We start from the raw sequence: 122,167 nt of genomic DNA, 5'->3' as shown, positions 1-122,167 counted from the left end.
GATTCACTGTCCTCACCTTCAACGCCTCCATCACCCAGGTCAGGCTAGGTTTGGATTTTACTTGGATGAAATTCATCCACACCTGGAAGGACAGACAATGTCGCTCCTCTCCTCAACCCTCCCAAAATATTGTATCCACCCCAAGTATCTTTAATCGGTTGGCTTTCACCTACTGATGTGTAATATTTGGGCACTTTGAGCTTTCTCTGGCATCCAATGACAGTAAAATCCATCATCTAAGTGTGCCATTCTAGGAAGGGGGAATAAAAAAAACATTGGTGGCATGGGATGGAGACAAAATTCCTTTCTCCCACCAGACTAAGGACTCTGAAGTCTGGTGACATTTTTCAAAAAATAGCAGTTAATAAAGGACTGAGGTGAGGGAGTACAGTAAGTCCCCTACGTACGAACCTTCAAGTTGAGAACTTTCAAGGACGCGAACGTGCCCCTGTGTGCCAAGCTGTTGTACTGTACAACTGTAATTTTCAAGGTACTGTACTGTAAGATTTAAAATACTTTATTTGTTGTGTTTGTATTTTATGTAGTATTTGTGTGAAAAGTATTATAAACCTATTACAGAACAGTACTATATATGGTGTGTGTTAGCTGGGTACTTAGGCTACCTTTGTTGGACTTACGAACAAATTGCACTTATGAACGCACTCTCAGGACAGAACTCATTCGTATGGAGGGGACTTACTGTAGTCATTTACTGAGTCCATAGGTCTTAAGTGTTCCTTAAAATAGTAATATCTCAACAATGGGAACACCTGTACGATAGCCAGGCTGAGTGTTCCAGAAAAGCCTAGATTTTTCCTTCCAAAGATTCAGAATGGATCCACTGGTTTTAAATCTGGTATCCAGTAGAGGGAACACAGCCAAAGCCAATTCATATACTGCCTTCCTTTGGTAAATCTCAATGTGAAATATTCTCTCCCCGCTAGGATTTGAACACATCAGAGCTACTGTCCCCAATTTTTTCCATCATGATCTTTAAATCTACTAAGGAATTTCTTTCTTAAGATATCGTTTCTCCCAACATGGCTTCATAAGTCCTCTGGGTAACATGGATCATGGACCCATTTATCTCACTGGCAAACCCTTGTACTTGTGTTAAAAACTCCTGAGCAAATCGCCATTAAGGACACAGATGAGTCCCATAGGTATTTGGTAACTTGTGGGAAGAAATGATTTACTGTAATAAAGGCATGCTGATACATACAGGTATTTTCTTTTTTTTTTTTCATATGGGTATTTTCTAATTATGTAAGTCAAAAGATTGTTATGTTTGCTTGCACTTCAAAAAAAGAGAAAAGATACAGGAAAAGATAACTGTGTTCAAGCTATATGATCAACAAGATTAAACCCAAGGGAAACAAAAATCCACAATGTATAGTATCACAAGGAACGAATCATTTTCATGCATATACAATGGGGAAAGGTTATACTAAACATATGCATTGCTTACTTACGTTAAAGCTGCATCCCTTCTTACGAGCGAAGTAAATAAATCAATAAAGTATTTTTATATTAGAGGCCACCTCAAGTAATTAATTTAGTGAGGTAATCGGATTGACATAAAGTTGGCCACTGAACTAAGATCAGAGTGCCAGCTGCATCAGACCTTGAGAGAACAGAAATAAAGGAGACGGTATTGACTTAAATTGAAAACAAATCTCTAGCTATGTAATATCTCTCAGAGATAAGGGCTCAGGAGCTAACCAACATGAGCAAGAGGAAAATGGCAGAAGGAAACTCACCTGGTGAGTGACTGATTCCCATTTGTTCCTTGAGAGAGTGGAACAGATTTCCAGATTTCTCAGATTTCAGTGTCGCAAAATCCCTCTGAAAAGTTTCTTTAAAATGTAGTTTCTGGTGGCTCACAAGCCATCATTTTCAGCAATGGTTCTCAGAAACATGGGCAAGTCACGTGGCTCGTGGACAGTATTTTTGAAGACTCTTTGTAAGAGACAGAGAAAGAGAAAGAATGAAGGAGAAAACGATGGATTGATTCACAGTTGTATTTTAACATTTCATCAATTATAACTAATGAGAACCTGCTGTATAGACCAGGGAACTCTATTCAGTGTTCTGTGGTGACCTAAATGGGAAGGAAATCCAAACAAAGAGGGGATATATGGATATGTATAGCTGATTCACTTCACTGTACAGCAGAAACTAACACAACATTGTAAAGCAACTCTACCCCAATCAAGAAAAAAGATTATAACACAACTAAATTTTTGGACCAACTGCTTTTCTAAAAAATATTTAACTAAAAAGCTAGTGGATAAAAATTCTGAGTGGTTACTGATCTAATACATGGTGAATTACATCTATTAGAGCCCCAAAGGGGATTACACCATATGCCCAGAAAATCTCCAACTGGCCAGTTAGAATATTAAAGAGAAATAAGGTGAAAAAAAATTTTTTTAAGTGGTTTGCTAAAAATGTGATGCCATAAATATTTCCATAAACTATATACTTTTATACAAATGTTTGAAAAATATTTCTTGAAAACAGACTTCATTTTGAGTAATATTATAATAATTGGTAGTATTGGGTGGAATAAGAGGTTCTTTATATAATCAACTCAATGATTTAACCAAAAGGCAATTCTTAGGGGAACGTCGCTATCTTCTCTCGGAAGAATTTTTAATCATTGTTTTCTTCCTAATTTTTGTCTCCTCCCTTATTCCCAAGGAGACAGATCTTGCATAACGGAAAGGCAGTTAAAATTTGTTTGAAAGACTCTACCGGATGAGTAAGTGAAGAGCAGGTTTCTAGGAAAAATAAAAGAGTAGGGGGTGAGGAAAGAAAGGTCATTTCCATTTTATTTCACTCTCAAGTGATGCTGACAACAATTCATGAACCACTCGGTCTATCGTCTTTGATCCTGAAGCAGTCTGTTGATTTTTAGAAGTCTAACACTTATTTGCAATGCATGAAAAATGGCCACTTATCTCTGAAACATGTCTCCAATTTTTGTGTGTGAAATGTGATACCGTCCCTTGAAAATCAAGTCCGTGGAACACACAAATTAAGTTATTTCTGAAATATGAAGTTAGACCCTAGAAACCAATAACCAGGCTATTGACTGCCCCAGCACCATGCCTTATAGAGACTTAATAAATGCCTTCCAGGGTCCACATAATAACACTTTATTGAGTTTTAGGGGGAAAAAAAGATAGCCACCATTTTTCACTCTGCATTCAGCTGATGAATATGGAAATAATAAAACATATGATATGATAATACCACCACATTTAACTTATCTTGCATGAAAAGGTCATCTTTGGAGCCTTTTTTTTTTCTAGATTCAAATAAAGTCTCTAGACATGCAAGATGGATATTTTAAAACTGACTATGAAAAGAAAACCAAAGGGTACCCTCTCTAAGATAAAGGAAATCTTGCTGTTAGTTCAGTTGTGCTCCCATATATATTTTATAAATTGTCGTAATTCTTCAAATATCACCAGAGAGTGGAATTTGAAAAACGCATGATAAAGTAAGCATTTTCACTTTAGAAAAGATGTCGCAATATTTAGAATTAGGAATGATTTGCCTTTTAGAAACAGAATTCATTCTATTTTTTAGAGCTGTAGTTTCCAGTGGAACTCTCTGCAGTGATGAAAATGTTCTAGATCTGAGCTGTACAATATGGTAACCACCAGCCCTTCTTGGTTATAAGTGGTCAGTGTCTACATTTATGCAGGAGAGTTAGTTTCCAAGAACGAGTTCCATACATGAAATCCCACACATTTCATACAATCACATGCAAATCCAGGTCTCAAAACATCCTTTAAAAGCATCTCTAGGCATGGACATATATACACTACCAAACGTAAGGTAGATAGATAGTGGGAAGCAGCCGCAGAGCACAGGGAGATCAGCTCGGTGCTCTGTGACCGCCTGGAGGGGTGGGATGGGGAGGGTGGGAGGGAGGGAGATGCATGAGGGAAGGGATGTGGGAACAGATGTATATGTATGACTGATTCACTTTGTTATAAAGCAGAAACTAATAAAAAAAATAAAATTTAAAAAAAAATAAATAAAAAATAAAAAATAAAAAAAATAAAAAATAAAAAAATAAAAGCATCTCTACACATTTCAATGTGTACTGCAAGAATTATACATACATGCTGGATTATTTCCAGAATTATATGAACATATGGGAGTTTTTCTTTTGCTCTGTTTGGTCATAATTCTGAGGGTTTTGTATGTCATTTCAACCATAGCACTTTTGGACAGAATATGCTCTTTCAAGATAAAATATCTGCAGAAAGAGTTTAAGGCTCCAATGATACAATATCACTTCTCTTTGATGCCAGACCCAAAACTACAATGTTGCCTGAGATTAAAGAATACATTATTGCTATTACTCTGATTATGATCATTGTGCTTTTTTTCTTGTCTTCTAAAGAAAAAAATAAATGTATATAAAAATCATAGTGTTCAGTCTCCATATGTAGAACAGCTACTGTTGTGTTCCCTCGGCACGTTTCTCGTTTCCCCAGTTTTACTGAGAAATAATTGATATATATATATCACCGTAAGTTTAGGGCATATACCACGACGGTTCAAGTTATGTATCTTGTCAAGAAGGCTTGCTAACACAGCTACTATAATAAGCACATCGTTTTTAACACACACGCTCTCTGCCTGGATCTAGAACAGGGTAGGAAAATTTTTTCTTTGTAAAACATCCAAATAATAATTATTTTAGGCTTTGCAGACCATAAGGGCTCTGTTGGAACTACTCAATTCTACTCCTTTAGTTCCCATACAGCCATATAAATGAATCGTGGTTATTTTCTGATAAAGATTATTTTATAAATTAGTTGTTAGGTTGGACCAGACCCATGGCCATGGTACACCAACACCTGATTCAACGTATCAAATTCAAGCAAACTCAATGCTTCTGTGTCATTTTCTCATGGCCAGTAGGGAATGTTGACCTCTTTTTTTTTTTTTTTTTTTTTTTTTTTTTTGCGGCACGCGGGCCTCTCACTGTTGTGGTCTCTCCCGTTGCGGAGCACAGGCTCCGGACGCGCAGGCTCAGCGGCCATGGCTCACGGGCCCAGCCGCTCCATGGCATGTGGGATCTTCCCAGACCGGGGCACGAACCCGTGTCCCCTGCATCGGCAGGAGGACTCCCAACCACTGCGCCACCAGGGAAGCACTGACCTCTGATTTTAAGGCACGTATTGAAACACAGGCACGTCCTCTTTCTTATTAATAACTATTTCCCCCAAACTCAAGCATGGAAGCAGTCAGCAGGCTTGCCGGTCTTGGTGGACAAGGTCACCTCGCTTAGAACCAAGTTTTTAGGCATCAGTCAAACTCCTGGAAGACCTCAAAGTTCTCTTCGAACTCTCCTAGGACAATTTTGCAATATTCAACAATACTGCAGTTAATGCTGCTCTAATTATCTGAGAATCTATCTGACTGGATTTTGAATGGGAGTAACTGCATTAAGACAGCACCTCCGTGTTTAGAAAAGAGAAAAATGTATTTATCTGTCGAAGCCTGAAGGAAATAATGATTCATTTCCGTTGAGCATTTAGAAGATGATAGTAGAAAACCTGCCACAGACTGTATCTGCTGGCACTATGTAGACTTCAAGCTTAGTGCAGTGCTGAGAGAGAGAGAGACAGAGAGAGAGAGGGAGAAATATTCAAATAACCATGTCTTTATTTTCTGTAGTCTGATGCTTTGACATTGGGGGTTTTGCTGTCCATAAGGGACCTCATCTCCCAGGGCTAGTGACTTCCTAGAGACAGTAACTAGCCCCCAAGTGCATTTTTCAAATACAAACCAATCAGTCTAGGACCCACACCCCAATCTCCTCCTCTAAGGGGCTCCCATACCCTGGACCACCATCCACCTGCCCTCATCCCCCACAGAGCAGGTACCAGACACCCAGGGACAGCCCCTGGAGTGCCAAGTCCTAACCACTGGACCACTAGGGAATTCCCGCAAATTTTCTGTTAATACACTGCATTTCAAAACTATACACAAATTATATATTATGTTATACATTATATTATGTATATTAGGTATGTTTATATAATAGATACTATATAGTGCAAATACATATGTGTATTATAAATACATATAAAATACTATTAACATGTGTATATGCATTAATATATATAGTATTTTATATGTATCTATAATACACATATGTATTTATACTATATAGCATACATATACAATTATATATATTATATATTTATATATGATAGTATATATTTTTATATATTGGGATAGTGTATTATTTAAAACCAAAATTTATATATATATAACATATACACACACACGTATTTGTACACATATATATAGAGGTAGTCTCTTATTTAAACCAAAATTTAAATGTATATAACATATATATGCACATATCTAGGGATAGTATATTATTTAAACCAAAATTTATATATAAAATATATATATGTATATGTATACATATATATAGGGATAGTGTATTATTTAAACCAAAATTTATATATATAACATACACATATACACATAAATTTGTGTATATATATATAGATATGTTTATATATAAAAACAAGTTAATGAATGCCAGGCCTTCATCCAATCAATATTCATGGACAACCAATTTGAACTAGCCTCTGAATTTACTAACGGTCCTCTGTTCTTTGACATTTGTTACAATTAGTGAGACTGCCTTTTTCACCATAAAGATTTCTGTTCCGTGATAACCATATTGGTGGCCATCAGATCCATCATTTTGAAATGAAATAAAAACAAAGATAATTATGGAGAATATTCAGAACAACTAACAAAGGACACCGTTTACCTTGGTGACCGTGCTGGAGCAGGTATAAGTGTTCTGAGCTGTTGTGAAAACCCAAGTTATGTGGAAAATGGCTTTAATCTCCACAGGGAGTTGGGATAGCAGCCTCTGGCTACAGAAGGATATCTCACACCCAGGAAAGAACCCGTGACGGTCCACCTGTGCAGGCATCAGTGAGTTACGTTTTCAGAAGTAATTCCCACAGATGTGTCTTCCTTATTTTGACCCTTTCATTGTCCCTTTGTGCATAAATGTTACACTACATACATATTTTCTTATCTTAGGTAAAACTGAATTTCCCAAAGTAAGCATGATCCTTTGTAGGTTGTCATTTCCCTGGAACAGGACCTCCGAGCTTTTAAATCAAAGAGTCATCTCAGCTGAGACCAGAAACAATAGATGTAAATGAGAATGCTTATTAAAAAGCCTTTGTCTCTGTTTATTATGCTGCAATCATCATCTGCCTTTGCTACGTTTTTAGTCCATGTTGTGTATTTTACTTATACTTTTTATTGCCCTATCTTCCATATTTTCAACAAGATCTCCCAATGAGATAAGCTTCTGGGTTTGACGTAATATCTGGAAACTTACACAGCCTTGTATGAACTGGGAAGAAAATGGACCAGCTTATTTGAAATATGGACCAAATAGAGTCTTTATAATAAGGTCTATCTTTCACTCTTAGCTCTGTCTATTGACCGAGAATATTATTCAGGTCTCATCAGGCTAAAGAAAATAACATGACACTTTTCTTCATATATTCAGCTTATTGGGATAATGTTATAATCTAAAACCAAGTTCAACATCTTCATCTTCGAGGGTTGGGTCACCACCTTGTTTCCAAGTGTCCCCAGGAGATGAAAATAATCCATGCAAGGCTCAGAGGCTCTATGAGTGGGAGGAAAATCACGGTCATAATTTGCACCATGCTATAATATGTTCATAGAAATGTATTCTGAAATTTAGAGGAGATAGGACAGGGAAACAGCTCGGTGAGACATCACACGACTAGCAAGGACAGGAAAATAATTTTCTAACCTATTCGTGAATGGGCATTGAGACACAGAAGATTTTAAGTACATGTGCACATGCAAAATTAAACTTTTATATTGGTTTATAGACAGATATATGAAAATCAGGAACATATATACATTCATTCATTCCACATGGCAAATGTAAATCTCTGCATCAGTTTCAATACTTTAGAATGACCTTGTCTTTTATCAATTAGGATGTGTTTTCTCAGAAATTATCCATGGTGTTTCCACAACAACCAAGCACGGTAGTAAGGCTAGGGATGAATGGGATTTTTGACATTTGAGGCAAACGAGGAATAAAACCCACAGGGCTCTGTAGCCCTGATGCACGCTCTTTCCTCCGTCCCATGTTGACTCTCTGTCTTGCCAGTTAAGGGGTAAATGGGGAAAAGGACTCAGAGATGGAAAAAGAAAAACAGCTAGACAGGCAGTAGATCAGAGAAAGGAAATGCAAGACAAAGGTGTAACCGCAAGACATAGAGATACGGGAACAGACAGACACTGAACGAGGGAGACGTGAGAGAGAAACATAAAAATAGACTGTGTTCCTTTCCTGTGGTTGCTATAGAACAAACTATCACAAACTGGGTAGCTCACAACCACGGAAATTCGTTCTCTCTCGGGTCTGGAGTTGAAGTCTGAAATCCAGGTGTCCTTGGGGCTGTGTTCTCACAATATGGATGGAAGCCTTCTCCCCCCTGCCTACCAGCAGCCTCTGACATTGCTTGGCTTGTAGCTGCCTTACTGCAATCTCTGGCTCTGTCATCACATGAATTTCACTCTGTGTCCCTCTTTCTACCTGGAAGTCTCCGCTCTGTGCATGTTAGTTTCTGTATTTCTTCTCTTCTTATAAAGACACCAGGCATATTGGATTACGAGCTCACCCTATGCCCATATGACCTCATCTTAACTTACATCTGCAAAGACTATTTCGAAATAAGATTACAGTCACAGGAAAAAAAAAAACCTAAAAACAGAGCTACTGTATGATCTGCAATCCCACTCCTGGGCATATATCCAGAGAAAACCGTAATTCAAAACAATACATGCATCCCAAAGTTCACAGCAGCACTCTACCATAGCCAAGACATGGAAGCAACCTAAATGCCCATCGACAGAGGAATGGATAAAGAAGATGTGGTACATGTATGCAATGGAATATTACTCAGCCATAAAAAAGAATGAACTAATGCCATTTGTAGCAACATGGGTGGACCTAGAGATTGTCATACTGAGTGAAATAAGTCAGACAGAGAAAGACAAATATCATATGACATCGCTTATATGTGGGATCTAAAAAATATGGTACAAATGAACTTATTTACAAAACAGAAACAGAGTCACAGATGTAGAAAACAAACTTATGGTTACCAGGGGATGGTGGGGAGGGATAAATTAGGAGACTGGGATTGACATATACACACTACTATACATAAAATATATAACTAATAAGGACCTACTGTAGAGCATAGGGAATTCTACTCAATACTCTGTAATGACCTATATGGGAAAAGAATCTAAAAAAGACTGGATATATGTATACATATAACTGATTCACTTTGCTGTACACCTGAAACTAACACAACATTGTACATCAACTGTACTCCAATATAAAGTAAAAAGTTAAAAAAAAAAATCACAGTCACAGGTGCCAGTGTTGAGGACACCAACTTTATGGTGGCTGGAGGGGGGGAACGACAATTCCACAGACAACATAGACAATGGTTTTTAAAAGTTGTAGAAACAGCAAGAGAAACAGACATGAAAACCTGAGATGTCTGCATATAGTAAGCATGCAGAAAGTTCCACCCTCACCGGAAAGTTTGCAGGACAGCTCCGAAATCAAATATAATCACCGTCAAACAAAAAAAGCAAGATCAGGGCTTCCCAGGTGGCGCAGTGGTTGAGAGTCCGCCTGCCGATGAAGGGAACGCGGGTTCGTGCCCCGGTCTGGGAAGATCCCACATGCCGTGGAGCGGCTGGGCCCGTGAGCCATGGCCGCTGAGCCTGCGTGTCCGGAGCCTGTGCTCCGCAGCGGGAGAGGCCACAACAGTGAGAGGCCCGCGTACCGCAAAAAAAAAAAAAAAAAAAAAAAAAAGCAAGACCATTCTCTGTACCTTGATGATAAAAGTTCCTCGTGAAATGATCTTGCAATTTATTTTACTAAAACATTTAAAATGACATTGGTTTCTCTTCACCACACTTCTTCCCCTCTCTCTCTACCGTGGCTTGTGTCAATTTACATTGAGGGCCACTTTCCCACTCAAGACAAGGTATCCACTCTGCTATTTGCTGCTTCTCGTCAACTGTGACCAGTGATTTTGCACACTTGATGCTGGATGGACAGAGACAGTCCTTCTAGCATTTCAACAGCTCAGCAATATAGTTCAGGAATAATATTTACACTCATTAGTAAGTTATACTGCCTAGGATCAAGAAGGCAGGCATTTTAATTTTACCCCCCAGCACTTAGGAGAAAGGTAAATTTAGCACCGTATAAAATACACAATAAATGTGGGCACAAACAGGATCTGTGTGCACATTTCTTAATTTCAAGGACGTAGGAAATGAGTAAATTAAGGGAGAGGTTGTCGACCTGCATTTTTCTTTGAAGAGCTGAGAAAACATGCAAAAGGCGTAAACCAATGAATCCCAAATAGAAAGAATCTTGACAAAACCTCACAACTTTGGGGAAGTGTCTCTCGGCTCCCTAGCGCTTTAAGTCAGAGAAGCTAGACGTTTCTACACATCAGAGGGATTTTTTTTTTTTTTTTTTAAGGAGCGAGACCGCAGCCATGACAGCTTGACAATTGCAACAGCGGTTGGTGGTCAAGCATCGCCCCACCATCCCACCCCCTCTCATAATCCCTTCTGTGAGGATGGTCCGCTAACCCTCTGTATTGAATGGTTTTAAAATTTCCACGTCACCACCAGCAGAACAGATAAGCCATTGGAGGATGAATCAATTCTGATGACATAAAAATACTCACTGTAGTCCTCAAATCCTTACCTACTTCTCAGTGATAACTGCTGACCCCTAAAACGCATGGCAGGTCCAGGTCTCGGGTAAAACACCAAATGCAGCAGAGAGAGAAGGGGAAAAATGCCAGAAGGCTGATGAAACCACCTGTTCATGTAGTAATTGAAGTCAAATTTCATATGGAATAAAGGCAGTGGTGTTTGGGAGACTGACCTCAAATGAGTCCAGCAAAGAAAGAAGGAATATTCTAATTCTAATGCATACTTCTGTGTGTAATAATTATTTTATATTGTATTACAGCTATGTCTGTTTCTTGTATGGATTTCTTCTTGCAGGAAGTGAGACGAAGGAGGTAAGTCATGAAGTGGAGGAAAAAAGAGTGACCTGTATTAGAGAAGGAAGCTAGGGTGGTATTGTGGAAATGACTATCTTGATAGAGAAAACAGATCTAGAATCTGCAATTCGATTTTCTGTGTGTTTACACGACCCAACCCCAAATTTGGAAATCGGCAAAAACATCAGGCTACACTAGCCACTGGAGGATCTTCCAAAGAACTCAAATGAAATCTAGATAAGATAATGGTTTCTTTTCAAACAATCCCTATGGGGAAAAATATGCCACACTGAAATTTCCTTCCAATATCTGACTTGTCTCAGAGTCTAAATGTTACAGTTACATATTCCATTGCAGTTTGCCTATTTTAACAAGAGTATCAATCAAGTGGCAAATTTCTGACACAGTTTAGATATCACTAAACAAACACCATCAAAAATGAAAGCAGTCACTCAAAATTTCAAATTCAAAACATGGAAAAACAATTTTTACAGGTTTACATCTCTTGGAAATCAATATGTTTTTCAGAATTTGATTTTGTGGGCTATCAGCTAGGGGAGGTAGCCGCAGAGAGCAACAACCAACAACGTGCAAATTCCAAAGATGATGGATGCTTTGTCCCTACAACAGAACTTTTTAAAAATGTGGTTCCTGGAAAAGAAAATTGTAAAACATATTGAATAAAACGAAAAGGTCAGTTCTCCCTAAATGAGTGGTGAGCAGTTTTATGGCTTCGGACATTTAATTTGGCACCGTAATAATGTTCTATGAACGGCAGTTCTATACATTATGAGTCTTAAAGATAGTAAGATACTAGCAGACATCTATATTTGGGGCGCATCAAATGATTTCAGGTAACGAATCCTCAACAGATCAAGTTCCTATTTATTCTCACATAGTTTAAACCTTCCATTACAGGTGTGCCCACCTGTGCCCACTGTAAGGCTGAATTCTACAAGAATGCAATGCCAGAACTCTGGTCATGATGGTTGGATAACTGTCAAGGTTCTACTGAATTGGTCATTTTACGGAATGCCTTTCACACAAAAGTCCACCTTGCACATTGAGAGTCATGATGGAGGTCAAAAGTACTATAGCAAACTCATTGTCCATTTCTCATTAAGGAAAAAGAAATCTGATGATTTTTAGTATCAGAATTTATTTCAGGAAGAAGCAAACTGCCCTTTATAGGAAGGACTGCTTTATTTGAGCTTCTAAGTGAAGCATAAAAATATCGGTAAGTAATACCACCTTTCATCTTTATAACGCTGTGGAACTTACATAGTGTCTCCCATGCATTTTCTCTTTTTATTCTTGCAGTGAAAAAAAATTCAGAGGAGGATAAGCATTACTAACTAACGCTATTTTACAGAAAAGGAAGTGTAGCCCCCAATCATTAAGTGACTTGTACAATATCTACCATCTAGAAAGCAGTAAATAGAACTAGAACTCAACTTTTCTTTTCTTTTTTCTTATAAATTTAGTTTTTATTTTATTTATTTTTGGCTGCATTGGATTTTTGTTGCTGTGCGCAGGATTCCTCTAGTTGCAGTGATCGGGGGCTACTCTTCGTTGCAGTGAGTGGGCTTCTCATAGCGGTGGCTTCTCTTGTTGCAGAGCACGGGCTCTAGGCGTGCGGGTTTCAGTAGTTGTGGCATGCGGGCTCAGTAGTTGTGGCTCACCGTCTTAGTTGCTCCACGGCATGTGGGATCCTCTCGGACCTGGGCTCCAACCCGTGTCCCCTGTATTGGCAGGCGGATTCTTAACCACTGCACCACCAGGGAAGCCCCTCAAGTTTTCTTAAACAGTTATTTTTTTCTACTAATCTTGTGGCCCCACGAATAAAACAAATTCTCAGGTGTATCTCCCATGTTGCACTAACTTTTTAGGCAGAAGTTCTGGATTTAAACCCCTGACCTGTCACCTACTATATGATGTTGTGTGGACATTTCCACTGGCAAGAATTTATAACTTTGTGATGGTGCCATGGAGCTGCTGGAATCCTACATATGGGCAAAACTGTACTGGTGTATAAGAATAGGATGTGCCTCACAGAATTTTACTGGGACAGAGAAGTATATTCTGGCTCATGGCTTTTCCTTCTCCCCCAAACCACTGCTATGCCTTGGATCTCCCAGAACCTATAAGTATGTGGATTGAAAATAGTCATAGTATGAGAAAATCACAACCACTGAAAAGGATTGAGGAATGACTTGTGCTCTGAAGACTTGGATTTACTACTTCAGGACTTTTCCAAGTCTTGAAATAATGAAAGTTCTAACCATAAAGGTTGCATGTGAGACTCAGTAACTTGTCAGTATTATCACCGAAGTCTTTGTACCATTAACTGTTAGTCCCAAGAGCTTTTTCTAGGAGAGGAATCTCTCCTTTAGAATCAGGGATGAGTTCCTTAATCAACTGAGGAAGTTTGTCAAGTCACAGGACACACTTGCATGGCTCCTTTTTCCCATCTGAGGGTATCTCAGGAGGGCAGCATAGGAGAAATTTCAGTAGGGCGGAGAAATTGGGGTACTTAAAAGAAATACCCAAGCCACCCAATTCTCCTTTTTTTCTGAGTGTGTAAGAGTAACTCCTGGTACTGATTGATCCCCACCAATGGGTATTCTTTTAGAAGAGGGGTGACACAAGTTTTAGATGAATAGGTGTAACCCACCCAGGTTTGCTTGCCCAACGCACAGCAAGACAAACGCTGAGATGCTGAGGTTTGCAGCAGAGAAAGGGTTTATTCACAAGACAGCCAAGCAAGGAGATGGGAGAACAAATCTCAGATCCACCTCCCTGAAGGGGAGGGGCTTGAGATATTTACAAGATGAAGAAAGAAGCAGAGTGGTCTTAGGTATGGGGAAAGGTGATTGGAGGTTAGGAAAAAGGTGAGGTAATTGGCGCTCTGTGCAGGACTATCAGAGTTACGTGTTTCTCTTGGGATGCACGTTCAAAAATGGAGGCATTATGGGGCTTCCCTGGTGGTGCAGTGGTTAAGAATCTGTCTGCCAATGCAGGGGACGTGGGTTTGAGCGCTGGTCCGGGAAGATCTCACATGCCATGGAGCAACCAAGCCCATGTGCCACAACTACTGAGCCTGCGTGCCACAACTACTGAAGCCCGCATGCCTAGAGCCCGTGCTCTGCAACAAGAGAAGCCACCGCAATGAGAAGCCCACTCGCCACAACTAGAGAAAGCCCACGCGCAGCAACAAAGACACAATGCAGCCCCCCCCACAAAAAAAAGGAGGCATTTAGCCATACTACCCAAAAGCAATCTACAGACTTAATGTGATTCTGATCAAATTACCCATGACGTTTTTCAAAGGACTAGAATAATCCTAAAATTTTTGCGGAACCATAAAAGATCCAGAATGGGCAAAGCAGTTCTGAAGAAAAAGAACAAAGCAGAAGGCAGAAACCCCCCTGACTTCAGACAATACTACAAAGCCACAGGAATCAAAACAGCATGGTACTGGCACAAAAACAGACATACGGATACAAAGAGCAGAATACAGAGCCCAGAAACAAATCCACACACCTACAGTCAATTAATCTTCAACAACGGAGGCAAGAATACACAATGGGAAAAAGACAGTCTCTTCAGCAAGTGGTGCTGGGAAAGTTGGACACCTGCATGTAAATCATACTAAGTGAAGTAAGTCTGAAAGAGGAAGACAAATACAATATGATATCACTTATATGTGGAATCTAAAATATGACACAAATGAACTTATTTACAAAACAGACTCACAGACATAGAGAACAGACTTGTGGTTGTCAAGGGGGACCAGTGTGGGAGGGATGGAGTGGGAGTTTGGGATTAGCAGATGCAAAGTATCATACAAAGGATGGAAAAACAACAAGGTCCTACTGTAGAGCACAGGGAATTATATTCAATACCCTATGATAAACCATCATGGAAAAGAATATTTTAAAAAAAGAATGTTACATGAACCTATGTATTTTCTTCTTGTTTTCTCCCCCTCTCTGATTAACCAGCACGATCTATGCAGATTGACTTCAGGTTTGTCTTAAGGCATAATATAGGAATAGTTTCTTAGAAACAAAGATGATAGAGCAATAGTAATAACAGGGTTTCATTCCCTAACTGTTTAAAACTGGAGTCACATCCCAAAGAGCTCTTCTTTTCCTATTATTCCTTTTTTGCACTGACAGTCTCTTGGCCATTTTTCTACTTATTAGCACTTCCATCAGAAGGGAGGAAAGGGATGTGAAACCGAGACATGTCAGTTTGAGGCACAGAGTCTTACGTTAGGCCCATCACCACCTCGAAATGCCGAGACAATTCCTGCTCCCCTGGGAGTGTTCAAACCCACCAGCCCTACAAAATCCATGTCGCTACAAAACAGCAAAGCATTTCAGCATACATGTCGTATCCTTCTTATTTTTCTGTATGATTGTTGCATTGCGCACTTCACCCAAATAGAGGCGATGAGAGAATTATAACAGGTGGGTTAGACGCCAGAGTATTAGAAACCATTATTTGCTAATATGAATATTGCCTTAAGAACATTAAGAAAACATACTGGTTTACTTCAAAGATGAAATTTGAATATTAAGTAAACTTGTGGTTATTTTTCTTTCTTTTAGCTAATACTGACTGAGAATTCCAAAAGAAACAATTCATATAAGCCAGGGTGAATTGATTTTTGCTTTGGATAACTTGTGCTGCTTTGATAGCCATTTCATTCCCTACTGAGTTAAATTATTAAAGAATCCCACACATGCCAGAACTTAGAGTCTACCTAGAATTATCACACCTTAAAACTGACATCTAATATATGGTCAACTAATATTGGACAAGAGACCCAAGAATACTCAATGGGGAAAAGATAGTCTCTTCTATAAATTTTGCTGAAGAAACTGGATACCCACATGAAAATAATGAAACTGAACCCCTATCTTATACCATCACTCACAAAAAATTAACTTCACATAGGTTAAAACTTAAATGAAAGACCTGAAACCATATAACTCCTAGAACAAAACACAGGGGAAAAACTCCTTGACACTGGTCTTGGCAATGATTTTTGTGGATATGAAACCAAAAGCAACAAAATGAAAAATAAACAAGTGGGACTAAACCAAACTATCAACAGACCCATGGAAAGGTGATGGACATCACTACATGCAAACATCAGGGAATGGACATCAGGGAAATGCAAACCAAAACCACATGAGATACCACCTCACACCTGTTAGAATGGCCATGATCAAAAAGACAAGCAATAACAAATGCTGGCAGGAATGCGGAGAAAAGGGAACCCTTGTATATTGTTGGTCAGAATGTAAATTGCTACAACCATTATGGAAAACAGTATGGACTTTGCTCAGAAAACTAAAAATAGAATTACCATATAATGCAGCAATATCAGTTCTGGGTATATAGCCAAAGGAAAAGGGTATACATATACTTACATTAGCCAAGATATATATTATGTATGTATATGTATAAACATATATGTATATATGTAATATATATAATATATATGTTTATATATAATATATATCTTGGCTACTATAAATTATATATATATATATATATATATATATATATATATATATATATATATAAGTTAAAAAGAAGGAGTTCTTACCTTTTGTGACAACATGGGCTGACCTTGAGGGCATTATGCTATGTGAAATAAGTCAGACAGAGAGAGACAAATTCCGTATGATCTCACTTGTATGTGGAATCTGAAAAAACAACAACAACAAACTCATAGAACCAGAGAGGAGAATGGTGGTTACCAGGGGCTGGGGGGGGTGGAGAAAATGGGGGGATGTCGGTCAAAGGGTACAAACATTCAGTTACAAGACGAATAAGTTCTGGGGTCTAATGTACAGCATGGTTACGTATAAATCCAGTAAACATACAGTTAACAATACTGTATCATATACTTGAAAGTTGCTAAGAGAGCAGATTTTAAAAGTTCTCACCACAATTATTGTTATTATCATTTCACAATATAAACAAATCAGCAGATTCCACACCTTAAATGTACTCAACGTTATAAGTCAATTATATCTCAATAAAGCTGGAAAAAAATAAAAATAAAATTATAATTTAAAACAGGCATCTAATGTTTTTGTCCTAAATTCTTTTCTGACCCAAATTTGAATGGGATGTCTTAGAGTAGCTAATAAATGCATAAAGCCCAACTTTAAGAATCCTTGCTGTGAAAAGAGTTGATGTAGGGATTTTTCTTTCAATCAGTTTATTTTACAAGTTTTTGTTAAAGAACAAAGTAAGATGGTGATAAAATTCCAAGGAGCACGTAATTTCCTAAGGGCACCGCCTCAAACCCCAGTGCTAGTCCTGTTCCAGGACACCCGGTGCATGTTTATTGAAAACGATCTGGCATGGAGACATTTTCCATTAGTGCTAATAAGGGTAATCACATTTCTTCAGTAGAAAGTATTTTATACAGATATTGTGAAAGAGTTGAAGGTCTCTATTATACTAGAAACCCAACCTATAAGTGGCCAAATTTACAATTGAGCTTGTCAGCAAAAAAAAAAAAAAAAAAAAGGAAGAAGAAAAAAAGCTGGGTAGCAGCACCAGAACATTTGACTCAAATAGATGGTTTGGATTAATGGAATGAACCATTTCTACTTCACGTTCAACAAAAAAAGCTATATTTGAAACACTCTGGTCTTCTTATAATTGTGCATATGGTTGGAAATTCCTGTCTAGGTCAAATACTGAGTAATTCAAACCTAGTAGGAGAAAGAGGAAAGAAACCAGAAGAAGTAACATATTAGCACTTTTCATTCAATAGGGTTCTGCTGGTGGAAAAACTTTAAAACTTAATGTGTTCCACTAAGTATCCCTGCTTCCTTCACACTTTTGGAAAACAATACTGGGCTTAAATTCCCAAAGTATATTTCAATTCCTCTGGTGTGGCTGCTGACAGAAATCCATGCTATTTCCTCATACTCATGTTGGGTATACTTTGTGATATGGTCTAGGCCTAGTGGGCATGAAATTTTAAATAGTAATGTTTTTGAATGCTGCAGCCAGGAGTACTGGAACCATAAAGTGTTACTTTGAGTAACAGTTATATTATTCCAGAAACCAGTTCATCCAGCTGAACAGTGCTGATGCTTGAAGGAAGCTTTCTAACCACACCTTGCATTTGCCAAGCAAAATCCAAAAGACAACAACAGCCCAAAGTACATAGATGCTGCAGGAATTAGAGAGGAATTAATAAAGGGTACAATTTTTAAAAGATACATGAGGATAGGGACTTCCCTGGCGGCACAGTGGTTAAGAATCTGCCTGCCAATGCAGGGGACGTAGGTTCGAGCCCTGGTCCGGGAAGATCCCACATGCTGCGGAGCAACTAAGCCCATGCGCCACAACTACTGAGCCTGTGCCAACAAGAGAAGCCACTGCAATGAGAAGCCCGTGCACCACAACAAAGAGTAGCCACCGCTCGCCACAACTAAAGAAAGCCCGCACACAGCAACGAAAACCCAATGCAACCAAAAATAAATAAATAAACATATTAAAAGAAAAAAAAAGATACACGAGGATAAAAGTTAACAAAACTTCCTAGTATGGGTTCTTTGGTAAAGAAAAAAATATGACAGATAAACTGTTTCACATGATCATCATAAAAAAGGGCAGGGAGTCCAAATGTATAATGTAGGAAATGAGTAGATGAAATCTTAGCTATGAAGGAGATTAAGGAATCAAAGTCAACTTGTTTGGTCCAGTCTGTGCAAATGCATTTGAAAACTTGAGTAAAATGGATGCTTTGCTGTACATCCATTTTTCTCCCCCAGAAGAAACTGGAAACTGACTAATTATATAATCCCAGAGAGACCCAACTTCACTCCCTGCCTCACCCATTCTCCCCCTCAAAGATGGCATTTCCAGATGGCTTCAGAATTTTCTTCTTTGAAAATAAGATTTACTTGCTAATATTTACCTTGGTTTAGGACACAGAAAAGGCGAAATAGTTCCACATTTGATTATGAAACTAGCAAAGCACTGACAAAATCCAAGAAATATCAGACAAACAACAACAAATTCAGAGATATGTTTTAAACAACTAGCAAATAGAATCCAGCTGATGTTTAAAGAAAAATTCACTGTGATGACTTGAGGTTTATTTCAAGAGCAAATGTAAATTCTTGTGTTAATTTATTAAACGTACGACTATCATCACCATATATATGTTAACTGCTATAAGTGATGAAAAGCGTTGACTAAATGTCACTAATTTTTCATTTAAAGAAAACCCCCAGCAAAATAGAAATAGTCATATTATATATAATGTTTATACTGATATATATACAATGTTAAGATATTTATCTTATTCATATACTTATTATGTACGGGATGGACATTAGTTAATTGTATCTGCCACTTACTAACCTCAGTTTTCCTGTAATGTCCACATTTTGGTTTAGCAAACAGAGTGAAATGTTCATCAAAGTGAACCCAACTTTGTCAAATTTACATTTTTATGTCTCCAGCTCTACATAAGGGGCATGGAGTAATGGTAAAGGCAATAATAAATGTACTGAACTAAAAAATCAAAGTAATGGTAACAGCAATAATAAACACGGATATTTCTACAATTGTATGGATGTAAAGTACATCATCTGTACTTATGCTGGAAATACAGACACTGTATTTATGATGGAAGTCTTTGACACCACATTATTTTAAAAAAGGAAGATGTGTCCTGCTTTCCTTCAAGGCCTCCAGAAATGTGGGTGATGGAGAGTTGGTTTTCTTCTCTCCCTCTGGGATTTTTCACCATGCATCCTCAGAAGGCAGCAAGGAAGAAATGGATTAATTAATACCATAGGGAAGAGCCCTCCCCTGCTCAGTAAACTGTGCAGTACTCTAGAAAAATGCATCTTAAGATAGTTCCCAATTAAGATGGAACTTTTGTGACCCAAAGAAATGAAACAAATTATACAGCCAATGCAAGTTTGATTTATGGTACTCGGGGTTTAAGACCATTGACTCTGAGCCTCTATGAATTTACTGCTATGGGGTAAAACGACCAGAACTGGATTTGCAACAGAAAAAAATATACTTTACTTTTTGTAGGAGTGAAATACATGACAGAAACATGAACAGAGACATTAATGTGCAAGTGATAGATACACTTCATTACTGCCCACACTTACCTATTTTATAAAATATGATGTGTTCTCAGTTCAAAAAGTGCAGTCGTACATAAAACAATTCTAAAGACTAAATAATGCTCCTGGTTCAAATTGATCTATGTTTCCATCCAAGAATTCCATTACAGAAAAATTAAGGGATTTTTCCACATAAAGTAGAAAATAAGAAATTAAAGTCTACATAATTTCAGGGGAAAAAAATCAAACCTTCATATTAAGACATGATTCTGAATGAAATATGAATGAAACACATCTGTTTAGATCTCTGCAAATGGCATAAATAGCTCAGGAAGGCAAGATAAAAATCAACCTTTTACTGAGAAAGGATGAGGCGTAGAACCAGAAAAACTCCTGTATAGTTTCCAAAAACTCAATTCAGAGTGACTCCTTTTTCATAGTTTTCGCTGAAATAATTAAAGACAAAATAGGAAGAGAGATGTCTCTCGGCAACTGCCTTTCTTCAGAGCTATGCATTTAACACGAAGATTTTCGATTTAAAAGTAAAAACAGGCAAAGCCTTGTCAGTTCACATAATTGCTGATTTTTGCCTACATTTTAGAAGAAATACAGAGGAAAAACCACAGATACATTATTAATGGGGTGAATTGCTTTGGACATACATATTTCACATACTGAAGGTGTCTCAAGTTGACCTCATTTGGAGAGGAATAAAAAACAAAAATAAAATATGTTCTTTCTCCTTCGCATTTTATTTTTTTTGGTCTAACACATTTTGTTTTCACAGAAATGGATATGATAGGATTAACAAAAAGCAGTAGAAACAGCTGGTGATGCTGAGATGGATTTTTTTTTAAGAAAAAATTGTAAAACGCATGATGGAAAATAGAACAGAATTCATTTTGAACCGTTGTGCCCTTACCAGATACCTTATTATTCAGGAGACTTCCCCTCTTATATCCCGGCTACCCCTTGATATATTTGGACATGCTGAATATACTTATACTATCTGACTTATTTAACAGGATCATGGGGTCATAGGATATTTTGAATGTTATTTTCTGAGATCTACTGGACCCCCGCAAAATCACGTTACTGAAATAATAGTTCCATAAAATTCTACTGATTTTGACTAAAACTAGAACTACCATATGACCAGCAATCCCACTACGGGGCATATACCCTGAGAAAACCATAATTCAAAAAGACACAGGTACCCCAATGTTCATTGCAGCACTATTTACAATAGCCAGGACATGGAAGCAAGCTAAATGTCCATCAGCAGAGGAATGGATAAAGATGTGGTACATATATACAATGGAATATTACTCAGCCATAAAAAAGAATAAAATAATGCCATTTGCAGTGACATGGATGGACCTAGATGATCATACTAAGTGAAGTAAGCCAAAGACAAATACCATATGATATCACTTACATGTGGAATCTAAAATATGACACAAATGAAGTTATTTACAAAACAGAAACAGACTCCCAGACATAGAAAACAAACTTATGGTTACCAAAGGGGAAAGTGATGGGGGATAAATTAGGAATTTGGGATTAACAGATACACACTACTATATATAAAATAGATAAACAACAAGGACCTACTGTATAGCACAGGGAACTATATTCAATATATTGTCACAATCTATAAAAGGATCTGAATTTATATATGTGTGTGTGTGCATGTGAGTGTATCTGAATCACTTTGCTGTACATCTGAAACTAAAACATTGTAAATCAACTATACCTCAATAGGAAAGAAAGAGCAGAAAAGGAAAGAAAGGAAGGAAGGAAGGAAAGAAGAAAGGAAGAAAGTTGTTCCTTAAAGTGTCTAAGTAGGCACAGAATATACTGTATTGATAGCCAATTGAAGACTGTACTCAACATGCTTTTCTCTGAGTCATTCTGATCATTTTTTTCCCAAATTTGTTGCCTTTTGCTGCCTATAAATTTGTCCTGCCTGAAGCTCTAGAACATTATTACTATAAATATGTTCATTTATATTAATCATTTATATATAATTCATTTATTCATATAAATAAAATTCCAATATAGAGAATTTTATTTATCTGCCTTGTTTTCACAAATGTTGTATTTTTGTTGGTGGTGGTGTTTGATCATTTTGGTGTTTCATTATGTTAGCTTCTTACACATCCACTTTTTACACAAATAAAAGGAAATAATTTGAGTTTCAACCTGTGTAATCCACAAGATGAAGGACATTTATTACTACCAAGAGAAAGGGCATTTCCATCACCTCAGATTCTACAAGACAAAACATAGGATACTTATGGTTTCCATATCATTCAATCCAAAATATTTACAACTTCCCCTGTGATTCCTTATTTGACCCATGGATAATTCTGGATGGTCAATGACAACAACAACAAAAGATGTTACATCTCATTCATATTTTCATTCACTACATCCTGAAACAATATATTGGCCATATCACATTATATAAAATATATTCTTAAAATTTATTTTACCCATTTCAGTTTACTTTTCGAATGATGGCTACAGGTAGGATATTTAAAATTATACACGTAGCTCAGAGTTTTGGCTCACTTTACATTTCTCTTGAAATAGTCCTGGAAGAGGCCATTTACTTTAACACAATTATAAATATTATAAAAATATGTCTACCATCTTGTTATTTGTTTTCAATTTGTCATACATTTTATTCTTCAGATTGGACCTATTTTAGCATTTCATTTTAGCTCTATTATTGGCTTTTTGTGCCTCTTTGTTTATTGATTTAGCTGTTATTTAGTGGTTTACAATATTTTAACTTATTACCGCAAATTTCAAATAATTTGTACCACTTTATATATAATGTAAGAACCTCAAATTTTAAACATCCATATTCCCCTTTTTATTTGTACTATTTTTGTCTCACATTTTCCTTGTACATGTATTATATAACAGAATATTTTATACTGTTTTGCTTTATATGATAAATTATGATTTAATGAATTAAGAGGTAAAATGATTCTATATTTACCTGTATAATTACCATTTCTAACTGTCTTCATTCCTTGTGTAGATATGTTTCTATCTGGTTTTACCTCCCTTCAAGACAAACTACAAGAAATCCTAATGAAGGTGCATTGTCTGCTGAGCTCTGAATTCTCAGTTTTTATTCATCTAAAAATATTTTCATTTTTCCTTTAGTTTTGAAGTATAATTTACAGATCTATTCCTATTTCTTCTTTCATCAGTTTTGGTAGTTTGTGTTTTCTAGGAATTTGCCCGTTTCATCTATGTTACGTAACATTTGGAATATAATTGTTCATAGCATTATCTTATAATCCATTTCATTTAGATAAGTTTTCATGTCTGATTTTAGTAATTTGACTCCTGTTTTTTCTTGGTCTGTCTAGGTAAAGATTTGTCCATTTTGTTGATCTTCTCAAAGAAACAACTCTTGGGTTTATTAATTCTCTGTATTGATTTTTGATCCTCTCTGTCGTGTTTCTTTATGATTTCCTTCTGAAGGCTATTTTTACTAAATATTTAATTCTAGATAGATAAGCGTTTTTTTTCCTTTGAAGACATGGTTTCATTCCTAGCATCGTAAGTAAGAAAAGTTTGAGATTTCACATACCATGTTGGAGAATTGCAAAGCTCTGAAAGAATATTGCTAATGAAGATGTAGTGCTTAAACTCAACAATTACATATGCCGAAAGAAATAATTTTCTGAAGTTTATCCTAAGGTGCAATTCCGTGGCAACAACATCCCAGGGTATCCCACCACGAGACACGGATAGCAGGGGACACCCAGAAGAGGCTCAGTAGATCTTAGACAATTAGGAGAAAGTCATGATTGATAGGGCAAAGCACCATCTGCTTCCTTAGCTGCAAGTGAATTACAGAATTTTAGCGATTCCTGAATAGTTAGTTGGAAATAGGATTCTTTTAATCAGAAACTTAATTTCGAGTCTATCCCTTAGATATTATCTTATAATGCTCTATTTCAAATTGGCTGGTTAATAAAATCTATGGTGCTCTTTAAACATCTTTATTATCATTTACAAAGGTTGAAATTCATCCGTTTTAAGGGTATGTTTCAATGACTTTTAGCACACACAGGAACTGTGATAATTTAACTATTTAAAACGAATCCTTTTTTATTTATTTATTTATTTATTTATTTATTTATTTATTTATTTTTTGCTGTACGCGGGCCTCTCACCGTTGCGGCCTCTCCCGTTGCGGAGCACAGGCTCCGGACCCGCAGGCTCAGCGGCCATGGCTCACGGGCCCAGCCGCTCCGCGGCATGTGGGATCTTCCCGGACTGGGGCACGAACCCGTGTCCCCTGCATCGGCAGGCAGGCTCTCAACCACTGCGCCACTAGGGAAGCCCTGAATCCTTTTTATAGCTTATTATAAAGTTTATAACTTATAAACTTTATAAGTTATTATAAAGTATAATAAGTTATAACTTATTATAAGTATAATAAGTTATAAACTTATTATAAAGTTTATAACTTTATAACTTATTATAAAGTTCTTTCCAAAAAAACTTCCCCAGATTTTTTAATCAGTAGGTCTCTATATAGGGCAGGCTTCCTAAAACGTTGCACAAATGTTGATATGCAACATGGAAAAGACAATTGCGTAGTCTTAGTATAAGGATAAGGAATAGTATAATAATTGGATATATTTTCCTCCAGGAGCAAACGTAAACGTAAAATGAATACAGTATAAAAAAAACCCCGTGCAAGCAGACATTTATGGAATGCTTCTTTTAGGGGAGCGTGGTCTCACGAGCTCAGAGGAGTGATTCTGTAATCACCCCTCTCCAAAGGACAGGACAGAGAAAGAGAAGTAGAGATATCAGGAGAGGAAAAAGGACAAAGGGGAGAATGAAAGCGTTGCCTGAATGAGGGTCCTGAGGCCCTCAGGGTGACGAAGGCAGACTTACCAAATGCTGATGCTGAAACAAGCGGTTCTGGTGGTCGCTTGTCACCCGCGGACCAGGAAGCTGCATTTGGTGGTCCTGAAGGTGCCTGGATCCTCTCCGGGGGAAAAAGACCCCACGGGCATCCCATCTGGGGTGCCACAAAGTATGATACCGATCTGGGTCCTCAGTCTTTTAAATCAATAAAAACCGATAAGGTCACATAAGCATTTCAGGCAAGGTTTTACTGGGACTCGTGCTACAGCAGGAAGGAGTGAAAACAAGTAACAGGTGCCCTTGCACGCTCCCCGAGGTCGGCGGGCTGGTTCCTTAAATGGGGTGAGGGTGAGGACGGATTGGTGGGTCGGGCCAGAGCGGTGGCTCAGGTGGACCGCCCACCCCCTGGGTGGTGCCGTGTGCAGGGATCACGCACAGGACCCTGCTTTTGCTCCTGGCCCCTGAGAAGAGGCAGTTGGTTTGTAGCCCTTCTGTATCTTATTATTCCTAATTTACCCCAGCTTGTCATGCAAGCAGTTATTTTTAGCCCCTCTTAGTTTCTTTGTATCTATTGCTTGCAGAGATGTTTGTCCAGGTGCAAGCACGGCACGGCAGCAAAGGCTCCCAGGTCCCAGTCCATCTCACTTTGTGCTCATGTCCCCCCATTTAATCCTCAAAGCAATACTATGATGTAGGGATCCTACCTGCCCTCTCTACACCCCAGAAATAAAAGCTCTGGAAAGTCAGCTCCAGTGATTAATAAGCTCCTACCTAAAAAGCTTAACACAATGAGTTCCTTGCTAATTCCAGGTTCATATAATTACACATTTGTGTAATGAGGACCAAAAAAGAGCTGGTTTCAAGTTGCTATGCTTTCATACTCAGAATGCTGAATTATTAGCATTTTAAGGTCCATAATGAACACAATATGTGCATCAGTATTTCAGAACATAATGTTACATTGTCTGAAAACTTAGTTTTCAGAGAAGGTAACATATAGGGATCAGAATGCAACAGACTTTTATGAATTAAACACTGTGTCTCACGGGTGTGATTTCTGCTTTCAAAAAAAGCTACCCATTCTGAATGTGGTGCTGGCATCATTTACTAGGAAAACTTGGGTATCCCGGGCAAGAAGCCATGCCCTATGATGCAATGGCCAAATACAAAGGATAAGGTACAGTGCTCAGTTATCCCTGAATGCCCACCTCTCAACCACCCCTTGCTCTACAAGTATGGAGCACATTGCTTTGGAGCTGCAACTCTAGAAAAATCTGCTGTGGTCTGGGGACAAATTGGGAAACAAAGTTGCATAGTTGGTTAAATGTACTGAACCTCAGATGTCTCACTGGTTTAAGCAGGAGGGATTGGTTTCGATTTCTAAACTATGATATGTGTCATATGTGCAACTTTCAATTTTTTGTTGATTTGTGCTCAGAAATTAAGTAAACTCTGGAGGTCATTTCCTAGAGTTCAGATTCACTGCTTTGCTTGGGTCAAAACGGTGATCCTATATTCTGTAAATACACAAGAGTCCCTTAGTTATAATATTCACGAGTATCTTTGTTTCCTCTTGTCCCAAAGAAGACATATATCTAGAACAGTTCAAACATTCATTGTTTGCGCATGCCCCTTAAAATAGTTTATTACTAACACACTATATCAGAGTTCATTTTCATGGTTAATCTTAATACTTATCAACACATTATATGGATTTGTTAGTACTGAAGACCTGATTGTACGATAAAATTAAAACTCAGTGACAGGACTTTAAGATGATCTTTTCTAAAACTGCACGATTAAAACATCTCATTTTAATAAATGCAGGATTTTCATAACCACATTTGTAATAAGTACACATGTGGATATCAAACATTCAAACATAACTGAAAGATATTTTGAGCACAGGAAGGAACATTTTGGCTGATATTTTTTAAGATCTTTTTTTTTTTCTGCAAAGGATTTAAAAACACCTAGTTCTCACCACACTTCTACGTTTAACACGCTAAAAAGCACACGGCGACCTTCAAAGAAGCTATTTGTAGTCGCATCCGAAGTATAGCAGAGAGTACAAAATTAAAATGTGAGATGTGAAAATATTGAGTAATTTGTCTCCTATGGTCCATCACTCTGAGGCATCAGGCTTCCTCATCACAGTTCTAAATTAGTATCTTTATGTAACCAAGTCTGCATAGGAGGAAGCAGTGATTTAGTAACATACAAGAAATTCATCCCTCTCTCAGAGAGCTTAGATCCAGTTATTAATTACCTCTCCTTCCGGGCATCCACTAGCATCAGGGAAGTGTGGAAAAGGTAAAGCAGAGAAAAACAGTGAAAACTCTCTACCTGATAGATTCCAAATCAAGGTGTTTATCTAGGAAGGTCAGATACAGGTTGTTGGACAAAGCAGACAGAAATAAACCTTGGCTCTAATTGCTTCAGCCTCATGAGCTACATCCATCCAGGACAAAAGACGCGAGACAGATTGCCCTAATGTCAAATCTAATGTAAATCCAGCTGAGTTCAGTAAGCCCTCATGGGGCATCCAGTCACAGTAAGGCAGTATATCTCACACCCTATCGTACGTAAGAATCCAGGGGTATCTCCAAACCGAACAGATGATGATACACAGATCTCGGATGGTGGGGCATAAGAACTCCATAAATTCATATCCAGTGCCACATTCTACCCAGGACACAAAATACCCCATTTATCTTTGAAAAAGAGAGGCGGAAAAAAAAAACATGCATGTGGGACTTCCCTGGTGGTCCAGCAGTTAAGACTTCGTGTTCCCAATATAGGGGGCCTGGGTTCAACCCCTGGTCGGGAAACTAGATCCCACATGCCGCAACTAACTAAAAGATCCTACACACAGCAACGAAGATCCTGCGTGCCACAACTAAGAGCTGGTACAGCCAAATAAATAAATAAATAAATATATTTTTAAAGCGTGCACGTGTATTTACTGGGTCATCCTAGATGAGCTGTTTCCACTTCCCAAATTAAGTGCCTCTGTTTGATACTTTCTCTTAGATTTTTTTTGTGTGTGTCTTTTGCACTTGTGTCTGCATGGTGACATACGAAGTTGTGTGTGACTTTGGGGTTGTTTACCTTTACATTTAATACAAATCCGGGCAGCTATTTTCCATTCACGTTACCCTATGTAATGACAGAGATTGGGTTTGTTATAGGCATGGCTGGATGTGACCACTCCTCAACATGGGATGTTTTCCAGATTGGCGTTTCTCGTTAAGATGGTCCTACAAACCTAAACTGGATCTTAATCCAAACAAACCAAGCATAGAAAAGTCATTTTGGGAGAAGATCAGGGAAATTTGGATATGAACAAGTGTTAGATGACTTTCAGAAACTATTAAGTGCTGGATTAGTTTCCTAGAGAAGGCTGTATTAATTCGCACGCTCTGGGCGGCTTAAAAGGACAAAACTATATCCTCTCACAGTCTGGAGGCCAGAAGTCTGAAGTTAAGGTGTCAGCAGGATTGGTTCCCTCTAAGGATGCTGAAGGTGGATGGGTCCCATGCCTCTCTCCTAGCTTCTGGTGGTTGCTGGCAATTCTTGGTCTCCTTGTCTTGTGGCTTCATCACTCCAATCTCTGCCTCTGTCTTCACACTTTCTGCTCTGTGTGTCTTTTTTTCTGTCTCTTAAAAGGACACGTGTCATTGGGTTTAGGACCCACTTGTCCATCCAGGAACATCTCATCTCGAGATCCTTAACTTTATCACTTCTGCAAAGACCCTTTTCCCAAACAGGTCACATTCATGGCATGAGTTCCAAGTGGACACTATGGCAACAAGTCCAGATGTGATGGTGCCATCGTGTTTATTTATCACCTTCGTATCTGTCAAAGCTGAGTGTTAAAGGGATGACAGGTAAGAGTGTGCTCTCTGGAACTGGGTCTAACAGACTTTCTTTTTTTTTTGGCCGTGCCACGACACATGTGGAATTCCAGTTCCCTGACCAGGTATCGAACCCATGCCCCTTGCAGTGGAAGTGCGGAGTCTCAACCACTGGACTGCCAGAGAAGTCCCCAAAACAGACGTTTAACAAAGACACACCTAGAAAGCAGAAGCAGGGGAATGAATGACAAAGGTTGGCAAATATTTATATTGGGACATCCGTGGTAAATATTAATATGGGACATCCATGATAAGTCTGCAGGAATTCACTCTTTTCTTGGGCATGTGTTTGAGAGTTTCCATAATAAAAAAAAAAAGTTAGTATAAAAGTACTAAAGAGTAAGTCAGGGGCTTCCCTGGTGGCGCAGTGCTTGAGAGTCTGCCGGCCGATGCAGGGGACACGGGTTCGTGCCCCGGTCCGGGAAGATCCCACATGCCGCAGAGCGGCTGGGCCCGTGAGCCATGGCCGCTGGGCCTGTGTGTCCGGAGCCTGTGCTCTGCAACGGGAGAGGCCGCAACAGTGAGAGGCCCGTGTACCGCAAAAAAAAAAAAAAAAAAAAAAGAGTAAGTCAGTTTTCCTGGGTCTCTCCTATGTACATGCTATTAAACTTTGTTAGATTTTCTCCTTTTCAAAAAGAGCTTTAAAGCAAAGAATGGAATTCACTGTTCTCAGGACCAGCATGTCAAGATAAACCAAGGTAGGTGGAATGGTTTGCTTTTATTCCTATGTGACAATATAATAAAACACACACACACACACACACACACACACTCTCCAGTGGCATAATGAGAAGAGACCACTTAAGGGGAGTGGGATGTCCCTTGGGGATGATGAAAATGCTTTGGAAGTAGCTAGTGGTAATAGTTGCAAGACATTATGAATGTACCAATGCCACTGAATTGTATACTCTAAAATAGTTAACAGTTTGCTTTTATGTTATCTGAATTTTACTGCACTAAAAAAGGAAACATCCACCTCTATGTCAACAGTTAAAACACAGTAGCCTATACCATTTCCCCTACTAGCCCACCCCAAACCTGCTTACATTTATTCCATTTCTATTGCTTTTAGGGGTAGAATGCAGGAGCATCTTAAAATTTTGAGATTTACACACACTCAGTGAGCTGCATTAAAAAAAGAGTGTAGGGCTTCCCTGGTGGCGCAGTGGTTGAGAGTCCGCCTGCCGATGCAGGGGACACGGGTTCGTGCCCCGGTCTGGGAAGATCCCACATGCCGCAGAGCGGCTAGGCCCGTGAGCCATGGCTGCTGAGCCTGCGCATCCGGAGCCTGTGCTCTGCAAGGGGAGAGGCCACAACAGTGAGAGGCCCGCCTACCGCAAAAAAAAAAAAAAAAAAAGAGTGTAATCAATATTTCATTGAAACTGCAACCAATGCAGTTCTTTTCCATCTCAGCTTAGTGACCTGCCACTGGCATTGCCAAGTTCTGAGCGCACCTGCACATTTTTATGAGGCAAACGGTGTATTGGAAGTGATTAGAGACAACGTTCTTAAAAATCAGGTGTTCTCTCTACTTCAGGGCGTAAGGATGTCATAAAAATAAGCACATGTCTGCCTACCTCAGGGACTAGTGGGTACAAACGGAAGTGTAAGAAAACAATAATAAGCTAAATCCCATATGGTTTTGCCTCCACCAGTTAAAGCTGGGCTGTTGGCAGATGGACAGAAAAATGAAGAATGGTGATGGAGAAAAGCAGGTATCATCGCCAATCGGGTCTTCTTACCATGATCAGAGAAGCAGACTGTAGCCCGTGTTACTTGTTTGTCCCTTTATACTCTGTTTTATCTTTTTTATTCCTAACAAAAAACTGTTTTGTGTGTGTGTGTGTGTGGTACGCAGGCCTCTCACCGTTGTGGCCTCTCCCGTTGCAGAGCACAGGCTCTGGACGCGCAGGCTCAGCGGCCATGGCTCACGGACCCAGCCACTCCGCGGCATGTGGGATCTTCCCGGACTGGGGCATGAACCCGTGTCCCCTGCATCGGCAGGTGGACTCTCAACCACTGAGCCACCAGGGAAGCCCCCAAACAAAAAACTTTTTATTGGAGTATAGTTGATTTACAATGTTGTGTTAGTTTCAGGTGGACAGCAAAGTGATTTAGTTATGTGTATATATTTGCAGCAACATGGATGGACCTAGAGATTATCATACTATGTGAAGTAAGACAAAGACAAACATCATAGGATATCACTTATAAGTGGAATCTAAAAAAATGATACAAATGAACTTATTTATATGTCCTTTTATCTTTTAGGTCAAGGACAGGGTGATGGCTGACATTTAAGGCTATGGGTAGACTGTGAACAGATTGGTATCCATCCCCAATGATTTGGAGGTTGATGGAATACTGAGGTCAGGATATTGTCCCAGATAAAGGATGTGCATACATATTGAGGGGCATGGAGGGTGAATGATGTTGGGAATCTTCTATTCACACAGGCAGATATGCTTGTCACCCTCACCCTGCTGCCTGTCCACAGAGGTTGTGTTGTATGGATTCCATCAGTAGGGTCCCTGACTGTATGGTCTTGCTTGGGTTTGGCCAATGGGGAGCTCTGCCAAGGACATCAGAGAGTGGGGTGAAGGGAACATGACTTGAGGGTATTTATTCTCCTGGCTTTCTCCCTATGGTGCTTCTTAGGATGGCAGGGTCTCTCAAGCAAAGGCAATTCTTATCATGATCCTTTCTCCATGGGACCATCTCCTTTAGGATCTGGTAACCTCCTTCCCCTCCCAGTGGGCTTCTGAGCAGTAAATATCTCCAATATTATGATTACTTGCTGCTTCTTTGCAGTTCCCCTGTAACACAGCCACTCTTTTGTATGGAGTCCTGGTGCATTGTAACTGGCATAAAGGACCCCCAAAGATGTCACTTTCTAACCCCAGAACCTGTGAATATGTTAGGTTCCTTTGCACATATAAACTTTGATGATGTGACTAAAATTCTGGATCTTAAAGTAGGGGGATTTTTATCACAAAGGCCCTTATAAGAGAGAGGCAGGAAGATAAGAGTCAAAGAGAAGACGGAAAGATGGAAAAAGAGGTGACGGAGTTCCTGGCTTTGAAGATGGATGAAAGGCCACATACCAGGTATGCAGGCCCCTCCAGAAGCTGGAAGAGGAAAGGAAATGGATTCTCTGCCAGAGCCTCCAGATGGAATGCAGCCCTGCCTAAAACTTGATTTTAGCTCAGAAAATTCCATTTCTGATTTCTGACCTCCAGAATGACCACTTCTGACTGTAAGATAATAAATTTGTGTTATTTCAAGCCATCAAGATTGTGGTCATTTGTTATAGGGAATGAATATACTGTGTAAATATCTCTTTTTTCAATTAATTAATCAATTAATTTATCTATATATTTTTGGCTGCATTGGGTCTTTGTTGCTGTGCATGGGCTTTCTCTAGTTGCGGCGAGTGGGGGTTACTCTTTGTTGTGGTGCGCGGGCTTCTCATTGTGGTGACTTCTCTTGGTGCGGAGCAGGGGCTCTAGGCGTGCGGGCTTCAGCAGTTGTGGCCCACGGGCTCAGCAGTTGTGGCTCACAGGCTCTAGAGCACAGTCTCAGTAGTTGTGGCACATGGGCTTAGTTGCTCCATGTCACGTAGGTCTTCCCAGACCAGGGATCAAACTCGTGTCCCTACATTGTCAGGCGGATTCTTAACCATTGTGCCACCAGAGAAGTCCCTGTAAATATCTCTTTTAAATTATCCTAATTTGAGTGTCATCTGTTCTGAGTTGGGACCCTGAACTGACTAGTAACTCATTGATAAAACCAGATAACATGGAAAGACAGGAATTTATTTTTTCCACTACTAGAAGCCTACCATATGCAGTGTCCGTAAATCATAAGAATCACCTCCTTTAATGTTTGCTCTTTGCCCCCAAATTCATCATCCTGTGAGACGATGGGTGCCTTTGTGACAGGGTCATGGCATGGTCATTGTCACATGCTGAGCTGTTACCAAGGAGATGCTGAGATGGAGGCTGAGTAAAGTATTTGGGGGTCAAGGCAGAGGAAGCAGGACTCAGAAAGACAAGGGAGCTTGGGAAATGGTTTAACAAGGTGTCAGCCAATCCAGGTGAGCTCTGGAGTCTCTGAGACCTTGTGGAGAGGACTTGGGGAGGGGGGCTGGGATGATCAGACTCTTATGCCCCTGACAGGGAAGGAGAATAACGTTCTGAGGTTACTCTCTGCAGAGAAGTCAACCATGAAGTTGCTGAAGCTGCAGAGTGTTGATAGCTCAGAAACAATAGTACTTCCCTAAAAAGGGCATCTAAACGTTACCCATACCTGCTTAAAAAAGAAAGGACTCCCCCATACTAAAACTACCATCCTAGCATAAGAATGGTGATAATCAAAATGACTAATGCTCCTATATAGCTCTTACTACGTGTTAAAGAAGAGGTGGGTAGGATCATTATCCTTAATTTTTACAGATGAGGAAACTGAGGCCCATAGACATTGAATCATGTGTCCAAGATCACAGAGCGAGTGACACACTCAGGAAGGCTGACTCTAGACTCAATGGGCTTGACCACTACGCTATCCTGTCTCCGGGACGGAGTTCCCTTTGCTCTGTTGACACACCCAAGGGGAGATGTCTTCATTTCATCCCATTGGTTTTATCTCTTCCAAATATTGTTCCAAACAAGAGTAGTCAAGGGCTTCCCTGGTGGCGCAGTGGTTGAGAGTCCACCTGCCGATGCAGGGGATGCGGGTTCGTGTCCCGGTCCGGGAAGATCCCACATGCCGCAGAGCGGCTGGGCCCGTGAGCCATGGCCGCTGAGCCTGCGCGTCTGGAGCCTATGCTCTGCAACGGGAGAGGCCACAACAGTGAGAGGCTCGCGTACCGCAAAAAAAAAAAAAAAAAGAGTAGTCAAGATCATTATTTCTAGGGCCTGTCCTTGTCCATCTTTTCTCTTTCCTTCCCTCTAAATTCTCTCCTGGGATCATGACACTCATCCTTACAACTTGAACGGGACCAATATCCTGATGAGGCCCCCAAAATGTGTCTCTAAGCACATCAACTCTCTAAGGTACCAACCATATACAGCTCCTGTTCCTTCGGAAATGTCGATGTCTGAAAATGAAATTTCTACAACCTCCTCAAAGTCGGTCCTCGTGAATTGCCTTATCCCTGGTGAACGGCCCCGCTGTCCGCAAAGCTGCTCAGTATCACTATAGGTCATCACTGATTTTTCCTTCTCCATCTTCCTACATTCAGATGACCATCGTTTCTCATGGAACCAACCTTTTGTTCCCCTATATTTTGAATCTCATGGCTCATTTCCATCCCTGCTGTTCTGATGCAGGTTCTCATTACTCCATCGTGCATCCCTGGATGGTCTTCTTATATGTATCCTTCTGTCCAGTTTTTATCCCATCCGTTCTTCTCCACAGCAGCCACACAAACGCAAAAGGCAACTCTGACCATGGTACCCCCATGATGGCAAGTATCTCAGGGTCCCACCCCCCAAAAATCTTCAGCAAGATGCTCTTCCCTTCCTCTTAATCCCATTTTCCTGCCAATGCTGCCAAGTCTCTGTTGTACCCCCCCTCAAACTGCGACTGTACTAAATTATTTGCCTATCTTAGAGTGGGACATGTTGTATCTTGCCTTATACCCATGCTATTGTGGTACATACAAAACACATGGGGGGTCTTGAAAAAAATGCAGATTCTGACTCAAGAGGTCTGGCACAGAGTTGAGGCATCTGATTTCTAATGACCTCCTGAGGGAGGCTGATGCTTGGTATAGTGAGTTGAACGGTGTCCCCCCAGAAGATGTGTTGAAGTCCTAACCTTAGTGAATATGACCTTATTTAGAAAGAGGGTCTTTGTGCATGTAATCAAGTTAAGAAGAGGTTATACTGGGTCACGATGGGCCCTGTATCCAATGACTAGTGTCCTCCTAAGGAGGGGAGATTTGGACACAGAAACACAGAGGGAAGAAAGCCAGGTGAAGATGGAGGTGGAGATCACGGTGATGTGTCTATAAATCAAGGAAGGCCAAAGAGGCTGGAAATCACTAGACAATGGAAGAGGCAAGTAAGGAGTCCCCCTTAGAGACTTTGGAGGAGCTAGGCACTGCCAACATTTGGATTTCAGACTTCTGGACTCCAGAATGGCAAGAGAATACATTTCTGTTATTTTAAGGTGCCCAGTTTGTGGTCATTTGTTACAGCAGCCCAGTTTGTGGTCATTTGTTATGCACTGCTGGTCCTCTGGCCATACTGTGAGTATCAAGAATCTATACCTCTGTACCAAGAAGCTGGACTAAGGTTTTCCTTTAAACCCTCCACATCGGTGCCCTGGTCCCCAGGACACACCTGAGTGTTGGTTCCAGGAAAGACACACACTCTAGGAAATGTTTCCAGACATGCTCCTGATGGCTTTCGGGAAAGCTTAGCAACAATCCGATTACTTCTGAGTATTTCCTATATGCAAGACTCTTGAAGTCAATGTTCTAGACATTCCCATCTTTTCGTGCACTGTCCTTAGCACAGGGCTTGACACACCATAGGTTCCCCAAGCCTTTCTGAATAAATGTATGTGTCTAGAAGCTCAGTAAGAGGCACAGTTGATTTCTACAACTAAGGAACAGTAAACCCTTTTCTCTCTTATGCACTGAAATGGTTCAAGAATCAGGGGGAAAAAAGGTACTACTAAATTTATGAAATCATTAGATGTTAGAGTATTTTGAATAGCGCTTCAATATGGGATTTTAAATCTCATCCTAACCCTCTTCTTCCTGCAATAGTGTTAAAATCGTCCTTTGAGGTTCAGCGATATGGCTTTGTTATTTCTAAAATTCATCAAGCAGTTAGGAACGTATTTATAAATATAGATTGCATCACAGGATATTTACTGCATACAGTAAGTAAGATGTCATCCACTTTCCATGCCTGGAGAGCTGAATGATCATCTGTGAAAGCAGACGCCCTTTGAATATTGCTTCTAATAATCCTACCCATCAATCATATATTTTTTTCTTACTTCATCCGTACACCATGTTAAGTGCAAATACAGATCACCTTCCCAATAGCTATGAAAATTAAATCCCGACACGAATGAAAATTTACAGCCCCAGCTTATATAGAGCAATATTCCTGATAGTTAAGGCATTCCAACACAGTTAAATAAAGTTAAGTGAGAAGTCAGCCTTGCAGTCTTTATGGCTCTTTTTCACTGTGCGAAGTGAGAGTCACCAGGTGCCTGCCTTGGCTGTTTATGTATTTTGAGCTCAGAACTGGGAATGGCAGACAGAACTCTAATTCAGAAAGACACATGCACCCCAATGTTCATAGCAGCAGTATATACAATAGCCAGCACATGGAAACAACATAAGTGTCCATCGACAGATGAATGGATAAAGAAGATGTGGCACATATGTACAATGGAATATTACTCAGCCATGAAAAAGAATGTCATATTGCCATTTGCAGCAGCAGGGAAGGACCTAGAGATGATCATACTAAGTGAAGTAGGCCACAGAGAGAAAGACAAATATCATATGATATCACTTATATGTGGAATCTAAAATATGACACAAATGAACTTATCTACAAAACAGAAACAGACTCACAGATGGAGAGAACAGGTTTGTGGCTGCCAAGGGGGAGGGGAGTGGAATGGAGGAGGGATGGATTGGGAGTTTGGGGTTCGCAGATGCAAACTATTATATATAGAATGGATAAACAACAAGGTCCTACTATACAGCCCAGGGAACTATACTCAACATCCTGTGATAAAACATAATGGGAAAGAAGATGAAAAAGAATAGATATATGTACGTATAACTGAATCACTTTGCTGTACAGCAGAAATTAACACAACGTTGTAAATCAATTATACTTCAGTAAAATAAATTAAACAAAAAAAGAACTGAGAATGGACCTGTGGGGGGAAAATAACCACCCTCAAAAATGTGCACATCCTAATCCGTGGAACCTGTGAACGGGTTACCTTACTGGGCAGAAGGGATTTTGCAGATGTGATTAAGGACCTTGAGATGCTGAGATGATGCTGGATTATCCAGGTGGGTCCAATGTCCTCACAAGGGTCTTTCTGAGAGGGAAGCAGATGGGTCAGAGTCACAGAAGGACCTGCAAAGACAGCAGCCGAGGGCAGAGTGATGTGCTCTGAAGTTGAAAGTGGGGTCGGGAGCCAAGGATTACAGGCACCTCTAGAAGCCGCACAAGGTAAGAATATGGATTCTCCCCTAAAGCCTCCAGGAGGGATGCAGTTCTGTGGACACCTGTATTTTAGATTAGGGAGACCCCATTTTGCTTTGCTTTGTATTTTTGAAAGATTTTTATTTTTTTGGATGTGGACTATTTTTAAAGTCTTTATTGGACTTGTTACACTATTGCTTTTGTTTTATGTTTTGGTCTTTTTGGCTGCGAGGCATATGGGATCCTAGCTCCCTGGCCAGGGATCGAACCCACAGCCCCTGCATTGGGAGGCAAAGTCTTAACCACTGGACCACCAGGGAAGTCCCCAGGGAGACCCCATTTTGGACTTCTGACATTCACGACAACATGATAAATTAGTGTTGTTTCAAGGTGCTACATTTGTAGCGATGTCTTACAGCAGCCCTAGGAAACTCATGCAGACCAAACCCCAGATTGCTTTCATTTTGATGGTTTTAATCTCCAGTGCAGATGTCAAGGATGACCCGGAGGGCATGCATCATTCCTCAGATGATACGAGAACATGCAAGAAAACAGTGAAATCTAACTGTCCCTTTAGTCTTGCAGTCATGTCTCTCTACATGGACTGAAAACCCCATCATCGGTGGGTAGGACGATGTGGAAAGCAATTACTGTGTAAGGAAAAGGAAACACAGAGCATGAGAGAAAGGAAAGACCATTGCACGGCTCTGTCCAGATCTGAAGTCTCCTGCAAGGAGAGATCCCCTTCTACCCTGTGGCCCATCATCCACTGACGAGCATCCTCTCATGCTGGAGAGACTGAGGTTGACTTGTGCCTCTCTCCTCAGTCAGGTGTTTGCAGAAGGCAGCATGAAGATTGATATCCCTTTATTTTAACCCAAGCAGCATAATCACAGCTTGACAACCGTAGCTCCACCTAATCCTTTTCCTAAGGCTTCTGTGCACCCCAAGGCAATTCATCCCCTGGGCCATCTGCCTGGTTGTAATTACAGCTTTGATGAAGATAAAGCATGTTTGGATCTTTCTATTGAACAAGATATCATTATCCAGCCATAAAAGTATCACTCTTCCCAGAGCCAAAGGTCAGTGTACCTTGGGAGTGACGGATCTCTACCCTGCTCACTGTAGATGCTCACTCGGCAAATATTAAAAATCTATGAACCTTCTCGCTGACAATGGATGGTTTCTAAGTGCAGGCGGGTTGTCTCTTGAGAATGTGCAAGGTAGGAAAAGCACAGAGGCTGATTTTCTGCACTCCAAAATAACATACAGCAGGGGAAGGGATTTTACATATTTACATATGTAAAATATTCAATCTATGCATGCATATTTATATCATATAATAGCTTATTAATATATTATGTTAAAATTACATTCATATTATATAGAGCAATATACAGTGTAACTTTATATTGCATATAGATATATACATATATTTTCTTTAATTTCATTTGATCCTAATATTCATACAAGGCGTTGTCATAGTGTCTTCCCATTTTGTAGATAAGGAACCTGAGGCTCAGAGAGTTGGGTGAACTTTCCATTGAGATGGAACTGAAAAGGCCAGAACTGGAATACAAATACGAGATAGCTGGGCTTCCCTGGTGGCGCAGTGGTTGAGAGTCCGCCTGCTGATGCAGGGGACACGGGTTCGTGCCCCGGTCCGGGAAGATCCCACATGCCGCGGAGCGGCTGGGCCCGTGAGCCATGGCCACTGAGCCTGCGCGTCCGGAGCCTGTGCTCTGCAATGGGAGAGGCCACAGCAGTGAGAGGCCCGCGTACCGCAAAAAAAAAAAAAAAAAAAAAAAATACGAGATGGTACCAGAGCAGCATCCTCTTTGATCAACCTGTCTCACTCATGTACAGGTGTCTTAGTCTCACTCCAGACCTACAGAATCAGACTCCTGGGCAGGGCTGGGATCTATAACTTTAATGCATTTTACAAGTAATTCCTAAGTATCCCCCAAATCTGAGAATCGCTGCTTTCCCAGTTAAATTGGTTTCAAAGCCATTTTATGTTCTGAGGACTTCAGATGTTCAGTGACAATTTTGCAATGATATTCGCAGATCTTTTGGCTAATTATACACTATATTTTTCATAGAGAGATTTACAAAATGTGACTGTTAATCCTCTTAAAATCTCCACAGGGAAGATAAATGATGAGAAGTGTATCACAGATTTGCCTTAATATATTTTTAAGGAAAGATAAAAACAGGAAAAGACATTGAAATTCTATATCAATTTGTATACAGGGAAGAACTTATTCTTAATCTGATGCAAAATTAGTTGTTATTATATAGATCCAACATTTGCAGCAACATGGATGGACCTGGAGATGATCATACTAAGTGAAGTAAGCCAGACAGAGAAAGACAAATACCATATGCTACCACTTATATGTGAAATCGAAAATATGACACAGATGAACTTATGGTTACCAAAGGGGAAAGTGACTTGTGGTTATGAAAGGGGAAAGTGGGGGGGGGATAAATTAGGTGTTTGGGATTAACATATGCACACCACTACATATAAAATAGATAAACAACGAGGTCCTACTCTATAGCACAGGGAACTATATTCAATACGTTGTAATAACTTATAATGGAAAAGAATCTGAAAAAGAATATATATAACTGAATCACTGCTGTATACCTGAAACTATCACAACATTATAAATCAATTATACTTCAATAAAAAGTTGTTTGGGGGAATTATATTCAATATCCTGTAATAAACCATAATGGAAAAGACTATGAAAAAGGATCTATGTATATATAACTTAATCACTTTGCTGTACAGCAGTAATTAACACTACATTGTAATTCAACTATACTTCAATAAAAAATAAATTTTAAAGAAGTTGTTTGTTTGGAAAAAAAAAAAATAACTGTGTTAGTTTCCTAGGGCTGCTTTAGCAACGTGCCACACACTGGGTGGCCAAAAAAAAAAAAAAGAGAGAGAGAGAGAGAGAGAAAATATGACATATTCCCTTACAGTCCTGAAGACCCGAAGTCTGCAATCAAGGTGCGGACAGGAAATCACCCCCTCCAGAAGCTGTAAGGGGAGATCTTTCCTTGCTCCTCCAGCTTCTGAGGGTCCCTGGTAATCCTTGGCATTGTAGCTGCATCACCCCAATCTCTGTCTTTACATTTACATGGCTGTCTTCCCTCTGCGGGTCCCCATCCAAATTCCCACTCCTCCTAAGGACATCAGTCATTGGAGTAGGGTCCACCCGGAGGCAATATAACCTCATCTTAACTTGATGCCATGTGCAAAGACCCTCTTTCCCAATAAGGTTTTGGGTGACCATGAACTTGGGGAGACACTGATCAACCCAACAGGTTGACCTTCAAGGTGAAAACTAATTACGGAACTTTTGCATCATTGTAGAAAAGTTTGGGAAAATGGATGGTGGTACTTATGTTGTAGAGGTGACTGTTTTAGAAAACAGAGCTCCCCAGTTCTAGAGATATGCAGTAGAGCAGTCCCTGCAGTGAACAATGTTTTATTACTCGCTGAAAAATTTGTTCAGAGAATCGAAATCAAGTTAAATGGTCTTATCATAAAAAGGGGCAGGAGGAAACTTTTGGAGGTGATGGATGTTTATTGCCTTGATTGTGCTAATGACTTCATGGGTCCCTACATATGTTCAAACCTATTAAATTGTATATACGTATTAAATATGTGCAGCTTTGGGTATATCAATGACAACTCAATAAAGCGTTACAGAAAAAAAAAAAAAGAAAACCAAGAAGAAAATGCATATGCCCATAGGTCAGAGGTAAAGCTATGATGGCATAGGTCAGGAACAGGGGTCCATGTGTGTATGCTGGATTCCTATGAAGGAGAATGGAATGTGTATTGGGGTTCATTTTCTGATACTATGCACAGTTTTCTGGGTGTTTCACTGACCTTTCCATAAATCCGTTATTCTTCTCACATTCCTCTCCACAGACCTTTTCTTTTTTTGATGGTATTTCTAGAAGGAAGGCACAGAAATCTATGACATCTTCCTTCCTTTAATCTTTTACGTAAGTGATTTTCTCCCTTCCTTTCTGCAGTGTGATAACATCCTTTCTCTAAGTACAAACCATGAAAACATGTCACAGCCAAGTCACTTCCTTGAATGTTTATTACATAACCAGTTCTACTGAAGTTGTGTAATTCTGCGAATCAACATACATCACTGAAATAGGATTTAAGAATAGAGCTACATTTTCCTGCTTATTGACTATTTTCCTTTGCACACCTTTGATCCGCCCGTCTAGATATATTCGGTGTAATTTGTTTTATCACGGTAACTAATTTGTTGTTCCATAAGCCCGATGCGCACTGCCCTTACTGTCCTCACAAACTGCCTCACAAACTGATTCCCTTAAGTGTGAAATGGAAACGTCACATGAACAGCAAACTTTCACCAACGGCTTGGCATACCTTCTGATGGATGCTCTAGACCCACCTCCAAGTCCAGCTTCTTCTGTTTCACGGACAGTAAAATTACCAATGATTCACTTCTGAATATGGCAAACAGCACCCTTCTCTATTTTCTAGGAGAAAATTAATCCTACACAAAGGAAGCCTATCTGTCATGTGTCAAAGTGCTATTTAAATTTTGCACCAGGATTTTGCTTCAAAATGTAGTCCTTTGGGATCATGCTTTTTTCCCCTGATGGGAGGAAGAGACCACTGTAAGTGTTGATGGGAACGACTGCATGCAAAGGTGCCAAGGAGGATGCTCTATCACATGGGACATCCTACATGCTTATCTGGTTCCATGTGTACAGCCCTGAGTTCAACTCCACAGGGATGAGTAGCCTGCAAATGAGATCAGGTCAAAAATACCTCCCACTGCAGGTCTACGAGTATTAGATTTGCTCCAGAGGCTTCATCCGGCTCAGCAAGAACATTCCTGCTCCTAAGGATGTTGGGAAGATCACTCAAAGCCTGAAACCCTATTAATCAACATCAGGAAATGTCAACATTTGCAGAGTTGGTAAGGGCTCCAGGTGGAATATACACCCTTTTCTACAAAAAGAAGGTGACATCCTGGAAAGATCATGGGCTTCTGAAGGCTTATGACCTCCAGGGGTAGCCAGTTTCTTGGCTTAAAAAAAAGATACAGAATAATTTTTACTTCTTGCATCTATATCTTAGGTAATCACATCTGTATCAATGGTAATACATGCCTGTTAAATGCACTATCTTTTTTTTGATTCTTTTTTTTAAATTGACGTAGAGTTGATTTACTACATTGTGTTAGTTTCAGGTGTACAGCAGAGTGATTGTCATATATATATATATATATATATATATATATATACTTTTTCAGATTCTTTTCCATTATGGTTTATTACGAGAATTTGAACATAGTTCCCTGTGCTATACAGTAGGTCCTCCTTTTGTTTTGTTTTTTTTTAACCTGTTTTATACATAGCAGTTTATATCTGCTAATGCCAAACTCTTATTAATTTATCCCTCTCCATTTCTTTCCCCTTTGGTAACCATGAGGTTATTTTCTATGTCTGTGAGTCTGTTTCTGTTTTGTAAATAAGTTCATTTGTATTATTTTTTTAGATACCACATATAACTAATATCATATGACATTTGTCTTTGTCTGACTTATTCACTTAGTATGATAGTCTCTAGGTCTATCCATGTTGCTGCAAATGGCATTATTTCATTCTTTTTGATAGCTGAGTAATATCCCATTGTATATATGTACCACATTTTCTTTATCCTTTCATCTGTCGATGGACACTTAGGTTGCTTCCATGTCTTAGCTATTGTAAATAGTGCTGCTGTGAACATTGGGTTACATGTATCTTTTCAAATTAGAGTGAAATACATGATCTCATGTTGTTAAACTATGTAGTGATCTAAGAGCAAAAGAAATGGATAGGTTTCCATCTCAACCATTCTGTTGTTTACCCTCCTGACTTTGAAAAATTTAATGTTTCTGTGCCTCAATTTCCTCACATATTAAAAGGGGAAGATGATTGGACTTTTCTTACCATGTGACAAATAAATGGCATAATACATATTGAATGCATTGAATCGTGTCTGCCATATTTTAAACACACACATATCCTGTTTATTAATTTTACAGAGGAAACCCTAATGGTGACAGCTTCCATCATGTGTCAGTTTCCTCAGGGACAAAAATAAAGGCTGCGTGGAAGAAGAGTACGTTTTTGCTGTGGAGTCTCAGAGGATACCTTTGAGATCTTCAAAGGCAGATAAAAGAGAAAATATAGAACCCAATCAAATGACACTTGTTATCAGTGGTTGTACTTGGAGGTTGCAATTGGAGTCCCTGTTATGATCAAATAATGGAAACCCTTTTTATCATTAAATTTGTATTACGGATATAGTTCTCCCAAAGGGAAAAAATATCATTACAGAAGAAAGTATTACCATTTAGTCATAAGATAAAAATCTAAATACATGATTTGGCAATAAGCTCACAGCAGTTGTTAAACATTAAAATGAAAATTTACAAAAAGCACTGTTTCCAAATAATGATTATTTCCAAAGTAGAGTTTTTTAGTTTGGGTGTTTTTTTTTTTTATTGTCCTTTTGAGAGAATGATTAAACTGAATCATGTTCAATACTTTGCAATGTTTCCATAAGCAAATAGAATTTCCCCAAAGGGCACTTCTGGGACTAAATTGTTTGTTTATAATTTGTCCTCAAAATGTTTTTACAAAGGAAGGATATACCCTATTTAATTTCCTATTTAAATGATTCTTGAATTCTTATGAAAATCGCATTACACTGAATTTTTATTCTGGTATTCAGATGTGTACAGGCACAGGTATGCATACACAAACACTGGCCACTAAGTTAATTTTTAAACTATATTTGACTTTTATTTTAAACATCCTTTCACCATTGGCTTTGAAATTCTTCGATACTCCCTTTCCTGTATGTCTATGTTGAGCAATCATGCTACTTAAAATATTAATCATTTAGCAAATGGGAAAGAGACAAGGCATCAAAAAGTTAAATTGTGTAGTTAACACTAGTTATTTCTGTGGTGGTAGGATAATGCTGATTTTTTTTCCTTTGTATGTTTTCTGCATTTCAAAAGTGTTCCCCCTTTAATTTACCTTTTAAAATAAAAGATCTATTTTTTTCCCCTACAAGCTCTTTGTCTTCATCTGGTAGTTACAGGATTTCTGTCATATTATGATCATTTGGCATTAATGTACTTTTCCCCTTGAATTCTTTACAATATTAACTTATGCTTACACACACACACACACACAAATCAAGGGCAATTTTTGAGCTAATGATTGAATATCCTGTATCAATTTACACAACTTTATTTTACATGTATCTAACAACCTGTGCAATTTTTACCTAAAGTCTTCGTCACAGTTCCATTCCATTTTTTATGTTTATGGCATTTTATTTTATTTTTTTAACTTTTTATTTTATACTGGAGCATAGGTGATTAACAGTGTTGTGTTAGTTGCAGGTGTACAGCAAAGTGATTCAGTTATCCATATACATGTATCTCTTCTTTTTCAAATTCCTTTCCCATTTAGGTTGTTACATAATTTTGACCAGAGTTTGTAGGTCCTTGTTGTCCATTACATTTTGTGAAATGCCCTCTCTCTTGCTTTTTCTAGAGTGTGCTTGGAAATATCTAACATAGAGTATAAACTCTCTTACCATGAAGTTACAGGTCTTAATTAAAAGAAAAATGTTTCTGTCACATACACCCTTTATTCAGGATATAGCTCTTTTGTTAGCATCACAAAGCCTTTGTCTCTTCCAACTTTATACTGGGAAGGTAGACAGAGAGAAAGAGAGAGAAGTGTCACTAAACGTTATAAATATGACAGAGAAACCGGTGCGAACACATCTGGGAAGAATTCAGAACAGGAAGCAAAACAAATGAGAAAATCTACACGGTTTTTGCTCACAGCAAACCCCAGCTTCATCTTGCAACTTAGAAAAAGGATTGTCATATTTTTCTACAAGGGGACAGGTTATCAGTGTTTTTGGCTCTGGGGACCAGGTGATCACCTCTGAACTGATAAGATAAAAGCAGACCTTGGCCACAGGCAACAGAATGGGGGTATCTGGGTTCCAGTAAAACTTTACAGAAACAGGTCACAGGGCCTGAGCACTGCGTGTAGTTGCTCAACTTCTGCTATGGACGGCACCTAAGAAGAAGTGAAAAGAGGCTTCTCACCATTTATGCAAAGCTGAGGCTTAAATTAAAAACCACCACACACACACACACAAAACAAAACCAAAAACAAACTATGCAAAATTTCTCCAACCCTCCAGAGCAGGACACGGGGTGGTTCTTTACCCAGAGTATCTGCCACCCATTTCTGCTTCTGCTTCTCTACATCCAGGGAGAGGGTTCAGATTCCAGGATGCTCCGTGCACAAGGGTGCAGAAAGCGATCCGCAGCACGGGGTAGGAGAATTTCACTCTCAAAAGAACGATGCAAGTGCAGACAGAGAAAAAGAACCCTGGGGGCCATGCATGCCGTGAATCTGGGAGTAGCTTTAAAAGAATGTACTAAGTTCATCTCAGAAAACCACGGAAACAGGGTGAGCAGTAAGGAGGACAATGAACCAGCCCAGGAAGTCACTCAGGGAGTGACGTTGGGAACAGCAAGGACGTGGGACGGTCCATGGCTACTCCCACGGTTAGAGCAGCTGTGAAGCCCTGAGGCTCAGGCACTGCCCTCCTCCAGCCTGTTCACAGCTATCACCTTATGCAACATGAGTAAGGGAAAAGCACACACACAAATATAGAATAAAAGAATGGGAACTGGGCTTCCCTGGTGGCACAGTGGTTGAGAGTCCGCCTGCCGATGCAGGGGACACGGGTTCGTGCCCCGGTCCGGGAGGACCCCAAATGCCGCGGAGTGGCTGGGCCCGTGAGCCATGGCCGCTGAGCCTGCGCGTCCAGAGCCTGTGCTCCGCAACGGGAGAGGCCACAACAGTGAGAGGCCCGCGTACCGCAAAAAAAAAAAAAAAAAAGAATGGGAACTACATCCAGGGCATGCAATCCAAGAACGTAAATCTAAAATAGCCCATCCCATCAGACTAGGAAAAAAGAATTAAAAAACTGCATTAGAATCAAGGTTTCATATGTCTAAATTAAACCCCAGATGTGGAGAATAAAATAGGACATTTCATTACTTTATTCAATAACTCTTTGGCAGCATCTGCCGGGTGCTGCTTTACGTCCATGAGGGACCGGGAAGACACTATATCAAATGAGGTATCCCACCCCTCCTGGGAGGGTGGGGGGCTTCCCGCCTAGTAAGGGAAGCACACAGGTAAGCAACTGCTCATGACCCAGGATTCTAAGGGAGCAGACAGATGAGGGAGACGAAGGGAGATTTCATTGGGGGGATAAAATGCTTTTGCTGAGACTTGACAGATGACACATCAGACAAAGCCAATCTCTGGGCAACCAGAGAGTTTGTCAGGTCAAGGGTCCAATTATGGGGAACGTGATATGGATCCAGTTACCGGACTTTGTTGGCATAATGAAGACTGTAGGAAATGAAGAAGAATCCATGTCATCAGATTTGGAGGCCCATGAAAGAGGGTGTAACCTGATGGTGAAAGCCACAGGTTAAAGCTGCGGCATGTTCAACAGCTGGTCCACATAAGCATCAATGAACTCCTAGATAAGCATCATTGACCTCTTGGATAAGGGTCCATGCCCTCCTGGATAAGGGTCCACGACCTCCTGGATAAGGGTCCATTTCTTCCTGGATCATGGTCCATTTCTTCCTGGATCATGGTCCATGATCACCCGAAGTAAAGAGGATAAGTGGTGAAGACTGAAATCCGTGTAGCCTGATAAATCAATTCATTGGTATACATTGGAATATGTTCACTGGATACATCTTAGAAACATTTAACCATTTTTTACTCTGTTGAGCAACTGTGTAAGTTGCAATTCTTATCCCATATAAATAGCATGTTTTAAATACTGTTATTCAATAGAAATGACTATACTTCCTAATTATCCAGATAGCAGCTCATTTCCTGTGGAATCCACCTCCAAGGTGTATTATTCGAAGACAGCCTGTAACTAAGCAAGTGGGACGAAGAAAACATAGAAATAGGTCAGGTTTTAAAAATTAAATTTTATCCTATGGTTTCAGGGAAGCTCAACTAGCAGAAAATGAAATCCCAGACCAAAAAAAAAAGAATTGGAAAATGAAGTTTTAGCCTCAGGGGAAATATCAGAAAATGACTAATGGGATGAAGAAACCACAGCTCAGATTGAGAGGGTGGGAAAAAATAAAGGAATGGAAATCACTGATCAAAAATGTATGACCTAGTCTTCAAGAATGTATGATCTGTAAACACTAAACTCATGTGACCTGTGCATAGGGTGGTTTAAAAAAAAAAGAAGAAAAGTCATGAAGGGTAAGAGGAAATAGGCAGTACAAAAGAGGTGACCACATTTGCCAAGGCAGGTGATCTTTTGGCTACAGAGGTCAGACAAGGAGAGTTCCTTTTATCACTGGGCTTCTGTCAGATTGTTCTGTCACTTGTGATTGAAGATGCTTTTTCCCCTAAGACTACTGGTCTCAACAAGGAACATACACATCCCCTTTCTCCTTAGAACTGCCTTGTTATCCCACCTGAGAACTGTTCGGGTTTCTTGGAACCTGGACTTCTGCAAGAAACTTTTGGTAAGAGCACCATAAACTCAACCAAGTTCTGGGTAGCTTTGGTCAAAGACAGCTAGAGCTTCCTGTGTCTTGATTTTCCTGGTGACTTCGTTGAATGTTTTGTATTCTTCAGACAACCAGGTAGGAAACATTTGGGAAAACTCTTCTAGTCGTTAGGGCTAACCCTTCAAACAGCCCAGGGCGGGTTAGAAAGATTTGTGAACTACTGAATCTGATTGTTTTGGGTACAGTTTTGCATAGACCACTCATATTTCCTATCAGCTCTTCATATATTGCTACTCTTTCTTTGAGAGCCTAAATAGATATATTTCATACCATCTGTATTCATCTATTTTGCTTCTAACCTTCTGCTTGATAGTTGGACTATTTTTGTCTCTGTCTTCCATTCTCTGCAAATTCCTTCATAATAAGTTTCATGTTCTTCTCTTCTTTTCTTTTTTACCATTCTATTCCAATTTCCTGAATCTTTCTTAGACACTTCTACACTATGTTTAATTCTCATTAGCAAAGTATATATTTTAAAAATAAGATCTCTCGTTTTTCTTTCCAACATATCTGTTTGGCTCACTTTCAGATTTATCATCTCGGTTTAATTCTGCCTTCTTCTGTATCTGTTTTTTTTTTAGATGAGCCTAAAATATTTTTAGCAATAAATCACTGTAATTATAGTAGTGATGATCACCTTGTATTACAGAATAAGGCTACGTGATTACTCCAGTAAAGATCCTGCAAGAACTTCACTCAGTTCTGATTTTGTACCCCAAGCATAAAGCATGATTTCAAGTTGTGTGTGCAACTTTTTTATTTTAGTGTCTGATGCTTTGACTCATGGTTTATCACAGACTAGAATCTCTTTGTCTCATTTTCTCTTCAAATCTTCATTTGCCTCTACTTTTCAGATAAAATGCTCACATCCCTAAGAATCTATACCCACCTCTTCCAAGGTTTAGTTGCTTCTTTTTTCCTTTTGTATATCTGGTATAAACTGTCTATTTTTTATACACTTTATTTTTTTAATTATTATTTTATTATTTATTTGGTTGCACTGAGTCTTAGCTGTGGCAGGCGGGCTCCTTAGTTGCAGCTCGTTGGCTCTCCAGTTGCGGCACAAAGGCTCCTTAGTTGTGGCATGTGAACTCTTAGTTGCAGCACGCATGTGGGATCTAGTTCTCTGACCATGGATTGAACCCAGGTCCGCTGCACTGGGATCATGGAGTCTTAACCACTGTGCCACAAGGGAAGTCCCAAAATGTCTATTTTTTTTTTTTTGCGGTACGCGGGCCTCTCACTGTTGTGGCCTCTCCCGTTGCGGAGCACAGACTCCGGACGCGCAGGCTCAGCGGCCATGGCTCACGGGCCCAACCGCTCCGTGGCATGTGGGATCTTCCCAGACCGGGGCACGAACCCATGTCCCCTGCATTGGCAGGCGGACTCTCAACCACTGCGCCACCAGGGAAGCCCCAAAATGTCTATTTTTATAATTGATTTTAACTCACCACTTATATATGCCATCATCAATGTACATCAACCAATCAGGGGCAGAAACTACACAGGGGTTTTCTCCACTTGTCTTATAACACAGAACTTTCCACACAGTAGATACTCAAATGTTAGATGAATTGAATTGTAAGTTACATAAATTCTTTTTGAAGATGTTTATATATAATCTTAATCTTAGAGGATTTCAATATTTTGAGTCATAATAGGAAACAAAACAAAAAGAACACTATTTTTTTAGAGAAATCTAAATATTTCTTCATGTAAATGCATAATTAAAACAGATTTAATTATATATTTTTTGAAATTTTCATGTGGCAGAGACAAAGCTAGTACTTTCTGAGAAATTACAGGAAGGAAAGGTGGGAAATGAAGACTATAAAGAGAAAATAATTATTTCATGGAATGAAATGAATTCATTTCAAGAAACTAAACAACTGTATTGGACTTTTTAACACTTTACTCCGTCCTCACTTTATCTGACAGGATTGCCAGCAATGTGGGTTTAAAACAAAGGTAGTTTTACTTAGAAATAAATATCACTTTGTGCCAAAAGAGAAAATGTGCATGATAGAAACAAAAGCAAAAATAAACAAATGGGACCTAATCAAACTTCAAAGCTTTTGCACAGCAGAGGAAACCACTAACAAAACAAAGAGACAACCTACAGACTGGGAGAAAATATTTGCAAATGAAGCAACTGACAAAAGATTTATCTCCAACATATACATGCAGGTCATGCAGCTCAATATCAAAAAACCAAAAAACCCAATCCAAAAATGGGCAGAAGATCTAAATAGACATTTCTCTAAAGAAGACATACAGATGGCCAATAGGCACACGAAAAGATGCCCAACATCACTAATTATTAGAGAAATGCAAATCAAAACCAAAATGAGGTATCACCTCATACCTGTTAGAATAGTCATCATCAAAAAGTTTACAAACAAATAAATGCTGGAGAGGGTGTGGAGAAAAGGGAACCCTCCTGCACTGTGGGTGGGAATGTAAATTGGTGCAGCCACTGTGGAGAACAGTATGGTGGCTTCTTAAAAAAACTAAAAATACAGCTACTATATGATCCAGCAATCCCACTCCTGGGCATATATCTGGAGAAAACTAATTCAAAAACATATGTGCACCCCAATGTTCATAGCAGCACTATTTACAGTAACCAGGACATGGAAGCAAACTAAGTGTCCCTTGACAGATGAGTAGATAAAGAAGATGTACATCTATACAATGGAATATTACTCAGTCATAAAAAAGAATGAATTAATGCCATTGGCAGAAACATGAATGGACCTAGAGATTACCATACTGAGTGAAGTAAGTCACATAAAGATAAATATTATATGATACCACTTATATGTGGAATTTAAAAAATAATACAAATGAACTTATCTACCAAACAGAAACAGACTCACAGACATAGAAAATGAACTCTTGGTTACCAAAGGGGAAAGAAAGGCAGAGAAAAATTAGGAGTATGGGATTAACAGATACATACCACTATATATAAAATAAACAGTAAGGATTTACCATATAGCATAGGGAAAAATATTCAATACCTTGTAATAACCTATTATGGAAAAGAATCTGAAATATATATATGTATATATATATATATAATATATATATATATATATATATATATATATATAATATATATATAACTGAATCACTTTGCTGTACACCTAAAACTAACACAATATTGTAAATCAACTACACTTCAATTAAAAAAAAGAGTGGAAAAAAGGTACAGGGAATGGATATTATTCAAATTCAATCAAATACAGTTGCTAAATTATAAGGAAAGTATAATAAAGGACTAAAACTTAGCTGCCTATAATTAAAAGGCACGTACTCTTCTAGGCACCATGAAAATACCCCCTTGAATCTACACATCAAATATGAGAGGGAGAGATTATTTTCTTCCATTTACTGTTGAACAACTGAGACAAAAACATACTGTATAGCACAGGGAGGTCAGCTCGGTGCTTTGTGATGACCTAGAGGGGTGGGATAGGGAGAGTAGGAGAGAGGCTCAAGAGGGAGGGGATATGGGTATGTATGTCTGCATGTGGCTGATGCACTTTGTTGTGCGACAAGGCTAGCACAGTACTGTGAAGCAGTTATACTCCAATAAAGATCAATTAAAAAAAAATGATACCCGGTAATTGCCCCAATCACACAACCAGTAAAGCGCCGAGCTTTTGCAAAAATCCAAGTCTTGCAAACTATTATATATATAGGATGGATAAACAACAAGGTTGTACTATACAGCAAAGGAACTATATTCAATATCTGGTGATAAACCATAATGGAAAATAATATGAAAAAGAATATGTATGTATAACTGAATCATTTTGCTGTGCAGCAGAAATTAACACATCATTGTAAATCAACTCTATTTCAATAAATAAATTTTTTTAAATTCAAGTCTTTTCCATATACTACACTGCACTCCCCCACCCCCCGTCATCCCAAATTCTTTTTTTTTTTGAATTTTATTTATTTTTTTTTATACAGCAGGTTCTTATTAGTTACCCATCTTACACATATTAGTGTATATATCTCAAGACTTGCCTCACACACTGCATTGCTCTGGAGTTCTGATGCAGAGAGAAGTAATAAGACATAAAAGTATTGGTTTCTGTTCAACTACTCTCCATGTTTTCTTCTTTCCTCCCTTCCTTCTTTCCTTTCAACTTCCATAGTAATTGTTGATTCATAAGTCGCAATTCGAATTAATCCTACAGAGGATTAATATGTCAAGTATCTTTGTGATGATCCATCTCTTTTAATAGCAGAAAATACTTTCTTTCAAAATATACAAATATTACATAAGATATGTCCTCAAGAAACATCAGGGTTTTCTTTTTTTCAGGAAAGAAACAAAATAATACTTCCAATATGCATTTCTTATCACTGCTTATTCTGAATAAATAAATATATATGTGTGTGTGCTTTTATAAATAAATACACTTTTATAAAACCAGATAGATAAGATATAATGAGCTTAAGGTCTAGAACATCAGGATGGTCCACAGACACATATAAATTCTTATTGTTGACATGAACTGAAAAACAAACAACAATATGTAGATATATAGGCTCCTTTTCTTGCACAGATAAAGTGGATTTTTCCAAAAACACCATCCAATCCGTTGTCTTAGGATGCCAACCGGTTGCAGGACAAAAGGTTCTATTACTCCTTCTCTGCCGCTCTAATTTCATACCCCGTGTCAGGACGTATTTATGTACAAATTGTCTAACTGTCACTAGATCATCCTCATACTTCGGTATGTAAATCTCCACGACAGAGTTCAAAGGAGGCCTTTCTTATAGAGACATGTGCTTTAGAGGTACTGCTTTCTACCCAGTCTCAAATATACTTTCCTTCTGTTCATAAAACGCTCACGAATTTCAAGGGCAGAAAATGACATTCAAATAAATGTGTCAGGCAGAAAGAGCCCCAGCAAAGATGATTCCTGAGCTCTTCGTGTTCACTTATGGCGCTTTAGGACAATGATCATGTAAATGTGTGTTTGCGGAATTTTAAGGTCTGATGTATCCTGTTGGAGGGGGAACGGAAAAATTTACTAATCAGACTCGGGTCATTACCTGCCTAACTTAAACATTTACTTGGATGATGATTTTTTTAAAATAATCGAAAGCTGATAAATACAGAGCAGCGAAGGGAGATTTATAATAGGACACAGACTTCATTTTTAAGCCTCTGTCTGAGGGCACTGATAGAATCAAATACTTCTGCGTTCTTTGAAGAATATAAATTGTTTCATGGCTGGTCGTTCCCTGGGACTTGGTTATTCACTGTCGGGGATCAAACATAAGGACTGGGGTGTTCGGCTGAAATGAGAGGTGTGTACAGTGTTGATAAAAATCAGAGGCGCTTCTGATACTAATGGGCCCATCAAACAGCTCCCCAGTACAAATAGCTTCCCCAGCTCTTTGGAATCAAGCAACTTCACTTTCTTAGAGGCGAAGGAATTGTCCTACCCGTCCTGCCTTCCAAGATGGGGCCAGGCTTCAGGGTATTACACAGCTAGCTTTTCTGGGGCACTGGGGAACTTTCCTTCAATACATCCCCTGGAAACAGCAAAGACTTTTAGGATTCCACTTTGGAATTCTGCCATCCTGTACTGCTCAGACCAGGGGAAAACTAAAGGAAACTCTTAATCGTTCATGCTTCTTCCCAATCTAGTATTTGTAATAGACATGGGTTTCAGGTGAAGTGGACGGGTATGGATTCCATACCCGATTCTAAATCGTTTTTGCTCACAGTAACATGTGCAGATTTGATTAATAATGAGATGACTTGAGTATAGCACAGAGAACTCTGCTCGATATTATGTAACAACCTAAATGGGAAAAGAATTTGGAAAAGAATAGATACATGTATAGGTATAACTGAATCACTTTGCTGTACACCTGAAACGATCACAACATTGTTAATCAGCTATACTACAATATAAAATAAAAAGTTAAAAAATATATATATATATAAATTAATGAGATGACTTGTAAGGGAACATTGTTACATGTGGTCCACTCTGGCCCACAGTGCCCTTTACTAATCAACCCCGAGTATTTGGGAAAATGTTGGCATGTACCTCCTAAAAAGTTATTAGCAAGTTTCCTTAGCATTCGTCCTAGTTACCCTAAGTCCTATGGAAATATTTGCTTTTGTTCTATATTTATTTTTCGGACCCAGACAATATATTAGCATTCCTCTGCTTAAAATGAAAGATGGTATTCTTTTGGGAATTTTGTAGCAACTTGAGAATAGATACAGATTTAGATGTCCATATACAAATATTAGGCTACACACACAGAGCTGCACACAAAATCTGGTATAAACTACCCAGAGCAAACCACAAACATTTACCCCCCACTCCGTCTCCATCAAAAATCTCAACTCCTGTGTTTCCATCAACCACCTAACCCCAAAGAAACAGGCCCACATCACTTACCTAAGGCAGAATCAGCACTATTTGCTTTGCTTCAGGACCTCAGGCTTGTCAACACATACGGTTCACACATGTGGAGCTGGGGGGCCAGGAGCAGTACAGCTGGAATCTGCGAGTTCCTGAAATAAGTCCTCATCCCTCCGAGGACAGAGGAGGAAATTACGTTAAGTGAGGTTTCCTAATTTTTCCAAAGTTGCAGAGTTCATCCCATTAATAAGAGGGCAAACTGAGATAGTGTACACCTACAACGAATATAATGTGACATGTCAGTTATCTCTCAAGTAAACCAAAAAAGAGCAAAGGTATTAAAATCTAGTTCTTAGCCTTCCAGCTCTCTCTCTCCATTCAGAAAAAAACTGACTGAGTTTCTCATGTGTGTGAGGTCTTTAGCTGAGTTCCATTGATGAATTAGGTGACTAAAATAGAACCAGTCCCTTTCCTAATGGTATTTGGGGAGACAGAAGGTAAACAAGAAATTAAAAGGTCATTTAAGTTCCATGGTAGGAGAAACGCTGATTTCAATGCCCCTGTATGGCTTGAATGGATTGTAGGAGAAATTATAAAGCATGACCACATATATTTATTCTAATCAGGGCACTAATCCTGTGTGAGGACCCCACCCTCATGAACTCATCTAAATCTAATCAGCTCCCCATGTCCAAATACCATCATATGGGGGGTTAGCACCTCAAAATATGAATTTGGGGAAACACAGATGTTCATCCAGATCATGTATATAATGTATGTCTGTTCCTCAGAAAACTAAAAATAGAATTACCATATGACCCAGCAATCCCACTCCTGGCCATATACTGAGACAAATCTATAAATTGAAAAGACACATGCATCCCTACATTCACTGCAGCACTATTTACAATAGCCCAAACATGAAAACCACCTAAGTGTCCATCGAGAGATGGATGGATAAAGAAGATGTGGGACATATATACAATGGAATACTACTCAGCCATAAAAAAGAATGAAATAATGCCATTTGCAGCAAAATGGATGACTTAGAGATAATCATACTAAGTGAAGTCAAAGACAAATATCATCTGATATCATTTATATGTGGAATCTAAAATACGGCACAAATGAACTTATCTACAAAACAGAAACAGACTCACAGATGTAGAGAACAGGTTTGTGGTTGTCAAGGCATGGTGGGGAGGGATGGATGGACTGGGAGTCTGGGATTAGCAGATGTAAACTAGTATATATAGGATGGATAAACAATGAGGTCCTACTATACAGCACAGGGAACTATATTCAATATCCTATGATAGGGGCTTCCCTGGTGGCGCAGGGGTTAAGAATCTGCCTGCCAATGCAGGGGACACGGGTTCGAGCCCTGGTCTGGGAAGATCCCACATGCTGTGGATCAACGAAGCCCGCACACCACAACTACTGAGCCTGCGCTCTAGAGCCCATGAGTCACAACTATTGAGCCTGCACTCTGCAACAAGAGCCAATGCTCTGCAACAAGAGAAGCCACCACCATGAGAAGCCCGCGCACCACAACAAAGAGTAGCCCCTGCTCGCCGCAACTAGAGAAAGCCCGCGTGCAGCAATGAAGACTCAACAGAGGCAAAAATAACTAACTAAATAAAAAATTTTTTTTAATTTAAAAAAAGAAAAAAGAATGTCTCTATGTGTATAACTGGGTCACTTTGCTGTACAGCAGAGACTGGCACAACATTGTAAATCAATTAGACTTCAATAAAAAATGTATGTCTAGATACATTGGATATATTTATTTATCATAAATATAACTATTTTATGCATAATATGTATTTATACTTAATACAAATATTTGTGTTTTATTTATTTACATAAGTATGTATGTATATGCAATGTGTATGGATATACATACTCATACACATTGTATAAAACATATATGCACACATCACATATATATATATATATGTACACCTGCACGTGTGCCATAATGAATCAAGCTTCACACTCGCATGGGGCCACCTGGAATGCAGCTTTCTGAATTATATGAGACAATTCCATTCTAACCCGATATACTGAGCATTTCCATTCTGCCCAAATGCATCAGACAGAAAGATGAAAAGAGCACTTTTGCTGATCCCAATGTGTTCACAATCTACTGGGCAGAAAGAGCCTTTTCTGTATGGCCTGGATATGCCCATGGATGGACTTCTAGCAGAAAAAGGATGTCTGAGGTTAGGGACTGGGGTGGACCTAAAGTGCCCAGTTAAGATAAACCAGTATTTATTTACGAAGGCCCTACTATGTATCAAGTGTTTTCTATGTTTCACCTCATTCTATAGCTTTTGTACTCCTGGAGATATGACTATCCTGGTTTTACTGGGAAGGAAATCACAGCACAGAGAACTGACGTAAAGTTGGGACGGGAGAACTGTAAGTCGGGGCCTGATTTGAATGTGGCTGTGCTTGCCACCAACTGCCCATCAGCTTCCTTCCACCAGCAATTTCCAGCCTGTGCTCCTCTGAGCCTGGAGATTCCAGAGAGGAGGGAGACCCAGGGACCGGGGAACAAAGCCCTTGATTTTTCTGTCACGTGCGTTTGGCTCAGCATACAATCCAATTGGGAGAAAATCCCACTGCTACGTTTGCATTTGGAATCCACTTGGCTGCACCATATTAAGGTCTGAGAGGCACATCCCATACCCATCGGTACCCTGGCTCTCTGTGTCCTTTTAGAATCATTTGATCCATGCTATCTGTATAATACAGCATTCTATTTTTCATTTTATGAGGATCTTTCTAATCTTCAGGGTCCCTACTCAATGATTTATTATCGGTCAATAAGATATACTTTTGTTTTGAAACAAAATCAGGGACATAGAGAACAGACCTGTGGTGGACAAGGGGGAGTCAGAGTAGCGGCAGGATAGACTGGAGGGATGGACTGGGAGTCTGGGGTTAGCAGTTGCAAACTAGTATAGATAGGATGGATAAACAACAAGGTCCTACTGCAGAGCCCAGGGAACGATATTCAATATCCTGTGACAAACCATCATGAAAAAGAATATGTGTATGTATATACATATATATATATATATATACACACACACACACATATATATATATACATGTATAACTGAGTCACACTGTAATTCAACTATACTTCAATAAAAATTTTTTTAAAAAGAAGGTATACTTGTCTCCCTTTTTCCTATAAAAACTAAGGCATGGCCCCAACTTAATGATCCAAGGGAAAAGATACATAAAAACAACTTAACCAAAGAACAGAACTGACATGAAGGGTCCTGCTGATGGGATGCACTCTTGGTAATTGTCAGAGACAGGCTAAGCACCGGCCTCTTTGAATTTGTCTTAGCTTGTGGATTATCAGTAAGCACTGGAGGGTCTCCAAGGAAACCATGGTGTCTCCCCACAGCTACAGCATTCTTTTTCCCTTCCCTCTCTTTGGAGGGTCTATTTTATAAACTCCAGATCTTCCATCCCCTCAAGGTAAGTAAAAGGCATCCCTGATTTGTTTCATGTTCTAAAGCAGAAAGTTCTCCTGGGGTTAGGGGGCAGGACAGAAGACACTGAGATTTTTCTTTCTTAATGATATATTTATTCAGCTCAGCTATAAGAGCAATATTTTAAAAACAGTCCTCATTTTCCCTAGCCAAGGGGTGTGATGTTGACCAAAATACTAAATCCAGTGGACCGGTGGCTTTTGAGAAGCGCCTCTGTCAAAATCACTACATAAAAATATCCTTTTCCTCCTTTATAAAATATTTTAGTCCTATTTCCACGACTCCTGCCCCCTGAACGCCAGTCTGAAAATATTAGTGGCAATGTGGCTAAGAATGTCACCTGCCGTATCAGTAAGCAAAGATGTTGCAGCCATCAAGCCCTCAGTCACGGCAGCTGCCCCCCTGAGGGGATTCAGGATAGAGAAAAACAGGATATTGGCCCCAGAGAACTAAGGTGCATATCAAAGGAATGATTTCAAGGAGACCAGACTCTTGGATCATCCCATACACAGAAATGCGCTACATTCATTAACTTGAGATGTCTGGTTTTCTCTAGTTAAATTAACAGTCACCTTTTGATGTTAGAACTACTGGGTCTTTGTGGCAGAAACCCCTACATATCCAGGCTCCGCCCCCTATCTTTTTGGAGCAGTCCCTCAGAGCTATCTGAGATGCTGCTTGCTGGGCTTAAGTCCTCAGAAAGTCCGCCCAATACAACATAATTCTCAACTTTCAGGTTGTGCTTTTTTTTTTTCAGTTGAGAGCTGCAACTGTCTACACGGGGATCAGAAATGATTCTGTGGATAAATGCATTTGAAATGTTTGCTTATCAGACTATTCTGATGGATTTTAGTTGGTTTTTTAAAAAATTTTTGTTGGAGTACAGTTGATTTATGACGTTGTGTTAGTTTCAGGTGTACAGCAAAGTGAATCAGTTATACATACACATATATCCACTCTTTTTTAAGATTCTTTTCCCATATAGGTCATTACAGAGTATTGAGTAGAGTTCCCTGTGCTCTACAGTAGGTCCTTATTAGTTATCTACTATATATATAGTAGTGTGTACACGTCAATCCCAATCTTCCAGTTTATCCCTCCCACCCCTTACCCCTTGGTAACCGTAAGTTTGTTTTCTACATCTGTAACTCTATTTCCATTTGTAGATAAGTTCATTTGTACCCTTACCATATGATCCAGCAATCTCACTCCTGGGCATATATCCGAAGGAAACCATAATTTGAAAAGGTACATGCACCCCAATGTTCACAGCAGCACTATTTACAATAGGCAAGACATGAAAGAAACTTAAATGTCTATCGACAGATGAATGGATAAAGAAGATGTGGTACATATATACAATGGAATATTAGCCATAAAAAAGAATGAAATAACGCCATTTGCAGCAACATGGATGGACCTGGAGATGATCATACTACGTGAAATCAGTCAAAGACAAATATCACATGACAGGACTTATATGCAGAATCTAAAAAAAGGATTTTAGTTTTATAGAAAAAAAGGTAATGTACACATTTCCCTAGTTGTTCACAGTTGTGTGTGAGGTAGGTGTTGAACGCTGCATTTAATGTCACTGATACATCTCCTTAGAAGAACTGTTTGCATGAATTAGAATCCATTCCCACCATCTCCCCAGCACGGAGAAACACGAACGTGAACATAACATCTACTAAAACAAACTAAAACAAAACGAAGGAAGGACAATGGATGTTTTTTCTTTAAAAATAATTTAACAGGATAATTCACTTTTACAGTCTTAGTTGAATGTATTATCGAAATTCTCCCACCGAAGGCTGCTTGACTGGAACATGGAATATGAGCAGTGTGTCTAGTGCTCTTTGCAAAGTGTACTGATTTAGTATGTGGACAAATTAGTCCTCCTGTTCATGGCCACAATCAAAGGATCATCAAAGTGTCTCCCTAGCATTAGGTTTTGTTAGCCAGTACACAAAAGTACATGGTGTAATTAAAAGTCCCCTTTTTTTCTAGGACAGGAAGAGGAAGGAATGGGACAAAAAAACATGAGAGGCAGGAGGTAGGAGGTCAGGAGGGAAAACAAGAAAAATCTCTGGGAAGATATTTTTAATAACGGGAGAGAAACAAAAACAAAAACAGACATACCTGCACACTTGTGTCCAGATGTGGCATGATTCATCGGCCCTGGCTTTGGAAATAAGTTTCTGAGATGTGCTGACTGTTGTAATGGTCCCTTCCCTTGGGGCTACCATGGACTCCACACTCCTAAGTCCACCTGCCCACAGGGAAGTGATTTCTTCTGTGTCTACAAGTCTGAAAAACCACATAAGGTTATCTTTAAAAAACACCTAAAATCGTTTTGTTGAATGAAGGACAAGTTTTTAATTTACTCCAAATAATAATTCTATGATTAATTAATTCTAGCTAATTTCATGTCTTTTTGATCTTTAACTGATATTCTAAAATTATAACACTTATCAATAGTAAACTTAAGTATGTTATATTTAACTATAAACATTTAACTATATACATAATTATATATATAATCTATCAATCATCTATCTATACATCCATCTTATGTATCCAGCCATCCGTCTTATCTATCTTGTTTCTATCTATATATCCATCTATATCGATCCATCTATCATCTATCAATCCATCTAATAATCTATCTATCTACCTATCTATCCATCCATCATATCTATCTATCTATCTATCTATCTATCTATCAGCTATATGCATACACATCAGCTATATAAAGAAAATTCACTCTTGAAATGACTGCCTATTTCTTCAGCATGTTCATGTCCCAGGAAAGATTTCCACAAAATCTTCAGAGTGTTTGAAACATTCTGACCAAAACTACAGGGGATGTGGCACACCAGAAGCCATTTGGGGCATTCTGAGGGCCCCTCGAAGAACCCAACTGCCTTTGCAACCTGGATGGACATGGAGAGAGCAGTCCCCTTCTGGTCAGGAGAAATGTGCTCATTTTAAGCCTCTGTGGGCAGAGAAAACCATTCCAGGAGTTCTTCTAGGGGCCCGGAATCACAGGGTCTCACCAGGGAATAAGCTCTGATTTGCAGCTGCTGGTGACTGAGCTGGTTCCTCTCCATCCCCTCCCTGCATCGAGGCTGCCTTAGGGAAAGCAGCAGCTGGATGTATTTACGAGGCATCTGTAAATGATTCTCCTGGGCAAACACTAGCATGGCCCACTATTCAGTAAATAAAATGCAATCTCTCCAGGCTGCGCCAGTTGCCTCGCAGGACTCATATCTACCTGGAAGCTAGCAGAGTTCTATCTAATTTGACCATGAGGAATTATATTCCAGATTTCAGGATTTGAAGCTGGAATACCATACTCTTGAAATAATGGCCTGGATGACCACAGTTTATGTTATAACTCTATCTACCGTTGTTAGAAATAAAACCTCTTTCTCAAAATAAAGATACAGTGGTATCAGATCAAATGTGGCAGAGAACAAACAGAAATATGCTGGTCCAGGGACAGTGTCGAATGAGCACAGGAGGTCATGTAGAATTTAGAAATACAAAGAGCTTGCTCGCCGCAGAAATGTAGCAAGTCAGTTACTCCAGATGTTTGTGGATCTTAAAGAGGGAGATGACCCTGGATATTAAAACATGAACCAAGGTGACTTCAACCTTCATTTACCTTCCCATTCAAGAGAGGTCACTTCTGCCTGGTGAATTAAATCAGGGGGCTGCGAGCTGAAATGTAATCATGTTTTGTGGACCTCGAGACCTCTTGCATAGAATCACAGCAAACAAAGGGTTCAGTTCAGACCCTAAAACTAATTACTGGGCAGTCTCTCTGCAAAAGCACCCACCCCGCAGTTTCTGAATGTGAAAAAATGGGCACAGATTTCAGACCTGTGGATATTCATATGTTTTCACGGGCAACCATATGGTCCTTGCTGAAGTTTTCAATCCATTTTATGAGAGCACGCACACACACACACACACACACACACACACACACACACACACGGTAAGGCATGTCTCATATATTTCCTCCAATGAATTCTCGTTCTATCCTGAAACAGGTACTTGTCTTTAGAAATAATCTTTGCATACTACTAGAATCTAAATAGGAAGAGATGATCAAGATAGTTATTTGTGGGAAATACTGTGTCTAATTCATTTTTCACTAAATATGTGCCCGTTGTCAGGTAGCAAAGCGAACAGCTAATGGGTAGGGCGCTTTAGAATTTGCACAGCCCTTTGGCAGTGCTTATGTCCAGCATTATTTTTCAAATGTGGATCCAAGTCACCTCCTATGGGTTACGAATCAGCCATAAGCCCATGGGTGAGTTCCTTCATCCTTCTAATGTCCCCTGTTCTAAGGTATAGACATGCTATGTAGATAAGAGTTAACATGTGTAAAATATGTGATGTAAAATCTGGTGATAGAGCCTATTTGGATGATGAGGAGGATGAGAAGGAAGAAGATATTGGAATACATTGCTCTCTTGGGCAGAATTCCTGTGAGACAGTACCTGATGCAAATGACTTATTCATAAAAGATTATAAGCCAGTAATGGAAGAAAGACATTGACAGGAGATTAATTCAAGAGGGCAGAGTAGAAGGATGTGCGCTCACTCCCTCTTGCAAGAGCACCGGAATCACGACTAACTGCTGAACAATCATCGACAGGAAGACACTGGAACTCACCAAAAAGGACACCCCACATCCAAAGACAAAGGAGAAGCCACAATGAGATGGCAGGAGGGGCACAATCACAGTAAAATCAAATCCCATAACTGCTGGGTGGGTGATTCACAGGCTGGAGAACACTTATACCACAGAAGTCCACGCCCTGGAGTGAAGGTTCTGAGCCCCACGTCAGGCTTCCCAACCTGGGGGTCTGGCAACAGGAGGAGGAATTCCTAGAGAATCAGACTTTGAAGGCTAGTGGGATTTGATTGCAGGACTTCGACAGGACTGGCAGAAACAGAGACTCCACTCTTGGAGGGCACACACAAAGTAGTGTGAGCACTGGGACCCAGGGGAAGGAGCAGTGACACCATAGGAGACTGAACCAGACCTACCTGCTAGTGTTGGAGGGTCTCCTGCAGAAGCGGGCATGGGGGTGTGGCTGTGGCTCACTGTGGGGACAAGGACACTGGCAGCAGAAGTTCTGGGAAGTACTCCTTGTTGTGAGCCCTCCCAGAGTCTGCCATTAGCCCCACTAAAGAGCTGGGGTAGGCTCCAGTGTTGGGTTGCCTCAGGCCAAACAACCAACAGGGAGGGAAAGCAGCCTCACCCATCAGCAGACAAGCAGATTAAAGTTTTCTGAGCTCTGCCCACCAGAGCAACACCCAGCTCTACCCATCACCAGTCCCTCCCATCAGGAAACTTGCACAAGCCTCTTAGATACCCTCATCCACCAGAGGGCAGACAGCAGAAGCAAGAAGAACTACAATCCTGCAGCCTGTGGAACGAAAACCACATTCACAGAAAGATAGACAAGATGAAAAGGCAGAGGGCTATGCACCAGAGGAAGGAACAAGATAAAACCCCAGAAAAACAACTAAATGACGTGAAGATAGGCAACCTTCCAGAAAAAGAATTCAGAATAATGATAGTGAAGATGATCCAGGACCTTGGAAAAAGGATGGAGGCAAAGATCAAGAAGATGCAAGAAATGTTTAACAAAGACCTAGAAGAATTAAAGAACAAACAAACAGAGATGAACAATACAATAACTGAAATGAAAACTACACTAGAAAGAATCAATAGCAGAATAACTGAGGCAGAAGAATGGATATGTGACCTGGAAGACAGAATGGTGGAATTCACTGCTGTGGAACAGAATAAAGAAAAAAGAATGAAAAGAAATGAAGACAGCCTAAGAGACCTCTGGGACAACATTAAATGTAACAACATTTGCATTATAGGGATCCCAGAAGGAGAAGAGAGAGAGAAAGGACCTGAAAAAAATATTTGAAGAGATTATAGTTGAAAACTTCCCTAACATGGGAAAGGAAATAGCCACCCAAGTCCAGGAAGCACAGAGAGCCCCAGGCAGGATAAACCCCAAGGAGAAACATGCCAAGACATATAGTAATCAAACTGACAAAAATTAAAGACAAAGAAAAATTATTGAAAGCAACAAGGGAAAAATGACAAATAATATACAAGGGCACTCCCATAAGGTTAACAGCTGATTTCTCAGCAGAAACTCAACAAGCCAGAAGAGAGTGGCATGATATATTTAAAGTGATGAAAGGGAAGAACCTACAACCAAGATTACTCTACCCAGCAAGGATCTCATTCAGATTCGATGGAGAAATCAAAAGCTTTACAGACAAGCAAAAGCTAAGAGAATTCAACACCACCAAACCAACTCTACAATAAATACTAAAGGGACATCTCTAAGTGGAAAACACAAGAGATGAAAAGGACCTACAAAAACAAACCCAAAACAATTAAGAAAATGGTCATAGGAACATACATATGGATAATTACCTTAAGCATGAATGGATTAAATGTTCCAACCAAAAGACACAGGCTTACAGAATGGATACAAAAACAAGACCCATATGTATGCTGTCTGCAAGAGACCCACTTCAGACCTAGGGACACATACAGACTGAAAGTGAGGGGATGGAAAAAGATATTCCATGCAAATGGAAATCAAAAGAAAGCTGGAGTCACAACCCTCATATCAAATAAAATAGACTTTAAAATAAAGAATGTTACAAGAGACAAGGAAGAACACTACATAATGATCAAGGGATCGATCCAAGAAGAAGATATAACAATTATAAATATATATGCACCCAACATAGGAGCACCTCAATACATAAGGCAACTGCTAACAGCTATAAAAGAGGAAATCGACAGTAACACAATAATAGTCGGGGACTTTAACACCTCACTTACACAAATGGACAGATCATCCAGACAGAAAATTAATTAAGGAAACACAAGCTTTAAATGACACAAGAGACCAGATAGATTTAATTGATATTTATAGGACATTCCATCCAAAACAGCAGATTACACTTTCTTCTCAAGTGCACATGGAACATTCTCCAGGATAGATCACATCTTGGGTCACAGAGCAAGCCTCAGTAAATTTAAGAAAACTGAAACCATATCAAGCCTCATTTCTGACCACAGTGCTATGAGATTAGGAATCAATTACAGGGAAAAAAACGTAAAAAACACAAAAACATGGAGGCTAAAACAGACGTTACTAAATAACCAAGAGATCACTGAAGAAATCAAAGAGGAAATCAAAAAATACCTAGAGACAAATTACAATGAAAACACGATGATCCATAACCTATGGGGTGCAGCAAAAGCAGTTCTAAGAGGGAAGTTTATAGCAATACAAGCCTACCTCAAGAAACAAGAAAAATCTCAAATAAACAATCTAACTTTACACCTAAAGGAACTAGAGAAAGAAGAACAAACAAAACCCAAAGTTAGTAGAAGGAAAGAAATCATAAAGATCAGAGCAGAAATAAATGAAAAGGAAATGAAGGACACATTAGCAAAGATCAGTAAAACTAAAAGCTGGTTCTTTGAGAAGATAAACAAAATTGATAAACCATTAGCCAGACTCATCAAGAAAAACAGGAAGAGGACTCAAATCAATAAAATTAGAAATGAAAAAGGAGAAGTTACAACAGACACCACAGAAATACAAAGCATCCTAAGAGACTACTACAAGCAACTCTATGCCAATAAAATGGACAACCTGGAAGAAAAGAACAAATTTTTAGAAAGGTATAACCTTCCAAGACTGAACTGGGAAGAAACAGAAAATATGAACAGACCAATCGCAAGTAATGAAGTTGAAACTGTGATTAAAAATCTTCCAACAAACACAAGTCCAGGACCAGATGGCTTCACAGAATTTTATCAAACATTTAGAGAAGAGCTAATACCCATCCTTCTCAAACTCTTCCAAAAACCTGCAGAGGAAGGAACACTCCCAAACTTATTCTATGAGGCCACCATCATCACCCTGTTACCAAAACCAGACGAAGATACTACAAAAAAAGAAAATTACAGACTGATATCACCGATGGATATAGATGCAAAAATCCTCAACAAAATACTAGCAAACAGAATCCAACAACGCATTAAAAGGATCAGACACCATGATCAAGTGGGATTTATCCCAGGGATGCAAGGATTCCTCAATATACACAAATCAATCAATGTGATACACCATATTGACAAATTGAAGGAGAAAAAACATATGATCATCGCAATAGATGCAGAGAAAGCTTTCGACAAAATTCAACACCGATTTATGATAAAAACTCTCCAGAAAGTGGGCATAGAGGGAACTTACCTCAACATAATAAAGGCCATATATGACAAACCCACAGCAAACATCATTCTCAATGGTGAAAAACTGAAAGCATTTCTTCTAAGATCAGGAACAAGACAAGGATGTCCACTCTCGCCACTATTATTCAACAGAGCTTTGGAAGTTCCAGCCATGGCAATCAGAGAAGAAAAAGAAATAAAAGGAATACAAATTGGAAAAGAAGAAGTTAAACTGTCACTGTTTGCAGATGACATGATACTATACATAGAGAATCCTAAAGATGCCACCAGAAAACTACTAGAGCTAATCAATGAATTTGGTAAAGTTGCAGGATACAAAATTAATGCACAGAAATCTCTTGCATTCCTATATACTAAGGATGAAAAATCTGAAAGAGAAATTAAGGAAGCACTCCCATTTACCACTGCAACAGAAAAGAATAAAATACCTAGGAATAAACCTACTTAGGGAGACAAAAGACCTGTCTGCAGAAAACAATAATACACTGATGAAAGAAATTAAAGATGATATGAACAGATGGAGAGATATACCATGTTCTTGGATTGGAAGAATCAACATTGTGAAAATGACTATACTACCCAAAGCAATCTACAGATTCAATGCAATCCCTATCAAATTACCAATGGCATTTTTTACAGAACTAGAACAAAAAATCTTACAATTTGTATGGAGACATAAAAGACCCCAAATAGCCAAAGCAGTCTTGAGGGGAAAAAATGGAGCTGGAGGAATCAGACTCCCTGACTTCAGGCTATACTACAAAGCTACAGTGATCAAGACAATATGATACTGGCACAAACACAGAAATATAGATCAATGGAACAGGATAGAAAGCCCAGAGATAAACCCATGCACTTATAGTCAAGTAATCTATGACAAAGGAGGCAAGGATATAAAATGGAGAAAAGACAGCCTTTCCCAGTAAGTGGTGCTGGGAAAACTGGAGAGCTACATGTAAAAGAATGAAATTAGAACACTCCCTAACACCATACACAAAAATAAACTCAAAATAGATTAGAGACCTAAATGTAAGACTGGACACTATAAAACTCTTACAGGAAAGCATAGGAAGAGCACACTTTGACAAAAATTACAGAAAGATCTTTTTTGATGCACCTCCTAGAGTAATGGAAATAAAAACAAAAATAAACAAATGGGACCTAATGAAATGTAAAAGCTTTTGCAAAGCAAAGGAAACTACAAAGAAGACAAAAAGACAACCCTGAGAATGGGAGAAGATATTTTCAAGTGAAGCAACGGACCAAGGATTAATCTCCAAAATATATAAACAGCTCATGCAGCTCAATATTAGAAAAACAAAGAATCCAATCAAAAAATGGGCAGAAGACCTAAATAGACATTTCTCCAAAGAAGACATACAGATTGCCAAGAAGCACATGAAAAGTTGCTCTACATCACTAATTATTAGAGAAATGCAAATCAAAACTACAATGAGGTATCACCTCACACCAGTTAGAATGGGCATCATCAGAAAATCTACAAACAACAAATGCTGGAGAGGGTGTGGAGAAAAGGGAACCCTCCTGCACTGTTGGTGGGATGTAAATTGATACAGCCACTATGGAGAACAGTATGGAGGTTCCTTAAAAAACTAAAAAAAGAATTACCATATGACCCAGCAATCCCACTACTGGGAATATACCCAGAGAAAACCATAATTCAAAAAGACACATGCACCCCAATGTTCACTGCAGCACTGTTTACAATAGCCAGGTCATGGAAGCAACCTAAATGCCCATCGACAGACGAATGGATAAAGAAGATGTGGTACATATATACAATGGAATATTACTCAGCCATAAGAAGGAATGAAATTGAGTCATTTGTAGAGACATGGATGGATCTAGAGACTGTCATACTGAGTGAAGTAAATCAGAAAGAGAAGAACAAATATTGTATATTAACGCATAGACGTGGAACCTAGAAAATGGTACAGATGAACTGGTTTGCAGGGCAGAAACAGAGACACTGTTGTAGAGAACAAACGTACGGACACCAAGGGGGGAAAGTGGTGGGTGGGGATGGTGGTGGGATGAATTGGGAGATTGGGATTGACATGTATACACTAATATGTATAAAATGGGTAAATCATAAGAACCTGCTGTAGAAAAAAATAAATAAAATGAAATTCAAAAATTAAAAAAAAACTAAAAAAAAAAAAGACATTGCAGCGGAAGAAGTTAAGGCACATGGTAGCTTCAGCTGGAGTTCACTCCACCCTGAGCCTACAGGGAGCTCTGGAGTGTGAAGAATGGGGATGCTCATCAACAACCTATAATTCACTGAGCAGCCCCCAGAACCACGAACCATGCAGCCTCAGATGCCAATAGCACCAAAGCTGGAACACTCTCGAAGGACATTTTTCTGGAGAAGCATGATGCTGTGTGCTATCAGCAGTCAACACTCAGGGCAGCTGGTGACTACGTACAATGTCCCCATGAAGGGAATCCGGAGGGGTGACAAAAGTAATGTCCACTAGCGTTGGTCTGTCTGTATTGGGCAACTATTTCAGAAAGGGAACCATTTTTACAATAGTTTCAAATAAATCTCAAGGTTGCAATTCTTTCAAAGTAATGAACTGATGTTCATACTCCATGAGTGGCTTCTGAAGAGAGACAGCAAGGTGATGGTAAGCCAGCGTAGCCAGAAACTTCGTTTTGCCAAGGACTTGACCCCAACTGCAAAATTAATGGGAGTGCTGCAGGGAAATTCGGAAGGAGCTGATGTACCTTGAGGAAGCAGTGACAGGTCACTGCTGTGAGAGGGCTTCTTTGCAGAGTCCGGATGGCTGTTCCCCTAGGGATTCCATTAACATAATTGAAGGGAGGATTTATTATGTTCTGGTTAAGTGGAATGAAAAGGGCTAATTAGAAGTTGCCCTTCTTGGGACATTAATTTAATCTTGAAATTCTTAAGAGCAGAGAGGGGATGGGCTTAACTGTTATACACAATATACGTCTCCAGTTCTCTTGAAGAAAGGGACCGTGGCTTTGGTCCATCTGAATTAGTCATGAGTCCATAGTATATTTTTACGCATTTAAGTAGTGAGACTATTTCCCATTTTTCTCCATGATTCATACATCAGAAACATGACAAAATAAAGCAAAGAGTACCTATTTGGGAAATACGTGGATTTTCCAGAATGATATCACGTCTTGGTCTTTCTTCTGTGACTTTGAGAATACACAATAGAATGTGCGGTAACACATTTTTCATATTAAAGGGTGTTCAGGTTAATCACCCCTGATCATTTGTGATATCATTCATTTCTAAGCCAACATGTTAATTTAAAAAATATATGTATTAGGGGCTTCCCTGGTGGCGCAGTGGTTGAGAGTCTGCCTGCCGATGCAGGGGATGAGGGTTCGTGCCCCGGTCCAGGAAGATCTCACATGCCGCGGAGCGGTTGGGCCTGTGAGCCATGGCCGCTGGGCCTGCACGTCCGGAGCCTGTGCTCCGCAACGGGAGAGGCCACAGCAGTGAGAGGCCCACGTACAGAAAAAAAAAAAAAAAAAAAAAAAAAAAATATATATATATATATATATATATATGTATTAAATATAAAATATATTAAAATTAAAAATATATTGATGGAGGAATCAAAAGCTTTACAGACAAGAAAAAGCTAAGAGAATTTGGTACCACCACACCAGCTCTACAACAAATGCTAAAGGAACTTCTCTAAGTGGAAAAGAAAAGGCTACAACTAGAAATAAGAAAATTATGAGTGGGAAAGGTCTCTGGTAAAAAATGATACAAATGAACTTATTCATAGAACAGAAACAGACTCAGATTTCAAAAACAAACTTATGGTTACCAAAGGGGAAATATAGGTGGGAGAGATAAATTGGGAGCTTGGGTCTAACATATACACACTACTATATATAAAATAGATAAACAACAGGGACCTACTGTATAGCACAGGGAACTCTACTCAATATTCTGTAATAACCTATATGGATAAAGAATCTGAAAAAGCATGAGTATATATAAATATATATATACACATATATATATGTATTTATAACTGAATCACTTTGCAGTATACCTGAAACTAACACACTGTAAATCAACTATACTCCAATAAAATAAATTTAAAAAATATGTACATAAAAGCTAAATTGTCCCCTGCTTCTTAAAAGGAAACATTTTTGCAGAAACACATCCATTTTATTAAACAAATAAAATGGGAACTAGGCTTCTGGACTCATGTTCAAGAGGAAAAAAGAAAGAAATCAGCAGTAGATAGCATATCCAGCAAGAGGGAGACTCTTCTATAAAAGTATTGATGCAAACCAAGAAAAAAAAAATGCTTCCAATTTTATCATTTTCTGAAATGATAAGAATCAGATTGCTTGTGTCTCTACACAAATGACCCGGATTCTCTCAGAAGTCTAGCTATAAACTGTTGAGTTATGGCATGTTCTTGCTAGGATGAGCTACTCTAGAAAAATTTCAGAGCAGCAGGGATGCATAAAAAGTGATGTCACAGGGTTGCAGAAAAAAATAGTAATTTAGAAGAACTAACAGGAAAAGGATCAGACATAGGTGATGCTGAAAGGTGTAGGTTGAGGTGAAGTTTTGTGAAAAGAAGGAGTGAAAAAAACACCCAGGGAATGAATTGTTAAACTATTAAGTCTTCCTGAGATAAGCAACATTTTGATTTTAACAGGTGAATTTTAACTCCCTAGTAGCTGAAAATAACCTATGTTCTTGACTCAGGTTTTGATGTAATCATATTTCTGATAAATCATATTTCTGCGTTTGTACTTAAGAAGTGTTATTGAGTGTGGCCGGCGTTTAGGGTAACATATAAATAAAGTAAATAAATGGTCATGCTACCTTCAGGGATGGCTTTGGGCCCTGACTCCCAGATGGCAGGCCTAAAAAGATGACTTCATCAGTCAATCAGCTGCACTTTATCACGTATGGGGGTGAGACGGAGGGAGCTTTGGGACGCAAACACCATAAGGAAATTCAGCCGAGACCACCACATCCAACAGAGCATGCTTGCCGTGCACTTTCTTGGTCTTCAGAATTGCTGTAGAGTTAAAATGGTCAGCACACCTGTGATTGAAGAGAAAAAAATCAAAACAAAAGGAGTTAGCACAGACATAGAGAGCAGACTGGGGGTTGCCAAGGGGGAGATAGTTGGGGGAGGGAGAGTGGGAGTCTGGGATTGGCAGATGCAAACTAGTACATGTAGGATGGATAAACAACAAGGTCCTACTGTAGAGCACAGGGAACTGTATCCAGTCTCCTGGGATAAACCATAAAAGAAAAGAATATAAAAAAAAAACTTTAGGGCTTCCCTGGTGGCGCAGTGGTTGAGAGTCCGCCTGCCGATGCAGGGGACACGGGTTCGTGCCCCTGTCTGGGAAGATCCCACATGCCGCGGAGCAGCTGGGCCCGTGAGCCATGGCTGCTGAGCCTGCGCGTCCGGAGCCTGTTCTCCGCAATGGGAGAGGCCACAACAGTGAGAGGCCCGTGTACTGCAAAAAAAAAAAAAATTGTATATATGTGTATAACTGAGTCACTTTGCTTCAATAAAGAAAAAAATGTATGTATCTGTCATGTATCTCTATGCTCAGCTAGGGGCAGTACTTAAAATTTGTTTGTTTTTAAATATTTTTTAAAATTTATTTATTTTATTCTTTTTTTTGGGGGGGGCTGCTTTGGGTCTTCATTGCTGCACACGGTCTTTCTCTAGTTGTGGCGAGCGGGGGCTACTCTGTTGCAGTGCGTGGGCTTCTCATTGCGGTGGCTTCTCTTGTTGCAGAGCACGGGCTCTAGGCATGCAGGCTCCAGTAGTTGTGGCATGTGGGCTCAGTAGTTGTGGCACACAGGCTCAGTAGTTGTGGCTCGCAGGCTCTAGAGCACAGGCTCAGTACTTGTGGTGCACAGGCTTAGTTGCTCCGTGGCATGTGGGATCTTCCCGGACCAGGGATAGAGCCCTTGTCCCCTGCATTGGCAGGTGGACTCTTAACACTGCACCACCAGGGAAGTCCCTAAAATTTGTTATATAAATGTGTGAACAAGTAAATGAATGGTTAAAAGAGTATACAGCAGCGGAGGGCACTTTAAAAAGCTCTGTTCAGGGATGCCTTTTCAAATCTTTGCCAGTTGGGTACCTCAGCCACAGAGTAATAGCTACACTTTATTGAAGAGCTACATTGTACCAAGCATTTTAGCTTCATTAAGTCAAATTCTCACAACAGCCCCCAAAAATAGGTGGAGTTTAGTCCATTGGCCAAGAATCCACAGCTAGTAAGTGCCAGCATTCGACTTGGAACCCAAGACTAACTGGCTGTTAAATCTGGGGGATTATAATTCATCTCTGTTTCTTTGGGGAGATAACCCAGAAAATAATTTATATAAAAATAGATTCCTACATACTCAAATCATCATCTCCACATATGAGGAAATCCTAAGTCAGCCCTAAGGAATCGATGGGCATTTTTTTTCTTTCAATCCCAGAACCTGTTCTAACCGACATTTTTATGACCTTGTTATTACAGGTTACATTTTGTGCGATAAAACTAGATCGGTATTTAAAAGTATAGGCGTTTAAAGGTCCAACTCTCTTTTCTCAGCACTAAACAGTAATGCTTTTCATGACAATAGTGACAAGGAGATTAATTAGCCTGCGTTTGTAAAATACTTTGTGCTTCTGGCACCTGATTCTTTCCCTTTGGTGTGTTTCCAGTGGAAAGCAGAAAAAATAATGAACTCTGGGAACAATGCCTGCAATATTATTAAATTATCCTTGTCCTGTTCACTGATTTGCAACCTGTGGGACTTCAGACCTTCAGAGCACTTGTGTTCCAGTGATATTCCCAAACTTCCACCACTGTATCCGTTTCCCTCTGATTTAAAATGTCCATTCGTGTTAAAGTAAGGGTTCTTTAAAATATGGCATGAGCTGTAATCACCATGATGGCTCATTTTGCTTCTGAGTAAATTTAGGAACTCACACAGGACATAATAAATGAAGCTGGAAGTTAAAATTAGGATATCTGGAATTATTCCATTTGTATTTTTAAGAGGGTGATTATAATTTATTTCATATTTACCTAATGTTGTCATTATTCATTGGATTCTTTCATCTCACCCTTATTTTGTTGGACTTTATTTCCTATTAGAGGCACTGGAATCGTGAGGAAATAAGTCACACCACAGGTAATAATGAGAAGTTAATATGCTCCAAAAAACTATCTTTATTTCTTCTGAAGTTATACCCAAAGATATATACTATGTGCCACCAGCCAACAAAGTAGGAAAACTACTTTCCTCCAGACACACAAAACACAACTTTGACTAGCTATTGGAGTTTCATGGTAAAACAAAACAAAACAAAACAAAAACAGCCCAGTGGGTTCCATACCACTGTTAAAATGCACCATGGTTGCTCTGGTTTTTAGGGTGTTTTTTTTTTCTCATCTTATTTCACTGTGAGCACATTACACGAACATGAATAATATATGTGGTTAACAGATTTATATATAGGAAACTGAAGATCTATGTTTACACATGAAGTATCTCAGAGGGATTCAATGAAAACCTGAATAATTGAATTTTCTAAAATTAAAATTCCATTGATCAATCTGAGCTTGAGTTTTTATAGGAAAAGTAGGATACATGCTTGTTTCTTTACCTTTATTTCTTTACCTTTATTTCAAAGTCATGAGTGGATTCTCAAGTATTTTCTAAAGATGATCAGTGTGGCTATTTTTAGCATTATCATGAACTCATACATGCAATAAAATTTGTATTTTAATACATTGAAACTGCTATCCTGGGCTTCCCTGGTGGCGCAGTGGTTGAGAGTCCGCCTGCCGATGCAGGGGACACGGGTTCGTGCCCCAGTCTGGGAGGATCCCACATGCCGCGGAGCAGCTGGGCCCGTGAGCCATGGCCGCTGAGCCTGCGTGTCCGGAGCCTGTGCTCCGCAACGGGAGAGACCACAGCAGTGAGAGGCCCGCGTACCGCAAAAAAAAAAAAAAAAACCCAAAACCTGCTATCCTTATTAATGGTCAGAGTGTGTCATCTTTAGCCAGTGGGAACCCATTCAAGTTGGCTCTAGAATCCTTTTGACACCGTCCTAGAAGTCTTAGACAGTTTTGCTTTCTAGTAACTGCACAATTGGTGAAGGAAATTCTCCTTTATAGATCAATTCCAAGTGAAAAGTTAAGAAAGATGGGCGTAAGGAAAGTATCCTTATTTTTCAGCCCGTTATGCACAAATGGATCTCGGCAATGATCATCAAGGTCTTGTAACGTCCCCCCAAAGAGAGACAACCATGCCTTTTGTTGATCCGGGTGGAAGAACTCAGTACCGTTAATGAAGCAGTCTTAGTAAATTTAAGCTAGTCTTGAAACTCATCAACATTCTAGACCCTGCCCTGTAGTTGCAACATAGGTTCAGCCTACCTGATGGGAAGCTGTGGGGCTAGAATGGCCAATCAGAGTTCTCCCACGTTGAAGTAAGTGGCTACCTGCTTTTATCCCTACACCAACCAATCATGGATCAAGGTCCACCCCTTGGGGAGAGGTACAGACTTGAGGGTAGGCAATGCCTTGCAGTCTAGGGTAGTTCTCAAGAAGGGATGAAGCTGGGAACCACCAGCAGCCAAAATTTCCAGCAAAGAAGGATGAGTATGCCGCTCTGAAGACGGGATGCATTAAGAGTAGAACAGCGCCTCTTCCACCAGACCAAAGTAACTTCTCCATATCAAGCTCTGCTAAGTCTTTGAGATTTTCCTTAATAAATGTCATTGCCAATCACTCCCTGGCAACCATTCCAGGACAATTTAAGGATATTCTGAAAGCCACATGTATAGTGTATAAGATGAGAAGTCCCAAGGAATATTAATGAAAGCAAAGAAAACATGAGCTTGGGGAGTGATTTTTCAGGTTCATAGGCTTTGCAGTAGAGTCAAGTTAATAGTTACCTCTTCTCTGTGGTGTATCTCCAGTCTGATACGACTCTGATTTTTCTTTCTTACCTTTAATCTGGAAGGTTTTCAACTGTGCATCATCTTTTCCCCTTCATCACCCTCCAGGTATCCGTGACCAGGAAGGCAAAGTTGACTGTGAAAATACTAAAGAAAAAGTGAATATTATTGTCATTGTATGTTAAATTACAATATGCAACCTTATGTTTCTAGACCCACGATCCTGTAACTGTACTCCAAGCTGTTCAAAATAGTGGCAATATACATTTCCAAAAACATATTTTTAATGCAATTTCATTCTTTTGTTATAGAAACATAGACATTGTCAAAAAATCCATATTGCACCAAAAAGCCCAAAGGAAAAAAAAAGAACCTGCCTACCTAAAGATAACTATTCTTTTTTTTAAAGAGATATCTATTCTTAACATTTTGTTTTATATACTGCCAATCATTCTCTGCAAGTAGAAATACATACTATATGATGTTTTACCATAATATTTACATGCTGTACACATTTTTTGAAATAAGCATTTTTTCAATTGATACTATAAACAATTTCCCCTTTGCTATGAAATATTTTTCTGTCCAACCATAGTAATCGATGGAATATATATATATGGATATATTACAAATAATTTATCCAGCAATCTATTGTTATTTATTTAGAAAGTTGAAGTATCCTTTTTATAAGCTATAAAAGGTGGTGGGGCTGGTGGTGAGTATTCTCATTAAAAACCTTCACACTCTCTCCAATATTCCTAAAGGAAATTCCTAAACTAAATATATCATCCCCCTTTTTTTTAATGAAAAAATTATGTTGATAATTCTTCCAGAAAGGGCAAAGCTCACCAAACCTGAACTGGGATAGATAGCTCTCATCTACAAGTCTTAGGGAAATAGATGCTTAAAAAATTGTGATGTATTAGCAAACACACCAGATTTTCATTAATTTGAATGACAGTAATATATATTATTTTCTTTTATTATTTCATGGATGTTTGGAGAAAATTAATATGTAAAAATGGATGTAAGGCATTCACAGTCTAATTTTCCTGTGAACGTCTAAAAGGTTAAAGACCACTTACGATGTATGAGTTTGTCTGTAACAGGAAATTAACTACTCATGCAATTAAGGCCTCTGCTTGGAGTTCTCCATCTGATTTTGAAGCGCTAATAAGACAAAATTACCCAAATCCAGGAAAGAAATTAAGAAATGTAAAATGTTAATTAAATTCAGAAACAGAATTAATAAGAAAACCAATGTGAAATGGAAATTAAACAAGGGGAAATAAATACATATATATCTGTTTAGACAGCAGGAAAAAAGAATCCAAAAGAAGTACAGAATTAAAAATAGATCTTTAAAAGGTCTTTGAGTGATTTTGCCCACCTTTAATAGATTCAGTGATGGTTTCTGAGAAAATAAATAAGCATCCAATTTCAATAATCTGTGGATGTTTCCTTCACAAAACCAAAGTCCCATAATCACATCTAATTGAAACAGAAAATCAATTTATTTTAAGATGTCATTGAAATGCCTTTTTTGGATGGAATTTGGTAGCTAGGATTATGGAATAATCCTTAACTTCCTTTCCAAGAACGGGAATCATAATTCAAATTAAACAGAAGAATAGAGGTAAGATCTACTATAGAGGCAAGATCTACTATATTAACTTCTCAAGGAAATCTAATCCCTGGTAACAGTTCTGTAAACTTTCCAGGCAATTTGGGTTTTGACAAAAATTCAGTGGATTAGGGATCCTTCCAAATTGGCAATGGGCACTGCAGAGAAATGGCATTTACTGAGAGTTTCCTGATAATTATCTTGTGTTACCACCTTTACCCCTTTTAACCCAAATCTGTTTTTAACATTCTGGGTTGTTCTTTTTTTTTTTTTTTTTTTATTAGTGCTTTTAACACATGGTGAGCAGGAAGGAAATGCAATTACATTTTCCTACTACCATATATTTCTGATGAAAAATATTATGGAAGAGGACGATAGATCATGTTTTTTATATTTAACATTTGAGAATGTTACTAAGATCCATCCCCGTGATGATAGAGCTGTACCAATATTTCTTAATAAATGTTGTGTCTTTTCAATATGTACTTGTTTTAATTTTTACTTTGATTTTAATTTTTACTTTGATTTACTAAGTTTTGACTTTTAATACTTAAGTGTTTGTTAACACTTTAAATATGATTTCCTGATGAAAAAATCATATGTCAGGAAATTGTATTTACTGTATGAAATTTTGCTGTTTTCCTTGTTCTTCGAGGTCATCAGATATGTGTGTGATAGCTGTCTCACCTCAAGAATTTGTGTTCTCTGTTTATTTTGTCCTTTTTTTTCTTCTTTCCCTTTGAGATGCCAGTTACAGGTGTGGTTACTGCTTCACAGGTAATGGTACTGTAAGCACACCTAGTAATCAAAGTGGAAAAGGATTATAATTAATGAGATTGATGAAGCTGGGTCCAAGAAAATATTTCAGAAAAAAAAATGAGATTTAGAGAGTCAATGGTATAAACCTTGTCTTTTTTTGGATGCACCTGAGTAACTATACCTCAGACACAAGCTCTATAGCCCAGGTGAGTAGAAGGTGAGTGGACAATTCAGATACATATAAGCAAACACATATTTATATTTATAAATAAACATTATATGTAATATATATAGAAATAGCAATGGGATATCTATGTAGATATGATGTCTATGTAGCAGTGATATCTACCTATATTTAGAGCAATTATATATATGTATATGTATACATGTACAAATATATACAAATATATGTGTACGTTTATTATTTCTTTAATTAATTAATTAATTTTTCACTATGTTGGTCTTCGTTGCTGCGTGCGGACTTTCTCTAGTTGCAGTGAGTGGGGGCTACTCTTCCTTGTGGTGTGTGGGCTTCTCATTGCAGTGGCTTCTCTTGTTGCGGAGCACAGGCTCCAGGCATGCGGGCTTCAGTAGATGTGGCGTGCAGGCTCAGTAGCTGTGGCACACGGGCTTAGTTGCTCCACGGCATGTGGGATCTTCCCAGACCAGGGCTTGACCTGTATCCCCTGCACTCACAGGTGGATTCTTAACCACTGCACCACCAGGGAAGTCCCTATGTGTATATTTATATTTGTACATGTCTGTGTGTGTGTATATATATATATATATATATATATATATATATATAATTTCATCATGACATCATGATGTGTTTCCTTCAGAAAGTATAAATATGTAAGTATAATCCATTTTTTATTCTCAAGTAGTATATATATATTCCTTTTCCTATTGAATCCATCCATTCGAAGACCTCTCAGTGAGCTTAGGAATACTCTATCTTCTTAAGGATCATGAACAGATCTGTCCATCTGAGACAGAAAAGAGGTGTAGTCTGAAGGATGTCCTGTGGATTCATCATCTTGGACCATTTGGGGACATAGTCTGGAGAGGTAGAAATAATATGGGTTCACTGGAAGCTGTCACTCTCTAGGGAATGTCGTGATGGAGTAAGGCTATAATGTACATCCATGCTTTCTAAGGTATATTATGACTCAGAACACTCATTTAATGAGATTCTCTGGGGGAAGAAGGTGAGGGTAGGTTCTGGGGTCAAATAAGATTTATAGATTTGCAATATACATTAGAATATTAAAATCGCCTAAATATCCTGCAAGAGAGATCCTGCTTTTCCAGCACCCACACACTTAAGTAAATGGAATTTTCTCCTCCCTGCTAAATATGGGCATAACTTTTTGAGAAATACAGTTAGAAAATAAAAAAATTACTGAACAGTAATTATTTTTATTATTGAGAATAAAAATACAACACAACCTTTGTCTTCAGTGTTCTCATCTGTACATTAAGTCGGTTGGATAAAACAGTTTCTAAGATTCCTTTCACATTGGAAGATTTATATCTGATGACAATAATTACCTGATTTGACTCTAATTACTTTTTCTGCAATATAACAGTCCTTTGCCTCACTTTATCTTTTTTCCATTATGCAGATTTGTTTTTGATAATAGGATGTGTTATCTGGAAATACCTGTATATTATATACAATATATCCTTTTTCCATATGGCCTTGCCGTCCTCCAATTTAGTAAGAACACAAAGAAATGCAACCTTTAGAATATCTTCAGTTGAATTTTGAAATCTATCCATTAATGCTAATTTTTCCAGCTGCAATTCATACATCATGAACACACTCATATATAGAGGGGTCTTGAAAAGATGCAAGACTTTGAAATCTCCTATCCTTCTGGAAGTTGCCAAAAGAATATTGTCTTTAGTTTTAAATTTGCTTCTCTCCTGGAAAAAGAAAACTGCTGACAAAATGAAAGTCTAATTAACTCTCAGGTTTGTAGGAGACATGTGTGAAATTTTTAAAAATGTGAAAGGTGGCACTTTTCTGTCTTCATTTATAACATGTCCTGTCATCCACCTGCAAGGTTAGTCATTTCTAAATGTCTCACCTGGAAAATGCACGTCGGCTGTCACAAAAGTAGGCAATGATGCTCAAGGTCATTTTAAGTGGAAGGAGTGGATGAAGTTGAAAATGCTTCTTACAAAAATGCAGAAAACAATTGGTTCTACCACATTCTTTAGTCCACTGCAAGCAACTTCATTTACCTTGGTGTAATATGCAGCTGAACTCCAAAGCAATCTAGCAATCGCAGTGTTTCTAAAAGGTTTGGACAAACATTTAAGGAAAGATATCAGAGGCAACTATCCATTACAGGAAAGCATTAATATCCCAGATCTATATGCAAGTGGTGTATCGTCTGATCTAGCAAGATTGACAGTTTAATACCAAGGGTTGAAGAAGGAGTGGTGATGAAATCAGGATCTCAAAGGGGTACCTGCATTACCAAGTTCATCACAGCCCTATTCACAATAGCCAAGATGTGGAAACAACCAAAGTGTCTGTGGATGGATGGATGGATACAGCAAAGATGAGTAGATAGGTTGATTGATAGGTAGATACAAAGATGGATAAGATAGATAGTAGATATATAGATAAGACAGATAGACACTTAGAAACATAGATAGATATAGATGATAGATAGATAATAGATAGATAGACACACACAATGGAATATTACTGGGTCTTTAAAAATAAGTAAATCCTGACATTTGTGACAACATTGAGGGACCATGAGAACATTATGCTAAGTGAAATAAGCCAGATACAGAAAAACAAATGCTGCATGATCTCACTTACATGTGGAATCTAAAATAAATGGAGCCACAGAGAGAAGCAGAGAGTATAATGGTGGTTTCCAGGGGCTGGGGGCTGGTAGAAATGGGAAGATATTGGTCAAGGGATAAAAAGTTCCAGTTATGCAAGGGTAACATGTTCTAGCAATCTCATGTACAGCATGGTGGCTATAATTAATAATACTTCACTGTGTACTTGAAATTTACCAAAAGAGTAGATCTCAAGGGTTTTACCACACATGAAAACATCGTAACTAAGTGAGGTGATGGATACATTAATTAGCTTGATTGTGGTAATCATTTCAAATGGATACGTATCTCAGACCATCATGTTGTACACATTAAACACACAGAATTTTTATTTGTCAATTATACCTCTGTGAAGCTAGAAAAACAAAAGAAATGGTAAATTGCACCAGACTATAGTAGCAGGATATGTTTGTCACAGAATTACATCCAAATCAATACAGTGGGAGATTAATGACAAAATACTCACACTTTATTTTTTAAAATAAATTTATTTATTTATTTATGGCTGCGTTGGGTCTTCGTTGCTGGGCGCGCGCTTTCTCTAGTTGCAGCGAGCGGGGGCTACTCTTCGTTGCGGTGTGCGGGCTTCTCACTGTGGTGGCTTCTCAAGTTGCACAGCACAGGCTCTAGGCGCGTGGGCTTCAGCAGTTGTGGTGCACAGGCTTAGCTGCTCCACGGCATGTGGGATCTTCCTGGACCAGAGCTCGAACCCGCGTCCCCTGCATTGGCAAGATCCTTAACCACTGCGTCACCAGGGAAGTCCCCACACTCTGTCTTAAAAGTTGTATAAAGAAAAGTCCTGGCAAGCAGAACACATGGTATTTTCTAGAATTACCAGGATTTCCAGGTATGATCGTTTGCCTTCTTTAAAGGCATCAGGAAGCATCAGTTCCATATTTTGGATATTCCATTACCTTCCAGAGTGACTTCAGCAAACTCATGAAGCTCTAGGGGTCTCAGTATCATAAGTATAATTTGCCAGTTCCTCCATCAAATTGTGAATCCTGCTTTAGGGTACATAAACCCTAGAGTGTCATCTCACCCAGATTTACTATTCTCATGGACATTTGATATGAAAAACACTGAGTCCCACTGGAATTATTTGATGAAGGCAGACCTAGTATCCCAACGTTCATCTTCCAACTTTGAATCCTAGGCTCCTTCTGAAACGCCATTCTACCTCTAAGCTTCCATATTTTGTGTAAATGTACATCCTTCTCTTGTAGAAATCCCCCTTTCCCTTTACATCAATTCACGTGTCCATGGTTAGATCCATGGAAGTGTTGGGTCAATGCCCCTGCCTTGGACTTTTCTCTGTCTCATGCTTGACTCAGAACAGTTCACTCAGTGACTTCATCCTAATCCTCCGTGATGTCCCCTTATCCATCCACCTCTCAGAACGTAAGTGTATGTTTGACTCTCGTTGATCCGTGAATATTTTATCATCCAAGTTACATGAGAAAGTGCTTATGGAAGATTCCATGATCTGTCCCATTTTTTCCACTTCCTTGCCATGAACTGTATATCCACAACCTTGTCACGTAAGGATGACAAAAAGGCCAGCACTGGTAGAATTATCCTTGAGTTCCAGTGGTATGCCACTACCACCACTCTCCTGGGCTCCAGGAGAAATACAGAAAGGACATACCGGAAACAAACTACAGACTTGACCCTAGTTACAGGCTGGCTCAGACTAGCTCATGTCGACCATCCTTTTCAGAATTCAGAAGTGAGGTCAGGTTGAAAAACTGATAGCAAAGGTGACAAATAGAGTGGCCATAAATGTGTTTGGAAGTAATTTACACATATTTTCAAGGAGTGGCCTTTACTCTGAGTACCTTGTATAGAATATCAACCTGCACTTTTGCCCTAGTAAGTGGCCACTTCAAGGCAAGAGAGCACATCAGTGACCAGGATCTACAATTGTGTTTCCAGGAAATCTTACGAGCGAAATTAATGCATGTGTAATGTATCTCAAGTCTTCTTAATGCTCCAGTGTGTGTCAACCATTTTAGCTTTGGCCTTTATAAAAATCAGGTCTTAGAAAAGAGAAAAGCCTTATGCATTCTCTGTGTCACAGGCAGTAAATTGATGTAAGTAGCTTATCTAATGGGAATACTTTTCATGATTTCAGAAGTGGGGCCAGCAATGGCTGTCATACTAATGTTCCATTTTTCTACTATTACTTGCCAGCTGTTGCTTTTAAGTTCTTAAAGAAAACATCACTAGGTAGTCTGAAACATTATCTGAGAAAGCAAGTATTAGACTATAGCATCCCCTCCTCAATTTTCCCTGGACTTAATCCCCTTTTCCAAAAAACTGCCCTTAAGACAGAGGCTAAACTCTCCCTGGATCCACCCTCCATGTAAGTCCATTTTTAATTAGGCAAAGTCTTCCAGTCAGCGACTCAGTCCTTTAATCTACTTCGGAAGGCAAGATCTGTCAACGTGAGAAAGAAAAATAGGATTTCTCCAAACGCATCAAAGGAATATCTCATTTAACTCATTCACCATTTAAATCATCCAAACCATGCATTTTTGAATGGCATGAGCTTCTCTTTTTCAAGAGGATATGAAAACGGTCCTTGAAAAATCTGCAAAAGAATGATTTACCAACCTGCCTTCCAAGGGTGTTTGGATATCTATGTCACAACTTTAAGAGATATTCTCCTCAGACAGAAAGAAGGCACCTATCCCAGGACTAGCAAGAAGTTAGTGATGTATAATGTTCAGTTGAACATCAACCTGGGTATACAGTGCTTCAGCTACTAGTCTATGAATAAGACCAAAATTGGCACCAAAGTCCAGCTTGATTTCTCTATTACATGGGTACTACTCAGAGTCCACTGAAAATCATACTTCACTGTTAACTTACTACTTGCTAACAACTGAAAGAGTAGTTACGGCATAAAGCAGACCAGCTCATGTGTGAGAGCTATGGGTCATTTTTGAGGACCAAGTGTCAGCTCTTCAACAGATTTAAATTATCCACCTGAATGATTTCACTCTAAATCATGTATTAGCTACAAGGACAACATCACTGATAAGACTGCCCTTTGAATGGAAGCTTGCAAACCACAAAATCATATCTGGGGACTAGTAGGGATATACGTTTCACACCAGGGAGAGGTTAGAATAAACAGGGAAATCTGGGATGAACCAGAGGATGGAAATGAGGTAGGCAGTAGAGAAGTGAAAGGTATGAGTTGGTCAAGAATATCAGCTGGCCTAAGGGGGTACCCAGCCTGGTAGATTGATTATAATCTCGGTCATGCTTTTTCATCCTTTTCTGTATCCATGTCCTTTCAATACATATTCCTTCTAGAAGGAGGTGGAGTCTATTTCCCCTTCTGTCTCCTGAATCTTTGCTGTTCCTTGTCACCCCCAGACAAGTTGTTCCATCCAGGCCATCATAGACAAGGAATCCCTCAAGCAACTGCGAGCATGCCTCCAGGAGGAAAGACAAGTGTCTGATGTGTACTGGCCAAAGCCATGAGGCAACTCAGCCCAGCCTAGAAGTGGAAGAACCAGTAAGATGAACCCTCCCTGAAGGAATCACTCAAAGAAAGGGCAAACTAAATGATAATCATTGATGTTTTAACAGCAGCAGGTTAAGAAACACCACCGATGGATCTTTGGCTAGGCAAATTTCATCAAACAAGGAAGAGTATTAGGCAATGGCTGTGTTAAAATGAAAGTATAAAGTATCGGGAATTCAGTTAGGAATGTCAGAAAGTGGGCGACTGCACGGAGGAGACATCAGTTCAACCTCTGGTCTTGGGAAAATGTCTTTTTCACTTTCACAGTGTCTGAGCCAGGAGGGCATTGTTTCCACCTGCTCCTCAATAGAAAGGATTGTAGACACTATAATTCCCAAGAGGTTCTTCTTCAACAGAAAATTCTTAATACCTTTATCTTCACTCTACACGTGCATCCTTCAATTTATAAAGTCAAATATGCCACCTGCCATCACTGTAAAAATATAATTGTTTGGACATTTTAATATGTGAGGTTACAAAGGACTGAATGCTTTCCTAGGATAGGAATTTTGAATAAAACCTATTAATATAACTTTATAGAGACTTGAATGAGCAGGGATGACAAAATAGTCTGGGAAATGGAAAGGTCTATTGTGGGAAACTTGAGCCTCTTTCTTCTATATTGCTCAGTCATATAATACTATGAATGAATGGAAAGGTTTCCATTATTGGACCTTCAATATTCATTTGTTGGACCTTACCTAATGTCATAAATATAAAAGACTTCACGGTAGATTCACGGGTATGAATTTATGTATCAGTACATAACCATGTATGTGAGTGTGCCCCAAAGGGACTGTGCATTTCCCACTAACTCCTTTTTTTTAATTAACTTTTTGGGAGTATAGTTGTTTTACAATGTTGTGTTAGTTTCTGCTGTACAGTAAAGTGAATCAGTTATACATATACATGTATCCCTTCTGTTTTAGAATTCTTTCCCATTTAGGTCACCACAGAGCACTGAGTAGAGTTCCCTGTGCTATACAGAAGGTTCTCATTAGTTCTCTATTTTATACACAGTAGTGTATATATGTCAATACCAATCTCCCAGTTCACCCCACCCCCCCTTCCCCCCTTGGTAACCATAAGTTTGCTCTCTCCACCTGTGACTCTATTACTGCTTTGCAAATAAGTTCATCTGTACCATTTTTCTAGATTCCACATATAAACAATATTATACGATATTTGTTTTTCTCTTTCTGACTTACTTCGCTCTGTATGACAGTCTCTAGGTCTATCCACGTCTCCCCACTAACTCTTTTTTTTCACGTTCTTAATTTATTTATTTATTTATTTATTTATTTATGGCTGCGTTGGATCTTCGTTGCTGCACGCGGGCTTTCTCTAGTTGCGGCGAGCAGGGGCTACTCATCATTGCGGTGTGCGGGGTTCTCACGGCGGTGGCTTCTTGTTGCAGAGCACAGGCTCTAGGTCTCAGTAGTTGTGGTACGTGGGCTCAGGAGTTGTGGCTCGTGGGCTCTAGAGCGCAAGGCTCAGTAGTTGTGGCGCACAGGCTTCGTTGCTGCGTGGCATGTGGGATCTTCCCAGACCAGGGCTCGAACCCGTGTCCCCTGCCTTGGCGGCTGGATTCTTAACCACTGCGCCACCAGGGAAATCCCTCCCTGCTAACTCTTAACAGCAGGTTTTTGCTACACATACTTATCTAGGGCAGAGCAAGAGAGTTGCTATATATCCTCTATGAGCTTTTCAGGCTCACCCAGGTACTATGTAGCCACATTCTAAAGGCAGGAGTATGGGATGAGACCTAACAGAAATTCTCCAAAGCATCCCTGGTCTTCACACACTGTGAAGCAACTGCCCTATAAAGGCTGTAGGAAGAGCCTCAGTACAAAGAGAGGTCTCTCAAAAACAGAAATATAGGAGCAGGACTAGAAAACAAAGGGAAAATCCTTAGCAAACCGAAAAGCTGGCTGATGCTGGGAAGTAAACAAGAGGGAGCACCCATGGAATGAAATCATGCCGGTGCCCAGCTGTAATTGATGCTGAAAAGAAAGCCTGGAGCATGCTTTCAAAATGCTTGAAGCCATTAGTAAATTAAATCCAACCAAAGCTTCAAAAAGCATAAATTTAGCTAAACTAGAGGTCATATTGGCATGGCCCCATACTCCAAGGGCTTGATAGCAAAAAAAATAAAAGGTGTGTTTTTTCCCTGGAGTAAAAGATTATGTATTTCACACTCTACTATTCTTTTATACAAAATAACTGATATGCAAAATAAAGATCACGAGGCATCCAAAGAAATAAAAATGGGTAACTTCTGCTTAGAAGAGAAAACAGTCAATGAAAACAGACACACAGATGGTCCAGATGTTAAAGTCATCAGACAGGGTATTTAAAATAGCTAAGATAGAAAGAGAGAGAAAGAGAGGTGGGGGGAGATGATTGATAGATGGATGGATGGATGGATGGATAGATAGATAGGTAGATAGACAGATGGAACTAATGTAGAAGACAAACAAAAGAATGAAAATAGACAAACAGGAAAAAAAACAAATAGGGCCTAATCAAATTTAAAAGCTTTTGCACAGCAAAGGAAACCGCAAATAAAAAGAAGTGATAACCTATCATTTGGGAGAAAAAATTTGCAAACAATGAGACCAAGAAGGGTTTAACTTTGAAAATATACAAACAGTTCATACAGCTCAATATCAAAAAACCCAAACAACCCAATCCAAAAATGGGCAGAAGACGTAAACAGACATTTCTCCAAAGAAGACATACAGATTGCCAACAAACACATGAAAGAATGCTCAACATCAGTAATCATAAGAGAAATGCAAATCAAAACTACAATGAGGTACCACATCACACCAGTCAGAGTGGCCATCATCCAAAAATCTACAAATGATAAATGCTGCAGAGGGTGTGGAAAAAAAGGGAAACCTCCTACACTGTTGGTGGGAATGTAAATCGGTGCAGCCACTGTGGAGAACAGTATGGAGCTTCCTCAAAAAACTAAAAATAAGGCTTCCCTGGTGGTGCAGTGGTTAAGAAACCACCTGCCAATGCAGGGGACACGGGTTTGAGCACTGGTCTGGGAAGATCCCACACGCCACGGAGCAACGAAGCCCGTGCGCCACAACTACTGAGCCTCTGCTCTACAGCCCACAAGCCACAACTACTGAACCCGCACATCTAGAGCCCATGCTCGGCAACAAGAGAAGCCACCACAGCGAGAAGCCCGCACACTGCAACAAAGAGTAGCCCCCGCTCGCCGCAACTAGAGAAAGCCTGCGCACAGCAACAAAGACCAAATGCAGCCATAAATAAATTAATTAAGTGAAAAAAAAACAAAACTAAAAATAGAGTTACCATATGATACAGCAATCCCACTCCTGGACATATACCTGGAAAAGATGAAAACACTAATTTGAAAAGATACACGCACCCCTATGTTCACAGCAGCACTATTTACAACACCCAAGACATGGAAGCAACCTAAATGTCCACTGGCATATGAATGCATAAGGAAGATGTGTGTGAGTGTGTATGTGTATATATATATATTATATATATATATATATAATATATATATAATGGAGTACTACTCAGCCATAAAAAAGAATGAAATAATGACATTTGCAGCAACATGGATGGACCTGGAGATTACCATATTAAGTGAAATAAGTCAGACAGAGAAAGACAAGTATTATGTGATATCACTTATATGTGGACTGTGAAAAAAGGATACAAATGAACTTATTTGTAAAACAGAAATAGACTCACAGACATAGAACACAAACTTATAGTTACCAAAGGGGAAGAGTGGGGAGGGATAAATTAGGAGTTTGAATTAGCAGATACACACCACTATATATAAAATAGATAAACAAGGGAATTCTCTTGTGGTCCAGTGGTTAGGACACGGTGCTTTCACTGCTGAGGGCCCAGGTTCAATCCCTAGTCAGGGAACTAAGATTCTCCAAGCTGTGTGCCATGGGCAAAACAAAAAAAATAAAGATAAACAATAAGGATTTACTGTATAGCACAGGGAACTATATTCAATATCTTGTAATAACCTATAATGAAAAAAGAATCTGAAAATGGATATATATACATATAGTAAATCAACTATATTTCATTTTTTAAAAACAGTAGGTATTTTGGTAAAGATATGGAAATTATAAAAAGGCACCAAAAAGAAATACTGGAAATTAAAAACTATGGTATGAAAGATGACATATTCACTGGATTCACTCCACAGGAGACTGGAATAGCAAAAGAAAAAGTATATGTACCTTTGACATAGACAAGAAAAGTATCCAAACTGGTCAACAAAAACTTTAAATAAAAGAGTGGAAAACAAACCAAATAGAGCATCTGACATCTGATGGACAACCTCGAAGGCTAAAACATATGTATAATTGGTATTTCAGAAAGAGACGAGACATAAGAGGGGCAGAATAAATACTTGAAAGCAAAATGGGCAAAAAAATTCTAAAGTTGGTAAAATACATCAACCAAATAAGGCAAGAAGCTTGACAATCACCAAGCAGAATAAATACATAGAAAACTATACTGGCTACTGCATAGTCACACGGTGGAAAGTCAAAGATAAACCTCAGGGCTTCCCTGGTGGCGCAGTGGTTGAGAGTCCGCCTGCCGATGCAGGGGACATGGGTTCGTGCTCCGGTCTGGGAAGATCCCACATGCCGCGGAGCGGCTGGGCCCGTGAGCCATGGCCACTGAGCCTGCGCGTCCGGAGACTGTGCTCCGCAACGGGAGAGGCCACAACAGTGAGAGGCCCGCGTACCGCAGAAAACAAAAACAAAACACACTCTTTTACCTATTGGCATGATCTGCTGTGTTTTAGGAGTTAAAAAAAACAATAAAGATGACTCTGGTCTATATGGGTCAACCCACAGCCAAAAGATGGATGGAATTAGTGGGAATTGGTAGGAAGGAGTTTAGCTCCAGAATTCAAATTCTATCAGATTATATTGCACTTTTATTCAAGCAATGTCAGCCTCATCTATTTCATTTGATTCTAATTTGATGCTAAAACAAGCCACAGGACTTAAATGGTTTTTGTTGGATTTGTGATGACAAGTATGATATCACTCATCACTTCTGAGTAAGCTGGGTGTTTGGACTCCAGGGAGAATGGATCCCTGACCTCTTTCCAAGCACAGGCTGTAGCTGGTATAAATAACAGACCTACGTACCTGTGGCAGACAAAAATGGAACTGCAGTCCTAGTCACAAACGTCAGAGAAAAATCTACTGAGACAAGAGGCAGGGGGCAACACAAAGATCATTAAGTTAAAAGGGTCTGTCACTCTCCTCACCCCACATGGCTTTGCTGAGAATGTGTCGCAAAGCATTCTGGTCTCATTTGGAAGCCTTGAAGATTTCAGATTTAGCAGGTACTGAGAGTTTAAGGGGAAAAAAAAATGCACCTCCATGAATTTTCATGAAATGAGTAGGCTTCAAAAATGAACCACTACAGATTTCACCCATCATAGCGCAGAATCCTCCAATTTATAATGCTCTCAGGAGACCCACAATGTTATATAATAGTTTCTAAGGAGTTGAAAGTTTCACGTTTTTCTCCCCCAAATAATTACACTTATTTAAGATGTCTACAAAATGGAAAGATAGTATTTTTCCAGGCTCTCACGATGTTGTAGGTATGCACAGAAAACTGTCACCTGCCATATCAGTAAACAAAGGATGTTGCAGCCATCAAGCCCTCAGCCACTGCAGCTGCCCCCAGCTATGCACCCTGAGGGGATTCAGGATGGAGAAAAGCAGGGCACTGGCCCTCAATAGGTAAGGTGCACATCAAAGGAATGATTTCAACAGACCAGATTCTTGCATCTTCCCATACATAGAAAGTGCTAAATTCATTAGCTTGAAATGTCTGGGTTTTCTTTAAATAACAGTAATCTTTCAAAACTCTCAAGGTAGTAGGCTCTACACTGTTTGTCATCTCCCAATCAGCTTTACACAAAGGCAGAAGTGAACTGCCTGCTGATTTTGCCCATGGTCAAAGGAATGTAAGGAAGAGAATATGACATCTCTCTTTGGTTGTGAGTTTTCTTGCATATATTCTCTATATGTCTGTACTCACTGCTTTTCAACTAAGTACCATTACCGTGCTTGTTGCAAAAATAAAAATGCTTGCACTAAAAAAACAAGACCAAAAAAAACACCTCAAAAAACAGTACTCTTTTAGTGTTCCAAGTACCTACTTTTTGTTGCAAAAATTCCTATATATCCTGGCTCCTCTCAGGTTTAAGTCCTCAGGATGCCTGCCTAATAAAACATAATTCTCAACTTTTAGGTTGTGTATTTTCTTCAGCGGACATAGGTAAGATATTCAAATTAGATTAGCAGTTGAGTCATGCCATGCATTTCGATATGTATGATGCACTATATGACATTTCATTATGTCATACATTTCTAGGTGTGTCGTTACTGGTGTCCATGTGAAGAATCGGCACATCACCTCTTCGTGTGCCAGGGCGTGTGCGGTTCTCAGTGAATTTTAAGAGACAAAAATAGATTTTTGTAGCATCATTAAGAAAATAAACCACCAGAGTTTTTTATACCAGTCTATTATATATGTCCTGTTAAGTTAGTGGATGAAGCAAATAAAGACATTTTGTACCACCGTTTGATCAGTTCTGTTCACTGAGATTTACTTTAAGAATGAGTTTTACAGTTCAAACAGTAAAATTTAAAATCTCTCCTCCATCTTTCTGCAGAAATGTGTCATTTTTAATCATTCATCAGTGAACTCTTCCACCCAAGCCAGTTTTCCAAAATCTAACCATTTTGAAGGGAAACACTTCTTCTTTTTTATTTTTTTAAGGGAAACACTTCTTAAAAACTAGGTTATAATTTAAGATCTTCTTTAAATACTCAGAGCCATTTAAATGAGTGTTTCCCAAATTGTATTGTCGGGCATACTCATCCCCCTGGGTATTATTTGATACCTGAAATACATTGCATAACACCTATTAAAACCCTGTGGAATTGTTGCTTCCATAGATACATTTTAGCAGATGCTAACTTATTATCTTTAAAAAATAATGGAATTTCAATAAGATACAATATATGCACCATAGAATGCATACATCTTAAGTATGCAGCCTCATGAATTAGGACAAATAGATGTATCGATGGAAGCATCAACCAGAATAAAATATAAAATATTTCCATCATCCCAGGAAGGTTCTTCCTGGCCACTTCCAAAAATTTTTATATCTCAAGATAATCATGGATTAGTCTCACCTGATCTTGAACTTAGTATGAGTAGAATCACCTAGTAGGTATTCTTTTGTATCTGGCTTCTTTCATGGAACAAAATGTTTTTGATGGACATTTAGGCTTCCTTCCAGTCTCATTTCATGTATTCTTGATAACTCTGCATCACAATCATGGAGATCATGGACCGTATGGCGTGCTGGTCAACTCTAAGAGGGATACATTTAATTACTGCTTGGGAACCATCATGCTAATCCAACTAAGTGAAACGGAATTCTCTAACTGTATCTGATTTTAATATGGTGAGAAGCTATAATACGAAACAACTCAAGGAAGTGGACACAATACCAAAACGGTCCAAAGTAAAGTGGAATCTGGTTAAAACTACTTACAATAGACATTTTATCTATTGGTTCAATGCTCTTAAACAGAACTTGGTAGACAGTCTAAACTCCAACATCAGCACAACAAAAAGACAGCCTATCACTCTGGTACCCACCAGGAACCAAAAAAAGAATCCACTGGTATCAGAATCTACCTAAGATTTCTACCTAAGGAACATCCAGCTTTAGAAAATTCTGTTTGAGCATTCAGAATTGTACATTATTCTTATAACAACTTCATGAACACTAAGGCCATGAAAAATTCTTATGCCTGGAAATAATTTTCCTTAATGCACAGGGATTCAAGAAATGCTGGTAAGATATCATTTCCATTGTGAATGTTTGCTGGTAGTTCTCCCTTTAAGTTCTTCTTTCTCTCAAATTAAGAAAGGCAGCTTGTTCCTCTGAGGATAATTTACTTTCTGAAGGAGGCATTCTTAACCACTGATCCATATATGAGTTGAAAATCCCTGAAATTGTGTTATATGCAAAGGTACATATGCGCATTTTTCTGGTCAAGGTCAATCATTTTGATCAGATACTCCTAGGTGTTTGTGACTCAAAGGATGCTAATAATTGCTGCTTAAATAATGATATCTTATCTAACCTTGCCGATACCTTCAGAAATGTCAGAAAAAAAATAATTTCTTATAATTCAGGGAACCACGAAGTTCTTAAACTAAAGACCAGTGATTCCTGTTTTCAAATGGCAGCAAAAATTTTTGTAAAAGCAAAGTTTTCATCTTCTGAAAAATCCTTTCAAGGTTCAGACTGTTCAAAAACTAAGTAGAAAAATTAAAGAAAACAAAAACGTTTGCCAATTTTTGAATCCATGCAATTGCACAACTATGGTTTCCTACTTTCTAATCACAAAGGAGATGTACAAAGTGCATCCATATGTGATTTTACATCGGGACAGAGTAGAACTCATAGATGTACTCATAGATGTCTTTTTAGGAAAACATAGAATAGTTTCATTAATATTATAATATCATACTTGGCAGGGGGGTATTAAAATATTTTTCAGTTTAATTTAATTTAATTTAATTTTGGTTTAATTTAATTTTATTTCTAAGAGCTGGTTTACTCTGTCAGTCCACTGACTTAGGATGAAGATGGTTAAATTTCAATCTGGTCTTTGCAAAAATAACAAGTGAGAACATTTGGGATTACAGATCTTATTTAAAGAACTGTATCACTTGAAGCTGAAATTAAATATGTAAATGTTAATGGTTTATTTTACACAAAGCAAACTTGCATAAATAATTTGATATTAACATATGTACAAGTAATTTGCTCTTATTGACCCTGATGGGCTTATCAACTCTCACAAATGTTGAATCACTTATTGGACACATACACACACAGAGTTTTTTTTTTTTAATCATGAAAGCATAAGAAGTCTCTGATTAAATTCAATCTGGGGTGAAGGAAACCACAATATGAAAATTGCATTTCAAAATTTCCTGGCTAGAAAAAAATACAGTTTGAAAACAGGGATAACCCTGAATCCTTTGGTCACACAAGCCCCAGGGCAAAACTAATGGGTTGATTTAGCTAGAACAAATGGTACTTATTTAGATGCTCCTGAAGCATTCCAAATGTTTAAAAAACTACACGCAACATGTACTTTGGAGGAGCCAAGTCTCATTTGTAACCAAAAGCGGGGAAAAAAAAAAGGATAAGGCATCTCATTCTGGAATAATAAGCTTCTTCTGATATGACCACGCTTATGTCTGTAGCCTTACCTAGCTTCCTTCTGGAGCAACTAACTTCTGTCTCAGGCATGCCAGTAGCCCAAGGCAGACAACTTCATTCTTGAAAAGAATGTCATACCGAGGGGCTCCCTTCTTGTGAATTCACTGTCATTCTTCAAAACACACTTTAGGTTTCTTACTCCATTAGCTGTGCCCTGATCTTCTCTACCATCCCACTCCAAGCTTGGTTAGATGACATTTCTTTGTAGTCCATTAACACCCAGGTGCACCTAAATTACAGTACTTTCTATTTTGTATGTCAACTCTTTGTTGGCTCCTAACCTTTACATCGTATATGGCTTGAAGGCCGTCCCTGTGTTTTTCATACTTACATACATGGTGCTCAATACAATGTCTGGCCATATATTGTTTTCCACCATGAGTTTAAAAAAATGAACAATAACTTCATTGATATCTTCCTTTTATAGTTTAAGAACATTGAGGATACTTAATTTCTTTGTAATTTATTTTGGTTTTGGAAAAGCTGTTTCTGTTAATCAAATCCATATTTATTGACTGTGAGAATTTTACCTGCATTAATAATCCTTGAAATAAAATGACCCTAAGCTGAATGGTTATTTTTGAAATATTGATAATTTGAGTTGCAACAATATCTGAATTATAAATTAGATGCTTTCTTAAAAATATATTAAGAAATTGAATTGTTTTAAGGAAAGACCTAATTGTGGACTATTTTTAAACTTTTTCTTCCTTTCTTTGCTCTTCCCCACTCACTCTGTCTTGTGGTTTCTTATATTCAAGTGAATTTATCCCATTGTCTTATTTGCCATTTCACAGATTTGCATACTCTATCAGGTACTTGATACTTGAATTTTCAATTATTGCATAAATGATTTCACTTATCTCTCTGCATTTTGTCTCACTTTCCTTTAGTTCATCTCACAATATGTATTCCTTTCTAAGCGACACTCCAATGTTTAAGAACTTCAATTAGTCCTCATTATAAAATTCCTTCCACTCAAGACTCCCAGCAATCTGGGCTCCAGGAACTTGTCTCAACTTACAACTCAGATTATACATAACTCCATGAATGGAACTTGTACAGACTGCAGTACCTTTGGCTGAAACAAAAATTGCCAGTTCAAGTTGGCTTTGAGTAGTAGAACTATGTATTATCTCACAAAGTATTACATGCCAAATCAGGGGAGCTCCCGAGTGACAAATCCAGAGACCCAAAAGTATTTGCAAAGATTCACACTTCTTCCATCTTTCCATTCTGTCAGCTTGATCTTCAAGCTAGTTTCTTTCCTTTCTCAAGATGACGGTCCCAATCTTACACATCATACCACATATCATAGAAGAATACAACACATACACAGTACACACAATAATGTCTGGTGGCAGAAGAGAGGCTATTTCCTCATACTTTTCTCCAAAACCCCCAATACAAGTTATTCAAACTCTCCACTGGTTTCACTCCCTAACTCATTTCAAGAGAGAGTAATGAGACCTCTGAAAATGGCTCACACCAAGAATAATGATCCTTGGATCCAAGGATAGGATCATGAATTTTTGAGACACTTTAGGGTTGGGTTCATAGTTAAGAAATACCAGAATTATGAAAAATATCTTTCACCTGCCTGTTCAGAGTCATTGCCTAGTCTTCCCTCTCCCTTGAGGCTAAACTGTGTAGATAAAATCACTAGGCTCCTGTGAAAGCTGGAAGACAGGTTGGTAATTCCAATGGGGTTCTTGATTCTGAATCAGTCAAGTGGCCTTAGCATGGTTTTTCAGAAGGTCACATCACAGCTTGACCCACCCAATGAATAACTTCTCTCTTTCTTTAACTCCTTGGGCTGAGAGATGCTGACAGCTGCACTACTGCTAGCCCTGGGTTCCTGCACTAATTTCTTTATCTCTGACTATAATTCAGTTTAATGACCCAGTTACTTACTATTTAAATGAATCTTCTGAGCTGCTTATATCACTACCTATAACTTAGATATGGCATTTGGCTAGGTGTTACGAAAAGAAATATTGCTGTACATATAAGGAAAATGTTAAAAAGAATTAAGAGATTCGAACATTCACTATAAAATACCCATGAGAGCATAAAATTTAGAGCAAACGTAACTAGAAATAAATAAAGGGTAATAATTATGCTAGGGTAAATTTCCAGTCAAATAAGTCAAGTTGTAATGTTACAGTTAGGAAATTAAAAATGCAGACAACCCTATTTGGTGAGTAAATTAAGATTAACTTTAGGGATTACTATAATTTAAAAAGACACCAAGTGTATACACTGTACATTTACAACCCATACAACGAAATCTGAATACTACTGTCAAGGGAAAACTTATAAAATGTAGCCAAACAATTGATTTCAAGGCTTAAACTAATGTAAACTAACATGGTCATATAGCCAAAACTTGAGTAGTTTTTGGATCAAAAAGATCTAAGAGCACTGACAGAATATAAATACTGGCTAACGGGGTTATTGGTAAGTGATTTGGGAGGGTTTGAGAGAAAAATCACTTTTTAAGGGCGAAGGCATGAGGAATGATTTCGAGGATATGTCTTGTTCTTTTCTCTATTTTTACAATATTTTAGAGACTAGCTTAATGGTTGTACTTGACTTGATTGGACCCAGCTGTGGTTATACATCTGGACAAATAGTAGAAAACAGATGGAATTTATGTAATGTGATAAATCTGAACTATTTCCAGGGCCGTTAAATGCTGTGTTAATCAGACGAATGTGAAATGGGTCTTTGAGACATTGTGTTGTGTTTAGGTAAAACTTAAATCTTCCTTTCCTCAATGTAAATTCTGAAATTCTGGGCTCAAAAAAACATCACTTTGTCCAATAAATTAATTTATTAATTTCTCAAGATTTTGTCCCTCAGAGCAAAATTCTGTTAGACCAAAAATTACCACCACCGTTTTGGACTACAGCATTTGACAAGCACTGGTCAAAGTAAAACACTGGAACTGCGTTTTATCTGGAGAGCAAATGGCAATCTTTTTTTTTCTTTTTTAATGGCAAGAGAGTAAATATTTTTGGATTTACATGCAAACTACTCAACTTTGCCATCTTTGTGAGAAGGTGGCCATAAATAATATGTAACCAGATGGGTATAGCTGAGTTCTGATAAAACTTTACTTATAAAAACAGTTGGTAGATTGGATTTGGCCCATGGGTCTTAGTTTGCATACACCCCCCAACTAAAAAAGATGTAAAAAATTACAATCCCAACATCATTTTGTTTTTACAAGTTCTGAAGGTGGAACAGGGATTGCTTTGTTGATAAAAAGGGTTGGAACGCCAGTCCTATTGACTAGAAACGAATGTAAAGTATTTCAAAGGAAGCTTTAATATTTTCATCAACGTCCAGATAGTCTATGCTGACTCTTCCTAATTTCTAAAAAAACAAAAAGAAAACCGTTCAATTCTCACTAAATTGCATCCCAAAATCATCAGGGGTTAAGACTTACTTGGAATTCCATTTGAAGACGTTCCAGTGATGAGTTTCAAGGATGCATAACAAAGTTAACGTTATTTTACATACCAGAGAATGTTTTTTTCTTTTTCTTTCTGGAACCATCCCTCCACCCTTTGGGATTCTACTGGCTTTTTATCTAGTTACAATATTTAATTAGGAATCTTTTCCCCCTTCTCACCAAGGGTTGAGCAAATGACCCGGCTGGGTCAAGAGACTGATGCCTAACATGTTTCATCCATTAAATAGGTGATTGATTAGGCACGCCTGAGCACGGACTGACTTGATTCCACCAACCAGAGAGGAGCAAACTCAGAAGCACGTGACAACATCACTAATCATTAGAGAAATGCAAATCAAAACTACAATGAGGTATCACCTCACACCAGTCAGAATGGCCATCATCAAAAAATCTACAAACAATAAATGCTGGAGAGGGTGTGGAGAAAAGGGAACCCTCTTGCACTGTTGGAGGGAATATAAATTGGTACAGCCACTATGGAGAACAGTATGGAGGTTCCTTAAAAAACTAAGACTAGAACTACCATGCGACCCAGCAATCCCACTACTGGGCATATACCCTGAGAAAACCATAATTCAAAAAGAGTCACGTACCACAATGTTCATTGCAGCTCTATATACAATAGCCAGGACATGTAAGCAACCTAAGCAAATGTCATAACTTCTGAGTTAGGGATTCATATTCTTTGTTTCTTTATTCATTTTTTGGCTGCACTGGGTCTTAGTTGTGGCACGCAGGACCTTCGTTGCAGCATGTGGACTCAGTTGTGGCATGTGGATGCTTAGTTGTGGCATGTGGACTTCTTAGCTGCGTCATGTGGACTTCTTATTTGCACCATGCGGACTGTTAGTTGTGGCATGTGTACTCTTAGTTGTGGCATACGGACTCTTAGTTGCAGCATGCATGTGGGATCTAGTTCTCTGACCAGGGATCAAACCTGGGCCCCCTGCACTGGGAGCATGGAGTCTTACCCACTGGACCATCAGGGAAGTCCCCATATTCTTTAATAGATTGATTGATAGACGTTATCTGTGCCATTTTTTGTCTTTGTCTTTTTCTGTTTTGCCTTCTTATCTTCTGGTGGTTGCTGCAATCCTTCGTGTCCCCGGGCTTGCAGTTGAATGACTCCAACCTCTGCCTCTTGGGCACACAGCCTTCCTCACGCAATCTCTGTATCCCAATGTTTCCCCTCTTATAAGACACCAGGTGTTGGATTTGGGGACCACCCTAATCCAGTATGACCTCATTTTCACTTGATTCCATCTGCAAAGACGCTATTTCCAATTAAAGTCACATGAGATTTCTAACAAAGATACACAGAACAGTGAGAAATAAGTGTCTATTGTTTAAGCTCCTCAAGTCTATGGTATTTTGTTAAGGTAGCCTGAGTAGTCTATCACACCAGTTGAGACCCTCCATCCAACAGCTCATGAGCAACTGAATTCTGCCCATAGCTTGACTGAGCTTGACAATGGACCCTTCCCCAGTCAACCCTTCAGAGGAGACCTCAGTCACGGCCACCACTCTGATGACAGTCTCGTGAGGGACCCTAAGACAGATGACCCAGTAAGCCATCCCCGGACTCCTAACTCACAGAAACTGTGGGATAATACTTGTGCTGTCTTATGTCACACATATGTTGTAATTTGTGATACAGCAAGAGATAACAACTCACAAGGATGCACAAGCACAGGGAGAATCATGGGTTTCAGGTAGAAGGATGATAGTGGCAGGTGTTTTGGAAAAATAAAGTCTATCAGGTAACTACCCAAGGTGGTAAATCAGAAGTGGGGAATGGGTTTCAAGAATCAAAAACATGTCTCATCATTGGCTCCAACATCTGAGTCTCGACCATTTTCTATTGCATTTCTCTCTTACTTGGTTCATTATCCACAATACTGACACAAACAAACCCCCGAATTCAAAGTATCTTGTATGCCAGTGCAGCCTTGCTGAATTCCTGTAGTCACTCGGGTCCTTCCCTTGAATCTTTGGTTCTGGAGCTCCTTTCCAAAGTTGGGGGGGAAATCAAGATAGTTTTGGTGCTGGAAAAAAAGATTGGGTCCCCACCCCTGGGTTTGGAAGATAGGTCACATCAAGGAAGCAGCTAGAGCGGGCTAGGCTGGCATAACTGCTACTATTGCTGGAAAAGAACTTCTCTAGAGTTCAAATCAATCAAGCACAATCTTCATCTTATAAAATTATTGTTAATTAGGTCTTTTCAATCAACAAGAGGCGTCATTCATTTGAGAGGCTCTGAATACATTCTGGAACAAACTTATGCAAATAGTGATTTTGTTCCTTTAATCAGACGTACTCTGTTCGGGGATAGCATTAAATAAAACATTAGATATCTTCCTTCCTTCCTTTGATGCTGTAAGTCTCTTGTTCATTATTGCAATAACAAGCTCAAAGCACTCACTACATGAAAATCATATAGAACCGAATTACGACAAGCAGGCGTAACTCGGTTTAGCGCACTGAATAGCAAGGGAGACTCTGTTCTCATTTATATTTCAGTGGCATCTATCTGTGCAGACCACAGATGTCATCGCTGGCATTTAGCATAAGGATAAGAAGAGATATTAAGGATGTCGAAGAGAGCAGTTTCTTTCAGCTATGGCAAAAGGCAGAATGACGAAGCTTGGTCTTACATTTCAACACAAATTAGTTAAGCTGGATTTCATTGAACACTTAGCATTCGGAAGGGTGGCCAAGTTCTAGGAATCTTCATATGGCAGAAACAACTATAACTCTTTCCTTTCCAATTCTACACCAATAAAAACAATGAAAGAGGCATCACTCATGACTCATTAATATAAACAGATGTTGAGCGATAAGTTAACTTCTCTAGCACAGGGTTGCAGATTGCAGAGTGTAAACCTAGTATAGCAGAAACAAAAGTCAGCTTACATTGCGAACAGTTAGTTGAGTGAAATCGCTAAATGGGTCAAGTTGATACACGTGATAGAAAGATGATAGGAAGTTAGAAAATAATGGAAGAAATTAATTCATATGAGAATTTTTTTCCTGGTAATTCTGCAACTTAGCAGAGGGCTAATAAGAGGCAGTTTCTCATAAAAGGATGATTTGTTAATGACGTAAGGTCAGACTTACGGGTCTTGTCCATCAGTGCTGGGGGTTGGGGAAATGGTTTCTTTGGGGCTACACCCTAGTAGCTAACAATGAGATCAAAAATACTGTTCTACAAACGTGTGGACACCAAGGGCAGAAAGTGGCGGGCGGGCGGGGATGGTGGTGGGATGAACTGGGCAATTGGGATTGACATGGATACACTGATGTGTATAAAATTGATGACTAATAAGAACCTGCTGTATAAAAAAAATAAATTAAATTCAAAAATTTAAAAAAACATACTGTTCTAAAGAGTTACTAAGTTAAAGGAATCAGCCCATGGCCGTGATAATAGAATAAAAGCATTGTACAATACATTATTTTCTTGCGAGCATGCATTATTCTATGGTAAAATCACAGCTTGCACTGTTGGTTTCTCTCCAAGCCAAAACTACATCAAAATATGGCATGTATTAATAACTCTGTTTTCCAGTCCACCCATGATCCAAAAGTCAGACCAGTGTACAACTTCAAAAAAAAGTCAAACATATTTGATTTACCAATGAACGTAGCAATCAGGATTGGGGATGGCTATCCAGCTATATTTTACAAACATCTTTCAGGTGTTCATATTTTATCACCACGCCCATTGCTTTATCTTTAGTCCATCCACTCCTATCAGTTTGTTCTCCCACCAAAACTACCTTTAAAGTAGTTAAAGGTACCTTTAAAGTAGTTAAAGACTTTAAAATTTAAAGGTAGATTCATTCAGCAATCAAAAGACAAATAGCCCAATTTTTAAAGAAAATAAAGGAATCGAATAGATTTTTCTCTAAAGGAGAGACAAAAATGGCTACTAAACATATAACAAGATGCTCAACGTCATTACGAAAATGCTAATCAAAATTGCAATGAGATATCACTTCAAAACCACAGTGGCTAAAATTTATTTTTTTTAAAAAAGATGATGTGTTGGGCTTCCCTGGTGGCGCAGTGGTTGAGAGTCCGCCTGCTGATGCAGGGGACGCGGGTTCATGCCCCGGTCCAGAAGATCCCACATGCCCCGGAGCGGCTGGGCCCATGAGCCATGGCCGCTGAGCCTGCACGTCCGGAGCCTGTGCTCCACAACGGGAGAGGCCACAACAGTGAGAGGCCCGCGTACCGAAAAAAAAAAAAAAAAAAGACGTGTTGAAAGGATGCAGAGAAATCAGAACCCTAATAATAGTTTTGGTGGGAATGTAAAATGGGGTATAGCTGCTGCAGAAAGCAATTTGGCAACTTCCTCGGAACGTTAAATCCTCCTCCTCCCCCTCCTAACTGAACACTGTGCTTCTTTAGAAATGACTTCTAGATGGCCAAAAAGCACATAAAAAGATGCTCAACATCGCTGACTATTAGAGAAATGCAAATCAAAACTGCAGTGAGGTATCACCTCATACTGGTCAGAATGGCCATCATCAAAAAGTCTACAAACAACAAATGCTGGAGAGGGTGTGGAGAAAAGGGAACCCTCCTGCACTGTTGGTGGGAATGTAAGTTGGTGCAGCTACTATGGAGAACAGCATGGAGTTTCCTCAAAAACTAAAAATAGAGTTACCATATGACCCAGCAATCCCACTTCTGGGCGTATATCCAGACAAAACTGTAATCCGAAAAGATACATGCACCCCTATGTTCACAGCAGCACTATTTACAATAGCCAAGACATGGATACAACCCAAATGCCTATCAACAGATGAATGGATAAAGAAGATGTGGTACATATATACAATGGAATATACTCAGCCATAAAAAGAATGAAAAAATGCCATTTGCAGCAACACGGATGGACCTAGAGACTGTCATACTGAGTGAACTAAGTCAGACAGAGAAAGACAAATACCATAAGATATCACTTACATGTGCATCTAAAAAATGATACAAATGAACTTATTTACAAAACAGAAACAGACTCACGGACATAGAAAACAAACTTACGGTTACAAAAGGGGAGGGGAGAGGGATAAATTAGGAGTTTGGGATTAACATACACACACTACTATATATAAAAGAGATAACCAACAAGGACCTACTGTAGAGCACAGGGAACTCTACTGAATACTCTATAATAACCTATATGGGAAAAGAATCTGAAAAAGAATAGATACATGTATATGTATAACTGAATCACTTTGCTGTACACCTGCAACTAATACAGCATTGTACGTCAACTATACTCCAATATAAATAAAATAAAAATTAAATTAAAAAAATTTAATAAAAAAGAAATGACTTCTAGGCACCTCTGTCTTGGGCATAAGCATCCATTCCCAGATTAGATACCATATACTGTTGACATTTGCCGATTTCACCTCTTCCCTGAGCTCTGGTGTCAAATCCTTGATGTAGGCCCTCAAATATCTCATGGGTTCTCGTATTTTTCATGTCCAGAAAAGGCATTTTAATTTCTTCCCTGGAGTTCCTTCCTCCCTTCCTAATGACAAGAACTCATACTCAGCTTTTTATTTTTCCAACGAGTAGACTTTGGGCTTCTTCCATATCTGCCCTTGCCTATCCAAGGGCAAGCCCATGGGCTCCGATGCCCACAGCAAACACAGAAGCCATCGTTTCTCTTCTGTATTATTTCACGTAAGCCACCTCTTTCCCCCCTCCCCTCCTTGGCTTGAAACGGATCTCACAACCCGCCATGCCCTCCCCACTCCGCTTCTGCCCTCTGCCAAGTTTCACGGAGTTCTGTGGATGTAAACCTCATGTCACTGTGTCATTTCCCTGTGAATTGCCAGGAATCTGCCCAGAACCACAAGGTCATAGATTTCACTCCTGCTCACATTTACAGCCTCACCTTTTAACCCACCTACTCCATCTGCATTCCAGCTCTCCAAATCTTCCTTCAGTCCTCATAAAGGTCCTGAACTGTCAATCTATCCCCTTCTACCTACACCTTGCCTCCCTCCTATCCCTAAACATTTGCACGATGGGGTCTTTCTCATCCTGCAGGATTCAGCTCTGATCAGACTGTCTCTCTTTCCCAGGCAGCTCCTGTCCGAGGATGCACCCCACACACCTATTTTATTCCATCATCAGGTCCTGTACAATTCAAAACACAGTTCGAAACCCAATCCAGAAATGGGCAGAAGACCTAAATAGACATTTCTCCAAAGAAGATATACAGATGGCCAGCAAACACATGAAAGGATGCTCAACGTCACTAATCATTAGAGAAATGCACATCAAAACTACAGTGAGGTATCACCTCACACCGGTCAGAATGGCCGTCATCAAAAAATCTACAAACAATAAATGCTGGAGAGGGTGTGGAGAAAAGGGAACACTCTTGCACTGCTAGTGGGAATGTGAATTGGTGCAGCCACTATGGAGAGCAGTATGGAGGTTCCTTAAAAAACTAAAAATAGAACTACCATATGACCCAGCAATCCCACTACTAGGCATATACCCTGAGAAAACCATAATTCAAAAAGAGTCATGTACCAAAATGTTCATTGCAGCTCTATTTACAATAGCCAGGACACGGAAGCAACCTAAGTGTCCAGAGACAGATGAATGGATAAAGAAGATGTGGCACATATATACAATGGAATAGTACTCAGCCATAAAAAGAAACGAAATTGAGTCATTTGTAGTGAGGTGGATGGACCTAGAGTCTGTCATACAGAGTGAAGTAGGTCAGAAAGAGAAAAACAAATACCGTATGCTAACATATGTATATGGAATCTAAAGAAAAAAATGTTCTGAAGAACCTAGGGGCAGGACAGGAATAAAGACGCAGACGTAGAGAATGGACTTGAGGACACGGGGAGGGGGAAGGGTAAGCTGGGAAGAAGTGAGAGAGAGGCATGGACATAGATACACTCCCAAACGTAAAACAGATAGCTAGTGGGAAGCAGCCACATAGCACAGGGAGATCAGCTCAGTGCTTTGTGTCCACCTAGAGGGGTGGGATAGGGAGGGTGGGAGGGAGATGCAAGAGGGAGGAGATATGGGGATATATGTATATGTATAGCTGATTCACTTTGTTATACAGCAGAAACTAACACACCATTGTAAAGCAATTATACTGCAATAAAGATGTTAGAAAAAAAATAACAAAACACAGTTTGAAACTTCAGCTCTGTTTCCTGGTTCATATTATTTACCTTCTCAGCTAAACTGTAAGCTCTGCTTTTACTTGAAACTGAGTGTGTCCCAGAAGCACACAGGAAATCAGACACATAAAAATCACTCAGTAAAGATCCCTGGAATAGACCAAGTTTAAGAAACAGCTTTTGGACTCAAATCATTTAGCACTTTGGGACGTAAGTTCTTCTCACCTGAAATATGAAAGTTCTTCTCACCTGAAATATGAAAATAAGAACATCTCCTAAGGGATGGTGAGTGTCAATATATTCTAATGCAGAACAGAATTATTTTAGTGGTGCCATGCAATAAACTTCGTGATAAAATGTAATTTCAAATGAAATTTCCAATGAGAAACGTTGTAGAAACTAGGCATTAGACCTTTTACAGAATATGACCTCTATGATGTAAAGCCCATAGGTGCCAAATGAGGGATTGACATCACATAATTCACTTCTTTCAAGAACCACAGTTGAGAATGATATATTTGTGTGTATTACTCTGCCCATCCTTTTGAAATAATTACCATCTTTTCCTAGATCCGATTTTACAAGAACCAAATACAATAATAATTCTACAATTTGTATCTGAAGCAGTGGAAATTTCTCCAACTGAGATGTCACAAATTCCCAATGTAATATTTTGGAGATTTTTTTTTTTTTTAATTTTCAGATGGTGTAGGATGAATCCAAGAATATTAACTCAATAGATGTTCATAGACGCTTGTCGAAAGATCTAGTTCGCTGCTGACTGATAGTGGAGTCTAGGTTGGGATTTTGCTTCTGTTTCCTCTGGGAGATTGAATGAAAAAAGTGGTCATTGAGCTGGAAGGGAGTCTACAAGACCAGAGGATCTTCCTCTTTCAAATAAGTTTGACTGTCATGAGGGTACATAGGAAGCATGGTGATGAGGGCTTTAACAGAGGTTTTGGGAATACTGGTGGGTTGCCTGGTCCCCTGGGTTGCATTTCAGGTCAACAGGGCACTGCCTGTGTCACACCATTGACCGTCCTTCCCTGACTTTTTCTCAAGATTTTGCTGTCAGTCCTGACACAGAGCAGATGGCGCCACCTACTGGGCCACTCTTGTGGTTTCGTGGACCACGTTTCATTTCATTTGTGTTTTTTTCTCTGTTAAAATGTATAGTTTTTCTGATGATACTGTTCCTACACATGCACTGGAAAAAGAAGGAAACCTAAAGATATTTATAATATTCCTATGACTTATAGGTCATGATTTACCATAGGAAGGAAGAAATGGAGAATATACATCAGGTATCCAAGGTTAAACAGCTAGTCAGTGTGGGAGCTGGAATGGGAATCAGTGTGGTTTGAGACCAAGTTCTCTCACCTCTCACAAAATATCGTGTCACAAGGAGAGGAGAAGGGGATGGATGAGAAAATCCTGTCTAATGTTCTTCGAGTGACACCTCTGCAAACGACCCTGGTCAGCTTCACAGAAAGAACTTTTAATGGCTTAGTAAAACATATGGATGGATAGATAGATAGAAAGACAGATAGATAAAGATAGATTGACAGATAGAGATAGATAAAGATGATAGGTAGATGATAGATCAACAGATGATTGACACAGGATTTTATTAGAGAATAAAGATAGATAAGATAGGGCTTCCCTGGTGGCGCAGTGGTTGAGAGTCCGCCTGCCGATGTAGGGGACATGGGTTCGTGCCCCGGTCCGGGAGGATCCCACATGCCGCGGAGCGGCTGGGCCCGTGAGCCATGGCCGCTGAGCCTGCTCATCCGGAGCCTGTGCTCCGCAACGGTAGAGGCCATAACAGTGAGAGGCCTAAGCACCGCAAAAAAAAAAAAAAAAAAAAGATAGATAAGGTAGAGATGGATAGATGATAGATTAGATAGATATTGATAGAAAGATATAGATATAGAGAGATCGATATAGAGATATAAAATTTAGATTTATAAATATATAATATACATTTATTTATATTTATATATTTCCATACATACAAACATACATAGTATATATTTACCATCTACCGTATATATTTTACACACACACACATCCTTAGCCGTACATCATATAGTGTGTGTGTGTGTGTGTGTGTTTGAGTACCTCCTTAAAATCTAGTAAAAATATTTTCTAAAGCCGGAAGCAGAAGTTGGCCTCCAAAAGACACCACAGATATCAATCCAACTGGACTGAGGAAAAGTGACCTCTGTAATATCACCTTTTCACATTTGCAAGTAATGGCTTTCCTGTTGCTGGGACAATAACATGCTTATGAGGGCTATGCCCCATTGGGTGTCGGCTTATGTCTAAGCTGGTGCTGTCTGTCTTTCACAGAGGCACAGAGCGACATTATCAAGACCTCTAGTGCCCACACGATGCTCACATGAAAGGACCAAGCTCACGTCCCAACCATCTTCTTTTGTCTTAGGACTGCCGGTTTAAATGACGCTGAAATGAACGATACAGATTGTGCTTATCTAAAGATCATTCATCAACTAGTCCAAGAAAAGTAAAGATTTATGTTCAAGTACTGGACGGAGCGTTTATAAGAGTAAATCTGAAAAAGTATATAATTGGTGTGCTTCAAAAGAAAAGGTTGAATCAACTCTACCCCAATAAAAGTGAAAAAAACGTTTCTATGCCCTATAGACATTTTTTCCCCACCAACAGTTGAGTGTGTATATATATATACTGCATATATGTATGTAATACATATATTTATTATATACTACATCTTTATATATAGGATATATTATATATGCACATAGTATATATTATATGTATTTTTGTATTAGATATATAGTATTTTTGTATTATATATATAGCCATCACAGATAATAAAATTATATATATATATATTTTTAATAGCCAGTAGAATACTAGAATATATACACCTATATATGTGCATATATACATATCTTTTATAATGTCTCACAAAATAGTCTCTTGATGAAAGAAGTGAAGGTGTGTATATAAATTATAAGTGTATCATATATATTATACTTACTACTACACATGGATATATATTAAGACTTCCTACTGATCAAGAAACTTGAGGAAAATTTTCCAATAACTTTTTGTCCCATAAAAATCTTGGAAAATTGCCAAAATCAATGTCATCCCTTCTCTTTAACCACCCCTCAGACACCAAAGAGATTATTAGGATTTAGACATCCTAACGTAGTGTGTGTGTATAGATGTGTGATAACCATGGGAGGACATTTGAATGCTTTCTTTTTACCATTCACATCTGCTTCCTTTAAGATCAGAAGCATCATGTCTGAGACACACCCCACCTACTAAATGCACCTTTCTCTTCATTTTCTCTCCTCCTGTAAATACCAGTTGAGTATTATTTTCAAAATATTCTCTTTTTCCTTATGCTGTGTCTGTGCCGTCTCCTAAGAGATAAACAAAGCATGTGCTTTTCTTTCTCATGTATCCCCACAGGACCTAGTTGTGTCTTAGCTGTAAAGATGCCAGATGAATAAAGAGAAAACAAAACATGAATGATGCCAGGTTGTTAAGCAGAGTTCCTAGAAGTCAGCAGGAGAGAGTGACATCTTTCTCCAACTATTGCCTGGGAACAAACTTGAAAGAGAATTAGATTACCCAGGACCCTTTGAGATTTGTATGCATTTATAACGAATTCTCAAATCTGCCATCTTGTTTTATCTTTAACTGGACCCTGAGGTGCAAACCCTGTCCCTTTGTAGCAGATAAACACATAGAAATTAAGTAACCTGTCTAAGGTCACTTGACCTTCACTTGGCCAGTGAAGGACAAAGCTCTAGCCACCCTGATTTTGGTCCCTGGCTCCTGGGTGGTTCCCTCTTATTTTGACGCATGCCTTGCAGGTTAACATAACAGGATTCCTTAGCAGAAAGCTCCACGTCTTTCCCTTGGGAGGTTGAATGCAGATTGCTTATACAGGAAGATGGCTTTTATTTTACTCATCAATGCATCTCCTGTGATCATTCACTGAAAATAACAAAAATATATATGTTCTCACATAGAGAACAGACTTGTGGTCCCCAAAGGGGAGAGGGGGTGGGGAGAGGGATGGACTGGGAGTTCGGGGTTAGTAGATGCAAACTATTACATTTAGAATGGATAAACAACAAGGTCCTGCTGTAGAGCACAGGGAACTATATTCCATATTCTGTGATAAACTATAATGGAAAAGAATATAAAGCAAGAATGTCCCTATGTGTATAACTGGGTCATTTTGCTGTGCAGCAGAAGTTGGCACAATATGGTAAAACAGGTATACTTCAAAAAAAAAGGAAAAAAAGTCCTCAAATTGCTGCCTTTATTTGCGATTCTGCAAGAACGTGCCTGGCCATTGACTTTTCTGCACACATATCTTAAGAAACACAGATGAGACCACTGTTGGCATCATCATCCATTCCCACCAAGATGAGCGCAGCCTTTCTGCTCATCTTAGGCTGGAAAGTAGTTTCCACCAATAGCTTGATGCTAACTAAGGCGTCAATAAGAGGCTGCAGTGAACTACATTTTTCTCTTTTTTTTTTTCCCTTGTTGGTTCATTAGAGATCATACTGTCCCCACCATCTCTGCAAAGGAGACAGGCTAGCAGCTGGCTTTAGAATGAAAAGGGGCATCATGGAAAGAGACATTCTGCATATATTCTACGGAGAAACTTAGACTATTTCAACACCTGACCCTTGGTACTATATCTTCTTTGCAATAGGCTAGCCACAAATACGTGGTTTTTGAAAATTAAAATCCAAGAGGGCTCTATTCAGGTCTCAAAGGGTATTCGATTGTCTCTTGGACACACTTCTTTTCACAGTGCTGTTGACAGATGTCCTTTCCTATAAATTAAGGGTCCTTTCCAATCTGATTCACCTGGCTGGGAGAAGCAGCCTTGCCACCCCAAGCTGGACTTGCTATTGGAAACTGCAGGCAGGACCCACCTTGCTTCCGTGTCCTTTTGGCGCACTCTTGGTCTGATGGAGCAATCATTAAAATTTCAGGCTAACACAGAATAGGGTTCATGACAAATTTACAAGTATGCCTCCTGTAAAACTCCCTTCTGAGGCGATTCTGTTATGGCGGCACAAAAGAAAGTAAAAAGGAAGATACTGTCCAAATAGGATGTATTGCACGACGGAAAAAAATGCTGGAAAGCACAAGGACTAGAAATGTAGGTTTGGGTTTTGTGGAAGTAGAATATTCAGTGAGAAAAATCTCCTTAAGAGATTCAAAAGAAAGAGTGCCACATTCATCGAAAAGACAAAGGACCACTGTTACCCACTTACTTCTGATTTCCTCTCTTATATATCCATCATCAGAACTCATGATATACTTAATAAAGTGCTTAAACATCATGCAACACGGATAAAGTCTATAGGTAAGGGAGGAGTTGGGAAATCTATGAACATCAAAAACAAAGAATTTTTGTCTGTATAAGGATGGTGTATCTTTGATTTGTGACATTATCACAAGGAAAAGAGACCCGTCGATTAGGGTTGTAATAGATACACAAATTGCAGCTGGAAAAGGACCTTTCAATCAGAAATGCTCTTTTTTCAGAATCTTCTCTCTCTGCTTTGCCCCAACTTTTCCTCCCTGGTTTATCAATTTTCTACCACATCTTGCATTGGCTTGATCTTGCAATGGTCCTCATGTAACATGGCTGAATCTCTTTGCCTTCCTATATTTCAAACATGCCCACTCTGTGTTCCGTTTACGTTCTTCCTGTGAGAGGCTCTCCGCGATCTGGTCATCACCTTTGCTGTTATTATTAATCATTTCTATTTTGTAATGGAGACGTTGAGCTTTTCTTACTGAGAAATTCACAGGCTATACCAATGAAGGCAGAGGAAATGGGGGACAATAAATTAACATTTTATAGTCATTAAAGCTGAGAAAACAAGCACCCTGCCCCCCCCCCACACACAATGCATGATCTGCCTGTTAAAGGAAATAAGAGAAGTAACTTAAAACATGCATGAAATTGAACTGCTGTCCTAAATTATATTGAATTCAAGACAGTTGATATAGCATGTGACTGTAGGGAATTCAGTAAGGGGTCCGGCCATCTAGGATGAAGAAAGGTAGCACGGCTCAAAGCATACACTGTTTATTTGCTACAGGATTACTGTGGTCTTTATATTCATCATATGGTATATTATATAATGAAAGTCAATTTCTGGTGTTTCTTCATAGAAATATTGCATTATGTGGTTCCAACATTTCTCTCAATGTAAGTGAGCAATAAAGCATGTTATGGTAAATGAAAGAATTAAATATAAGGTACCCCAAATGTAAAATTGATAGCTAGTGGGAAGCAGCCGCATAGCACAGGGAGATCAGCTCGGTGCTTTGTGACCACCTAGAGGGGTGGGATAGGGAGGGTGGGAGGGAGACGCAAGAGGGAGGGGATATGGGGATATATGTATACGTATAGCTGATTCACTTTGTTATACAGCAGAAGCTAACACACCATTGTAAAGCAATTATATGCCACTAAAGATGCTAAACAGATATATAAGGTACCCCATGACTTTTTGGTATAGACAAGAATCCACCCATTTTAGGAATCTTGGCCCCCAAGTGGACACTCCTTCTACTAAATTGTTTTTGCTGTAAATCTAGGAGCTCAAAGCTCCTATGAGGAGAAAGGTACATGCAACATTTGATTTTCATGCCCCACAGCTGAAGGTGACATTTCCTCCGATTGTGGACACTTAAACACCCATTAAAGATAGCATAATTTTGAAGTTGCACACCATTTCTTCAACATCAGAGGAGTCAAAATTGTCCATTTCTCTCATGAGCCTAATACTGGAATAATATTTCCGGGGACTATTTTGAACAATAACTGTCATCTGCCACATTTTTTTATAAAGGGGATTTTCATGTGTTTTGCAAGCACCCGCAGATCAGCCAATGCTGACATACTTTTGCATATAATCTTTGCAGACATGATATAAATTGTTATTTTCCCTGGTCACCCTGAGAATTAATTCAAAATACAGAACTTTCGCTCTCCACATTACATAATATCTTATAGAAGCCCCCAAACTGACAAAGAGACACATCCTAAAACGTCAGCGTGTGCCTTATTTCTTCCGGTATGTAGAATACATTTAAATGTGATCGAAAAGCAATTTGGAAAAACAGGGTGATATCTTGTTATTTGATGGGTAGCATTTAGGTCTATAATAAAAATGGGGCTCAAGGTTGTCAAAGGTGACCATAGGTCCTGTTACATTCTTCTTCTATTAGAAACATGAGTTGCAGATGTACGGTAGGAAAAACACTGCATTTAAATAGAGGAGAGATATTAAAGGTGGCATCATCCTTCCTAAAGGACAACATTAAACAAAAGTAGGGTTTTTGTGTGTTTGTTTGTTTGATTTTTACAGAACCTGGGGTCTGCTCTCACTTGGGGTCTGCATGCTCTTCCAAAGATGTGAGGACCACAGGAGATTTGCAACAGAACTGTGGGATTGGAGAGCGTAGCCACATCACATAACGGAGGTTTCTGACACTGTGTAAGTCTGGGGAAATGCGTTCCTCCTGCAATCCCATGTGGATGGGTCAGTGCATTGGGACTCATGAGGTTATTATAACGGACACTTCACAAAGCACGTGCTGAGGCCACATGGGCAGGTGGCAGCCCACGAACACCTTGGCCTGTGAACAGGTTTCTCCCTGTTTTCACATCTTTCCAAAGCAGGTTTTATAAGGCATTTGGCCAACATGTCGCAGCCGGCACGCCTTCCTCTCCTATAAGTTACTTACAATGTTTCCCCATGTAACTCTATCTCCTTAGATTTTCTAACCTTCCTATGTTGAGTTTCCCGTTCTATATTTACCCATTGAGGTGAGAGGCAGGCACCGCTGGCGTTTTAAAATGTTATTTCAGCAAAAATGAGATTCCAAATGTTTAAGGACCCCAAATGAACCTCCAAATCGTAACTAAAACAGTAGGTGAAATTGATAAATTGTGTTTTTAAATCAACTGACATTCTACAAAATTCGATAAGCACACTGAAGGTGATCAGAGGGTGTGTACCAGTGTGGATGATCGGTGGGGTGGGTGTGTGACCGTAGGTGTACCTTAAAAGCATTTTAAAATTCAAGGCTATCAGTTTTCTCGAGGCCTAGAAAGATGATAGTGATTTTTTTTTCTTCTTTTAGATTTTTCAGAATGTCTACAGGGGACATATTTTTTTCTGTACTGATGAAGAATAGAGCAAAACTACCTGGTTTCAAACCCTGGTTATTTTATTTCCTTACTGCGACTTTGAGGAAGTCTTTGAACCTTCTGGGTTTCACTGCTCCCTTTGGTAACATGAAAGCATCTACTCTAGGAGGGTGGTATAAAGATGAAGTGACTTAGGACATCTAAATTACTTAGAATAGCATGTTTTGATTATCATTTGAAAGTTTTAACATTCAAAACAAGTATGGGTAGATCTTGAAGATATCGTGGATTTGGGTCCCTGACCACCGCAATAAGGCAAATATCACAATAAAGCGAGTTACAAGTGTTTTTCTGGGTTTCCCAGTGCATATAATGTTTACACTATACTGTAGTCTATTAAGTGTGCAATAGCATTACGTCTAAAAAAAAAATGTACAGGCCTTAATTTTAAAATATTGCTAAAAAATGCTCACCATCCTCTGAGCCTTCAGCAAGTCATAGCAGTAACACCAAAGATCACTGATCACAGACACCATCACAAATATAATAATGAAGAAGGTTGGAATATTTCGAGACTTATCAAAATGTGACACAGACCCCAAGTGAGTAAATGCAGTTGGAAAAACGACACTGATAGAGTTATAGACTGTCTACAGACTTACAGACAGTGATAGGCAGGGTCGCTGCAAACCCTCTATTTGTGCAATAAAATGAGGTCTGCCTGTAATTGCTCTTCAAACCGTTGACCCAATAATTTAAAACATCTCTAAGCACTTGCTGTAAGAGTTTCTCTGTAAGTACTGCATATCCTCCGGAAGTGTTATATTATTTTGGCTGTCATTATAATTTCAACGTTGTCTATGTAACAGCTAAAATAATACCTAAACAATCCCTAAAATAAACCCTGACAATACCTAAAATTCAATAATACGGAATGCCTTGACATATTTGTTTTCAAGCTGTTTTCCTAAACAAATTGTAAAGATTTGACAGACGTTACCACTGAAGCGTAATAATGCTTCCAATATTTGGAATGAGGCACCATCTAAATTCCCAGTTTTATGGGACTTTTTTTTTTTTTTTTTTTTTTTTTTTGCTGTACGCGGGCCTCTCACTGTTGTGGCCTCTCCCATAGCGAAGCACAGGCTCTGGACGTGCAGGCCCAGCGGCCATGGCTCATGGGCCCAGCCGCTCCGCGGCATGTGGGATCCTCCCGGACCAGGGCACAAACCCATGTCCCCTGCATCGGCAGGTGGACTCGCAACCACTGCGCCACCAGGGAAGCCCTTATGGGACATTTTTTTAGGGCTGTATTTTGGGGCTCCAGAAATTCATCTCCCCATTTCCCTCCTACATCAGTAGAAACACCCAAGTGCACAGTTCTCTACTGGTCCCTGGGACGAAGCGCTTAGAATAATTTTCCTTTCTGGACTTCTCCCAGCTGAACCCCGTGGACATTCTTCTGTTTCCAGCAGCTCTCAGTTCCATCCTATCAGAAGCTAATGACCTTACGAACTAGTAGTCTGAAGACCTCCCTTTCAGCCAAATGTGGAAGAGCCCTCAGTCTCCTCCGTTTTCCCTAAAGCTCTTGCCTTGAGAAAACACAGTTATTTGTAGGTTTTGCAAGTATTTGACCTGATAGTCACTTTATAGAAAGGTAGACACGTAAAAGACCGTTCTCTATATATCCATTTCTTTTTTTTAAATTTACTTATTTTATTTATTTAGTTTTGGCTGCGTTGGGTCTTCACTGCTGCACGTGGGCTTTCTCTAGTTGCGGCGAGCGGGGGCTGCTCTTCGTCATGGAGCACAGGCTCTAGGTGCACGGGCTTCAGTAGTTGTGGCACGTGGGCTCAGTAGTTGTGGCTCGTGGGCTCTAGAGTGCAGGCTCAGTAGCTGTGGCACATGGGCTTAGTTGCTCCGCAGCATGTGGGATCTTTCCGGGCCAGGGCTCAAACCCGTGTTCCCTGCATTGGCAGGTGGATTCTTAACCGCTGCGCTACCAAGGGAGGCCCTATATATCCATTTCTTTAAATAAGACAATAAGAACTGGGCTTCCCTGGTGGTGCAGTGGTTGAGAGTCCGCCTGCCGATGCAGGGGACGCGGGTTTGTGCCCCAGTCTGGGAGGATCCCACATGCCACAGAGCGGCTGGGCCCGTGAGCCATGGCTGCTGAGCCTGCGCGTCCAGAGCCTGTGCTCCGCAACGGGAGAGGCCACAACAGTGAGAGGCCCGCGTACCGCAAAAAAAAAAAAAAAAAAAAAAGATAATAAGAACCTGCAGAGAAAGTACCACTTTCCTCCCTTAGCAGAATCTAGATTTTTTTTTTTTTTTCTAATCAGGCAGCCCAGAAAAGGGGAGGTGATGAGTACATTTGGAGGAAGTTGTGGGAAAGAAAAAACAGCTCTGACTGCTAGTAACTAGCCTGATAATGGCTAAGTGGGGTGGGCCCCACTGCGTAAAAATAATTTGAGGTAACAGGAGATGAAAGTCGTCCGCAAGCATATGGGGATAAGACGGAAACAAGGACACTGTGCAACCACGAAAAATGACCCAGATGATTCACCATCCTTGCGTGTAAGTTACTCAAATCCACCAAGATGGGCTTGGTCATCTCTGATGGTGGTGCTTTATCACTTCTGGAAAATGCAGCTCTAAAACTATTCCATCTATCTATCTATCTATCTACCTATCCCAGCTTTCTTCCCCTCTTCTATCCCTCCCTCCTTCTTTCTTTCCATATATCACCTATCTCAACTATCATCTATTTATATCTACCTACCTACTTACATCTATCATCTCTACCGACTATCTGTGTCTATGTATCCATCCATCCATCATCTGTCTCTGTATTAATAAATCATTATCCATCTAGCATTCATGTTTATCTATCTACAATCTATGTATCTGTATCCATCCATTCATCCAACTGTTCATCCTTTACATCTGTCCATCAATCATTTATTCAATCTACCTATCTATCTATTTTCTGGGTTTATCATTCCTTCTCTGTCCCCACCTCCCCTGACAGGATGACAGTAATTAATTTCTCAAACAGGCTGCTCTATCTGCTTACTCAGCTGCTTTCACTGCACCCAGCGCCATCCCACCTCATTCACACCATCCCCACAAGTGCTTTTGGAGGGGACACTCTCGAATCTTGCTCCCCAAAACAGTTGGGGATAATTGGGAACCAGCAACACTGGCATCATTTTGCAGGTTTGTTGGAGATGCAGACTCCAGCCCACGCAATCCCTGCTGCATCAGAATCTGCCCTGTAGCCTGATGTCAGCACATCCTTGGAACGACGTCTGAGAAGCACTGATAAAAATCGCAAATATGCTCACACCACTTCTGCGCCATCTTTTACCGCCTGCTGCTTGAATTCAGGACAAGGTGCACACAGCATGCCTTGTGATTTGAGGCATGTTATCAGCTGGATGATGCTCCTTCCCCACACCTTTCCTGGTGACACCTTCTATTTTCCAGCCAGGACCAAAAAAAGCCATGGCTCCCCAAGCTTCCCGAGTCTTCTCACTTTGAGTGTGTGGAGTTCTGCCCTCCCGAAGCATCCACCATCATTGGTGTGTCTGCGTGGATGCCCACATACTTGGAGGGAAGTGGTTTGGGGCAGCTTCCTACAGAGTGCTGCCCGCCCCTTGCAGACGAGGTTAAGGGGCTGTGTCTAGACTCCCACTGGCCCCCTGGGTACCATCTCCAACACCTACAGCTGCTCCCTGGCTGTACTTCCCTGTTCTCCGCTTGGAGTCCTAGGATGGAGACAGCTTCTTCTTTCACTTTTAACAGAAGCCCCAGCACAGAGCTGGGGTGATGGAGAAGCTTGGTAAACATTTGCACAAAGAATAAATAGATGAATGAATGAATGCATACATTATTACCATTCGTTGAGTTATTCAGAATGGCCATTCAGAATGCATCAAATGGTGAAAAAAGGAATGACTCCCCTCTTTCAGAAATTTGCTAGAGATCTAATTTTAAAGCCACGAAAATGGCATTCCCATTAAATAGATATGACATGTTTATGTATTCATGAAATATTTACATATTTATAAAGTAGTTACTTAAATATTTACATTTATGTAAACACATATTTTGTATGATGACTCGTATGCACTAGAATTATAATACGTATATATAACATGATATATGATATATATACATATCTGTAATATGTGTAATATAAAATGTATGTTTTAAATATATTTTATCACCTATATGGTATATTATGTATTATTTTATATACAAATGTATATAAATGTTTCATATAGTATAGCTATTATATATATAATTATAAAAATATTATACTTTATAAATATATTTGAATATTTATAATTATAAATACACTATATATTATTAATATATTTATTTTTATGTAACATATAAATATGTATGTGTATATATGTGTGTGTATATATATATATCCTGTGTACGTCACATTCAGCAAACGACCTGAGTCCAACAGGTAAAAAAAAATTTCAGAGTTCGAATATAGCAGTCACAGTCTTTGCTGTTTTCCTTTATCTGATAATTAGCTAATATTATCATGACATCCATGAACTTGAGTTAGAAATTTGTGCTGCATCCTTCACTGGTGAAGAGTTTGGGCTCTGAACACACGATCTTCCTTTGAATCTGAGTTCTGCTGCTGCCTTGTAAGCTTAATGTTTCTGATTCTCAACATCTTCAGTTTTAAAATAGAAATAATCCAGGTGCCTGCCCCTTAGGGCTATCGTGACTGTTAAGATAAGGGATGACCAGGTGCATGTGAGGACTGGACAAGTTAGGTCTCATCAGTATGGTAGTAATTTTCTGCCTCTCCAGTTGTACTCAAATAAATTTCTTGCTGTCAGAGATTTACTCAAATAAGGCTCTCTATTAGAAAGATTTAAGGCGTGACAACAAACACAACTCAAACCCCAGCAACATAAGAAGAAGCAGTGGCTGAAGTTAATAAACCCAAGTGTTCCATTTCAGGGAACATCCTCTTGTTATGAGTTTCACCATCCAGAGTGCCTTTCTCCAATGTCAGGCCAGAAGAAAATCCCTAGTGGGGACACAAAACTTGTTCATGAGGACAAACCACAAGAAACTGATCTATTACCAATTGAGTGTGCCATTTATCACCTACGTCACATGTATCGCTTAGTTTTTAAAATGAAAAAGACATCTAAAGACGGAAAAATAAATATGATAGGCCACCTACAAAAAAAGAATGGACGCATAATTATTTGCACAAAGCATTAGAAAATACTGTGATATTTTATTATTAAAAATGCTGCTGAAAAGTTTATACATATGTGTCCAGCCATATATATCTTCTATCATTACTTAAGGCAAAATCAAAAACAAAATCACAAAATAATAATCCAAGAAACCATTAAACCCTGCGTGCCAGTGAAGGTCAAGAATAAAAGCCTAGGAAAGTTTTTTTCTAACTTATGTTTTTTTTTTTCTTATTTTTTTCTTTTTTATAGATAGCAAGTATATTTTATTCTCATAGAACTCTATGAAGATTCTATAACTTCTTTCCATGTAGAAATATCATTTAAGGTGTATTAAATTGCTTTTGATCATAATCCTTTGTAAAAGCTAAAGTTATTCACTTAACAAGAACTTTTTTTTTTCCTTATCCAAATGTCACAAGCCTGATACATTACTGTGCATATTGCTAGCAGAAGACAACTGGAAATACTAAACAAATACTGGAATTCACATCACAAACATACCGGACCCACAATGGCGCCAAGCGTCACGTCCTTTGTAGTTTCCTGGAGAGCCTATTTGTCGTAGCTTAGCTGGGGTAATATACAGCTTGCAGAAATGGCCTGACTATAGCTTTAAAAAACGATGAACAAAAATCGTACTCATGACACCTCTAGCTGCAGGAGTGATGCTTCACTCTATGCAAAGTTGGGATTATATTTCACATATGTATACACAGAGAATCACTCTTAAATTTAAACCAAGATGAACAAGAGAATTTATTGGATGATCTGTATGCGTTTTTAAAAGAACTCTCTTTTTCAAGGGTGGGGGGGCATTTTCAAACACTTTGATAGACATTGCTACAGTTTTAGTTTAGGGGTTCAATAATCAAAGATTATACAAAGAGACAAGGAATTTGGACTTTGTGGAGAATGTCCACCTTGGCAAAGACATTTAATGCTGGGTTTCCACGAGAACCATGCCCAGAGACATTATCTTCAAATATCTTTGGCTACTATTTCCCAGTGTTGCAATAATTTTTGAAAGACAAAACATAAAGTCACCATGGTTACTTTTTTTTTTTTCCTTCCACTTGAGGACACTTGCAAAAGATTCCTTAAGGAAAATTAAAAGGACGATGAGAAAACGACAAAGTGCCAGAGGGACAAACTTCTCATCCCTGTCTCACCAATTTAAAATGACTGAATATTTCTGTGTGTTATCTTGACAGTGAAGCCATCCTAACTTCCCGGAAATCCCATGCAAAGCACTTTTAATGTTCTATCCTTTTGTTTGTTTTCTCTCTGTAATACTCATGGATCAGTGACGGATACACAAATCCACAAATGGAATAGTTTCAGACAAGCATATGTTTTATCCCCTAAGTGATATAAAAAATAAAAATCCCTGCTTACCGATAAATAAGGGACTTACTGCTTAAACAGAAAGGAAAGACACATGCCCTCTTGCAATCTGATTAGCTAAGCTGAGCAGGTATTTCATCAGCCAAACCCTTCTGCAGCTGCTGGGGAATACAGAGCTGTATTGACTCAGCAGAGCTTGGTCCTACCAAAGACAAGCTTTCTTTTCCTTTTTGGCAGGGCCCTGGGATGGGAAGCAACTCTTCCTCAACAGATTCAAAGAACCAGAACTACAGAACGAGACTTGTATTCTGTTTCCCCCCCACCGCGGTCACTCTGCATGTGCGTGCGTGTTTCTAATTCAACAAGCTTTAAATAGGCTCCACGTTGGGGATCCATCCTGGGGTTGCAACTTCATGAAGGCTTAACACACAAAAATAAAAGTTTTCCTAAAAATAACGGTCTCCTAAGAATGCTGTCGCATGCACTTTCCAGCCCAAAAAGGGGAGAGCCTAGTCGAACAGACGGTCTAGGTCCGCTGTGTGACAATCACATCCTGCTACAAATGAAACACGTTAGAAAACCCCATGTCTGTTGGCCACAAGGAATTAAGAAGAAAATCCTCCTTTGTCCTGGAGGAGACAGAGGTGATATGACTAATGTATATATCGATTTATATATACATACAGACCACAATGGAAAGCACAATCTTGCTAAAAGCTCTTTCAAACTGAAAACACCGATAAAAGTTTTTTGTTTTTGTTTTCTTTTCTCTCTGTGTGTGTTTGTTTAAACGCACAGCTATACACATTTTTTAATTTTTATTTTTACAAAGTTTCTTAAATAGAGTTCAGGCTGGCAAAACATCTCTTTGCACAGAACTCTTCGTACGTAACTGCATAGTCAGTTCTTTTATTTTAATAATAAAATTCTACTTTTCCTTCTCTCTGGATTACACCTCCATATGCTGGGTAAAAGCCCATAGATTCTTTCTTCACTTAAGTAGAGCCATCTGTTGTATGGCACAAAAAGAACTTTTATTTATTTATTTCAATTGTAATTAAAAAAAAAAAAAAGTGTCCTCGGCTGAGTTCCAGGAGTGTCAGCTTCTACGGTCACATTGGAAACATCCAGGTCCTTGAAACTTCGATGTCCTAGTTGCACTAAAGTTTGCTGGATGGTGGAGATCTTAAAGCAGTATTGTAACAGCAATGTATACGTTTCACATTTCGTAGGGTCAGAAGTTGATCGCGTTGTACTGGGAAATGCCAATGGAAAGGGTCTGCAAGGACACAGCGGCTGCCCTTTTGCTTTTTTTTTTGTTTTTTTGTTTTTTTTTTGTCTTATGCCAAACATTCCTTGTTTGGAGATGTTGCTTCTTTCTTCCTCTCTTCGATGTGGCTGAGGGGAGGCACAGAGGGAGGGGAAGGAGACGGCAAAGCTATACTCTAGTGGTTGAATGCCCGTGGGGTAAATTTGTACTGTTTTGCCCTCCACTGAAGGTATTGAACGTGTGCAAAGGCTGCATCCCCGTCAGTGTGTTGGGAATCATAGTGATGGTATTTGGTGTCATAAGTGGGATGTCGTCGGGGGACCTGCGCAGCGTGAGGGTGTAGTCTGGAGGGCAGGTGAGCCTCAGCGTGTCGTGAGCCTGCAGGGACTCACACTCGTGATCATGCTCCAGCTGTTTCATCTGCAGGGACATGATCTCTTCGTTCTGGATGTGAGCGATGTCGTTTGTGGTATTTCTCTGGGGACTGGGGCGCCTGTGTGTCTCATGGCGCCTCTTGTCCTTCTTATAGTACAGCGCCGCAAACGCCAAGATGTTAAGGAAGAGTAGGGATGCCCCCACGGCAATGGTGACACTCAACTCAGTGGAATAATCCCGTTTAGTTTCGATGAGGACGGTGGTGTCCTCGGGCCCCGTTTTATGAGGGTCCTTGGAGTGTTTGGGGTTGTTGGCGGGAGTGATGGCTGGGCGTTTGGTCGTGGGCCATATCTTGGCAGGAGATCGCCGAGTTCCGTAGGGGAAGGAGGTCATGTCCGGAGGAGGAACCTTGGTGGTTGTGGACACGTACTGGAATATCTCATTCAAGTTGTGCAAGTGAGGCACGAGTTCCAACCAGAAAGCCACTTTTGTGGCTCGGTAATGGTCCCTCACTCTGGGTTTCAAGCCAATATGCAGATAGAGCTGGTCTTTGGGGTTGTACTTGGACCAGGCCACTTCCTCAAAGCGATTGGGTTTTGTGTGAATGAACTTGGTGTCCTGAGGAACTGGCTGATTAGGATCACTGGGGACAGAAGGGAGAAAAAAAGAGAAAGGTCACACTCTTCCACATTTCCCAAGTAAATTTTAATCAAATACAATGAAATTACAATCAGATAATCTCATGTGTTTGTTGATATGCACAAAATACTCAAGTAGCAACAAATACATGGTGTTTTAATCCCGACGCGCTACCATTTTGCCTTTTCTTTAAAATCCCCTTACCTTTATTTTAAAAATAATTCCTGATGGCAGTATGATAGCATTTTCATAACACTTCTACATTTTTTTAATGCATCCAATTATCTTCCATGATAAAGAAGGAAACCAAAAATGTGTCTTGGAAAATTTTCAGCATTTCAAGTTTAACTACTTTTGAGTCAGAAATCTCAACCAGGGTGATTTGCCCCCAAGAGGGCATCTGGCAACGTCTGGAGATGATTTTTGGTTGTTATAAGTGAAGGGTGGTGCCATGAATTGGTAGATGCCAGGGTGACTGTTAAATATGCTCCAGGGCACAGGACAGCCCCTCCACAGCAGAGAAGTACCTGGTCCCAGGTGTCAGTAGTATTGAGGCTGAGAAATCCTGATTTAGAGGCTATGGTCCAAAATTTGTGCCATTCTCTTTCTTCGTCAAGAATTGCTTCTTAGGTAAATGAATAGATATTGCGGTTACAACTAAAATGTATGTTAAAAATCAAATAAAAACTGGCTTTTGTAATTACAAGATGATAAATAAAATTATGCATCAATTGTTCGTTCTCTCTCACAAAGAGAAATATGTATGTACTTGGAAACCTTCTGAAGACGGAGTCACGTGAAGATCAAACAACATTCCGTCGATTTAAGAAGTTTGGTAAGATGGTGCTTTTAGATATGAAGAGCTAAGGATTTTAGGAAAAGTACCACACGATGCAAGAAATTGAGGGATTTTATAGATTTCAAGTGTGCATGGCAACTATGAACCTAAGAAGTCTCCTATGATTTACATAAGTGGATA

At 39.2% G+C, this 122,167-nt stretch overlaps 1 protein-coding gene and 1 long non-coding RNA gene across 3 annotated transcripts in view; both read right to left on the bottom strand.

Moving 5' to 3' along the window:
- Positions 1–1,766: 1,766 nt before the first annotated feature.
- On the bottom strand, positions 1,767–61,109 carry LOC308609619. Its single transcript, XR_014014323.1, has 5 exons — positions 61,046–61,109; positions 60,129–60,296; positions 54,508–54,642; positions 16,795–16,894; positions 1,767–1,959 (listed from the first exon to the last, which is right to left on the bottom strand). It is a non-coding gene; the product is annotated as an uncharacterized lncRNA (long non-coding RNA).
- A 57,842-nt stretch (positions 61,110–118,951) lies between these two features.
- Positions 118,952–122,167, bottom strand: part of LOC308609616 (neuroligin-4, X-linked) — a 450,486-nt gene continuing 447,270 nt past the window's right edge. For both annotated transcript variants that reach the window (XM_081223341.1, XM_081223342.1), the window contains one exon: positions 118,952–121,192. In XM_081223341.1, coding sequence (XP_081079467.1) covers positions 120,343–121,192 — 850 coding nt within the window. In that variant the 3' untranslated portion in view covers positions 118,952–120,342. The remainder of the gene's footprint in view (positions 121,193–122,167) is intronic.

This window comes from Mesoplodon bidens (genome assembly GCF_964165515.1).
Source record: "Mesoplodon bidens genome assembly, chromosome: Y".
Taxonomy (NCBI): Eukaryota; Metazoa; Chordata; class Mammalia; order Artiodactyla; family Ziphiidae; genus Mesoplodon; species Mesoplodon bidens.
Note: the sequence above shows the minus strand (reverse complement) of the source record. Positions and strands in the feature narration are given on the sequence as shown.